Source organism: Quercus robur, chromosome 3, assembly GCF_932294415.1.
Source record: "Quercus robur chromosome 3, dhQueRobu3.1, whole genome shotgun sequence".
NCBI lineage: Eukaryota > Viridiplantae > Streptophyta > Magnoliopsida > Fagales > Fagaceae > Quercus > Quercus robur.
Window position 1 is genome coordinate 7,427,202 of NC_065536.1, and position 144,179 is coordinate 7,571,380.

General features: G+C 37.2%; 7 protein-coding genes and 1 long non-coding RNA gene across 17 annotated transcripts in view; 4 read left to right on the top strand and 4 right to left on the bottom strand.

The window, feature by feature from the left end:
- Positions 1-15,793: 15,793 nt before the first annotated feature.
- On the bottom strand, positions 15,794-17,010 carry LOC126719164 (uncharacterized). The gene is made up of 3 exons (XM_050421749.1): positions 16,615-17,010; positions 16,224-16,531; positions 15,794-15,827 (listed from the first exon to the last, which is right to left on the bottom strand). Exons 1-3 carry the CDS (start codon positions 17,008-17,010, stop codon positions 15,794-15,796), a joined length of 738 nt encoding a protein of 245 aa, XP_050277706.1.
- A 12,678-nt stretch (positions 17,011-29,688) lies between these two features.
- LOC126716899 (auxin response factor 12-like) lies at positions 29,689-44,834 on the bottom strand. 6 transcript variants are annotated; one of them, XR_007652331.1, is made up of 13 exons: positions 44,587-44,834; positions 39,953-40,053; positions 39,063-39,841; positions 38,867-38,954; positions 38,361-38,692; positions 37,366-38,205; positions 36,269-37,260; positions 35,853-36,055; positions 32,889-32,979; positions 32,638-32,802; positions 32,426-32,548; positions 30,713-30,909; positions 29,689-30,537 (listed from the first exon to the last, which is right to left on the bottom strand). XR_007652331.1 is itself a non-coding variant. In XM_050417943.1 (6 exons), the coding sequence occupies exons 2-6, from the start codon at positions 35,056-35,058 to the stop codon at positions 30,510-30,512; spliced, it is 669 nt and encodes a 222-aa protein (XP_050273900.1). In that variant the 5' UTR covers positions 35,059-36,055; positions 36,136-36,176; the 3' UTR covers positions 29,689-30,509. The 6 variants fall into 6 exon arrangements, 2 of the variants coding, with proteins under 2 accessions (XP_050273900.1, XP_050273899.1); XR_007652328.1 differs by having other exon boundaries at positions 34,797-36,055; positions 44,587-44,832; XR_007652329.1 differs by having other exon boundaries at positions 34,797-36,055; positions 36,217-37,260; positions 44,587-44,832.
- A 6,251-nt stretch (positions 44,835-51,085) lies between these two features.
- Positions 51,086-64,511, top strand: LOC126719165 (endo-1,4-beta-xylanase 5-like). The gene is made up of 10 exons (XM_050421750.1): positions 51,086-51,255; positions 53,871-54,016; positions 55,173-55,251; positions 57,639-57,691; positions 59,514-59,632; positions 59,764-59,983; positions 60,194-60,357; positions 61,050-61,148; positions 62,756-63,547; positions 64,133-64,511. Exons 1-10 carry the CDS (start codon positions 51,086-51,088, stop codon positions 64,496-64,498), a joined length of 2,208 nt encoding a protein of 735 aa, XP_050277707.1. The 3' UTR covers positions 64,499-64,511.
- Positions 64,512-77,245: 12,734 nt separating this feature from the next.
- LOC126719166 (endo-1,4-beta-xylanase 5-like) lies at positions 77,246-102,109 on the top strand. The gene is made up of 7 exons (XM_050421751.1): positions 77,246-77,444; positions 98,970-99,016; positions 99,144-99,363; positions 99,582-99,745; positions 100,149-100,247; positions 100,374-101,165; positions 101,744-102,109. Exons 1-7 carry the CDS (start codon positions 77,246-77,248, stop codon positions 102,107-102,109), a joined length of 1,887 nt encoding a protein of 628 aa, XP_050277708.1.
- A 662-nt stretch (positions 102,110-102,771) lies between these two features.
- LOC126720031 (uncharacterized) lies at positions 102,772-104,680 on the top strand. The gene is made up of 2 exons (XR_007653208.1): positions 102,772-102,927; positions 104,410-104,680. It is a non-coding gene; the product is annotated as an uncharacterized LOC126720031 (long non-coding RNA).
- A 16,007-nt stretch (positions 104,681-120,687) lies between these two features.
- Positions 120,688-122,756, bottom strand: LOC126719167 (uncharacterized). Its single transcript, XM_050421752.1, has 2 exons — positions 121,136-122,756; positions 120,688-120,995 (listed from the first exon to the last, which is right to left on the bottom strand). Exons 1-2 carry the CDS (start codon positions 122,754-122,756, stop codon positions 120,688-120,690), a joined length of 1,929 nt encoding a protein of 642 aa, XP_050277709.1.
- A 12,398-nt stretch (positions 122,757-135,154) lies between these two features.
- On the bottom strand, positions 135,155-135,739 carry LOC126719168 (uncharacterized). Its single transcript, XM_050421753.1, has one exon. It carries the CDS (start codon positions 135,737-135,739, stop codon positions 135,155-135,157), a length of 585 nt encoding a protein of 194 aa, XP_050277710.1.
- Positions 135,740-141,590: 5,851 nt separating this feature from the next.
- LOC126716900 (glycine-rich domain-containing protein 2) overlaps positions 141,591-144,179 on the top strand; it is a 7,788-nt gene continuing 5,199 nt past the window's right edge. For 4 of the 5 annotated variants that reach the window (XR_007652332.1, XR_007652333.1, XM_050417945.1 and 1 more), the window contains exons 1-3: positions 141,606-141,786; positions 141,899-142,016; positions 143,256-143,636. Coding sequence is in view for 3 of the 5 variants with exons in the window: in XM_050417945.1 (XP_050273902.1) it covers positions 141,626-141,786; positions 141,899-142,016; positions 143,256-143,636 (660 nt within the window). In the remaining 2 variants the exon portion in view is untranslated. Of the gene's footprint in view, positions 141,787-141,898; positions 142,017-143,255; positions 143,637-144,179 lie in introns of all 5 variants that reach the window. The other variant, XM_050417947.1, reaches the window with a different exon arrangement.

Genomic DNA, 144,179 nt, shown 5'->3' on the forward strand with positions numbered 1-144,179 from the left:
CCACAGACACATCTTATGCTCTATTTATTTTGATACAAAAATTTATGTAAAAATTTTTTTTCATGTTTTTTAGTGTTTAGTAGCATAAAAAAAAAGTTGAGTTAAAGGAAAATTATATTTGGTCAACATAAAAAGTATGACTTATTTTTAGATATTTTTTTCTACTAATTAAAAAAAAAAAACAATTTTATCTCATAATAAGCTAAATAAGGAAAGTTAGAAGATTGTTTTTCAACTTAGTTAAAGTTGCTACCAAACATTGAAAAATGAGATTATTTTATAAAAAATGCTTAGAAAATAACTCATTTTCTATAAAATATTACCGCTGAAATAAACAGAGCGTGAAAGAGTAAGAGTACTAGGCATAGTATATAATAGTAATTCTTTGAGAGGCCAATAAACGTACGGTCCAAATCCTTTGACAGTTCTTTACTAAATTTCCACCCTCTAACTTTAGAGCCTTTGCATCATCTTGTGAAAAAAAATTTGTCTATTTTAGTGTAAGAACCTACTTTATCTATTTTAAATATTCACTTTTTAAAACACTTCACATCAAATTATTTATTTTATATTACATTTTATTAAAATATAAAATTTTCTTGATTTTTTTAATTGTTTTTATTTCTTCATACACAACGACCACTATCTACTCTCTTCTTTCATTTTAGCAAATTTGTAAGTTTACACAATTACACACGGTTATTGATGTAGGTCATTTTTAGGCAAAACAATATAAATTCTACACATTTTTCTATCATACATAAACTGATATAAATGCTCTTATATTATTAGTTTAAGGTCCATGTCAAGGACGTGAGGGTCGAGGAAGATTGACCAACATATACTAGTACCCACTTTTTTTATTATTTATTTGATAAGTTACATAAGGTAACTTAAATAGATAAAACTCTGTGTATTACCAAGAACTTAATGAGATTATTATCATAGGCATAACATATTGTTGAAGCGTTGTTACTCAAACTTCTCAACTCTTACCGATGTTAATTACTACCAAGCCACATTCCGATGTACCAATACCCATGTGCCAAATAATCGAAAGTGAAATAATTACTGCAATTAAACTGGACGCCGTTTTTCTGGGCAAAGAAGCGTATCTCGTACAATTGGTCAGTGTTGCTGGCTTTATTGCATTGCTGTCTCGACCATAGCTCAGTGGCATGAAAAATGGCCCTCATGATTTCTCCAGTCTTGTAAGTGTTACCAGCGACAAAGCCTATTCCAAACTAGGGAAGTCCAAGTTAGCTATATATCTTCAATCATTAAAAAAGAAAAAAAAAAAGAAGAAGTTACAAACAAAGTCTATAATCTATATCTATCTATATTCTATATACAATAATACAATGTAAAAATATATACAACCTTTCAGTTGAAGCTTTTGAGTCAGATCTCCAAGATTCTGCATCGTACAAACAGTGGAAAGGAAGTAACCATATTGACTTTGGAAGACGCAAGAGCCATGCACAAAAAAAGAACAAATAAACGCCAAACTATATAAATATATATACATAATAGTGAATGATGATAGCAATAATATGCATAATTTGTTGAATCTGAGACTCGTATATAGTACTCTCACTTTCAGTCCTCCTAAGGCCGAGACAACCACGACCACCAAAACCAACATGAAAACATAAAACACTTCCATTTTTTTTGTCACCCTACGCCAGACCTCGAAAACCCTACGAGTTCCACAATGCATGCATCTGTGGGGTTAATTTATATAGAGACCATGAAAACGTTTGGTGTTTATTTTTTTTGCCCTAAAATATTTATTATTATAGATTGTACGTTTATATTTTGGATCCGGATATTGGGTGTGTTTAATAAATAAATCATTTAAGGAAAGTAAAATATGCCCTAATTAAATGACCTTAGGGTTTTTGTTAACAAAACCAAACAAAAACTGAACTTCCGTGAAATTAAAAACGCATTTATATATCTAGATAAGTATCGGTAATTCGATATGATATGTCATATGTGAGAAGTGATAACTAGAATATCGTGTTATATAATATATATTAATTATTGGTTTTTTTGTAATTAACCTTTCAATAACTTGCCTAGGATGATAGCTGTGTTTTCGTTGAATATATGAAGTCAAACATGAGCATAAGAAAATGTGATTTTTCCTTTGATAATACATGTAAGTAATGGACCATTGGTGTTAGAAAAACTGAATGATTGTATTGTATTTCTCAAGTAACAGAATATACATGAGTGTCTTTTATATAGAAGGCAAAGTGTGTAGTATAGTAAGTGTGCTATACAAGTAAACAAGGTGAGCCTAAAGCCCAACATACCCTAATACACGTTAACAGCCCCCCTCAAACTCAAGATGAATGTGAGACCAACTTAAGGTTGTCAACCAAATTACGAAGACATCCCTTAGGATGTGACTTGGTGAAGATATCTGCAAGTTGATCTTTAGAGGAGATTGAGATCAGCTTGAGAGCACCATGGACAAGATGATAACGGATAAAATGACAATCGATCTCGATGTGTTTAGTTCGTTCATGGAAGACATCATTGTGAGTAATATGAATGACACTCTAGTTGTCACAATAAAGAGGAGTGGCAGAGGATGTGGACACACCTAAGTCTTTGAGAAGCCATCGAAATCAAAGGAGCTCAGATGTGGTATTAGTAAGGGCACGATATTCTGCTTCAGTACTAGAGAGGGTCACATGAGTTTGTTTCTTGCTTCGCCAAGAGATCAATGAAGAACCAAGAAAAAAGCAATAACCAGTGGTGGACCTACGATCAGTGGGATCTCCTGCTGAATCAGCATCAGAAAATGCACGGAGAATAATAGGAGACTGAGTAGAGTAGAAAAAGCCATAGAAGAGAGTGTCCATTAGGTATTGAAGAATGCGTAGAACAGCAGCATAGTAGTCGATCGTGGAACAGAAAAATACTGGCTCACCTGGTGAACAACATAGGAAATGTCTGGACGAGTGATAGTGAGATAAACTAGGCTGCCAACCAAGCGTCTGTAAAGAGAGGGATTAGACAATGGTTTTCCTCCTATGGGAGTCAGATGCGCATTAAGTTCAACTGGAGTGTCAACAGTCTTGCTATCAGTGAGTCCAGCTTGAGACAATAGCTCAGAGGCATACTTGGCTTGAGTAATATAAAGTCCATCTGTAGAATGAGTGATTTCAAGACTCAAGAAGTAGTTGAGATATCCAAGATCTTTCATCTCAAATTACTGACTAAGAAAATCCTTGAGTTATTGAATGCCAATAAGGTCATCACCAGTTATGATCATATCATCCACATATAGGAGAAGTAAAATAGTGCCTTTGTCAGTGCGACGAAAAAATAAGGTAGAATCATAATGACTGGTCATGTAACCCAAGCGAGAGATGGTATAGCTGAATTTGGCAAACCAAACTCGTGGAGCTTGTTTAAGGCCATAAAGTGCACGTCGAAGGTGATCAACAGAGAGACCAGGAGGAGGTTGTATGTAAACTTCTTCACTTAAATCTCCATTAAAGAATGCATTTTTGACATCCATCTAAAAAAGGTCACATTTACTGGCAGCAGCAACAACTAAGAGGGCACGAACAGATGAGATACGAGCAACCGGAGCAAAAGTCTCTTCATAATCTATCCCATACTCCTGTGTAAAACATTTTGCAACAAGACGAGTTTTGTAGCGCTCAATGGACCCATTAGAGCGAGTCTTAATGTTGTAAATTCACTTACAACCAACCACAAATTTCCTAGGGGGGATAGTCACCAAGTCTCAAGTATGGTTTTTAGAGAATGCATCAAACTCCTCTTTCATTGCAATCTGCCATAAAGGGTCAGTGGAAGCCTCACGATAGGTGTGAGGCTCATGCAGTGTAGCAAGGGCAGTGTAACAATGATAGTCAAGTAAATGTGCAGGAATGGATCTTATCCGAGTTGAGTGATAAGGTGGAATGTCTTGTGCATGATCTTCAGGCGGAGCAGGAGCAGGGGACCCAAGCTCAGGGTTAGGTAGCTCGTCTTCAACCTGTTCATCTTCCACTTGTTCATTAAAGGGTGAACTAGGAAAGGGATCAAGGATATCCGATGGTTGGACAGAGAAGTCTACAAGAGAATTAGGTGCAACTACAGGAGGATCAGGAGCAGCTACAGAAGGAATATGTGCCTCATCTGGAAAAAAATCTAAAATAGAGGAGGAAGATAGGGAGGCACGGAAGTGAGAGAGCTCGACAAAGAGTCGATGTTCCCAAAAGATAACATTGCGGGAAATACGAAGACGATGAGAGACAGGATCATAACACCGATACCCCTTTTGAGTTTCGCCATAGCCAAGAAAACAACAAAGCCTTGATCGAGACTCAAGTTTGTTATGTTCATGTGGCTGAAGAAGAACAAAACAAGCAAAACCGAAGGAGCGAAGGTGGTGATAGTCTGAAGGTGACCCAAAAAGACGCTCATATGGAGTTTGATTTTGGATAACAGGACTCGGAATGCCATTAATAGTATGAATAGCATGAAGAGCAGCTTCGCCCTAAAAAGGAGCAGGAACTTTGGTAGAGAGAAGAAGAGCACGAACAGTGTCATGAATATGACGAAGTTTTCGTTCGGCTCTACCATTTTGCTGAGAGATACCTGGAAGAGTTAGTTAATGAACAGTGCCATAGGAATGCAAAATAGTTTGGAAAGCATACTGAGTGTATTCAAGAGCATTATCAGATCGAAAAATTTTGATGCGTTTGGAAAACTGAGTTTCAACCATTTTTGCAAAATTAAAATATACTTGAAATAATTCAAAACGATATTTCATATTAAAAATCCAGTTATAGCGAAAGTAATCATCAACAAAGATAACAAAATATCGAGACCCACCAATACTAAAGACAGAGGAAGGCCCCCAAACATCAGAATGAATAAGGTCAAAGATATCAGTGGATATTGATTCACTAGTATTGAAAGGCAAAACTGGTTGTTTTCCTAATTGGCTCGAAACACAATCAAAATTTTCGATAGACACTGAACCTAACAAACCTCTAGAAACCAATTGTTGTACCCGAGAGGAAGATGCGTGACCAAGTCGAGCATGCCAAAGAGTAAGGGAAGGATTTGAGGAAACTATAGCAGCTGCAGCAACAAAAACAGGAGCAACAAGTGGAAGATGAAAGTTGTCCATGGGAAACATATGCCCAACTCTAGGACCAGTCCCAAGCTCCTGTCCTGTCCTCGAATTTTGCACAATACACCCAAAATAATCAAATATAATGCAATAACCTAACTCAACTAATTGTCCCACAGAAAATAAATTGTAAGAAAGGTCAAGAACATTAAAGACCCCAGGAACTGAAAGGTTGGAGGTCGAAACAAAACCTATATTATGACCAGACATTGTGGAACCATTTGTTGTGCGAATATTAAGAGGGTGTGGTGCAAGTTTGAGTTCAGAAAATAAGGACGAGTGAGGTGTCATGTGATTGCAACAAGCGGAATCCATAAGCCAAGAGGAAGGAGACATACCAGATAAAACTGAGAGAGAAGAGGAATAAGATGCATTACCAACCATACGAATGACATTGACGATGATGTTTTTAAGGTCATCTGTGGACATGGTGAAAGTGTGTTTTGAAGACTTAGACTGTGTAGAGGCGGGAGCCATTGGTTGGACACTCTCAGTGTTAGCAACAGTAGCAGCAGAAATTGAAATAGCTGATTTGTTGCGATGATAGCAAGTCTCAATATTGTGGCCAAAATATTTGCAAAAATTGCAAAAACGTTTGCTGGATTCTCGACGACGATTATTGCAACAAGAAGAAGACCTGTCCTTATTCTTCATTTAGAAGCAAAATATGCAAAAATGGACTGCAAAAATGAAATTTACGCGAAAAACTGGGTAAGGAGCACCTGGACTGCAAAAAGTCAAATCTGAGAAAAAGTCAACGGTCAAACTCAAAGTCAACGGACAACTATTATGATGACGTCAGCAAGATGACATAAGTTGAAGACGTCAGCTAGGGCTGACGTGGTAGTGATGATGTCAGTAGGTGACTAGCCTCATGTGGAGCGCGTGAGGCGCGTGATTCAATCCTCGCCAGAGATTTGGTTAGTGCGTGGGGAGTCCGATGAGGTCGATTCTTCTCCGGTGATGTCAATCGGAGAAAGAAGATTCCGATGACGGCAGCGGTGAGTTGATCGGAACAAAATTGATGGCGCGTGAGGTGCATGAAAAAGCTACCAAATCTTTGACCGGTGCGTGGCAGCACGTGGATGGTCAAATGATGATGATTTCGGCAGCTTTGTGTAGATCGGTTGAAAATCTACTCGGTGATATGTCTTATGTCTTAATCGGAGATCCGATGTGGAAGATCCAACGGAGGCAGTGATCTTGGTGGCGGTGATCAAGCTTCTGGCGGTGAAGATTCAACCTTGGCACCTCTGACGGTGGTGGCGCAGTCAGGAGAGGGCACGGAAAAGGTTTACTGACCGATGAAGTCGAGGCAGCAAAAAATATCAACAAAGACAGGACTACAAGACACAAGAAAGTTAGAGCAATGACTCTGATACCATGTTAGAAATACTGAATGATTGTATTGTATTTCTCAAGTAACAGAATATACATGAGTGCCTTTTATATAGAAGGCAAAGTGTGTAGTACAGTAAGTGTGCTATACAAGTAAACAAGGTGGGCCTAAAACCCACATATCCTAATACACGTTAACAGGTTAATCCCATAGAAGGTTAGAAATAGAAAGTATAGCATTTTTCTTTTGCTGAAATGTGAATGGAAAAGGTTTTTTTTTTTTTTTTTTTTTTTTTGCCTTTCAATAAGAAAATATTTTTGATCAAGTGCAACAAGACACCATCAAACAAAGAAGCAAGAGGGATGATGCTCTAGTTCATGGTCCATTTTCCTGTACTTGAGAGGAGGACCGGCAGAGACTGGCTAGGATACTATGGCAAAGGAAATGAGATCAGACTATTCCCAATCTGTTTTGGACAGTCCTTATAAAGTTTTCGACAATTCTTCAGTTTGGATGCAGTTTTGTTAACACAGGTATATCTAGGTGGGGTCGTCTTTCTTTCCAGCCGCCATACGGTTCGCCTTAAAGCCTTAAAGACGGACAAGGAACAATTGGACGGTTCCATCCTTGGCCTTATTGCATTGCAACGTCGGCTTTACTTTAATGGCACCAAGATTAGCGTTTTTGATATCTGAAATCAAGTATGACATACCAAGGAGAATGCCTGTTCCAAAAAGAGTAAGAGAAATTCCAAGTTAGTTTTCTTCAATCATAAATAATAGTAAAAACTTAGGAATAAAGTCTCTGTCTATATAAATATATCGAACCTGCATTTAAAAGCATAGTAGTCACATTTCCAATTTTAGAATCCATGACCAACTTAAGAGTTGATGAGAAGTATTTGTCTTGATCATTTGGAATGGCGAGATGCAAGTGGCATGCTTATCATATTCATGTCTCCAAAAAATTTTGTTTTGATTTGTCCGAACAGGTTCGGCCAGAATTTTGTCATATCGAGTTTTGTATTAGGATTTATCTGCAAATATATATCCTAACTATATCTATAAATAAAGAATGATGATAACAATAACATGCATGAATATTTTTGGATCTGAGAAACGTATAATACTTTTGAAATATTAAAGGTCTTTCCAACGCAGTTAACAGATCGACCATTCTTCAGCTGAACCCGTAGGCTGCGCACAGTAAAATATAGGGGGATAGAAGGACATGGAGTTGTGGTCACACTGCAGAATGACGCTGGCCACTGTTGGACTAAGAAAAATTCATCCTAAGGCTTCGTCCTGAATGTCTTGATGGGTGGAGCATGGTGCTCACGAGCTCTCCCATGGCTGTGGACAACCCCAAAAACCAAAACCAACAAGAAAACATAGAATACTTTCATTTTTGTCACTCTACACCAGACCACACATGTACAGCCCCTATATATACCAGTCAAAAACTTTTGGTGCCGTTTGCCCTTACATTTTTTTTATAAATTGTATGGTTTAGTTACCATGTGTACCAACACAATAATGTGCGGAGGAGGCTAATTCAGCTTTGACTGAAAAAAATATATATTATTCATTATAATATTTTTTACTAGTGATGGGCCCAAAAAAGAACAGATAATAAGAATTTGCAACAATACTCTAATAATATAAGCCAATCAATAAGATCAAATTTGGAATACAAATAAAATATAACAACTATTTTTTGTGAAGTAAATGTAGTTGCTTTTTTTTTTTTTTTTTGGTTGAGAAACAAGTAAATGAAGTTAGTTAAGTGCTTCTAAGAGAACAATTCAATATGTATTAACCTACCCAATAAACAAGCCAATCCCACTCTCAGGGAAAAATAAAGGTCAGTACAAAGAAATGAGCTGGTGTTTTACTTTTTTTAGATATTTCTGAACAATTTTAAAAATTTGAGAGGGCTTAATCTAAATAGAATTTTTTCTAAAAATCTTAAGAGAAACAGCAAGTAATTTTAAATTTCAAATATTATTTTGTTACTACCATTAATGGAGATTTTGAAAAGCTAGGGGGGCATTGCCCCCGTGGCCCCAATGTAGCTTCACCACTATAGAACACCATGATTCCACAAGCCTAGTTAGTAAATATGCGTATCTTACACATCTGTCCATGGCAGTGTCCTTCGCTTCATGTTTCTGGTCTATCGTTGGGCGTTCGCCACCGAAGTCTTGCTTGAAGCTACCGCATTCAACCATGGTTATTGGAAATTAGAGATTGGGATTTGCGTGTGAGAGAGAGAGAGAGAGATTGGGACTTGTGTGTGTGAGTCTGTGAATGAATTGGAGAGATAGAGAGGCAAGGGAAGCTAAGAAAGTGAAAGGTATTAGGATTTAGTTTTAGATTGTTGTGTTACTGGGTATTGTGTTTGGGAGCTATGAAAGTTAAAGAATAAGAAATTAAGAATTAAAAAAAAAATCATTTTCTTTATAAATAATTAAAGAATATCATAGCGGACTATATACTATGTAACACGGATGAAGATGATAAAATATTGGGCCTGATGGGCTTACCTTAATGGGCCTGACGGATTGGGTCTCTTGGGCCTGTGTGAAGATGGTCCCAGCTTTGAAGGCCCATCACTGACTGACACAGTAAGGGCCCATGATCCGAAACGTCCATAGCCCAGAAAAACCCTAAGATCCGGAAGTGGGAATCCTTGCTCACCACGCCTAGAAGAATTGGGAGTAGAGTCCCACATTGAAAAGATGTGGAAACCAAAAAGGAAAAGTCAACCCTCTATCACTATAAAAGGTCTAATACCCACAGAAATCGAGGTACGCTTTAATTGACCATCTCTAACGCTCAAAGTAAAACAGAAGAATTCTAACTTGACCGTCGGAGAGCCTTTGGCCGGCACCACACCGGTGCTCTCTGAAGGACTTCCGTCGATTGTTTTTGTCGCGCAGGTTCGCTTCGAGTCGCGAGTACGGTGTGACCCATTGGTGACAATTTTCGACGTCATCAGTTGGCGCCGTCTGTGGGGAACTCGACCGGGTACGGTAACATTTCCTAGACAAAAGAGTTACATGGTACTCACACGCTCGATGGCAACCACAAATGACGTCCAAGAAGAAGCCCCTACGACTGCCCTTGAGAGACAGGTCAAGACACTCGCCGCAGCCGTGGAGCGCCTCACCAAACAAAACCACGACCTGATAGAGCAGCTGAATCAAAAGAGTGCGGCGGTGAATAGCCAAGGAGAAGATCAAGAAGGGAACAGTGAGGAAAGGAGAAATAATGACGGACCACAGGAGAGTAACGCCCCGAGCAAACAAGTGCGACGGGACGCTAGCATCCCTTCAGTGACGGATACAGCTCCACAACCCATCATCGCGGAGATGCAGGTGATGAAGGAACAGATGGAAGTACTGATGAACGTTCTCAAGGGGCGAGTGTCCAGTGATCTTGACGACCTTGTCAACCGGACTGACTCGCCATTTACGGCGTCCGTCAATTCCTTCCCCCTGCCGAGTAAGTTCCGCATGCCGAGTATGGACAGTTATGACGGAATCAAGGACCCTCTCGATCACCTAGAGACCTTCAAGACCCTGATGCACCTTCAGGGAGTGGCAGACGCAATTATGTGTAGGGCATTCCCTACAACCCTGAAGGGCGCAGCAAGGATTTGGTTCAGCCGGCTAACACCAAACTCCATCAGCACCTTCAAGGAGCTGAGCGCTCAGTTCACTACGCACTTCATCGGAGGACATCGGTATAAGAAATCCACAGCTTGTTTAATGAATATCAAGCAGAGAGAGGAGGAGACGTTACGGGCCTACATATCACGCTTCAATAAAGAAGCGCTCTCGATCGACGAAGCCGACGACAAGATATTGGTGGCAGCGTTCACGAACGGGCTGAAGGGGGGTAAGTTTTTGTTCTCCCTATACAAAAATGACCCAAAGACCATGTCAGAGGTGCTTTACAGGGCCACCAAGTATATGAACGCTGAAGACGCACTGTTAGCCCGAGAAGACAGACCCAAGAAAAGAGACAGACAAGAGGACCCCCGACAGGACCAGGGGCGGAAGAGAGGACGGATGGGAGATCGGAGGGAGGAGAGACGTCCAAAACCAATGGGCGGAAGGTTCACAAGTTTCACTCCGTTGACCACCCCGATAGACCAAGTCCTAATGCAGATTAAGGACGAAGGATCCCTGACGTTTTCGGGAAAGCTGAAGAGTGATCCCAACAAAAGGTCCAGAGACAAATATTGCCGCTTCCACCGTGACCATGGTCACGACACGGCCGACTGCTATGATTTGAAGCAACAAATCGAAACCCTTATCCGACAAGGGAAATTGAAGAAGTTCGTCAGTAAGGAGAGAACGGATCAACCCCCACAAGAACAACACCCCCGTCGAGAAAACGAGCGACCAAAGCCCCCATTGGGGGACATAAGGATGATAATTGGAGGAACAGGTGCGGCCGGATCGTCAAAAAAGGCTCGCAAAACATACCTTCGGATGGTACAGAATGTCCAGTTGGCGGGTACAGTGCCAAAGATGGCAAGAAGGGAAGGCCCCATTATCGGGTTCTCGGAAGAGGATGCAAGACGCCTACACCATCCACACGACGATGCCCTCGTCGTTACCTTGCGGGCAGGCGACTACAACATCCACCGAGTGTTGGTCGACAACGGTAGTTCGGCCGACATCTTGTATTATCCGGCGTTCCAACAAATGAGGATTGATAGGGAGCTGCTAATACCGACAAACGCCCCGCTCGTTGGTTTCGGAGGGAGTAGAATATTCCCTTTGGGCGCAGTCACGTTATCGGTGACAGTAGGAGATTACCCACAACAAATCACCAAGGACGTAACATTCTTGGTGGTCGATTGCTCGTCAGCCTACAATGCTATTATTGGACGACCCACGCTCAACTCGTGGAAGGCGGCAACATCAACTTACCACCTGATGATCAAGTTCCCAACAGAGTATGGGGTAGGAGAGCTACGCGGAAGTCAAATTGCCGCACGAGAATGCTACGTAGCTATGATGGAGGTGGAAGACCAGATCCAGGCCTTGAACATAGAAGAACACCGAACGACGGCAGAACCTACAGAGAAGCTAGAGGAGATAACTCTCGACAGTTCCAATCCAGACCGAACCACCAGGATCGGAACGCTTGCCAAACCCGCAATCCGTCAAGAGATCGTAGCTTTCTTGAGAAGCAATAAGGATGTGTTCGCCTGGAGCCATGACGATATGCCAGGAATCGATCCCTCGGTCATGGTACATAAGTTGAATGTGTTGCCCTCGTTTCCACCCGTCCGACAAAAGAAGAGAGTATTCACCCCGGAACGAGACCAAGCAATAGCGGAAGAGGTCCGCAAACTCCAAGAGGCAAGCTTCATCAGGGAAGTCTACTACCCCGATTGGCTGGCGAATGTGGTAATGGTGAAGAAAACGAGTGGCAAATGGCGGATGTGTGTGGACTTCACCGATCTTAACAAAGCATGCCCCAAAGATAGCTATCCCCTTCCAAGGGTCGACACCCTAGTAGACTCGACGGCTCAACACCAATTGCTAAGCTTCATGGATGCTTTCTCAGGTTATAACCAGATCCGCATGCACGAGGACGATCAGGAGAAGACTTCGTTTGTAACCAGTCAAGGACTCTTCTGTTACAAAGTAATGTCATTCGGTCTGAAGAATGCAGGGGCAACATACCAGAGACTAATGAACAAGATGTTCGCACAGCAAATCGGGAGGAATGTCCAAGTCTATGTCGACGACATGCTGGTGAAGAGCCGGAAGGAGGAAGACCACTTGGAAGATCTCAAGGAAACATTCGGTACACTTCGATCCTACAACATGAAACTCAATCCGGGAAAGTGCGCATTCGGTGTAACGGCAGGCAAATTCCTAGGATTCATGGTATCTCAAAGGGGGATTGAAGCTAACCCGGACAAAATCCGAGCCATAATGGAGATGGCCCCCCCGAGAAACGTGAAGGAAGTACAGAGCCTTAACGGCAAGGTAGCGGCATTGAATAGATTCGTGTCGAGAGCGACGGACAAGTGTTTACCCTTCTTTCGAACATTGAAAAAGTCATTCGAGTGGACGGACGAGTGTCAGCGAGCCTTCGAGGAGTTAAAAACCTATCTATCTTCACCACCTCTACTAAGCCCCTCGCAACCAGGTGAAGAGCTCTTCCTCTATTTGGCTGTCTCCACGGTGGCCGTCAGCGCAGCCTTAATCAGAGAGGAGGACAGGGCACAGAAGCCCGTGTACTACGCTAGCCGGGCACTCCGCGGTGCCAAGGAAAGATACCAACCTATGGAGAAACTCGCTTTTGCGTTGGTCACGGCGGCTCGCAAGCTCAAGCCCTACTTTCAAGCCCATACCGTGAACGTAATGACCGACAAGCCCTTGCGAAGGGCACTAAGTAATCCTGAGGCCGCAGGTCGACTGACGCTGTGGGCAATAGAATTGAGTGAGTTTGACATCAAGTACCGTCCACGTGTGGCCATTAAAGGACAAGCTGTAGCCGACTTCATAGCAGAGTTTACGCATGGCGCGGACAAGGGGGCAGAAGAACCCCCCCAGTGGAACATCTACACCGACGGATCATCCAATAAGCGAGTCGGAGGAGCCGGCATAATATTGCTGTCACCTGAAGGAGACAAGATTGAATGTATGGTCCGTCTCGACTTCCCCATTACCAACAACGAAGCAGAATACGAAGCGGTGGCAGCAGGACTCGACCTAGCCAAAGCCGCCGGAGCTGAAAGTGTGGTCGTGCATTGCGACTCTCAAGTCATGACCAATCAAGTAAACGGAGATTATGAATGCAAAGGGGAAAGGTTGAAGAGATATCTTGATCAAGTAAGGGCGAGAGTCGACGGGCTAAAAGCAATGTTCGTCCAGATCCCCAGGGGAGAAAATGAGCTCGCCGATCGGCTAGCCAAAGCCGCTTCAGCGGAACATATGACGGCACCGGGTAATGTACTTTCCTTTGTTCAAATCTTTCCGCTAATAGACCCCGACAACATGCAGGAGATACGCTCCGAAAGAAACTGGACTACGCAGATAACTTCATACTTAAAGGACGGGATATTGCCGGACGAGAAGGAGGCAGCGAGAAAGCTAAAAGTCCAAGCGGCAAGGTTCGTCTTGATAAAAGACATTCTTTACAAGAGAGGTTTCTCCCGTCCTTATCTAAGATGTCTCGGGGTTGAAGAGGCAGACTACGTAATGAGGGAAGTACACGAAGGAATATGCGGGAACCATTCCGGATCGCGCTCGTTAGTGCACAAACTGGTACGAGCTGGGTATTACTGGCCAACCATGCAGAAGGATGCCGAGTCTTACGTTAAAAGCTGCGACAAATGCCAAAGGTTCAGCAATTTCATCGGACAACCAGCTGAGGAGCTAACCCCTATAACGGCTCCATGGCCGTTCGCTTAGTGGGGACTAGATATCATGGGACCTTTCCCAACGACAGTAAGGCAGCTGAAGTTCTTGGTAGTGGGTATCGACTACTTCACAAAGTGGGTAGAGGCGAAAGCCTTGGCCACCATTACAGAAAAGAACATTAGAAGCTTTGTCTGGCGGAGCATCGTATGTAGGTTTGGTATTCCTAGAGTTCTTGACTCAGATAACGGGAGGCAGTTCGACAACGGCCACTTCCGGGATTTCTGCACACAGCTAGGAATAAAAAACCACTACTCCTCACCCGCCCATCCTCAGGCTAACGGTCAGGTTGAGGTCACGAACTGATCCCTGCTAAAGATTATCAAGACTCGGCTCGAGGGGGCAAAGGGCATATGGCCAGAAGAATTGCCGAGCATACTGTGGGCATATAGGACAACGGCGAGGACTCCGACAGGAGAGACACCATTTCGACTGACATACGGGAGCGAGGCAGTCATCCCAGCAGAAGTTAGGCTCACAAGCTACAGGGTTCACAACCACGACGAGGCCAGGAATGACAAATCCATGAGGCTACAGCTGGACCTTATAGATGAGGTCAGGTCGGCAGCAGAGCAGAGGATCGCTAGATACCAGGATCGCATGTCCAGACATTTCAACTCCCGGGTCCGACAAAGAAGCTTCCAAGTAGGAGACCTCGTACTCAGGAGGGTCATGGGTGCAACTAGAGACCCTACACAGGGAAAACTCGGCCCCAACTGGGAAGGACCTTACAGAGTTACGTCGTGGAAAAGGAAAGGAACATACCACCTGGAGACAATAGACGGAGAAAAGCTACCGCATCCGTGGAATGCCGAGCACTTGAGGAAATACTACCAGTAATAGTGACATGACAACCAGTTTTTCTTTTAAGACTTTTCGGCATTATTAACTTTTCTTTTAACTGTTTAACTATTTTTGCTACAATATTGTCGTGCCTTTTTAAGCCCGGGGGGGGGGGGGCAGGCACTTTTCCTTTACGCATTTCTATCAACTTTGATTTTCTACTTGGATGTCATTACAATTGCCCACAAAATAACTGAGGTCCACCAAATGTACGGATGCAAAATAAAGTCCATAAGATGGACGGATCCTTCTAAAGGATGATCACTTGAAGTCCACAAGATGGACGGATACAAAATCAAGTCCACAAGATGGACGGATAAGCCTACGAGGATTATCACTTCCACAAAGTGGACGGATCACTAAGGTGATAAAGCATGAGTCCACAAAGTGGACGGATCACTAAGGTGATAAAAAATTGTCTACAACGTGGACGGATCACTAAGGTGATTAAATATGAGTCCACAAAGTAGACGGATCACTAAGGTGATAAAGCATGAGTCCACAAAGTGGACGGATCACTAAGGTGATAAAAAAATTGTCTACAACGTGGACGGATCACTAAGGTGATAAAAAACTGTCTACAAAGTGGACGGATCACTAAGGTGATGAAACATGAGTCCACAAAGTGGACGGATCACTAAGGTGATAATATAAAACCGAAAAGTGGACGGATCACTAAGGTGATGGAAAAACTGTCCCCAAAGTGGACGGATCACTAAGATTTTGAAATACATGTCCACAAAACAGACGGAGATAATAGAATAGCGTGTAAGCAATGTGGACGGACAACTAGCTACGTTAAAATTTTCTACAAGTCCATTAAATACGCGATATATTTAAAAATGATGTACAACGCCACAAAGTGGATGGTCCTCATAATAAACCTCTCAAAACAGACGGAAAAGGAAAATTCTCACCGATGTAAATGCTCAATCAACACAAGATAACAAGTCTGCAAGGTGGACGGAGTATCACAGATAAACAAATATTCTCACAAAAATCCTTCCTCAAGAAGGAAGACGGAGCTTTAAACAGAGTACCAAACAATTATAAAAAGCATAGGTGAACATTAAGCCAAAAGCCCCAAAGACAAATGTTTAATACAATTAAAAAAGGACGGATTGTCTTAAAATATGAATAAAAAAAAAAAAAAAAAAAGAAGGACGGATTGTTCACAAAATAAATTACATAGGCATCAATCTTTCTTTTCTTCAGCGACTTGGACGTCCTTCGACGGGACGGACTCTCCGTCTCCTTGAGCAGCGCCGTCGCCAAAGAGGTCCTCCGTATTTTCGGAGGCAATGGGGAGGGCAGAGGTCTGGCCTTGGTCCTCAAGTTTGACCATTGATAAATCCAGCTCTGGATAGGCCTTCTTGACTTGACGGAGAGAATCATCGAAGCCTTGAAGGAAAGAATCTGACAGCTCGCTCAAGCAGGACTCTGAGCATCGGTACTCCTCGACGGCTACCTCTTTAGCATGACGGATCTCTTCTTTGAGTTCTTTGATCTCCGCCTCCCTTTTCTTGATGACCGTCAGCGCAGAGGCCGTCTTCTCCTCCAGATCCTTCCTCGCCTTCTCAGAAAGCTCCAGCTTCTTCTCCATCTTGGACCTCCATTTATGGAGTTGTCCGAGCTCTTCCTCCGTCTGCTCCGCCTTCGCGCGCACCCGGTCCAAGGTACTCTCACGGTTGAGACACCGATCCAGTAGTCCCTTCATCATGACCAAGGACTGCGAATAGAAAAGAGACCGTCACATAATGTAAGTAACAACAAGAAAGAAAAATAAAAACTTATTTGACGGACATAACCAACCTGAGCGACGGCAAAGAGGCCCGTCTCCCCCATGGCCTCCGTCGAATGGTTTCCCAGGTCTTCATAGTCTTCTGCCGTGATGATGGACGACAGCTTCTCCAATGCATACTTGGAGTCATCACGGAGAAGGGAAGGAGGTCTCTCTTGCTTACCGTCTGGGACCGTCATCAATCCCTTACCCTTCCCCTGCTTCGCTGGGGTGACGACCTTGTTACCCTCAGCCATTAAACCAACCACAGGTTCAAGAGAGACCTTTGGTTGCTTAAATGGACGGTCGGATTTTGTTGTCAGTTTCCTCTTAGGGACTGAAGCCGACACCTTAGGTACCTCCTCGCCGGATTCCCTCTTCTTGACGGCTTGGGACTTGATTAAAGCTCTCCTCTTTGCGTCATCCATCTCTACAAATAATGACGGATGAAATTAAAACAAAATAAGGCCATGTAAATGGCAAAGTAAAGTTGACGGGCTTACGTCTATGAACTCGCTCGTCGTATCTAATTGCTTCTTGGGTGGGCTCAGGACCGTCGCAGTACCAATGTATGGTCCTCGGGTTCACCAACTTAGCCTAAGTCCTTTCCTCTGGCGTAGTTTTCCTGCAAACCTTTTCAAGGAAACTAAACTCCTCGAGGCTGACTTGTGGGCGCCGTCTACCTGCAGAGAAAGATGATCAAGATACACACATATAACTGGACGGATATGAAAAGCAGTACAAAATTAAGACGGATGCATACGTGTCTGATTTATCACTGCCCAAGTTGTGTCGACGGGCATGTACTCCGTCTCCCCTGGATGGTTCATCCATCTGTCACCCTCCAGGAAGAAGTACCGACTCTTCCAGTCTCTATTTGAGTCTGGGGTCTCAAAGATCACCTTCAACAAGGGGCTCCGACTAGCAAAACTATACATCCCCCTTGATCCAGAAATCTCGTCTGGACGGTAACAGTGAAGAAATTCACGGACCGTCAATTTCCTTTCCCCGTTTGACATTGCACCGTAAAGAATCTCCATGGCTATGAAGACCCTCCAGGCGTTAGGGGATATCTGGGTGACGGACAACCCCAGATACTGTAAGAGTTCCCTATGAAGGGTAGAAAGCGGGAATCGAAGTCCAGCCTTCAACGCCTGCTCGTACACTCCGACACCGTCTACCCCTTTATAGTAACACTTCTCCGACGCATATGGTAGACGGATGGAAACATAGTCTGGGATTTGAAAGTTGGTCCTGAAGGTGCTGAAGTGTTTCTCCCTGATGACGGACGTGAACCTATGCACCGTCCACTCTGGCAACATGATGAACTGCCTTAGTCCATCAGCGCCTACAACGGACTCCAGTGCTTGATCCCCGTCGTCATCGGAACCCTCTATTTCAACTATCTCCACATCCTCATTTGTTGAGGATGAAGAGGAGGCAGACGGACTCCTATCTTCGCCGGGGCTCTCTTGGTCTTTATGACCGGACGGGTATACATCCTCGTATTCCGTCCCATCACGAACCACCGACTGGTTACTTGACGCACTAGACATTTCCTACAATTGACAATGAAACCTAAGACCGACGGGTTTGAATGTGTTGACGGGTACGGAAAGCCTAACAACAATGCATGGACGGAAATGTAACTTGACTATAGTAAATTAGAAGCACTTACCAAACTTATCAGAGGATAGGTGACGGTTGGTGTAATCAACAGATAGTCGTCCTCGACGGATTACTCTGACAAGGTTGACGGCTTCGCTCTGACAAATGTTTTCTGAGTGAAAAGTGAAAAATGAGAGAGTGAGGCGCCTTATATATATAGGAGGTGCACGGAAGACGAAGCGACGCTTCGATCCTATACAACGACCATTCAGAGAGTGACACGTGGCATGCTTAATAAATGCTGACAACCTGTCAGTACGTACCAACAGATTTGTGCCCGTCATGTAACCGTCAACTTGGTGAATCTTCCTATGACGGGTTTATCCATCTGGAACCGTCGTCCTTCTTGCATGAATCCGTCATAAAATGACCGTCATACCCATACGTAAGGACCGTCACCCCAGTGATCCTTTGACCTAAAAGGTGACGGACCATTGGGGTGAAGGGGGCAACTGAAGATGATAAAATATTGGGCCTGATGGGCTTACCTTAATGGGCCTGACGGATTGGGTCTCTTGGGCCTGTGTAAAGATGGTCCCAGCTTTGAAGGCCCATCACTGACTGACACAGTAAGGGCCCATGATCCGAAACGTCCATAGCCCAGAAAAACCCTAAGATCCGGAAGTGGGAATCCTTGCTCACCACGCCTAGAAGAATTGGGAGTAGAGTCCCACATTGAAAAGATGTGGAAACCAAAAAGGAAAAGTCAACCCTCTATCACTATAAAAGGTCTAATACCCACAGAAATCGAGGTACGCTTTAATTGACCCTCTCTAACGCTCAAAGTAAAACAGAAGAATTCTAACTTGACCGTCGGAGAGCCTTTGGCCGGCACCACACCGGTGCTCTCTAAAGGACTTCCGTCGATTGTTTTTGTCGCGCAGGTTCGCTTCGAGTCGCGAGTACGGTGTGACCCATTGGTGACAATTTTCGACGTCATCAACGGATACAGATACGATACACAATACGACATGATACATAGTACAGTGACATGGCATTTCTTGAAAAACTAGGATACAATATGTTGAGGATGCTACAATTAATAAATTAATATATATATATATATATATATATGGAATAAGTTGTTTATTTTGAATTTAAAAGGTATGTAACAATAATGAAATGTTTAGAAATATATTTAAAATTAATTTAAAGACAATAAAATATTGTTTAAAGTATGAATGAAGAGTTAAAATAAACTAGATAACTATAAAAAGAGTTCAAATAAACAATACTCAACATCAAAATAAAACATCTGAATTAAAAAATGATTTTTTTTCTTCCTGAGTGCATACTTGACACGTTTATGCCTGGATATGTGTTGTTTCAGATACGTATCTGACACCAGTATGTTGACAATTTTGTCGTGTTCATGATTCCCAAATTATATATGCAGCCTAAGAACCACTAGACCACCAGCCTAACAACTAGTAGGGGACATAGCCATGTGCCAACTCTAGAAATCGAAAAATTCTTAGATACTCTAGGAGCATAGATGGTTTTCCTTCCTTTTACATTCATGATGGACCCTACCATGAATGTGAAAAGAGAGAGCATCATTCTCTCTGCTTTAGAAGTAATTAAGAATTACTTTGAAAAATCTAATCAAAACATGTGACACCCTTCAAGAACCAATGTTATTATCCCATAGACAAAGGGGACCCTCCATACAGCAGAATACAAAGTCTGGCGGCAAAGCTCTATATTAAGCCCAATGAAAGAGATGTCACATTTCAGTGATGTTTAATTGACAGGTTTGATTCTGACCTTTAAAAGATAGAAGACTTTAATTAGCACTAAAAGGTTTCCACTGTCACATTTCAGCCATCTCTCACGAGGTTTCCACTAAGGAAGCAAGAACGAAAAGCCCCAATTTGCCCTACTTTAACTCTTATTTATTTATTTATTGATATATAAGAATAAACATAAAAAAAAAAAAAAAAAAAAAGAGCAAAGAATGACTCAACCCAGGCAAAAATGGCCAAATACCATGTTTTTTTGAAATTTTTAGCAACAGAGCACTATTTCGGAAATAATTTGGGATCTACCACTTTTTGTGGTACTCGAGCTCACCCTTTTTGTGGTACTCGAGCTTGGTGAGCTCGAGTACCACATTTTTCCATTCCACCATGGCACGCTGGCGTGGAAAAGGGGGGATTAAATATTGGCTTAGTACTTGAGCTTATGAAGCTCAAGTACTGTTTAAACAGTACTCGAGCCCAAGAAGCTCGAGTACCATCTTTTCATTTATTTCACAACCTACTACTATTGACGTGAACTGTAATAGGACATGCACAATAAATGGTACTCGAGTTCTTTGAGCTCGAGTACCTTTTAACCAACACCACTTTTTTCCATTTCCGTCTCTTTCCCATTTGTGTCTCTTTTCCATTTGTGTCTGTGAGTCAGAAACTCTCTCATTCCTCCATGTGCGAGTCAGAAATTTGAAGCATAGACTTTACTCTTTGGTCCCCATCTGCAAGTCTACTCTCAGTGTCTCCATCCACCAACGTGTTGTCCATTTATCCTTTGGGCAAACCCTGTTGTGACCAGTACATAGAGGTAATAATGCTTAATTTTTAGATATGACATTTTTGCAATAGTGAGAGTAAAATGCTTAGTTTTTAGATTGTGTTCGTATGAGATTTTTGTGCATGAGTTTCATGTATTGAAATTTGCAATATTAACTGCTGATATATATATATATATATATATATATTTATATATATGTACAATTGCTTATATATATATATATATATAAAACGGAAGTGAACTCAATGATATATATATAAAACGTAAGTGAACTCAATGATATATATATGTACAACTGCTGATATATATATCTATATATTTGACGGGTTTTAACTTTTAAAGATTGGTCGACATCTTCTCAAAAAAAAAAAAAAAAAAAAAAAAAAAACAGTTGCTCGGTTGGTCCACATCTTGAACATAAGCAAAACGTTAGTGTCACGTGATTATCTGATTCAAGACAATAATTTGATTGGATTTTGGTAAATGCATTATCCTCTTTTCGAAAAAAAAAAAAAAAATCCATTAAATATATATGGATTGGAATTCAGTATTTTTTTTTCTTGTATATGTATTTTAATGAATTTTATTGGATTACATTTTTCCTTATATCTTCCTTATTTGGAAATTTGTTTAAAAGTTAGAAATCAATAATTGTCTCATATTTTATATATAAATATATATATATATATATATATATATATATGATTCTATAATCATGATAGAGAGTCCATTACTTGACCAAGCTCATTCCTAATTTTCACCCTAATACCAGCACAATTTTCTAATTGAAAAGAGGAGAGATTTAAATCTTAAGGAATATCAAAATGTGTCAACCAATTCAGTTACAAAACTCTGGGCATAACTATCTTGTATTTAAAATATTTAAATTTCAAGTTTTTTGTATTTTAGAATAATGCAAGAAAATAATTAATTAAAAAACAATCACGCATATTTATGAGTTTTTGGATTTGATATTATAGTAAATAACCCATGATTAACACAAAATTTGACAATCATGTTAATAATATAGAGAACAAGGAATCCAATGGGGAGAGAGAGAGAGAGAGAGAGAGAGAGAGAGAGAGAGAGAGAGAGAGAGAGAGAGAGAGAGAGAGGAGTTCAATTTACACTTTATGTGACTATTTGTGATGTTATATGTCTCTATTTTTTTTATTGGATCACTATTTTTAAAACCTCATTATTGAATTATATATTTTCATTGTTTATACATGCATGTCAAATTTATTGTAATCATAAATTATTTAGTATATAATCCATATAGTAATGTTTTCTGTATAATATCAAAATTTTTAAAAAGTACAAATTTTATCATGAGATAGCTATTGATCTCTAAGTATCTTGTTACTTTGCAGGCATGGAGGATATAAAAAGATAATACAATCTAATAGTTCATTCATCAAAATACGTACTTTAACATTTTCATCATTAGATTGTAAGTTCTCATTATTCTTAACATACTTGTCAAAGTACGTATTAATTTGATGATATTTTACAATTCGATTAAAAAATTCACCTTTTATGCATCATTGTAAAATATAAACACCTAGAATTTCAGGGCGTCTTTAGTAATAGGATTTAAATATAAATTTTTGTTTTAGAAACCAAAAAATAGTGGGTGTCATACTTGAATTTATTGTTTGGCTGATATTTTCAAAAAACAGTTTTCAAAAATATTTTCAAGATAAAAAAAAGAAAAAATTGTTTTTAATGGTATAGTTGTAAATAAATTGGAAACAATGGACCTCACAGATTTGTTCAAACTCTTTTATATCTTAAATTAAAGAGTTTATCTTTATTATAAACAAATTCTCACACTTCAAGTTTGAAACTTATCATTATCCCAAAAAAAAGGGTACATCAGTTGTATTGCCACAGTTGAATTTTGAAGCTTATCATTATCCAACAAAAAAGGGTATCTACACATTACGTTAAAAAAATTTAAATATATTTATTTATTTATTTATTAGAAAAAAAAATTCTCACTCCCCCCCCCCCCCCAACAAGCAAAAAAAAAAGGTACATGAGCTTTAATTTCACGCTTCAATTTTGAAGCTTATGATTATCCAACAGAAAAAGGGTATCAACACATTATTTTTTGTAAAAATAAATAAAAAAATTAAGAACCTCAAAAGAAAAAATGGACTTCCAAATATAATTTTTTTTTTTGGCGTTTTGAAAATTATTTTCATAGTTCATACTGCTTTGAAAACAGGAAAAACAAAATTATTACCAAGCAAGCCCTAAATATTTTATAGATGAGATAGTTTATATATATGTAAAACTTTTTTGTCAATTTAAAAAACAATGATATTTTATTATTATTATTATTATTATATATGTGTAATTGGAGCTCCACGGGCAGAACTTCAAATGAGAAAAGTAGTAAATTTAGGTAGTGAACTCAATGTCAAGATAAAAAGAGTTAATATTGGTCAAAAGTGTAATCAGCTTTAACAATTTCAGTTTCGTGGCATTTATTGTGTCAGATTGATTAAAGTGGGAGGAGTTGTTTTCGTAACAGCACAAAATTTCACAATATTTTTACAATAAATTAAGGTGTTAGTACATCATTAGTCAGGATAAAAAAAATAAATAAATAAATAAAAAAGAAAAGAAAAAAACAAATTATTTTAAGATTCATCTGAACAAAAAACATGAGTATTGTGAAAATATGGTGAGATTTTGTTGTGTCTCTAAACTTTCTCAATTGGAAGATTTGTTATTTGCATATTTATTTCATGTGATGTTTGTACAGTTTGTATAGGAAAACTGTTTCCTTGCTTTTCTATTCTATGCCAGAAGCTAACTCGCTTTACATAAGCATATATATATAATAGACTTTTTAGGAGGAGTGAGGGGGGCATGTGGCCCACTCGCCACCCTTTGGCTCCGCCCCTACATGTGGCTTAATTGTATAAAACTCATAGGTTGATAGATAGAGGTAATATGATATTTTGTTGACTTTTACAGTAATAAGGGTGTTCATAATAATATCAAATCATTACTGAACAAAGAAATTGGCGCAATAAAATAAAGTCGAAATGGTTGACCTTTTATTATTTTATATTTGTATAAAATATATATATGGTTAAGTGCACATTATGATTTTCGATTCAATTATTTCTATGTCTATACAGAAAGTTGAGGATGTTGAGTTTGAATATAAATTGGTTTTTTTATATGCCAAATGTATGTAAATATTTATAGATTATGACAACTTTTAATATTGTTAATAACAGATCGGTGATGGATTTTCACATTTTCTATGTGTACTACGATGGAGAGACGTATTATCATGACTTGCATGGGTTGTCATACCAAGGCTTAAACCAAAAGCAAAAATGTGTTAGGGTAAAGCGTGGGATAGGCCTTATAAACTTGCAATGCAGAATATTAAAGGCGATGGGGTTAGACCAGTCTAGGCATAACATCTCCATCGTGTATCGAGCACGTCAACTGGTTGTAGGTACCCAGGTTTTCTACAATTCACTACAGTTATCGGGTGGCGCCGAAGTGAAGATGATGTGGGAATTTGTTGGACAAATGGTGGTGAAAGAATTCATTGCTTCGGAGCTCTATGTCACTATTGAGCTCGCCATAGTAGAGGCTAGAGAGGGTTCACAACATACTGTTGTGGATAGAACTGTAGATGAGCACATCGACTCAATACCATTACAGTCTTATCAAGGGTGTGCAGAGAATACAGGAGATGGGTATGGCAGTAAACCGTGGCGGACATTTCCCTATGTGAACTCAACTGAGGAGGAGGAAAGGTCTCAGGAAGTGCATGAAGGAGAGCATTTATCTCATGATGAGCTACATGGGGGCACATTCGAAAATGAAGATGATCACAGACTTGGTGATGATGCAACCCATATTGATGTTACTAGGGATGACTTCGAGGAGTTCCTAGATACCATGGGTGAACATGAGGATGTTGATCATATCGAAGATGTGGTTGTAGAAGAGAATAGAGACACATGCCCTGGTCCTGATCCTACGCCAGAATGGTTCACCAAAAACACTTGGGATAATATGTTAGATCCATCATCGGTTATGCAAGGGGAAGTATCAAGTTGGACGCCTAGGGAGCAGCCAATCAAAGGGATGGTATTTGCGACTAAATTGGTGGTGCGACATGCGTTGACGTGGTATGCAGTGCGAGAGAATTTTAGCTTCAAAACTGAGCATTCAGACACAGAGAGGCTTATGGTGAGCTGCTAGGATGATTCCTGTCCATGGTCAGTTCGTGCGATTTGTTGCAAGGGAGACAATGTCTGGAAGATCGCAAAATGCAAGGGCCCCCACACTTGCGACAAAATTCAGAATGCTCATGATGGTCGGATGATTGATTCGACGTTCCTAGCATATGTACTTGAGCACTATATACGAGAAGGCCCTGCGTATAAGATAAAGAACTTACACCACGTTGCTTTGGCAGACTTAAAACACGAAGTATCTCACTATAAGGTATTCTTTAACTTGCATTATTGAAAATTCTGTGAAGTATAAGCATGATATTTTTTCCCAAAACCCATGAATACTTTATATTATGAAAATTGAAATTGAAAAAGAAAAAGAAAAAAAAAAGGAATAAGGAGAAAGAAATATTATTTTCATCTTATAGCGTTACAAGTCTTGATTTGTTTTTTTTCAACTACAAATATTTAACTTGTATTCATTTCTAACATAATCATTATGGTTCACATACAAGGTATGGGATGCCAAACAAAAGGCCGTTGTAGCTATATACGGGGATTTTAAGGAGTCTTATGCAGAGCTGCCGCGTTTTTTGGTAGGACTTAAGGATGCAAGTCCGGGTACAAAGTATAGGTTACTAGTGGACGATAATTATGAAGGGGGAACTTATACATTCAAGTCCGTATTTTGGGCGTTTCGTCCATGTATTGTTGGGTTCAAGAAGTGTAGACCTGTGATTAGCATTGATATAACCCACTTGTATGGAAAATATAAAGGGAAATTGATGATTGCAATGGCGACAGATGCTAATAATAAGATTTATCCACTAGCCTTCGCCGTTGTCGAGAGTGAGAGCACAGAGACTTGGGGTTGGTTCTTAGCTTGTATAAGAAGGTATGTTACCGACCGAAGACACTTGTGTGTCATATCTGACCGACACCCTAGTATTCAAGAGACACTAATCGAGACTTTTCCTTGCAGCCTCCCATGACAGAACATCGTTACTGCCTTTGTCATCTATGCAGTAACGTCAATAGTAGATGGAGTAATGAAACTTTAAAGAATCTAGCATGGAGGGCAGCAAGTGCTACCCAGGAGCGAAAGTTCAATGCCACCTTTGATTTAATTGAGAATATCAACCGAGATGCGCACCAATATTTGAAGGATGTGCCCAAAGAGAAATGGGCTCTAACTTTTGACAACGGTTACCGTTATGGGGCGATAACTACAAACGTCTTTGAGTGCTTCAATGGTGTTCTAAAGGGTGCTCGTAGCCTGCCTATTACGGCAATGGTGAAATACACATGGTTCAAACTGAATGCTTACTTTGATGATAGTCACAATAAGAGCATAGAGCAATTGAATTCAAGAAAAAAATGGACTAAATATGCCTTGGATATCTTCATGAGAAATAAGGCGAAGGCGGAGAATCACAGGGTGATGAGATTGAGCGCGCAACAACAATCATATCAAGTAGATACACCGTATAATACAGGGATTGCTGGACATGGGGATCACGCACATGCAGTTAATTTGCTACAAAGAACTTGTACATGTCAAAAATGGAAACTGTACAAGATACTATGTTCACATGTCATTGTAGTTTGTATTAGGTATCGACATGATGCAGAGCAATACATTGACCCATGTTATAGCGTGGACGCATTGTTCCGGAGCTATGCTCCCGTTTTCCCTGCATTGAAAGATAGATTATCATGGCCGGATCCTAAAGAAACTCGAAAGGTCCTCCCTAACCCCCGATTAATCCGAGAGAAAGGTCGCCCTGTCTCAACACGAATCAGGAATGAGATGGACGAGGGCGGGAATCGGCCGAGAACCACACCATGGAAGGAGGGGGGGAGGAAGGTGTAATGTGGGTTGTGTGACCAAGAGGGGCATAACCAAAGAATATGCCCTAAGCGGAACGAGGTACTGACAAGTGGTGGTCTCGCGGAGTAGGTATGCTAAGTTTGAACCATTGCATCCTTTTAAATGCAACTTGAAACAAAATGCATGATATATGCCATTCAATTATGTATTTTTAAAACTTAAGAGAAATTGGATAAAATTTTAAGGACCAAATATGACATTTATATTATAAGCTACTTTCCCTATAGGATGCATGCAAAAAGTCATTCGCATTGCCATTTGGAGCATTAGAAGGAAAATAAATAAATATCTCGAGTGATTGAGATATCTTTTTTTCTCTCAATGAATTATTACGCATATTCTTTTCTTTAAATTTTACCAAGACTATTTATTATCCAATTGGGTTTTGGTTTGTGCTTGCTATTATGATAAGAGTTTATGGGCTTTATGTGCTAATTTCATTTAAGCAAAAACATAGAAAACGATCTCATAAATTTTGCTTTGTGAAGACTCAAGAAGCTTATTTTCTACTGGTTGTTGATAGCTCTGTAGATCTTTAGTCTCGGTATCCTACTTTGTCTAGTTAAAACAACAACTGGTGCAGTATCTGAGGTTGTTTCCATGCATAGATTCTTAACTTCTCATGATCAAAATGAAGGATGGGATATGGAAAATTTAAGTCAATCATTAACATATCAAAGTTGTTTTATTAACTTATGCATTTGGCAATACTATTAGGTTGATCCAACCACTGGTGAGACAGAGGATGATGGTGTTGAAGATGAATACCAGCTAGAGGACCTGGAGGTTGTAGCAGCTGATTACATGTTGAAAGTGGGGTCTCCAATTTCAGAAATGCATAGGAAAGCATGGGTGATGAAGATGAATACCAACTAGAGGACCTGGAGGTTGTAGCAGCTGATTACATGTTGAAAGTGGGGTCTCCAATTTTAGAAATGCATGGGAAAGCATGGGTGATGAAGATGAATACCAGCTAGAGGACCTAGAGGTTGTAGCAGCTGATTACATGTTGAAAGTGGTGGTCTCCAATTTCAGAAATGCATGAGAAAGCATGGGTGATGAAGATGAATACCAACTAGAGGACCTGGAGGTTGTAGCAGCTGATTACATGTTGAAAGTGGGGTCTCCAATTTTAGAAATGCATGGGAAAGCATGGGTGATGAAGATGAATACCAGCTAGAGGACCTGGAGGTTGTAGCAGCTGATTACATGTTGAAAGTGGTGGTCTCCAATTTCAGAAATGCATGAGAAAGCATGGGTGATGAATGACAGCAAATTGATAATTCAGAAATGCATGGGAAAGCATGGGTGATGAATGACTGCAAATTGATAATGTTGTTCACAAATAATTGGATAATGCCAAATCGATGGATTAGACAGTTTTGCTACAAATGACTTTTATATCTGTTACTATTAATTTGAAGTTAGTTGTACCAACTTTGAAATTGTTTGTTGCAAATCTGCAATTGTTAAAATGGTGGCTGATTGTTTATTATATGCCATCTTTAGTTATGGATTCACCTTGTGCATTTGTTTCATGGGTTTTGGGTAGTGTCTACTCTTGTAAAGATTGTGTGTTACATAAATTGGGGCTGTGACAGTTGCTGTGAAATGGGCATGATTGCACCACAAAAAAGGTTCATTTAGAAGAATATTTTCCCCAGGCAGATTGGTACCCGAGTGTCAAGAACTCGAGTACTTTGTAAAGTACCCGAGTCCACTAAACTCGGGTACCAATCTGGGTGTTTTCAAAAGTGTTGAACAAATTTTTTTCCAAGGCAAATTGGTACCCGAGTTTCAAGAACTCGAGTACCAATCTGGGTTTTTTCAAAAAAGGGACAACAGGTTTTGGAAAAAAAAAATTCCCAGGCAGATTGGTACCCGAGCATCAAGAGCTCGAGTACTTCGTAAAGTACCCGAGTCCACTAAACTCGGGTACCAATCTGGGTTTTTTCAAAAAAAGGACAATAGGTTTTGGAAAATTTTTTTTTACCAGGCAGATTGGTACCCGAGCATCAAGAGCTCGAGTACCAATTTGGGTTTTTTCAAAAAAGGGGCAACAGGTTTTGGAAAATTTTTTTTACCAGGCAGATTGGTACCCGAGCATCAAGAGCTCGAGTACTCTGTAAAGTACTCGAGTCCACTAAACTCGGGTACCAATCTGGGTTTTTTCAAAAAAGGGACAATGTCATAAGATAGAAATTGCTGATAAGATTTCCTAATCATACAAAGAATGTTTCTTGTAGACACTTACGAAGTGCCATTTGTCTAAATACCAAAACAAAAATCATTATGTTCCTGGTATCACCTATCTAATAGAAACTAGAATGGTCAATATTTTGGAACAATAATGAAGCATATAGTATGTTATAAACGTGTCAAGGAGTTCTTGAACCTCCAGCTAGCCTTGTAGTTAACGGCCATACGCTCTGAGCTTTTCCAACACTTTTGACAAAATAGCCTCCTCCTTATGTTTCTTTCCTTTTGTCTTTTGTTTATAGATTATATAAAGCACACATATGACTCTATCCATACCATGTGGATACGGTTTCAGTACAAGATTAAAGCTGGAATGCTACTCTGGTCTCAGCCTCGGCAGCCTTCTCAAAAAGAGCTTTGCCCCTTGTCTGCCACCTACTTTTTAGTAACTAATGTAGAGATGGGCAGAAAAGCACAAGAATGTTTAAAATTTCAGAGATCCACATGCCAGTTTTGAAAGTGAAGCAACTAAATTGGTCACAAAAATAAGGAGTAAATGTAAGATGTAGATAAGTTAATGTGTCAGACAAATTAAATCATAGCAATGAAGAGACTGATTTGAATTACCACCAAGTAAAAGAATTTTTCATACAAGGCAAAGTAAGCTATTTGCTCATGTATAATATAACCACCTTTTGTATTACACTGATATGAGATACAATAACCTAGGCCGTACATCAAAGAACTTGGATATATAAAATAAATAAATAAACTTATACATGCACCCATGGAGAAGTATGCATCATAATTCTACCTCAAGGAATAGCTTTGACACATAAAGAGCAGACAATGGTGTTAGCTCTGCAGTCTTCGAAATGTTCGTATCACCAATGGTATTTCAACATTGGCAGCCTGTTCAGATGGCTTCCCATTATCCCAAGTTTCAAGTGCTGCAACTTCATTTCTGTGCTTTTCCAGTAAATCAGCAAAACGATATATTATACGTGATCTTTCTTGGACATATTAAACAAAGAGTTAGAATTTAAGATAAGTTGAATCTTTTATATGCAGCAACATCCCCCAATTAACACACCAAAAAAGAGGTGATGAAAACGTGTGCAATCAAATAGTGACAGAGTAGAATTATTAGCCGCTTATTCCTGGGGATGTAGGCATACTGCCATATAATGTAAATCTGTAAATTGATTTTCTCTCTTCTCTCTATTTTCACTAAGATTGCTTAGAACAGAATTTCCCAACAACATCTAATCTAACTATAAATTGAAAGAACAAAAATTTTACATAAGGAGTCATCTTTGGCCATGGTCCCTCATCAGACGCCTTGCGGGCAGCTGAGACAGCACGGTTTACATCTTCAGTGTCACCTTCAGCAACATGGGCAATCACTTCTCCTGTCCTAGGATCCACTGTCGGAAAAGTTTTTCCTAAAACCAGAAAATTTCTTCCAATTAAGTTTTGCCTCACAATTTCTTAGTACTGTAAGGAATGTAAAAGAGATGGTACTGAAGTTGTATGATATACCATGCATATATAACAACTGCAAATTTTATGTATCTTCTACTTGTCATTAAGAAAAAAATCACAAAATGAGAGGCTAACCTGATGCAGCATCAACAAATTGTCCATTGATGAGAAGTTGAGTATAATCTATTTGAACAGTTGGTCGTATTGGTTCCTCAATAGCAACAGAGGTACTAAACCTATTAATGGCTCTTCCCCAGCTAAAGTAACGACCTTTGAATTTAATTATTTAGTCAAGTATTCACTATGTCTCCAAAGATGTGAAATTTCATGGACTGAAAAAGATGCAAACAGATCAATATTAAACCTCAAATAAAATTATATCAACTTTGAATTGATGTTATTTATATGTAGTTTGTATAAACCCAAGTTCAAACTAGTTTGGGTTCTGCTTTATATGCAGTTTGAATGAATTGGAACCAACTCTTTGACTAAAAAAAAATTACAAATTGAATAACTCTTTGTAAAGTACCCGAGTCCACTAAACTCGGGTACCAATTTGGGCTTTTTCAAAAAACGGACAACAGGTTTGGGAAAAATTTTTTCCCAGGCAGATTGGTACCCGAGTATCAAGAGCTCGAGTACCTTAAAGTACCCGAGTCCACTAAACTTGGGTACCTATCTGGGTTTTTTCAAAAAAGGGACAACAAGTTTTGGTTTAATTTTTTCCCCAGGCAAATTGGTACTCAAGTTCACTAAACTCGGGTACCAATCTGGGTTTTTTGAAAAAATGGGACAAGTTTTGAAAAAAAAATTTTCCCAGGCAGATTGGTACCCGAGTGTCAAGAGCTCGAGTACTTTCTATAGTACCCGAGTCTACTAAACTCGGGTACCAATCTGAGTTTTTTTTTTTAAAAAGGACTGAAAACATTCATTACAGTTATGCAAGAATATGCTACAACTTTATCCCAAAGAGAGGGGCTTGAAGCAAAATTTAGCAGCATTAGGTGACAATCTTCCCAGACAAATAAAACACAACTCCCTCTCACAAGAGAGTGGCTATATTTTCCATCTATTACATTATTTCAAATACAAGAGACATACACCAGGCTTTTGTAGGTGAATCTACTCCTAGAAGCAGAAGTAAAATCAGTTGTATATGGAATTTTAAAAGAGAAATGTTTGAAGCAAAGTAGGATTCATTTAAACCTATATAGGATGAAGAAGAGACAACCGACCAGACTTGTGACTGAAAAAGTGAAAATCTGCATGAATCTGTGAAATATGGACAATGAGATTTATATATATTGTTATTTGTTTTTTTCTTCGGTTTGCTAAGTATTCCATTCATGTTTATTTATTTATTTTTCAACTGGATGTGACTGGTTGCATTAATTTTTATCACCACCACAGTACATTAGTCGTCTTGTTAAAGTGTGAAAGTTGGAACAAGTAAAGTGTTGCCTTGCACAAAATGCACTAGAAGTACAAAAGCCTCCTGAACCTAGGTAGGGCCTGTTTTCTTAAAATCCCGGCTTACTTTCATCACCTACTTATGCACTGCTTTTAAAGCCTTACTTTTTACTAATAAGTTCACCCAAAAACACACGTAATATGTCATTAAAACATTGCATTCATATCATGACTATTGACTACACAATTAACTTAAACCCAAGCATAACAAGAAACAGTACTTATGTGACAGAATGTCATACAGTGATTAAGATAGTCATCAAATGCCTTACCACGATATAAGGGGCTTTAACAAATGAAATGCAAGAAACTTGTAGACAGGAGACCATTATCCTATGATAGATGAAATATGTCACTGAAAATTAACTACTAGCTTACCTTCTGACACTTGACTCTTCAGTCTCAAAGAGCATCCGGAAGCGCATCCCAACTGATACTCGTGTGTGAAATACAGCTTTAACATATTTTGAAAGGGGCACGACAAACTCAGATGGACTAGCCCTGTATACGATAGAAGAGCTAAAACAAGCATTACAGAAGAAAAGACAATGTTAACCATTACAGAAGAAACTTTGAGAATTGTTTGTCACCGTGGGTTATAAAAAACTGTAAAACAGCTATTAGTTGAAGCAGCATGAGCAGCGGCAGCTAGGAGTCCATTATGCATGTTATCACTTGATAAAACAGATGGTGGCATCACAGTTTGAGGACGAGTGGCATGGCGAATTCCCAAAAGAAGCTGATTTTTTTCATTCCTGGTGATAGTAATTACCAAGAAAACTCGTGATTCCAATGCATAAAACAGAAATCAAGGCAGGAATAAAGTGTAGGAAATATATACCAGATAAAGAGAACAGAATCCCCTGCAACAAGTCTTTTGGCACTAACAAACACGCTCCAGCCTGTAGTAAGAAGATGCCGTTTTGGCTGTCCTGAAAAATGTGCAAGAAATATAAAGTGTCAGGTTGCTCAGAAAATCACCGGTTACACAATTTAACAGACTATTAGCATACATTCTACACAAATAAGCAGTGCACCTAAGTCATTCAGAGCTTTCTCAAAATGATCAAATATCAGCTCTCCTAATACTTACATTTGGAAAAATGTATTGCTTTTCTATCTAAAATGATTTAAGAAACACACCCTCATGACATACGGTGAACAATCCTTTAAAATTCCCTTTCCACACGTTCACAAGTTTTAAAAATTGTTAATGTTTTCCAACCTTCCCCAAATGTAATTCTTGAAGGCTTGAACTGCTAGGTCTCTCTTATTGGCTGTCCTTAATGTTCCTAGACAACAGGGACACCAGTAATTAGGTCAAAACACCTCAATGGGAGTTCAGCTTGAAGACAGAGATATCTAACTCCTGACACTTAGCGGTGCAAAGGAAGACCAATTCCACCATTTACACCAACCATAACGGCAATTGTCGGTTATGGTCAATATTCTCTCCTCCCTGAAAATAGTCAGTACCAGGTGTTCAAAAAACTAAGGGTCCATTTTCCATCTCAAAGTCGAATGGAGTTCAGTTGTCATTGTCAATCAGCCTCTGCTTCTCTCTCACCGTCAATCGGCTGCTGGTTCTCTCATTGTCAATCTAATCCGCCTTTGTCCTTGAAGACCAACAAAGATAACCCATAAAACCACAAATTCTTGTGTCCATTGTGCCAGTTTCTGCCTCTATCGGTCAGTGATTGGTTTTATATGTTAGAAAACTGACTTTCAGTGGAAGAAATCCCTCAGTACCAACTAATTTACACCCCAGCTGTCACTTCATCTTCTAAATATAAAACAATGTACTTCATGATTGCCTCAAAAGTTGTAACATATTCTTCCATCTGTACCTTTTTTCTTCATCATGGAATTAAGGCTTCAGACACTTTGATATACACCTTTCTCCATTGGGGCCACGAACAAGGCATTTATCACATCCCAGTGGTGAAAAGCCAGGTTGGTTTGTTGCAAAGCAAAATTGTTTGTAACAACTAACAAGATTATCAAACAACTGACTAGAGCAGTCAGTTTTACATCTTCAGGGATCTATGTTTTTCCATTCATCCATCTTAACATTCTCCTTTCAACTAAACTCATTTTATAAATACGGTTCTTCTTAATAGCCCAACATTCAGTACCATAGAGCATAGATAATCCTAAAGCAGTCTTATATAACTTTTCCTTTAACTTAACAGGTATTCTAAGATCACACAATACTCCCAATGTGCTTATTCACTTCATCTGTGAAGCACGTTCATTGAATGAACAATCCAATAAGAATTTCAAGAGCATCCAGAAGCTCGAGAAGCTTAAAGTCAATACTAGAAGTTGCAACTTCATGAAAACTGCAAACATGTGACCATTGCCACAAAAATGATGAGCAGTCCAACAAAAAATCTCTTGGTTCTTGAGCATCAATGGACTAGCATTTCAAGTAGACAATGCCTTAGATATTCCAGGCAAGTTCTCTAGCCTACCAGTAATTTTTTGTCTGAAAACAAATATGGATGTTTTTCTTACAATACAACAGCTTACCCAACAGATGGTCTTCAAAGAAGGAAGATATTATCAATGATCTTACATTGCTTGAACCAAATTTTACAACATAACATCTTCCTTAATTTTTTTGCAGAAAAAAATACATTTAACAGATTACAAGCCCACAAAACACCATCAAAGGATAAATTCTCTACTCCCCCCACCCTCCAGTGGGGAAAATAAGAACAACTAGAGAACAATGGTTCAAATTTACCTCGAAAAATATGCCTAAACTTCCACTCGACAATGGAAGGTGAGTGCCATGAGGGAGGACTTGCAGAAGGGTCCCTGAGAGATCTTGACCTCTGTAGGACCACAAGGTCCCTCATAAGAGACCTATCTGCTACTATGGGGCTATTCTTGTGTATATGATTCTTCAAGTGAATACAATTCGTCAAATGTATGTGGTTACATAGATGATCACCGATATCACCATTCGCATCCTTAAGAATCCTATCGCGGACAGCTCTGGTCATGATGAGAACACTAAAGCCTCCAATAGCAGAATCTCTTTAAAATTTAGGGAAGAAATAAATGTATATAGCATTTCTTATTGTATAACTGTCACAAACTCTTGGCAATTATGGCATTACTTCCTTAACACCCACCAATGATATCTCAATGAAGGCATAGCAAAGCCCAAAACAATGCCAAAATTGAAACAATTAAAGATCCTCCATCAATAACAAAACCACCCATTAGCAAGACCCCATTTCCAATAATAACACCCTCAAGTACAACAAAGCTACTCAAAGGCATAAAACCCACAAATAATATAAAGTAAGCAGGGCAATCCCTTTTAACCCATGAAACCAAAGCTCAAAAAGATTCAAGCTTTAAAGCGCGAAACTCAAATGCCACTCCAAAAGAAGCAGCATTAGCCACCACCTGAACTCCAATGCATGAGATTACAACCAAAAACCCCAACCTCAACAAAAACCACCACCCTCTGAAATAATGACAACAACTTCTTTACATCTACGGGAAAACATTCATAGAGGATGCAAATAACCATCAGATACAGCAGAAACACAAAATAAGTAAAATCATAAACCTAACATCCACTAAACTCGGGTACCAATCTGGGTTTAATTTCAAAAGCCATTAAACGAAATTGCAGCATTTATATATTCCTTCAATGGCATCCAAATTTTTTTTTTTTTTTTGGATACACAATGGCATCCAATTAAGCATTCATACCAGGAATTCTCTCACCCATTACAAATATAAGAGAATAGAAGAGGATATAGGGTAGTATGAATAGACTTACTCAGCATTGAACTGAATTAGGTTTTGTACACATAATGCAAATGGTAAGAGAGAAAATCTGAAGTGCCTGGGCATCAGTTGTCATCAAGTTAATTATTTTTCCAGATGCAAACTTCTTGCGATGGGGAGAGTTGTTAAAGGTTCAATTCCCCATAAAGATACCCTTGGCTGCCTCTCACCTGCTGTTGACTCATCCCAACCAACCTATACATGAAGCATGAAAGATAAACAAATAAACAAAACCACAGTGAGTTAGAATAAGTGATGGACAAAAGCAGTTGTACCTGATACAGAACAATATAACACACACAGACATATATATATATATATATATAGAGAGAGAGAGAGAGAGAGAGAGAGCTTACTAAAAGGCTTATAGAAATGGAGAAATAGTAAAACTTCATGAAAGAGAGATACCAAAGTACAATCACTTTCTGTATCTTGGATCAAAAGTTCAAAAGGATTGGGAGATTAGAGGACGTGCCTTAGAGCATTAGCATTGGAAGGGTTCAAAGTACAATCACTACCAAAATTTTTTTTTTTTAAAAAGAACCTGTCAAATATCTTTCCCTGGCCTTTATCATTTCTTTCCAACAAACTTTTATTTATTTATTTTTTTTGTCAAATTCAACAACTATTCCAAACAACCTGCCAAATACATACACACATATAGAACCTGTCAATTTTTCTGATCCACACACACATATAGAACCTGTCAAATTCAACCTGCCAAATACATACACACACATATAGAACCTCCCAATTTTTCTGTTCCACACACACATATAGAACCTGTCAAATTCAACCTGCCAAATACACACACACACATAGAAATTCAAATATTGCACAATAATGAATCTCAATCGAGAGTCAGCAACAAGCATCACAATGGAACTCAAATCAATGACAAGTCCTGCCCCTCACAATTTAGGCTTAAATCAATGACAAAATTTAAAAATTTAATATAGCAAATGAATCAATCCAAAAAGAATGTTATATGAAGGGGTTTTTTCCTTGAGCTCAAGTGTATCTCAGTTTTTATTGTAGACATGACTACCTTTTGGCCAAATACCACCTTTTCCTAAATTTACTAGCAAAAAAACAGTTATGCAACTGAAAAATAACTTATATAAGTTATTCTATAGATCTCAAATGGAAATTTCTGAAGTTCATTGGCATAATTTTGCAAGTTACGAACAAAAAATATATCAGATTGTAAGCCCAAATCTTCATGTTCATTGCCAAAATATATGTGCTACAAAAAATATATCACCAAAGAACAAGAAGATCCTATACATGACAAAAAGATCCTACACCATTACAAACCCAAAGTAGCACAAATTCTTGCCCATTCTTGAATCATTCTCGTTTTCTTCTCCTTACCGGTTCCTTGACTAGTCTCACCTTGCCTAAAAAGAACACAACAAGAACACAACACAAGCAAATATTAATATGCAAATGATTTAACTATAAAGTGATGTATATGTAATCGGTATCGAATCAAACTATAGTACCATGTCCAGTCCCACAGTCAGGAGGATGTGTCCGTGTGCGTTGCGACCTTCGTGGCCGATCCTCGATGTGCGAAGGCTCTGGTGGGGGGGGGGGGGAGGTGGGTATCTGTGTCTGGATGAACTCGGTATGCACAAACTCAGGGGGGACAGCAATAGGGGTGGGTCGCCCAGGAGTGGGCATGAACCTCATCTCATCTCATCTCTACCATGTACAACTGCGGGGGCAGGGCTGGCAGTCAGTGGGGGAGACGTACAGGTGGTGGGCAACGGAGATGTACTAGGGGATGTGGGTGGGCAAGTGCCATCACTCCTCATGGATGGGGACCCAGATGTGTCTCCATGGGCAAACATATGGGATGGACCCACATCATCGTGTGCCATGGAGCCTACGTCATAAGCAGTGTCTAAACACATCTCATCTGTTGTCTGACTTGCTTCCTCCATGATGTGGTCATACACGGGTGTGTGGCGCCGAGTAGATGTGGGCACGGGTGTGTGACGTCGACTAGATGTGGGCACGGGTGTGTGGCGCGAACCAGATGTAGGACGCTGAGCAGATGTGGGACGTCGACTAGATGTGGGCACCGGTGTGTGACGCTGACCAGATGTGGGAGGCCGACTAGATGTATGACGCTGGCTAGATTGACGGCCTCCATGCCCTTGACGTCCACCTGCTTGCCGACCATGTCGTACAGCCGGTTCACTTCTGTTGCCCACATCACGTGCATAGTCCAAGGTTAACCGACCGATCTCTTCAACAGCTTGCAAGGCATTAATACAGTCAGTGTAGATCTCAAACCCTAGTTCGCACTTCGCTATAATGCTCAACTACGATTCAACCTGTCACAAATATACAAGAGTAGTGTTCGTAGGTTTAACTAAATTATGCGAAGCAAGGTACATTTATAACAAAACAGTCTTTGTAAATTTACCAAAGTGTCCTAGTACGAAGTCTCTTTTGTAATATGGCGAACAGTGCGGGGATGAAATCATACCATATACTCGTCATTGTAGCTCATCTCCCCATGAAAAGCCGGTGCATCGGCAATTGTGGCGTGCGCAGCTCATTTAGCAATATGCAGGGCATGTACTTCGGCCAATCTTCATGGTGCTTGCCCTGGAGGGTGATCTTGTGCAGTTCAATTGAAGTATCAACATCGACTGATATGCCTTGCTTCATCCCAAACTGTCGGAGAACACGTTCGGGATGATGGCCTTCAACCACCCAAAAATGTATGAGCGGCACAATAGACCTCCATATGTGTTGGCCTGTCATACAATATGCGGGTAGAGAACCCAAATAATTTCTGTACGGCTCCCAAACAATCTGCAATGATTCAATAGATGCAAACAACCATATTAACAATATAATTAGAAAAAATGTGTTACGAATGTGAACAATACATGTAACTCTGAAATTAAAAATGTTTATTCATTCCAAAGTGCATTGTAAGTACAAAAACTACATGCCAAAGCGGTTCCCACTTGTAAGACACGATACCTGATTTGGCCGTAGTGAAGTAAGCGACACACGATAGGCACGTAGGACGTGCATTGAATGTTAAGTTGTTATCTTAGCCCCTTTCCATCTAGCAAACAACACAGACATAACATTCATATTAGTTACTTACATAATTCCCATGCAAACAAAGTTAATGAGGAAATGTAAAACGGTAACTATCTAAGATGCTACATACCTGACAGCAAGTGGACCTGGAGGCAGTGCCTGGTGTGGATGCCTCATCACAGGACATATGTGGGGAAACCTCGCTCACGTCCACAACTGCACCAATAGCAGTGCACCCCCAATCTGCTTGGCTGTCTTCTCTGATGCCTTACAGAGGTGTCTATAAAGCCAACTTAGTGCTGCACTACCCCAACTATACTTCTTTCCGTTGTTGATTGGATCGAAAAATTGCAAATACCTAATTGAGATCCGTTCTCCAGACTTGTCCATAAATAATGTACCACCTAACAACTCCACTATGTAAAACCGAGCATACTTCTACACAAGCTGCTCAGGGGCGTCAACCGGGAGAGGGTTGCTAAACCGATCCTCCAGCCATTTGGCTTTTACCCTCGCCCCTTCCATCACTCCAGTGTTCTTATTATGAACAAGTTCTCTATCTGGCGGTATATGCCCTAGCAATCTACAGCAGACGTCACGCCAACTGACCGTCGGAGGTATACATCCCACCAACGGCAAGCCATCTACAGGTACCCCCATTATAACCTCCATATCTTGTAGTGTGATGGTCATCTCACCGTGGGGCAAGTGAAATGAGTGCGTCTCCGGCCGCCATTTCTCCACCAACGCTGTGATCAATGCGTGGTCAATGTCCATATGTGGGACCCGAAGCAGCCCATCTAACCCCTCATTTGTGATATAAGTGACAATTCATGGATCTAACCCATCTACCCCACCTTCAAGCAGACCTTTGTCTCGGTAACGACAAGTCAATACACCTGGCACTTCCTGCAAATAGAGCAGCATAGTATTAATAATAATTACAATACTACATAATAATTACGCTTCAAAGTTAAATTCCAAAAATATTTCGACTACATATATTGAACAAGTGCATACCTCGCCTTCCAAATGAGCATCCCAAAGCAAACTTGAACGATGCTCATCCTGCCTCGTCAACAAAGTCCGTATAACGGGTCTTGCTCCATGTGGGTCCATATCTGGCATTTGGAGACAACAGCAAGACAATCTTATTTATTTATTTTTAATTATAAACAAATTTGTCTGAAAATGGCAATAATATATATCTAATACAGCCTTCACTGATTTCAATAAAAAAATTTTGAATTAAACTTGAGAAAGTGAGAGGGAGACTCAGAAAGTGAGGGATGAGAGTTTAAATTGTGGGTAACAGGGGTTCTTAAAGTTTAATGGGAATATACTAGAACAATACTCCCATTATTCAACTCAAGTTAAGGACATTTCCAATGTCAAACATACGCCATCATGTCTTTCCCACAACCTGAATAAATGAATTACAAATAAAATTGAGTACGCGATTGTGGGGTGTAGTAACATTCTTCACAATACAAATTGCATAAATTCTCTTTTTAATAAATCTAAAATATTCAAATAAACTTGCATATTCACATTTCCATTAACCCAGTATGCTGAAAAAAATATTGGAGACAAAAGCTAAAATAAAATTAGAGACGGACCAAAATTAATTTAACTCATGGTTGTGGGAGTGGGACATTAAGAACACAAAAGAGATGCTTAAAACAAAAATGAAACTCTCCTCGTTCCCCTCAACAATAGTGAAGCAAGATAGAACAAAGCATAAAATGCATGGCTTAACTATAAGGCAGGAAAGCACAATTCGCTGAAGTTAATCTATCATGACAAAAAACAAACACAAGGCCAAACCTTGACTGTCCAATGTCATGGATATATGATAATAGGGGATAAGAATACATCATTGAAAGAGAAATAGTATTACAAAAGAACCTTATATTTTTTACAATCATTCAAAGCCTCAGGGAAGGCAATTGAGAAAAAATTAAGGTCCATGACCCATTGACCTAAGGAAAGTTTACAACATACACCTTGATTATATTTTTAATATCAATAGTTTTATTTTAAAAGAAAGATGGTGAAGCCCTAACACACAGAGCATTCTCTTTTAGGTTGCAAATACAGTCCATTATAAAAGTTTCCTCATACTTCTGATCTTGCCTAGTATTTGGTTCTGAAGCTATTTGCATAGCTTTAACCTTGGAAATATAATTCTACTCCTGCAATATGATATGCAATGCTCATAATGATACTTGATTTTGAAAGCAATGCAATCTCTAAATTTTGATTCTAGGTTGAACATATCTCTAGGTTTCTATAGGTCTTTAAAATTGCAGTTGTTCCATAAACTTGGTGGATCTTCTGTATAGTTTATTATATATAGAGATATCTGGACTGTTAAGAAGTAGAAAATGCAACGTGTATATGTTCGGAGCATGACATTAAGAATTTTTTGCAAAGAGTTTCATTGTAGTTAAATGTTTCTATCAACTAACCATGAACTGTTAACTATGATTTTTCATAGTTGTAAAGTTTAATCATTAAAGTGTAAGTTGTTACAACTTGAAAGGATTTGAAGTTGAGCTGTAGTTGAAAAATTGACCTTGGACATGGAAAGTTGTGGGGGTTTGGGTAGGTTGATTGATGCAGAACACAGTAGAAAATAAGAAATACAAAAGTAACAACAGAACAAGCCCTAGGCTTCACCACCTAGAATCTATCTGCAAACCGTAGGCATCACCACCTAGGGGAGTCTGGTATCACCACCAAACAGAGAGAACAAAAGAGGAGACATTCTCATCTCATAATAATTAATCTTATTCAAATTCATCTCTCTTTCACCATTACAGGAGTGCTAGATAAATAGGTTTTAGGGATTATACTAATATGGAAGTCATTTAATGAAATCCATAAAAACCGTTAACATTAATAACCAAATTCGAAAACAAAATTAATTGCAAAATCTTGGTAAAACATAAAATCTTAGTTCCCTGCATCATTGATGGGTTGGGTTTGCCTCCTTAGGTTAAATCCCCAATATCCTTTGACCATTAACAAGGTACTGTCACAAAATTATTAAAGGTTACAAAAAGATTGCAGCACCTCTAACCCAGATGCTAAGGAAGAGTTGTACCCTTGTGGCTAAGTCAATCTCTCAGCAGCTGAAGGAAGCCATGACCACATCACTAGTGTGGGCCTTTCCAAATTTCAACCAAGTTTTTATCATTGAATGTGATATCTCAAGATCAAGAATAGTAGCAGTCTTGCGACAAAAGCAACTAATTGCTTCTCACAGCCACACTTTTCATGGGAAAAAGTTGCTGCTCTCAACTTATGAAAAGGAGATGTTGGCGCTCATCATGGCAGTAGAAAAGTGGCGTCACTACCTCCTAGGGAGAAGAAGATTCATAATGAGAATGAACCATAGAAGTTTAATCAAGATGGATCCTAATTGGTTTCCAGAGAGGTAGCTCTACAAATTGATTGGTTTTGATTTCACTATACAGTACAAGCTTGCTCCACAATCCTATGGTCCATTTCAGATCCTCCAACGTATTGGTAAGGTTGCCAACAAATTAAATTTTCCAGGCAAGTCTCACATTCATTCACTATTTCATGCTTCCTTGCTTAAAGGTAAGTTAGGGGCCAATGTCTTAGCTCAATCATAGCTACCTGTGGTCCTTAATAGTCAAGCAGTTTTGGATCAAAGGCAGCAGCTAGACAAGACTGAAATTTCAGTGAATTGGCATGGCCTATCACTAGCAGATGCTACTAAGGAGGGCTTACAGAAGCTTGAAACATTAATTTTCAGATCTTGCCCTTGAGGACAAGGACCCTTGTTAAGGGGGGAAGAGTTGTTACGTGCAAAAGAAGTGGAGTTTCTGTTACAGATTTTAACATTATGCTTGCTGCAGAATATTTGGATGTTTGCTTAATTTTAGGATCAGAATAAGTTGTTGCATAATATTAGGATTAATGGCATTTGTATTTGCATTTTAGTAGGATAAGGGAATTTGTTTATCAAGTGTTTGGGGGGTAACGGCTAGTGGAGCTAGTGTTTGAGTTTTATTAGGATAGTTTGTTCCTGAAATGCAGGGCTTATCTTGTATAAAAGCAGCAGTAGTTTATTTGAATAAAATCATCAGATAAAAATTATTTATGCAGAGTAATCTGTAGAGGTCAAGGATTCCTCAATCAATCCTAATTTCTTTTTAGTCTTTATCCAATATTCATTAATTATCAAAATAGGCAAAGGTCAAGTCTTGTACGTACCAACAGTAAGAGAGCAGAGTGAGAGGTCTCCTCTAACCAATTAGAAGAGGGAAAGATCCATGACATACTCCAACAGTGTGGCAGGATGGCATATTCTTGTTTCAATTGGACCGTGACAATTACAATGAACTTGCCACTTGAGAAAATACATACATTGACATGGTGGCTTCTTAGAAGTTTTTTCAATTTCTACATTTGGTTAAGATATGTTTCTTGTGAATAAGTTGGTTAGATTTCTTGACATTGATTGTGGAGGATGCTAACCAAAATTAACTACACAAGTTTCTTTCATGCCCTATATATATACTAAACAAGGGATCTTCTTACTAAACAGAACTCCTGACAGTTCCTCCACCTATCAAATCTTATCTGTTATCATGGCCTCACATAGAGGCTATAGCCCTTTGTTCTAGTGACTTCAACACTTCAATGATTTCTAAGGTATAAATCTAATGGTTAACCATCTTTCACACTTGATTGATTGTCAAATAGCTTTATAGAAAAATCACTTCAACATATCTTTGCCAGAGCAATATAATAATACTAGCTTCAGTTAATAGATTTTTACATGTCTGTTACAGCCTTCTCCTCTTGTCAATCTTGTTGTCCTAAGTGGCCAACCTATTTGGGTGCTCCAATTCATACAAACGTTTGAAGGATACTAGCCCTACAGTGAGTGGATAGGGCAACGAACATATGCCTCTCTCTATGTTGACTTTTATTTGCAATTATTCAATTAGTACCATTTGTTTTTTAAATTAATTTTATTACTCAGATATATGACTTAAAAACTTCTATTAATTAATTCAGCAATGACAAAAATATCTTACCATGCTATTATATAATTTTAGTACCCATTTGTATACTTTCTGAATAATTTGGGCGATTCTATTTTGGTCTCAATCAAGCTTATTACTTATCAAAACAAGTTCTAGTTTGTACACCAAAAACAATATTGTCCATGATAAGTTGAAGCAAGATACAGTATGTAGTTTTCCTGGAAAAACATACATGTATGAATGCTAAATCTAAATTGCTCACAGAAACTAATTTTGCAGTCTACTCAAAAAGTAGCAGTGGTAATTGCTAATTGCTAATTCTCATCTCCCCTAAACTCATTTTACCTAATAATTACAAAATAAAAAACCCTAAACACAAGCACAACCAAACCAACATTCTAGTAATCACCCAAAATACAAAATCAACTAACTAAATTGAATTGAATTCCTTAATTAATTCCTGGATCAAAACCCAGAATCAACTTCTGCATAAAAATACAAAATTTACAAACACCCACTTTCAGTGGAATCTTTTTTTTCATAAAGTTACAACCGTTTGTTATCAGAAGCACAAAAAGTAGTAATGAGCTCCAAACGACAGCGTTTAACGAGAGAGAGAGAGAGTACCTTGGACCGGAGTGAAGGGCTTGGAAATAAAAGCCTCTGTAACCTCACACTGCGATTGAGTGCAGAAACAGTGAGAGAGATGAGACTGAGAGGTCACCGCCGACGAAAGTCCTTTGCCGCTGATGTAAGTGAGAGTGGGAGTGAGAGTTTTTTACTTCTTCTTCTTTTTTTTTTTTTTTTTTTTTTTTTTTTTTTTTCAGAAACCTTGAGAGTGCGAGTTTGTATGTTTAGGTTAAGTCAGACTGAGAGTGAGATTGAGAGTTTGAAAGTTTGTGTGTTTAAAGTGCCGTTGGAACCCGAGTGGTACTCGAACTTCATGGGCTCAAGTACTGTTTAAACAGTACTTGAGTGCATGAAGCTCGAGTACTAAGCCAATATTTAATTCCCCCCTTTCCATGCCAGCGTGCCACGGTGGAATGAAAAAAATGGGGTACTCGAGCTTGGTGAGCTCGAGTACCACAAAAAGTGGTAGATCCCAAATTATTTCCGAAACATTGTTCCTTTGCTAAAAATTTCAAAAAAACATGGTATTTGGCCATTTTGGCCCTCAACCCATCTCAATCTTCTGGTGGAAAATCCAAGGAGGAAGAGAAGAGATAGAAATGGGACTATCCCAATTAAAAAAGCAACCTAATCATCCCAGCCCTACTTTAACTCAACTCATTTGTGGACTATGGAGTACTAAAATGCCTTAATGGTGGGTCCAATAAAATTAATCAGGGCCTCTTTGGTCGGTGATTTCAAATAATAGTTTTCAGTGTTTAAACATTGTAGACCCCAAAAAAAGTAACATATTTGGTAGGAGTGTTTTTTAGGAGTGTTTGAGTAATGTTTCTTATTTTAGGGTATTTAAACACTAAATTTAGAAAACTCCTTTTACTAGTTTTCAATTTTTAAGTAACATTGTTCAATGGCAATTTTGTAAATATTTAGAAATTTGTAGGACCCACATGATAAGACTTATCATAACTCCTCTCTCACCTTCATGCTGACCAACATGCCACATCCTTCCTTTTTTTTTCTTTTTTTTCTTTTTTTTTTTAGGAAGAAGACAATGAAAATTTATTAAGAAAAACCAGCTAAGTCAGCTTGGACTATAAAAAAAAAAATTGTGGTGGAACATACTCCATCCACAAAAGAAAGTCTGAGATATGCGCAGCATACCTGACAAGATTATGAGCAACCTTATTACATTCTCTCTTCACATGAGAGTAACGTAATTTTTTAAACAAAGTAGAGCAACGCCTAATATCTTCAATAAGCAAACCATTACACGATAGCACTTCAAAATCATTCACCAACCTGAATATTAATACCTGCGAGTCCCCTTCAAGAATAGCTCGTTCAATCCCAATTTCTGCTACAAACTAGAGAGCTTTGGAAGCAGCTAAGGCTTCTATATCTTCTAGAGAATGAACCTGGGGAAGTTGCTACGATAAAGAAGTGAGCACCAAACCATTCCTGTCACGATAATGGAGCTATTCAACTCTGAGAAGGTAGCTCCATAAAAAACAATCTTGGCAAAATCATTTAGGGAAGGCTTCCAATAGGCACGAGGCTGAGGGGGATGAGGTGGTGGTTATGGGTGGGTAGACATCATCTAGGCGTGCTTGACTTGTTTGTTCTAGCTGATGTAGATTGCAACTTGGCTGAGAAACTTAGACTTGGTTCCTTTGGTTCTAGATGGACCAAACAATAAATACAAAGAGATCCGGGTATTAATGCTCCTTCAGAACCCATGACAGCCAGTCTTTGAAATCCATAAATTGATTTGTCCTAAGAAAAGCCAATAACTGCATATCTGACCAAACAATATCAAGCTCTGGACATAGCCAAAGAGCGTGGAGAGTTTATTCTTGTGTGTCGCGACATCTTTCACAGGTAGGGTCAGAGATAACTATTCAACGAACCAAATTTGCTTTTGTAAGTAACAGGTTTTGGCATGCTCTCCAAATAAAATTCTTCACCTTGTTGGGTATACGCAATGACCAAATCCCCTTTTATAGTTATTTGACTTGAATCTCAAAATCATCACCTTGCTCCATGTTAATGTGTATTAGGGTATATGGGCTTTAGGCCCACCTTGTTTATTTGTATAGCACACTTACTTGTACTGCACACTCTGCCTCCTATATAAAGGCACTTATGTATATTCTATTACTTGAGAAATACAATACAATCATTCAGTATTTCTAACATGGTAGCAGAGCCACTGCTCTAATTTTCTTGTGCCTTGCAGTCTTGTTTTGTCGGTATTGTCTGCTGCCTCATCTTCTGTAGTCAGTAAACCCTTTCAGTGCCATCTCCCAACTGCTCTGCCGCAGTCAAAAGTCCTCAGGGTTGAATCTCCATCGCCAGAAACTCCTTCTCGCCGCCAAAACCACTGCCATCATCGGATTTGTCACCTTTGACCTCCGGTCAGGACATAAGACCTATCATCGTGTATATATTCAATCGATCTACACATAGCCGCCAGAAACATTCACATCTGACCATCCACGCGCCACCACGTGCCGGTCAAAGTTTCGGCGAAGTTGATCCACATGCCACACGCGCCACCAGGGTATCTTCGATCTTGTTGCCACCGACACCATAAGAATCGTCCTTCTCTGATCTGCATCATCGTAGAAGAAACGGCATCATCGGACAACTCACACGCTCTCACGCGCTGACGAAATCTTCGGCGAAGTCGGTCCACGCGCTCCACGCACCACTGGGTTATTTGCTGACGTCATCTCTGACGTCATCCTTGCCACGTTAGCCCTAGCTGACGTCACTTGCTTACGTCAGCCCTAGCTGACGTCACCTACTTATGTCAGCGCCATATCATCTGCTAACGTCATCACCTGTCATCCGGTTGACTTTGACCAGGTTGACCGTTGACTTTTGGCCAGAGTTGACTTTTTGCAATCTAGGTGCTCCTTATCCAGTTTTTCGCGTAGATTTCATTTTTGCACTCCATTTTTGCATATTTTGCTTCTAAATGAGAAATAAGGGCAGGTCTTCTTGTTATTGCAATAATCGTCGCCAACAATCCAGCAAACGTTTTTGCAGTTTTTGCAAACGTTTTGGCCATAATATTGAGACTAGCAGTTGATATCTAACACTCCAAATCTACCTCTTCCTTCTGAAAATGATAACCAGGCTTGCAGGTATATTTTCCATCCTTTGAGAAGGGCCAAAATAAAATATCGTTAGACTTAAATAGTGCAAGAGGGATTGTCTTAATTATTTCAGCCTCTTGTGGTGCAAAAATACCATCAATCATCGCTTAATTCCATTGCTATGTCTTTGTCTCTATCAAGGTATCGACTGTGGTTTCCTCCATAGAAGGAATTATAGGTGATGACACTAGGGGTGGGTGCTTCCTTGTTAGCCAATGGTTTTGCCAGATTTTCACAAACTTCTCATTCCCAGTCTGCAACCTAGAACCTCTCAATATCACATCCCGACCCTTAAGAATGATTTTTCCAAGCATAGGAGCCCGACCTTGAGTCCTTTGCTTCCAAAATTGAGCAGTTTAGAAAAAAACATGCATCGAACACCTTGTAAAAGAGGAAATTTGTATTTTTGAGCAGTCGCCAAGCTTGCTTGGCCAGCAAAGATTCATTGAAAAGTGCTAGATCTCGAAACCCCATTCCTCCTACTATTTTGGATTTAGTCATCTCATCTCATTTAATCCAATAAATTTTCCTCCGATCTCCACATTGGACCCAAATTATTTTTTTTAATCATGGATTCAATATCATTGCATAATCCAAGTGGTAGCTTAAAACATCGCATAGTAAAAGTTGGTATTGCCTAAATGACAACTTTTAAAAGAACTTCATGGCCTGCCTGAGACAAAACCTTCCCTTCCTAACACTGTAACCTTCGCCAAAATTTTTTATTTTATGTAATTGAAACTCTCCTTTTTTCCCCTTCTAATCAAGGATGAAGCGCAAGATACTTCTTATATTCTGTAATTTCCTTAATTCCCATAGCAATTTTAATGGCTTGTTTAGTGGCCTCTGACATAGATTTATTGAAAAAATGGCCGTCTTATTTTTATTCACCTTTTGACCTGAGGCTTGCTTATAAACTTCCAAAATATTGAGCACCTTTGCACATTCTTCAGAAGTAGCCCTACAAAACAAAAGACTATCATCTGCAAATAATAGATGGGTTAGTGCAGGACCTCGTTTGCAAAGAGAGAAGTCTTCGATATCGCCCCTACGTTTTGCATTAATGCAAGCCTTTAGTACAAAGTAAAAGAAGAAAAGGAGATAATGGATCTCCTTGCCTGATCCCCCTTGTAGGATTAATTAGTCCCTTAAGCTCACCAATAATCAGAATAGAATAGGAACTACCTTCACACAAATCATTATCAGGCCAATCCACCTTTCACTAAAACCCATCTTCCTTATAAGGTTCTCTAGAAAATACTATTCCACCCGATCATAAGCTTTGCTCATATTGAGTTTGAGGGCCATAAACCCATAGTCGCAAGAATCATAATTCTTTAGGCAATACAAGGTTTCAAAAACTATCAAAATATTATTAGAGATAAGGCAATCTTTTGCAAAAGCAGATTGATGTTCAATAATAATTTTTGGCAACACTTTTTTCAATCTGTTAGCTGGGACTTTAGAGAAGATCTTGTAGAGCTCATTGCACAAACTAATTAGGTGATACTCAGTAACATGCTCAGGATTTTTGATTTTTGGGATAAGAGCAACAAAGGTATGATTAACAGGATAGGGAAGTGTACTTGAATTTAGCCAAAATAAAATAGATTTAATCACACGATGATCCACCATTTGGCAAAAATGTTAATGAAATTGCAAAGGCATCCCATCTGGACTAGGTGCTTTAAGCGGAGCCATCTATTTTAAAGTTGTTGTTACCTCATGTTCTAGGAATTCTCCTTTTAGCATTTGCTTCATCTCTTTTGTTATGACCCATGGGATATGGTCCAAAGTTAAACTTTGATCTGTTGGATTAGAGGTAGCAAACAAATCTTGGTAATAATGAAGAAAGACTGCTGCTATATCCTCTTATTGGGTCTGCCAAGATTCGATTGAGTTCCTTATTCTTTCAATGAAATTTTTTCTACACCGTTGAGTTGTTTTTGTATGAAACAATTTGGTGTTGCTGTCACTGTGAGCCAACCATAGTACATGGGAGCACCGACTCCACATTCGTGCTTCTCAATCAAGAAGAATATTAATTTCATACCTGTGCTCCCTTACCCATGAGTTGTTTCCACTGTACATTGCTTTCAACTTGGCTTGAATCAATAATTTCTTCTTCCTTCCTAATTCCAATCTGACATTCCCAAAGATACTTTGATTTCCACCATATTAAGTCTTTTCCACATCTCTCAACTTTCTTCAAATCATATCATCCCCCTCTGCAAAATTCGAACTACACCATGAAGCTTCCACTATTTCACCACATCTTCCATCTGATAGCCACATCTCTTCAAATCTGAAATTCTTTTCTGTGGGAGAGGTTCCAAACCCGAAAGGATGATGAATAGAGGAGAATGATATGAGGAATCATAGTGAAGATGGTGAACACGTGATCCTAGAAATTTTTGGAACCAAGCATTGGTTGCCAAACCTCTATCATGTCTATCCCATATTGAACGTCCATCTCCAAAATGTCTACTCCAAGTGAATTGGTTACCAAAAAAACCAAGATGCATAAAGTCATATTCATCTAAGACATCCCTGAAAAGTTGCATTTGATGATGGTTACATGTTGCACCTCCAAGTTTTTCTTCCTACCTTACCAATTCATTGAAGTCCCCTGCACAAAGCCATGGTGCATTCAAATGGTAAATTGTCCCAAGCTTCATTCCTCCTTCCTGTTTCTAGTTCTCCATAAAACCTAGTAAATCACCATTCATTCTCTGTATTCTTATCAATACATGTATCAATAAAATACTTGGAAGAATCTTTAACTATTAAATTGATCGAGGATTTTCAGAAAAGAGCTAGACCACCCCAATGACCTTCCTTAGGAACTATCCATTTTTTTTATCAAAATCAATATCATGCATTATTCGATCTAGCCTTGCTTCATCTGTAAGTGTTTAAGCTATAAACACTACAGAAGGATCTTTTGCCTGGATAATCTCTCCAAGCTCCCTCCCTGTACGTGGGTTCCCCAATCCATGACAGTTCCACACTAAGCAACTCATTGTGTCTAACGGGGTCGGGAACCAGCCTCCACCAATTCATGTCGAGCCAAATCACTCTTCAAAACCCACTATCTTTTGCTTGGTAATTCAGAGTGAATTTTCGTCTGTTGGAGTTGTTTTTTGCCACCCTCAACTGGATTGATAGTGATATATTCAATCCCAAAATTTTCCTATCTTGCTACCCATGTCCACTTTGGTGCTTCCTTAACTTTGACAATCTGAGCAATTTCCTCATGACTACCACGTGAGACATCTAATGAAATTGGTATAGCACTGCAAGAAAAGCAATTTCCTTAAATCCACCGTAGCTCCATGGGTAATGAGATCATAGTTCATGGCCCAGTGCTGCAAGAAAAGAACATGACAATTTGCAAGATAGAGACAGTTTGCAAGATAGAGATAGTTTGCAAGATAATGACAATTTGCAAGATGACGATTTGCAAGGTAAAAGATAGATGTAGTTTGCAAGAACATGGAATGCGGTTTATAGATCTAAATGACATGAGGATGAATACAATTTGCAAGAGTAGGAAGTACATACTTGTAAAACTACATAAGAAAATGAATAGGGTCTAACCTCAAGGAGCTTCCAAGGCCCCACTATCTAATGCAGAGTCCCCCGACTGAGTATGTCCAAAGACGAGTACAAGTAGGCAAGACAAGCTTGGCCTCTTTTCACCTCTCAAGCTTGCCCAAAGTCACGGAAGAGAGACAACCACCTTAATGATACCTTTTGCCTTTCATTGGTGAAGAGATATGCTCCTAGAATGTTTAGCAAGAATGCCCTAGCCAACTGGGCACAATCAACGAGTGTCGCCTAAGAATAAGGTCAGTAGTCCACCTCCATATCGAAATAGCAGATGCTTTCGCTTGAATACCTACGCCCTAGTAGGTCTATGCTTTGCTGAGCACCTAACTCACCCTCTAGATCAATGATGGGCCCATTACACTGAAGACTGGTCATTTGGTGGAAGTTGTGGGAAGTCACTGTCATCTCCTGATTGGTGATGTGAAAGGTGTGGGTAGTGTCCCACCACCTTTCGACCAATGTCTACACCAGGATGCCATTGGCCGAACTCTCAAGAATCGAGCGAATGATAGGCTCAAAACCAGCGTCACACACCAAGGTCTTCGTGTCGTCCGTCAAGGCCCTATACCGTGAAGAGATGCGACTAGTGCTACCTCTACCTATGAAAGGGGGCAAGACCTACAAAAAGATGAAAAGAGAGCATGAAAATCACAATTGCATAAGAAAATGAGTGAAAAATGAGTCAAGATAATAAAAAAAAAAGAGTTTCTGAGTACCCAACATGCGTACACAAGTCCTGTGTATACGTATGCAGGGTCCCTACATGTGTGCGCATGCTAGGGCATGCATCTGTATAAACTGATGAACACGGATTTGTATGCATAAAGAGAGTATGTGCATGCATGAACACTGGCTGTGCATGCATTCATGACACATGCACATACATAAACATAGATAGAGAGTGTTCTTCGATAGTTTCGGTCTACCATTGATCAAAACTCATCTTAAGCATGTTCCTACCCCTCCTAGGACCCTAGGTTTTCATCTAGACCCATCCCACAACAAAACCCAAGCATTACAAGTCCAAAAATAGAATAAAATGGAAGATTAGAGCAAAACTTGAAAATGAGAAAATTTTGGAAAACTTACCAATCCAACCCGTGCATTATCTGAAAGATGGTTTTGGGGCCTGTAGATCAGCGAAGGAGTCTTCGTTAGCCTGATGGCTCCATTCCAACACATGATGTTGAAGACTTCGTCGGAAATCATGTAGGAGGTTTTCTTGGTTTTGGAATTGGATTAGGGAGCATGAAAGAGTTTGGGAGAAGATGAGAGAGTTTAGAAGAGAAAGAGAGGGTCAGATAGTGAGAGGTGAAGAAGTGAGAGAGGGCAGAGTTTTTTTGTAGAGAGAAAGAGGGAGTTGAGGAGTTAGAGAGAAAGTGAAGAGATGAGGAAGATGAAGAGAAATAAGAAGGTAAAAAAACAGTTGGTAATCGTTGGAAAAAAAATGAAAAGGCAGGAAGGCATCTGATAACTACACTACAAGTTGTTTAGGCCTCCCACTAAACTATGTGTAGTTTAGCAAAAAAAAAAAAAAAAAAAAAAATTCCTTCCCAGTGGACCTTGGAAGGTGGAAAGTGCAAAGAAAAATTCAAAAATACACCGAAAGGACAGAATTACCCTTTATAGGTTAAAAAACATAAGGATTCTCAAAGCATCCCCAATGGATCAAAAGAATCAAAAGCATGCCCTAGGGGATTGGAAATCATTAAGGAAACTCCCCCATGAGTTAAGATCATCAATCAACACCCTAAAGAATCATAAAATAGACAAGTCTTCCCCAAAATGAAATCATCAAGGGTTCCCTCGTGGGTCCAAAACACTAAGACAACTCCCTCAAGGCTTGTAAGAATAAGAGTTCTCCCCAAGAAGCCGGGAATTACCAAAGAAAGTCCCCTATGAGTAGAACTAACACAAGCTCCCTGAGAATCATAAAGGGAAGAAGTTTTCCCCCAGTGGGCTTCACACCATCAACGGACTTCCTCATAGGTTGAAAATCACTAAGAAAGCTCCCTTGTAAGTCACCAACACATACTCCTCAGCAAGTCATTTTCCTCGATGGATCATACATTACCAAAGACTTCCTTGTAAGTCAGAACTACCAAGATCGCTACCATACTTGTGCACATATCCCACAGGAATTGAGTATGCAGGCACAAACCCTAGAGAAGTCAAGAAAAGAAGAATACAATACTTGAGTACATATCCTTTTGGAATCGAACATGTACATCATAATTAAGGTAAGAGTCACCAAAAATAGAAGAGATTGAGATAGAGATAAAAGTCACATAGAGGCAAGAGCCTCTCCAAATTCGAAGATATTGAGATAGAGACAAATACTACCTAGAGGTGAAATCTACCTTGAGAAGTTTGAGGTAAAAGCCCCAAATGGACACTACAAAGACGTATCCTTTTAGCTCATAAGAGTACCTTGTTTGCTTGGTTGATGGTTGAGGCCGTTGGCCATGTTTTTTTTCTCTTTTTAGTGACTTGCAATTGGCAAAACAGGTTCTTGGATAGTGAACCTATTGTTGCTCATTTCCTAATTAACAAAGGTGGGAATTTGGACATACGAATCGCACGCAACTCTACAGAGTTGCACCTTGCCCCATGTATACGTGTTGTTTATCGTGTGCATGGGTTGGGCCTGAGTCGTATGTCGAAACAAAATTTTTTTTCTCTTATTCTTTTGATTTTGTTAACGGGGCTCACAAATCAAAAAAAGTGGCATTTGTAGATACCGCATCTTGTACCCCTTACAACTCGAGCTCCCATTCCCCAATGATGTTAATTCTAAAGCCTAAGGTTGGTTTTGGGACTGATCAGATGAAAATTGACTTGAGAAAAGTATTTGTGTAAAATATAACTTATTTTTTGGCAGAATAAAACTATTTTTGGAAAATAAGGACCACGGAGACCCTAGGGCATACGTATGCATATACGTATATATGCACGCATGCTCAAGCTATGCGTGTGCATGCTTTATGCATGCATACGCATATACGTGCATACGCATGCATGATAGGGTTCCAAAAACTATGAAAGGAAAGGTTTTCTGCATTAAAACTTAGTTTGGAACAAATCTCACATCGTCTGGGAGCCACCCCAAACCCCTATTTTTTGACTATACAAAGCCATAAAAGGTAGAATTTCAAGGAGGGGGGGAATTTTGGTGGTAAAACACATAAGTCTCACTAGAAAATTTTGAATCAAAGAGGGAGTTTTTCACAAAACATCCTGAAGTCAAATTTTGTTTGATTGAGACCTTTTCTGCTCTTGATCTTTGAGTTCTAAGTTTACTAACTCATCTTTGATTTGGTTGTAAATAGATTGACTGAGGGGAATGGTCAAAATCAAGCTCTAGAGAGTTCTAGTGTTAAGGTAAAGTTTCTAACTTTGGCTTTTTGCTTTCCTTTAATTTTCTTTATTCATATATGTTTTTATTTGAGTTTATGTGTTCTAATATGTTTTTCTAACTTTATGTTTTCTTTGTGTTTATCTCTGAGCATGTTAGGCTATTAGTTTCTTTGTTTTAGTGTTTTTGTTCTTTAGTTTATGGGTTAGTGTTCTTAAGGCGTGTATGTGTGCGCAAGCTCATAGTATGCGTACGCATACAAATGGGTTGCATACGCACGCCCTATGAATGCACACGCATACTCTTGTCCAGAAATCCTAATTCATTTTCTGTTTGTTTTTTCCTTTGTTTTATCCACATGTTAGCCTCTGTTCAACCTGTTTTATCTACCCTTGACTCTCTATTTCTCTATTTTGTTTGGTTTTGTTTGTTTTATCTCTTTTATGTTTATTAAGGTTTTGATTTGCATGGATACTATGAACATGCATATGAACATGAACATGCATTGATGTATAGATGCTGTGATGCAATAAGGTAAGTCATGCACTCATATAAACATGCATTTGTTGGAGTATGAGCTTGATATGTCTAATCTAAACATGAACATTTTGGTTGAATGTGATGTCTATGATGTTTAGATGCTTTAACATGTTTTGTTGATTCTGCCATGTGATGTTTCTGCCCCTAGAGATGTTTGTTTAAATGTTATGATAGATGAATGTTTAGGTCGGGGTTGATTTATGCCATGTTGCATGTTTTAGATGCATGCTAGAGTGTGTGTGTGTGTGTGTGTGTGTGTGTGTGTGAGAGAGAGAGAGAATAACGTATCAAACCTGCCTTTAATGAGATTAAGACTTGGAACACAATAAGTTGAAGCTGACTCACGAGTCAGGTGGGATTGGGTTCCTAACACCTTCCCATCCCCATATCTAAACAGCAGTCACGTGCTCTAGTAAAAGATCAGTCCTTCCATGAAGGACACTATATTTATGGTTCTTAGACCTAATCTACATGGCAACTCCATTGCTTCACTATGGTCCACCCTAGGCTAAGGCGTACTCCCCCATAACCTCGAGATATGATACCACGCACATCACAGGCGCTTGTGCCCACACCCCCTTATGGCACGTTTCATATCGTGTCACTTTCAAATCGACTCGTTTATGACTCAAACCCGCTAAGACTTGATCCTAACTTGCAAAAACTTGTGTCATGTTCGCAGGTTAGGTCAAACATTGACACCCCTAGTTTTGGCATGTGTGTACTATGTTTTGTGAAAAAGCCACGTGGTATCATTACATCCATCATCCAATTGTGAGAATCCAATTTTGGTTCAAATGATGTTTTTAAAATTTAATTTTAAGGAAATAAAATTATTTATTGTAAAATAGAAATAAATAATAAATACTAAATAAAGCATAAAAATCTTAGTTTAGGCAAAAGGCTCAATGGATTATATATAAAATAAAAAAAATCTCGTGTGAGAGTATGAAGGGCTGCCATGTGACATGTTCATTAAAAAAAGTATTTCATTTATATCTTTCTACCTCATCATCTTTTAAGATATATATATATATATATATATTGCTAAGTGGTTCCAATAAATTTTATTAAAATTAAAATTGTAAGGAAATAAAATTATTTATTGTGGAATAGAAAAAAAAATAGAATTTAAATAAATCATTAAAATCTTTACTTAAGTAGAAGGTTAAATGGATATACATTCATTTAAAGATTTGCTTAGGTGGAAGGCTAAAGAGTGACACATGATGGTAATTAGAAAATGTTGAGGTGACCACCGCACACCCTTGGTGCGATGGTCACTCCACAAGTATAAGTGCTTGTGAAGTGTAGGGGGTAAGGGCTGGGGTTCAAGTCTCCAGGAGGGAGCTTCACACACATACACACTTAGATTAGGTTAGAGTAGAAATTCTATCTTGTATCCAAAAAAAAATGATGAGGTGGAAGGCTAAAGGAAATAGTTCTCTTATTTATTGTGAAATAGAAATAAATAATCAAATTTAATGAATCATTAAATGAAAGAGTAATACATGGTATAAGGTTAAATGTCTATACATTCATTTAAAGATTTACTTAGGTGAAAAGATTAAGGGTACGTTTGGTACACTGAATGAGAATTATAACAGGAATTGTAATCTTTATTACTAGTAATAAAGTGTGTTGTAATGTAATAAATAAACTTATTCATTAGTTTGGTTGTGAATTATAATATTAAAATGAAACTTAACATTTATTTTAGGAAATATCTTATTCATACAATTATATCTCCTTAAAAATTGTTATTTTTAAATTTAAGAGAGATATGTGTTACTTTTTATGATTTCTTATTTTTATAATTGTTAGATTTATATGGAAAGTTTGTTTATTTGGAAATAGATTAAGTTTTGAAATTATTGCACTTACTAAAGAATAGCTAATACAACTTTTTAAAGAGGAAAAGTTATTCCTTATTTTGAAGAATAGCTATTCATATGGAATGACTATTCCTTGTAATAAAAACATAACAAAACTAAAGAATAACTAAACCATAGTAATAACTATTACATTACAGCACCTATTACAGTCTACCAAACATGCCCTAAGAATAATACATTGTAGTAATTAGAAGATTATGAGGTAAAAGACTAAATGAAAGAGTAATATACAAAAGCGCCACTTGGAAACAACTCATGCTCTCATTCTATATTAGTAATTTTTTGCCTTTACTCATTATACTACTTTTCAATCTCTTTTCATTATTTTTTCCTTCCAGTACTTCAAAACCCTTTGTATCATCTCTCTCTCTCTTCATTATTTTTTTCTTCCAGTGTTTCAAAACCCTTTGTATCAGCTCTCTCTCTCTCTCTCATGCATTTTATTATTACATGGTTTTCATTCTCTGGTTTCTATATTGAATTCAGGGTTTGCAATAATATGCTTCTACTGCTGTTCTTTTTTACTCTCCCCTTTGCAGGTATGCTCTCTGTGTGTGTGTTTTTACATGAGATTCTTTCTTCCAAATAACATGAGTTTCTTCTACTATATTTATGTAGTATGAAGAGTTTAAATTCTAAACTTAAACCTGCAATTATCTATTGTTTTTTTGTGAAAGACATTTGATACTGTACCCTGGCTCAATTTTTGAATTAAAATAATAATTTGCTTCTTTACAGAGAGTTTTGCCAATAAAAGACTTTATTAATTAAATTAAAGTAATAATAATAATACTAATATAAATATAAACCAAAACTCAAGACCTTTTTCTTCAAGTGTTATGTTTGTGCATGTATATATGAATATTATATCGTGAGGGCTTGGTTAATTTATAAGTTTTTCATTGGTAGTTTTTGTTCTTTGTTGTTGTTTTCTTGTTTGCCAAAAACCTTGTTAGCGATCGCCAACCTGTTGTTGGATTATTATACTTTTTTTTTTTTTGGCAAAAGGCTTCTTTTCTTTGTGGTTTTTCATTATGACATGTCTAATTTAATTCTCTTAAACCTTAATCAGATACAAGATATTAGTTTTATTTTCTCAAACCTTAAACTATAGCCGCAATTATGTTGCATTCGTAGTAGTTCTACTACCGCAATTAATAAAGGCATCAATAGGTTGGAAACCCATCTAGTTAGGTCTAAATATATTACAATAGCATAGAAATATCTTGTAGAATGGGCAACCCAAGAAGCTCTTAAATTGCAAGGCATCCAAGAAGCTCGAAAGGTGAAAAAAAATTTAATAGAAATCCTCATAAGCCTTATAGCCGTAATCTACAATATTCTACGATATTTTATTTTTGAGATAATATTTTTATTAACTTTAGAATAAAAAGTCAAAATAAAAGCCCATTATTTACCCTTAGTATTAGTTTACGTAAGTTTATCAATTTTACAACTTTTGTGGGATTTTTCCCATTTTAGCATAACTTCTTGCTTAACAAGAATTAGGGTTTTTTCTTTAATGATTTCTCTTATAAGGTAAGGTACGGATTTCCCCTATTAACATAATTTTTTGTCAAACTTTTTTTACAACTCAGTTTGTAGAAATTCCTATTTTAGTTGGCATAATAACAGCATCTTCTCTCTATGTCCTTTAACTACGAATGATAATATAAATAAAAGGGGAATTAGTGTGTAAAAGGGAATTGTTGAAAAAATATATATACTTAAAAGTAGGGCTGTAATCAACCGATTGCATTCGATTTCAGTTTAGTTCAGTCGGGTTTCAGTGTTTGGGATGTGAGAAACAAAAGCAAGAAAAGAAGAAGAAGAAGATGGGTGGGAGAAGAAGAAGATGGGTGGTTTGGGATGGGAGAAACAAGATCAAGAAGAAAAAGAGAAGACGAAATCTTAGCAAGAAGACAAACCATAATAGCAGCACTTGAAGGAGAGAGAGAGCTTTTAATTTCAGTAAGGTTTGAACCTAGGCCAAGTATTGTCACACACGTGTCTTACCACTAAACTAGTGGTACTCATCTTGAAATATTTTGTACATAGTAATATTTAAGACATATCGGTCCGTTTTGGTTCGGTTCGGACTTTTAATTTTTGAACTTGAAACCAAACCGAAATTTTCGGTTTGCAGAAATGAAATACAAAATCAAACCGCACCAAAACTGAACCGAAATTTTGGACATGGTTCGGCTGGTTTTTTCGATTTCTCAGCACACCCCTACTTAAAAGATAAGAACAAAACAATGCCAAGTGCTAGGTTAATTTTCAAAAATTGATTGCAATTACATCTTGGTAAATCAAAGCATAATAATATTCCCTTTGCTTTTTAATTGTTAAATTGTTTAGCCTTTTTTTTCCTCCACATTGTTAACCAAAAGAGATGGGATTTTTTTTTTTTAATTTTTTTATGTTTTGTAGGGTTTGGAGCTAATGCTTTAACATATGATTACACTGCCAACATTGAGGTAAGCTTCTTGCAATGAATTATTATTCTATATTGTAAATTGATTATTGAATATAGGACACTAGGATATATGTATTATATGAAATCTAAAAAAAAAATTTTAAAAAAATTCTTCTTTATTCACAACCTCAGTGTTTGGCAAATCCTCATAAACCTCAATATGGTGGAGGAATTATCATAAACCCTGAGTTGAATCATGGTTTAAGAGGTTGGTCTACATTTGGGAATGCAAAAATTGAACAAAGAGTATTAGAAGACAACAAATACATCGTCGCTCATAGCAGAAATCAGCCAGAAGATAGCATATCTCAAAAGCTTTATTTGCAAAAGGACAAGCTCTACACATTCTCTGGTAAATTATCTTTTTCACATCGATTTTGAAATTCCCCAAACACTTGTTACCATCAGTACAAATTTGCATCAATTATCTTTACCAAAATTTTCTTGCTTAAACATAGGTTTAAGGCTTCTCTAGTAACATTGCTTCTCACCTTGACAGCACTGTCCTAAAATTGGGACATAATCTTTTTACAATTTCACTAATCTGCTTAGTGTACTACAGCTTGGATACAAGTCAGTGATGGAGATTTTCCAGTTAGAGCTATTTTAAAAACAACTACCGGGTTCAAACATGTTGGTACTGTTTTTGCGAAATCAAAGTGCTGGTCCATGCTCAAGGGTGGACTCACTGTAAATGCATCAGGTCCAGCTGAGCTCTATTTTGAGGTGCTTTTCACTCTCTTTTTCTTTTTCTTTTCTTTTTTTTTCCTATTATGTGTGTTCCTACTATAAATAACAATGATGATGATCCAACTTTTATAAGAATTCGAAATTGACTCCCTCCTTCCCTATATATAGGTTCCCTTTTAAGGCCATGCCTAATTAAACTAGTTTGCTAAGAGCAAAACTTTATCTAACCATTATTAGTTTATGATAATATGCGGTCTTGTTATCATAATAAAACTTGGATTATTATAAAAAAGTAATATTAGGAATACGAAATTTTTCAGAAATTTTAGGAATAAAAATATGCCAAGAAAAAAATTAAAAATTTTGTTCTCAAACACTTAATTGATTATAAAATATTTCGGAAGAATTTTAGTATCTAGAAGTAAAGAATTAAATTTTTTAAAAAATGGGAAACATCAAAGCCATCTAAATGCTAACATTAGTTTTCAGCATTGGATTGTTTAATACTGTTCAGCACTATTCATTGGCCTAAATATACTATTCATTATGCGTTGGTTTTGAAAAAAAAAAAAAAAAAAAGCCTGAAACGTCCAAACGCAAAATGTGGACGTGATCCAAACGTAGCCTAAGGCTGTCCATTTAATCCTAACTTTTCAATTTAATTCTAAAGTCCCGTGTTTATTTTTTATTAGTTTCTCCAACCATCAAACATTTGCTAATCTCTTCAGAGCAAGAATGCATCGGTGGAGATATGGGTAGATAGCATTTCATTGCAACCTTTCACCCAAGAGCAGTGGAAGTCCCATCAAGATCAAAGCATTGAGAAGGTAAATGTATAATAATGACAGTATCTAAAGGTTCCACTTTCTGAAGTCACTAATATAAAAACTTAGAAAAATGTAACAAAAATATGATTGGCAAATTATGTATCAGTGTTAAATATTAGCAACGCGATGTGTAATACCATGTTGTGTATGCTAGAGTAAATGTGGAAGAGGAAGCATAGAGGAGGAACATTGAGAACACGAGGGTTACGTGGTTCAGCCTTACGGCCTACATCCACGGAGGAATCCCTTAAGGGCTACATCTTTATTGTATAAGAGTGTAGTACAATAATTTCCTATGTTACAATGAACCCTAACATGAGTATATATAGGCGACTAAACCCTAGACTACTAGTACAAGCAGGAATGGGCTTGGGCCTATTACATTGGGCTAATATGTCTAATATATATCTCTAACACCCTCCCTCAAACTTAAGGCGGAAGCTCGATGAAGGCTTGAGGTTGGATAAGTATGAGAAGATCACTTGGAGATGCCTGGAAGAATGCCTTTGAAGAAACCACAATGAAGAATGTGCCAAATGTCCAATTTCGGAGTTTCAAATGAAGAAACGGAGGCCAAAATCGGAATTTACGCGAAAAACTGAGCAAGATAAGCCCTTTTAGAAATTTTGACTTTTGGTCAAAAGTCAACGCAAAAGTCAAAGTCAAAGTCAACAGTCAAAGTGCTCACGGGTCAGATCCGGGTGGTCCGGGTCGGGTCGGTCCGGGTCAACAACGTGGTGCTGACGAGACGACACTGCTGACGTGGCTGATGACGTGTCGCTGACGTGGACCAGGGCTGACGTGGACGTGCTTGCGTGGTTGCTGACGTGGAGTGATGACGTCATCGGATGACGTCAGATGACATCAGCAACAGTTTTCCGGCGCGTGGAATGCACGTGATAGCGTCACCGGCGCGTGGAGGAGAAGCCAGAAATCCTGGAAGCGCGTGAGAGTGCGTGTTATCTCAGATGAGGGCTGGAATCGCAGGTTTCGTAGATCGGCGGACGAGGAGGCCGACAGGGCGGCGCGTGAGCCCAGAAGACGATCTAGAACTAAGGATTCTATGGCGGCGCGTGGGAGATTTTCCAGAGGCTACGGAGGTGCGTGGAGGCGCGTGGCAAGGCTTCGGGTGACCGGATTTCTGGGTTTTGGTCGCAGGAGATCTTGGAGCACGTCTGTGGTGTTGGTTTCATCAGGCGAAGCTTGAAGTTGCATAGATCTGAGATTGATGTCACGGGTTTGCTTGAATTTGTGGATCTTGGACACAGCAGTGAGCCATGGCGACTACGGGATGCCGTGGAGTCTAGATCCAGCCGACAAGCATATGACTTTTGATGGTGGTGTGCACGTGTGAATCTTCTTTGCTGTGTAGAGATGTTTGTTTGATGCCAAGAACGGAGTTTGGCTCTGATACCAAGTTAAATATTAGCATAGAGATGTGTTGTACAATAATCTCCTCTGTTACAATGAACCCTAACATGAGTATATATAGGCGACTAAACCCTAGACTACTAGTACAAGCAGGAATGGGCTTGGGCCTATTACATTGGGCTAATATGTCTAATATATATCTCTAACAATCAGTAAAAACACTTCAATTTTTGCAGGCACGTAAGAGAAAGGTGAGGATCCATGCAGTTGATGAACAAGGCAACCCTTTACCTAACGCATCAATCTCAATTATACAGAAGAAAGTAAGTTTCCCATTTGGCACTGCCATAAATAAAAACATCCTCACCAATAAAGCATATCAAAATTGGTTCAGCTCAAGGTTCACAGTCACAGTATTTGAGGATGAAATGAAATGGTATACCACTGAACCCTCCCCTGGCCAAGAGGACTACACAGCCGCTGATGCGTTGCTTCAGTTTGCAAAAAAAAACTCTATTCAGGTCCGAGGTCACAATGTTTTGTGGGATGATCCCTCGAAGGTACAGGGTTGGGTTTCTTCACTTTCACGAAATGATCTTGCTGTGGCTGTGAAAAAAAGGATCAATTCAGTTATGTCAAGGTACAAAGGCCAGGTTATTGCATGGGATGTTGTGAACGAAAATTTGCACTTCTCTTTCTTCGAACATAAGCTTGGATCTACTGCCTCGGCAACATTTTACAATGGTGCTCATCGGATTGATGGAACAACTACCTTGTTTATGAATGAATATAATACCATAGAGGACAGCCGTGACAGGTCATCAACGCCGGATAAGTACATACAGAAGCTGAAACAGATTCAACGCTTTCCCAGAAACAACAATCTGAAACAAGGAATTGGGCTTGAGTCTCATTTCAGCATTGCTCCAGACCTTGCTTACATGAGATCTTCTATTGATACTCTTGCTTCCACAGGATTGCCCATATGGATTACAGAACTTGATATTGCAAGTGCCCTTGGTCAACAGGTAATTAAGATGCTCAAGAGGCAAAAGTATGGAACTTTTTTTTTCAAAATATCATTTATGGTATAATTAAAACCAAGGACATTTACTTTATTAAATCTATAAAACTTCACCACAAATTTTTTAAGCTTTATAGTTTTTCAAGTTATTATTTTAATACATACATTTTCATTGAGTTTAAATTCTAGTTAAGATTTCCTACAAAAATTTCATATATATAGAATTTTACCATATCATATATGAAAAGATAATTTCATACAAATATAATCACAATACATATTTATTATTTACTAGCATAATTATCAAATTGTATCTTTAGAAGGAAAAAAAAATATAGATAAATTGTCATGTGTGTATATATATATATATTTATTTATTTATTGCGATAGGAAACAATATATATCATATTTTGTTGAACTTTATGTGCAATATTGCTTGGGTTATATATTGACTAGTTGCTATAGGACTAGAAGCCCATGTCCTTTTCCAGGTTTTTTTTTTTTTTGGGTGGTAATTCTTCCTTTATAGATGCCTTCATCCAAGGTTTGCTATGAACTATTCTTCAATTTTCTTCGACTATGTATGCAGGCACAGGCACGGTACTTAGAGCAAGTTCTAAGGGAATTACATGCCCACCCTAAGATCAATGGAATCATAATGTGGTCTGCATGGAAACCAGGGGGATGTTACCAAATGTGCTTGACCGATAATAGCTTCAATAACTTGCCAACTGGGAACGTCGTAGACAAGTTGTTGCGAGAGTGGCGTTCTAGCTTGAAAGGCACAGCAGACGGTGATGGATTCTTCGAGGCTTCATTATCTCATGGAGATTACGAACTGAAAATCAGTCACCCTAATGTTACAAGTTCCTCCTTGGCTCAGAGTCAGAGGTTTGAGGTGTCATCAGCAGATACTTTGGAGCAAACAACATTGCATCTCCAAGTTTCAGCATAAATTGATAGTTATAACAAGAGAAGGGTAATTTGGTCCCTAAACATCTTCTTTGAAACATCATGAGATTTTATTTGAGCTACAAGAATCTTAGTAGCATCAGTGATTTTCTCTTGTATCATTATTAGAGAAGAATATTCGCAATAGCACATTGGAAAATAAATTTGGCTAAAATGCAAAATACATCCTCTAAGTTTCACAATTTTTTATTTCAGTTTTCTAAGTTTGGGTTTTGTCATTTCAATCTTTTAAGTGTCATTTATTCTCAATTTAGTCATCTGTTAGCAATCTGTTAGTTGCTACTATTATCTATAGCAAAACTATGCCATTTTTGTCTTTTATTTTGTTAAGGATCAGAAACTAAACAGAGTATTCAAATCAAGCAAAGAAAATCAAAGAAAATACAAGAGACTTCAAGAACTGGAGAGAGAATTTTCTGAGTAAGAGAGAAAATTCTTATTGCTCAATTACTATGATTTCAAGAAGTGAATGAATTACAATGCACTACTTTACATTTATACTATGGATTACTACTCTACCAGAAGATAAAAGAGCGGGAAGATCACTAACTGCCTCTAACTACTCATAACAAATTTTCCTATTTACATGCTTCCAATAACAATTTGCCATCTGTCTACTGATAACTCAGCCAACTCTCTCATATGCATATCACATGCTGCACTTAACCTTTTAATACTACAAGTAGCTTTCTCAGCAAAACACCAATGCTACTGCCGTTTAGACTTATTGTCTTCTTTTGTACTTTAGTCTTCTTTACACGAGCCTTGCTGTCCTTCTTCACCACTGCTTCACTCTTACTCTTTTGATCATGCTTCTTAACAGTCCCCCTCAAGACCAGAGCTGCCTCTGAAGTGGAAACAGCTTCTATGTCTTGGAAAGACTTTGGATAAATGATACAATTACTAAATATGTTTAACAAACCCAATCTATTTATCAAATTCATGAAAGCTGATACACCTAAAGCCTTTGTAAACACATCTGCTAACTGCATATCTGTCTTGACATGGAAAGTCTTGATCATGCCTATTTGAATCTTTTCCCTTATCAAATGACAGTCAACTTCAATGTGCTTTGTTCGCTTGTGAAACACGGCTATGTGTAAGGCAGCCTTATTGTCACAGTATAAAAATGCAGCTTTAGAATGTTGAATTCTGAAATCTTCAAGCAAAAAGAAAAGCCAAGTGATTTCACAGCAAGTTGATGCCATGGATCTGTACTCAGCCTTAGTTGAGGATCTTGAAACAACATTCTATTTCTTGGACCTCCATGAAATCAAATTATCTCCAAGAAATACACAATATCCTGTTACTGACTTTCTTGTATCTGGGCAACCTGCCCAATCTGAATCATAGAATGCTTTCAATTGGAAATCTGACTGAGCTAAGAAGAAGATACCCTACCCTGGAGTACCTTTAATATAATGTAGAACCCTGTATGCTGCTAGTAAATGGGGCTGCCTTGGTGCACTTAAGAACTAACTTAACCTATTTACTGCAAAACATATATCAGGCCTAGTCAAAGTTAGATACATCAATCTACCAATCAGCCTTTTGTATTGGGATGGATCATCAATTAAGTCAACTTCACCCTTGGACAACTTAACATGCTGTTCCATAGGGGTCTTCACGGGCTTGCAACCAAGCATTCCTGCATCAGTCAGCACCTCTAAAGCATATTTTCGTTGGTTAAGGCTTATACCTTTCTCATTTCTAGCCACTTCTAACCCCAAGAAATATTTCAGACCACCTAGATCTTTTATACCAAACTTAGTATCCAAGATTTTCTTCAGGTCTGTCACACATTGGGCATCATTACCAGTGATCAAAATATCATCTACATACACCAAAAGGGCTGTGAAACTTGAACCTTTTAAGTGCACAAAAATAGCATAATCTAACTTGGATTGTACAAACCCCAGTTCACTGATTGCGGCTGACAATTTTGCATGCCACTGTCTACTTGCTTCAAACCATAAAGGGACTTTCTCAGTTTACACACAAGAGGTCTAGAACCTGAACCAGCAACAGATGCAGCAACAGAACCATTAATAGAATAGTCCCCCTTGCTGTGAAATCCCTGGGGCAAAGACATGTTCACTTCCTCATCTAAATCCCCATGTAGGAAAGCATTATTTACATCCAATTGATGTAAAGGCCACCCTTTGACTGGAGTAATGCTCAACAAGACCCTGACAGATACTGATTTAGCAATAGGAGAGAAGGTCTCAGAATAATCCAAGCCTTCCTGTTGAGTATAGCCCTTTGCCACCAACCTAGCTTTGTATCTCTCCACTGAACCATCAAGATTATATTTAATTCTGTAAATTTATTTATTAATTTTAAGGAAACGTTAATTTTAAAAAATAAAAATAAAAAATAAAAAAACCAAGAAATTAGATTAAGAAACTACACCCTATTTGGAGAACAACAGTGAAGTAACATTTTGTGGTGGCTTTCTGGTCTTTGGAATGGATTTGGATGGAATGGGGTGCCCAAATTCGCACAAGCTAATATTCTCTTCAATTTTGGTATGGTGAACAACCAAACTGAGGCTTCTACCAAGAACATTCGCAAGATTAGTGATAAACAAATCGAGGTCTATTCAACGCTTTGTGACTAGGGAGGGAGATCCAAGATGGCTTTCTCTAGGCAAAGTGCTGAGGGACCTATGTATTACAGCAACTGTGGTGCATTTGGTGAATGTCAGCATCAAAATGATACTAAATTTGAATACACTTGTCCTACCTGGGTTCCAACCCAAGTCACCAAGTGAATGGTCTTTGAGACATGCATTTGGTAGGTGTGTAAGAAAGTGTGGACAAGCATTTATATGCAAGAGTGGTGATGGGTTTGTGAAGGTAGAAAATGTTCCTCCAGTCGCGACCATGACAACAATAGTGAGCACAAACAAAAGAAGCAAAAGTTTCTACATGGCCTCAATTCCCATCCTCAATACCTGACATTGTTGCTGAATTCCATGTCCTTTACTTTGAACCCTTACTACTTTGATCTCCCAAATTCGAATTTCGATAATCTAGAGGCCCAACTCAAATTCTCTTGGTCTCTCTTCTCCCTCTTTCCCCTCTCGGTCTCTCTTTCCCCCTTTTTCTCCCTCTCAATATCTCACAGTATTGGGTGGGTGGGGATTCAATTTAGTTCTTCAATATTGTTCTCCAAATAAGATGTAATTTCTTAATCTAATATATGGTTTTTTTTAATTAACATTTTCTTAAAGTTAATAAATAAAATAATAAATTGAAAATTAAATAAATGACAAAAACGACGTAGTTTTGCTATGGATAACAGCAACAACAAACAGATTACTAAAAGATAACTTAATTGAGAAAAAATGAAATTTAGAAGACTGAAATGATAAAACTCAAACTTAGAAGACTGAAATGAAAAGTTATGAAACCTAAAAAAGTTAATTTTTGCATTTTGGGAAAAAAATTTATTTTAAGAATAAAACGTAATATAATCCCCTATGAAAGCTATATATTTCTACAAATAAATTTTTTGATAAATTATATAAAATAATTAGGCAATATATAGAAATGTTTGTATTGAAACTGTGGTTTTCAAGGCTTTCAATGTGGCAGAAAATTATTACTCTAATGACATGACAATTGTGAAAGGCTGAAAATGAACTATATAAAGTAGGAAAAAATTGGCATCTACCCTTTTAAAAAAAAAAATCCAGCATTTTGCCCTCTTTCCCAAATTAATTAGGGAAATGCCCCTCTTTTGAAACTCGATTTTCTCAAAATCGAGTTATAAAAAGAAAAATTTATGGAGCCCTATAGTGGCGTTTTAAGGAGCCTATAGTAACGTTTTAAGGACCTATAGTGGTGTTTTTTTAACTCAATCTCCATAAAGTCGAGTTACATGCAAATTATTTATTTAATTTTTTTTTTTGAAAGGGGCATTTGCCAATTTTCTCCATATAAAGTATAAACTATAAACAAACTACGTATACATATATCAATAATATGCATCTCGCATTAATCATTGAACGATAATGACAAATTTAGGGAAAAATCTATTGTAAAACTTCGATTCTATCATAGTGAATTTGTTGTCTTGAAGATAGTTTAAGTTAAATTATCCTCACGTTTTTTACCTTGAAACTATTGGTTTCATTGATTTTCATGAGTTATCATATCGCTGTCTTCTTTTCTTTTTCGTACTTAGTGATATGATTATTTGTGTTTAACCTAGATCTAAATAATAAACCTAAGTAACAACTTGGTTAATTAATTAAGTTAAACAATCTGGTTTACAATGGTCTAAACAAACTAACTACATATTGTTTCTTAATACAATAAACATATTAATTATTGTTGCTAAGATAAAATTTTAGAAATTATCTATTGTTTTTAAATGCAATAAACATAATAATTGTTGTTATAAGTGAACTTTAATTATTATTATTGCTTGGAATGCTTTTATCTATTATTTTATGTCTTTACTCATTACAATTATTTTATTTACCAATTCAACTCAACTTTGACAACTAGTGGCCTTTACAATTGTATTAAGAAAATTTTTGTTGTGTTAACATTTGCATTTATCTTCACACAATCAATCCCCTATTTCATGCCCCTTGTCTATTTTCTTTTTTCTTTTTTTTAGAATCACTCTTGTCTAATTGTTTAATTGTTTTTTAGTGTAACATTTCCTATTTAAAAAAACTAAGATATTGTCAAGAAAATCATATTCAAGCTTATTTTAATTCAACTTAAAAAAAAAAAAAAAAAAATTTGGGTCAATAGTTCAAAATTTTATTTTAAAGGATCATAACAAAATTATTTTAAAATTATTATACATAATTCCTTTTTTTTTTTTTTTTTTGCCAGCTCAGGGGGTTCAAAAAGCTTCACTTGCCGCCGCCTCTACTAATAGCATCAAAATACAACAACATAATAATGTTTGAAGGCAGACAGTCAAAGCTCGTAAAATCTTCTTGCCGAGTGACCCTGTTCTTTGTGAGTTTATCTGGACACTAATTAGCTTCCCAGAAGTAATAGCTAACCTTCACCCTTGGAGTTTACCCAAAAGATACGAGATGGGGAGAGAATGAGACTGTTCAAAAACCATGACTACTTTTGCATCCAATTCTACTTTGACAGCTTGCATATTCTTTGCAATGCAGATCAGAAAACCGTCTCTCTCTCAAGGCTCACAACTCCACCTCAACGCTAGTTGCCATTTCTATAGCTCTGGTAAAACCTGAAACCCAAACACTTAGGGCCTGTTTGGTAGAGGTGTTTGATTATAGTTGTATACTTGTATTGGCTAATGAATGAATTACATAGTTGAAGTCAGTTGTTCTTAAAGAAAATAACACTATCTATAAAATAAAATAAAAATTTATTTTTACCACATTGATTAATAGTTTAATACAATCATGCTCTATTTGGTTAAACATAATTCTTTCCTTTGATTGTCATTTGACCTTCATTTTGCCTCTAGAATTCCTTCATCGCTTTTGTCATTTTGTTTTGGGCTAATTATTTATTCATTTATCTCGGACCATGTTAAGCTTTCTTGTAATGTCAAACTTTATTCAAAACAAAGTTTGGCCCACTCATAGTTAAGGTATTCAACAAACCTAAATTGCTCGGGTTAAGTCCAAGAAAAAGTGTTCATCCAAAAAAAAAAAAAAAAAAGTCCAAGAAAAAGTTTAACTATGTCCAGTTATTTAGTAAATATGTTCATTTAATTAATAGCATAAATTTGTGAAGTGGTAAAAAAATATCAATCATTGTAATTAAATATGGTGTGCAGAGTACCACAGATTTTTAAATCTAATAACATGTTTATATTGGTTAATGAAATCACATGGTTATAGTTTTTTTTTTTTTTTTTGAAAGAATTTCAACTTATAGCGTTCGTTTTTGGTAATATCTCTTTTATTATTAGACTAAAATACTAGTTAGTTTTTTGTGTAAGCAAGAATTGAACCCCAAACTTTTTTAACCATAAAAAATTTTACCAGTTGAGCTAACTGGAACCAAAATATAATTATAGTTTTAATTGTCCTTGAAAAAATAAAATGCCCTTTATTTTATTGGTCAATACAACAATATAACTAAATTCAATTACAAAAACTAAGACATTACATGTAAGAAGTTGTACCCAAAATTTGTCCCAGGTTAAAAAGCCTTTTGATCATATGAGAATTCCCCACTAATAATTATGAGTGACAAAAAAGTAGTTTTCTTAGAAAAAATAGAACAAGCAAAGTTACATTTTTAACTTTTTGGCTAAGGAAAAAGTAGGGTGAAAACGGTTTGGTCTGATCGGTCTTTTGCATTTTTTAGGATCGGATTAGTCTGTTCAATTTCTCCAAACCTTGGACTACTTGATGGGATAGGCTACCAATTTCAACTGGTCCGAGTCCAATAGGTTTGATCCAAATTTCAGTCTTAGGCCTGCACAGTTGCCCTTCCAATTTTTGGGCTATTGGCAAATAATTTTGGGGGATTTTTTAAAGGAAAAAAAAAATTTAATAAAAAAACTTAAGTTTGAAATCTCGGATTTGTGGTAAAACCCAAGAGTTTGTTCTGACCCCCAATTAAAAATAACGGCTAAATTGCTTTTACTCTAACTTATACTAAATGAGGAACAAAAGTAAATAAGCACAATGAACCGATAACACTATCCTAAGCCATATTCATCCATCATCAACAATAAAATGAAAGTTTAAAGAGTAGGAAAGAGAGATGCAAACACAAGATAACACCGAGATGTGTTATCAAAGAAGAAACCGAAAAACTCGACAAAAAACCTCTCCGCGTCCCTCCAAGTCGAAATCGATCTACTAGAGAATAAAGTTGGAGTATGCGGATAACAAAAGACCCTCCAAACCTAATCTACCCCATGTACTTGAGCCCTCCAAGCTCCTGCTACCAATGGACTTCTCGAAGGCTTGTCTTCTCTAGCTTTCCGGGTCTCGCAATTCAGCCCGATTGCATCTACCAATGAATGGCTCCTTCCATGGCTCCTTCCAATGCTTCCCAATAGCACCAAAGTCTCACTTGACACTCAGAATGGGTGTGGTAAGTGTTTGGGCTAACAACCTCTCAAGGATCTAAAGATGGAGAGGTAGGAGTTGAGAAAAACTACAAGGAAATGTGTAGATGATTGTGGATATAACAATCTCTAACTCTCAAGTGTATTTGCTAGGGTTTTCTCTCTGAAAAGTACTCCTTACAATTCGTGAATAATGAGGGTATTTATAGTGTGGGTAAAGAATTTGGTAAAGTAACACAACTTTTTGCTAAACAGAAAGTTTCGCGGGTCCTTTGCAGGTTGGCCTTTCTCACGAAACACTCGCGAATCTAACAGCCTAACATGACTCTTCAGCTTCCAGTCGTGTGCTCCACACATGGCCTTTTCGTGAGTTGCTTCTCACAAGCTACTCGCGGGTTGCTTCTCGTGAGCTACTCATGAGCTAGTTGTGAAATCCACTAATTCATCTTTTGAAACTTGATTCTTCACTAATCTCTCACACTCATCCCTTAAAAATAAACCCATATACATACAAGGAAAATGATTGAAGAAATTAAAATCAAATTTGGCACGAAATTAAAGCCAACACAAAATAGTTAGAAATCACAACTTTACAAAGTTCAATTTTAATTATGTAACTCAAAGGGTTGTCTGTGAGTGAGAGAGTCTTGCAAAGAGATTGTGTTTGGTTTAAGTGATTTCATCAGTCAATTCTCAAATCTTATGGGCCCCCTTCAAGGATGTTGGTTTGGTTTAGTTTTTGTTTTCAATTCCCATAACTCATTACTCAAAAAAATGAGTTAGAGTGGTAATGGAAACTGAAACAACTTTTTTGTGTTTTCAAATTATGAGAATTGAGTTACAATGGCAATTTTGTAAATATAACCAATAAGTGGGACCCACATGGTTGAGTTGTCTCTATCAGTAATAAATGATTTATCTTTACTAAGTTTTCTCTCTCTTATCTCTTCGTCTAGAACACTCTCATCTCTCATCTCTCTCTCTGCTCTTGCATCTCCTCCAATTAACCTCTACCGCTCCAACTTAACAGATGCTCCAGCACGAGACCAATCAATGAAGAAGCAAGTCAGAGGTGGAGTGGGTTGTGGGTTCTGATGGTGAGATCGGTGGGACAAGGGTTGTGTTTTGTGCAGTGATTAGGTGCTTTGCATTGGGTTTTTAGGGGTTGGGATCGGTGAGTTTTTGTGGGTTGTAGTGGTTGTCAATGGTGGTAGGAGGCGGAGTGGAAGAGGATCTTGGCAGTGTAACACAACTTGGTGTGTTTATGAGGGAAGGAGTAGGAGTAGTGGTGGCTAAGGGAAGGAGAAGAATTGTGACTTGTGAGTATTGTTACTGTTTTGACTGGTCAAATTTGTGGGACCACTATGTTGAGTTAAAGATGAGTATTTTTAGTAGAAAACTAAAGCCAAACACCTTGGGGAACAAGTTAAGAGAAAAAGAGAGAATAAAATATGAGATATGAGAATGAGTACTGAGTCATGAAATTATTGAGATATGAGAAGAGAGATATGAGTGATGTGAGAACTAAATAGACCCTAAGAAACTTAGGTACTTATGTTATTATGGTTTTTAAAAATATATATCAAATTCACAAAAAAAAAAAAAAAATTATATACTTACATGTTTGGTCTGCTTCATCCTTCTTTTCTTTTTTTTTTTTTTTGGCAAATTTGGAATCTGGATAGAAACCCAAGAATTTTAAACTAAGGACCGATCAGACCAAATCCATCAAAAAATCAAATCAAACTTGATTTTTGGTCCAATCTAGTTGATTAGTTTGGCCTATATGTTTTTTTTATTTTTTTTTATTTAACAATCCTAAGAAAAAGGGTCATTCCTTGATTCACACAAAAAATAAGAGTATGATCAATAAAGTTAGTGACTAGCCTTCTTTTTTTAGGGAGTATTGAAAACAACATTGTCCCAACTACTCTACCATATTAATCTAGTAATGCATCTCATATTTTTTAAAAGGAAAAAAATGCATTTGTACCCTTTTATGTTTAGGGTAATTCACAATTTTCCTCATAATCTTTGAAACCAAATAATTTCTTCTTCTATATTTTGGAAGTGAGCAAATACTCCCATTTTGTTACTCTCTCCATTAAACTTATCAGAATTTTTTATTCTTAGAATTTTCCTTTGTGTGATGTCTAAAAAAGCCTAGCTAATAACAAAACCCCAAAATACCCCCATAACAAAACCCTAGTAAATTTTGAATAATAAAAAAAAAATATATATATATATATATATATTAATGTGCTTGGGTATAATTATCCCAAATGCAGTGGGTGCTGATATGGTGGGATGATGTGATATAATCCCACAACCACATGTTCTTGCGCGATTGACTTCTCAAAAAAAAAAATTTTGGGATTTTAATTGGCAACTCACGCAAAAGATTGCCTAGAATCTATGTGATCAAATTTTTTGTAACTTTACAAATCTATGTTAATGATTAATAAATAAATTATAGTGGAAATTATATTATTTGGACTATTGAGATAAAATTATTCCTTTTATAAATTTATAAAAATTAGAGTCACCAACTTTTTTTTTATTGTTGAAATTCATATATAACTTTTTCTACAAAATGAACTTTCTATATTATCAATAAATTACAAATAATAATATGATATCTTATCAATATATATATATATATATATATATATTAAATCAAGTCTCATACTCACAATCCTGTTCATGAATACATTATTTTGTTTGAATTTAACTTATTAAGCCTAAAGTTGGGCTTGAACTTGCCTCCTTTGCTAACTAGACAAACATAAAGTTTTTTTTTTCTTTTAAACTTGGCTCATTTACATGTACTGGCTTGGGAGACACGTGAGCATGTGCTGCCTACTGAGTGAGAAAATTGAGATAAAAATCTATTTGAAAAGCATGAAACCATGTAAATAAAATATGCATGTCATATAATGTTAATCTCATTTGTATAAGAATTTTGATTGCATAAAGTTAGGGTAGCTATTTCACATATAAATATCTATTTTACTATAAGAGTTTCTTCATACCTAATTGTTGAAAGCAATATCCACTTACTAAAAACTTCTGAAAATGTTGACGAATATCATTATTTTCCAACAATAATCAACTAAGTTTTGCTAAAACATTGTCACAATATTTAATTTTTTGCAATAAATTAATAGTGTCATATGCTACAATTGAAGCTCTTCGTCCAATACCTGCAAGCATCCACAATGAAAATTTTGTTATATTCATACTCCCTTGTTTATTTTTTACATTTTATGAGCATAGGAGTGATGTTTAGTTTACTTAGTTTTTAACAAATACTCATTTTAAGCAAGAAAAGAAATTAAAATAAATAAATAACAAAGGCAGTGTCATCGAATTTTCTATTAGCAAAAATCATATGTCTAGAAGATTAAATCTAACAAACCTATATTCTTTAGGTGACATATAAAATATCCTATTTCACAATTCCAACTTTCCAAGCATTACCACCACCTTAAACTCAAAATATAGGAAGAAAATTTATGGGATATTAAAATTTATTGGGTGTATTTTTGACATTATAAAATGAAATATTTTATGAATTATAAGATTTCAATAGGGTTTAATGGAGAGAGTAAAGTGTGAGGTATTTGCTTGTTTCCAAAATATTAAGGGAAGATTGCTTGATTTTAAAGTGTTGGGGGGGGGGGGGGGGGGGTTTGGAATTGTGAACTATCCAAAACGTAAAAGATGAAAAGTGTTTTTTTCCTAAGTTTGTTTGTTTGATTTTTGGGAATCAGTTTTTTTTTTTTTTTTTTTTTTTTTTTTTTTTTTTGTGTAAAAAAACTATGTTTTTTATTTAAAACAATGTGTTAAAAAAAGAAGAAGCAAAAATACAAAAGTTAACCCAAAAAAATTGTGTGTGAAATAGCTAATTTTAGCTCATTAAAATTGACAAAAAAATTCTAGAAATACAAAAAATAATGCCACAACATTTTCACAAGACCTTTATGTTAGGACATATGTGATTCACTTGTTAGGAACATATGTCACTATTTTATGTAATTGGCTAATCCTTTGACAAAACGCACTTTACTTGTAATTTGGTAGATCTAGGATGTGTTTAATACTTCAAGAAACTGTGTTTCAATATCAAGTGTTAAAGCCATGTAAGTCTGTCCAAGAAACAAGACGAAGAAATGTTATTCATTAAAGCTCGATAGCTAGCTATCTATTGAGACCTATAGAGCTGTTGAAGCACGTGGCTCGATAGCAGCTCGACAGATAGGGTATCTATCGAGGTTTATGAAAAACAGAATTTCAATTCTGTTTTGACTCCAATTCATGATTACATGCTTAGGCTTTCTTTTCTCACAACCCTAGACATATAAAAAGATTATTTTAAGGGTCATTAAAGAGTTCACAAGTTGCACAATAGTTGAACAAAGTTTGTTCAAGCAAATTGTGACCGGAGATAGAATTTGCCCTAGTTCATCATTCTTGTGAAGAAGTTGCTGTGTTTGTACACCGTAGGGTTTTGTGACCAAGCATCTTCTTGATCTTCATCATGGATGAAATAAAGAACTTTACAGCTAACAATCTTCTCTAGTTGGTGATCAAAGTATTGGGATCCACACAATTGGTTAGTCACGTACTGGGAGCCGTGCATCAAAAAGAGAAATTGTCACTACAAAACAAGTCCAATTAGGTATTGGGGTAAGGGTTCAACTGTAAGTTGGTATAAGGTACTGGGATTCCTTTATTTGTAACCGTTTGTTGTGATAATAGTAGAATTTCTGGAGTGGTGGCCTTAAAATCACCCGGTGGGGTTTTTGCCATGTTTGTTTTCTCCATTCATAAACAAATCACTGTGTCAATTTAATTTCCATTGTACTTAGTTTAATTGGTGATTTTTTTATGCTACCACGCATTTGCATGTTAATTTGATTAATTAATAAACTTGGCTAATTAATCAATTAATTCATCACAAGAGATCAATAAGTTTTTGGCCTATCAAGTGGTATCAGAGCATGCACACTTTAATTGGGTTTTAATCTTTGTTGTGTTGATCCATTGACAATTGTTTGTCATGGATAGAGGACAGTCTTTAATCATACTTCTTTTATTTGATGGCACTAACAATGCATACTGGAAAATACGCATGAGAGTTTTCTTACAGTCTCTAGATTAGAAGGTGTGGCAAACTATTAAGATAGGCTGGACCAAGCCAAAGGAAGTGCCGGCCAACTGGGATGAAGCCAAGATCAAGGCGGCTAACTTCAACAGTAGGGCATTGAATGCCTTATTCAGTACAGTCACAAATGAGGAGTTCAAGAAGATATCCTCTACTGAAACTGCTAAAGAGGCATGGACTATCCTCTAGACAACCTATGAGGGAACCAAGGCTGTCAAGGATTCGAAACTACAGAGGCTCGCTACAAGCTTCGAAGAGATTAAGATGGAGGAGGATGAGTCGTTCGATAAGTTCTATGCCAAGCTCAAGCACATGGTGAACTCAGCTTTCAGTCTTGGGGAAACCATTCCTGAACCCAAGATTGTGAGAAAGGTGCTCAAATCTCTACCTGAGAGATTCCATGCCAAGATTATGGTGATTGAGGAATCAAAGGACATTGACAAGATTCTTTTGATATAGCTGGTTGGTAATCTACAAACTTACGAGCTAGGGTTAACAAGGATTGGTAAGTCAAGTAAGAGCAAGAGCATGGCCTTGAAGGCCAAGAGTAGAGACATAGATGAGTCTTCAGATGATGAAGATTCTAAGATAAAGTCCTACTTCACTAGGCAATTCAAGAAGTTCATGAAGAATGCCAATGGGAAGGGCTTCGACAAAAACCGTAGGCAATCCAATTCTTCACAATTCAAAAGTCAAGACAAAGGGAAGAAGGATGCTAAAGATAACAGTCAGTACACTGTTCCCGCAGGACCTAAGTGCTTTGGATGTCAAGGTTTCGGTCACATAAAACAGGAGTGTCCTACATATCTCAAGAGCATTGGGAAGAGCAAGGCACTCGCTGCTACTTTGAGCAACACTGAGCTTGAGGATGATTCCTATAATGAAGATGACGGAATCTTGAATGCCTTCACTACCACTGTCAATCCTACTGAGGGAATTGTTGAAGATGTGGATGAAGAAGAAGAATTGGTGAAGTCCAAGTTTAAGAAGATGGATGATCAAGATGATATCCATACAACCTATAAGAAATTATACAAGCTTTCTGAGAAACATGAGAAACTTTATAGGCTGACCACCAAGAAGCTCAGTGATGTGGAACTTGATCATGAAGAACTTTTCACAAAGTTTGATGAAGCTAATCAGACAATTAGAGCATTGAGGTTCGAGAATAATTTCTTGGCTGAGAAGACCAAGAAGCTTGAAGTGGAGCTATTTCAAGTCAGAGCTCAATTGGAGAGGACTTCAAGTGCAAAACTTAATGAGATGCTTAGTCTTCAGAAATCTGCTTCTGATCGAATAGGTTTAGGGTATGGTCTCTCTTCTTTTAATATTGCTTCTACTAGTACTACTGTTTTTGTTCCTCCTAGTAATAATGCTATTGAGAACAATAATGTTAAAATTGATATAGCTAGTGAGAATATAGACAAAGGTAAATCTATCTTTGGAGCACCCTCTAAGCAAGATAAGAAGAAAGCTAAAAACCCTAAGGCTAAGAAGACTAACTCTCAAAAGTCTAAACAAAAGAAGCAGCATCTTTGTCATCTTTGTGGAGTTGCCGGTCATACTCGACCAAATTGCTATAAGTGGTTAGCCACTTAACAAAGGAACGGCATGATAACATCTAAAAGCCAGAATCAGCTTCAATCCTCTCTTGCTCCCTTTGGAAATCTTCTCAAAACCTTTCATGTTCCTTTCAAACTTGAACGGTTTTAATTCTTCCCCCTCACCGCTGGTTTAAGGGTACACTCAAAGGAAAGGTTCTTTTAAGGCGTGGAAGGAAAAGGGCTCTAAGTGATTCTATCACTTTTCTCTTTCTCTCTTCTTGTTTTTGCTTTTGCATAACTTGTGTGTTTTGCTTTTATTTTGAGCCAGTATAGTTTTTTTTTTTTTTTTTTTTTTTTTTTTTTTTTTGCTTTGCTTTGTTTAATATGTTTTTGTTTGTTTTCAGTTTTGTTTATTTTGTTTTTTATATAAAAATAAAAATTGAAAAATCAGAAAAATACAAAAACAGTGTGTGTTATGTGTACATTGGTACTTGTGTACCTTGGATGGTCATTGAAACAAAGTTTTCTAAACTTTGTATCTCTTGTAACTTAAATGAGCATCTCTATACACAACTAAATAAGAGAGCTTTGTGGCTCGTGCTTGTGATGAGTAAGGTTAAGTGATTTCTTGTACTTAACACTCGTATCACTCTTTTTGACGGGAATGACTAAAAAATCCTAAGAGAAAGGTATAAATAACCATCTCACCACTGTTGCCCACCAATCATGAAATGACATTTGTGTGCTTCGGCATAGCAAAATTGGAATGTCAAAAGCTTAACATAATTAGGTATTTCTTTTCTATCTCTTATATGTCCATGCATGATTTGCTTAAAAAGAAAAATATGCAAAGAAAAATAAGAAGCAAAAAGATCAAAATACTTTAAATATGATTACAAGCGTGTATTCTAGGAGATGTGGGAGTTAAAGGATGTACCTCGAAAGTGATAGTCCCCATCAAACAATTATGATTGTGTATGAGTTAAAGTGATTTTCTCATATCTCAAATTGTCATAACATGTATACACTTATGCAATCTTGCGATATTTTTCACACACAACACGCAATATTCTTTGCTACTCTTGATACTTGTGCAGATACAATGTGATTTGCCCATCACAAGTTTTACATGTGTTAATGTATGCTCACCAAATTGTCTTAACTTGTTTTTAAAATATAAAATTGGTTAGACTTGTTTAGTGTGTATGTGTGTTTGGGATCTATGTGCTTAAAATTGTTGTTGAGAGATGATTTTGAGAGTTTAAAATGTTGATTGGATCCTTAGTTAAGTTGTGTGCTTGATTGCATTAATATTTGTGTTTTTTCCTTTCTTGAAAAACTGATTTTAAGCAATCTTGACACCTCCTCAAAACCTGGCTATCTATCGAGCTTTTAAACTGTTTCTTATCATAATCTCAACACTTCCTCGACAGCTAGGTGGATTGATCGAGAAAGTTCTTGGATCCTTGATAGCCTCTCGACAGCTGGTGGATCGATTGAGCTTCTTTTCTTGTGTCTTTGCCATGTACCTTGACACCTTCTCGACAACTGCATCTGTTGAAGTTGTTTTTCTTGACACCTTCCTTGACAGATGGCTCAACACCTCTCGACACTTATATCTGTCGAGATTTACTGACCTTCTATGTAAAGGTCCAGCGCGATCCAATTCTCATTTCTCTCGATCTCTCTCTCGATAGCTTCGTGATCTCTCCTTCCAAACCTCTCTCACTCACTCCAAACTTCTTCCTCAAGGTTTCTTCAAGCTTTTACCAGTTTTTCTTCACTTGGTAAGCTTCAAATCTCTCATTTTCCTGCATTTTCGTATTTTGAAACCTAGGTTTTCGGGTTTTTGAAAAATTTCGAGGTTTTTCAAAATTGATGAAGTTTTGGTGAAATTTTTGAGTTGGGATTTGCTTATGTGATCTTAAAACTTCATGCATTGCATCTCATGTGCATTATAACAGTATTATCATGCATTTAGATGGGTGCAAATTGATTGTGTACTGGTAGGATTGGATTAGACTAAGCCCATGATGCAATTTCTTTTGCATGTCATATGTTCATGCATTCTCCATGCATACGTGCTCCTTTTTTCAATATACTTGCTATATTTGAATTGTGTTGGGACTTTTTTGATTGTCTCTTTCTCTCCCTTTCTTTTCTATTTACGTTAGTCGTGTCTATGGAACCTAAGTGTAAGTCAGCTCTGTCCTGGAACCCTCTTCGTTCTAGGGCATCGTCTTCGTCTTCTGATCCTACTCCTTCTCATATTCAGTTCCGTGATGAGGATGCCCGAAAGGACTTCTCGGAGAACTTTTCTTGACGAGGTGTTCATTCGGAATGCCGAGTCATTTTGGCGGACTTTGCCAACACTGACCTACCCAATGTCATTCGCAATCGGGGTTGGGAGTCACAGTGTGACATCCCGGTTACATGTCCATCTATGCTGATTTAGAAGTTTTACTTCAACATGCATGGATTAGATTATTCAGTACCTCTCTTTTCTACTCGCATTCGAGGTACGCGTATTGTTGTCACACCACAGCTTGTTACGGATGTGCTTCGTGTTCTGAGGGTAAAGCATCTTGACTACCTCGGATGTGAGCATCTGAGAACTATGTCCAAAGACGAGATGATTTCTGCATTCTACGAGCGCCCTTCTGATTAGGGTGATCATCAGTTTACACCATGTAAGGCCTTTGCTAAAGGTCCTAGATTCATGAACATGGTAATGACTTTTGTTTTGCACCCATTCTCTCACTACAACTCTATCACAGAGTCTCGTACTCGATTTTTATTGTCTCTTCTTGAGTATCTTACTATTGATTTTCCTTCACATTTCATTCTTTCTCTTATAGATGTGTGTAGGGATACGTCTACTCGTGATAAGCTCATTTTCCCTTTGGCTATCATGCGGATTTTATGCCATTTTTCTGTTTCTTTTCCCTCTTCCGGCCATTTTTCTGTCATGTGTACCATAGACGCCGCTATCGTTAAACGGAGCGAGGCGCAGTTTAGGTCACGGCAGTCAGATTCAACAGTTCCTCCCTCCCATTCGGCTCCATCTTGTTCTGCTCCATCCACATCCGCTCCCTCCTCTTCTACGAGCGATGTGTCACTTAGAGACATCATGGCACAGTTGCAGCGCATGGATGCTTGCCTTGATACACTCTCTACAGAGTTGTATTAGGTGAACATTCGTGTCGATAGTATTGCACGGCGGCAGGTGATCATAGGTGGCTTTGCTCTTGAGGCTTCTCCTCCACCTCCTCTAGTGGCTTCTGATTCTAAAGATGAGGATGATGATGATGCTTCTAATGATGATGATGATGGAGATATTAGCTCTACCGATGAGATGTCTACTTGACACTCTTACCCTTTGTCACTCGTGACAAAAAAGGGGAGTAGTTTTGGATATGAGAGTAGTCATTCTTAGGAGGAGAGTTAATATAGGACATTTTTGTTAGGGGGAGTGTTGATATTTTTGAGGGATGTAGTGAGGATTATATATATCTTTTTCTTTTTTTTATTTTAGATACATTTATTCTTGTACATGGGTCTTGTAACCATTATTGACATACATTGTACTTATCTCCTTTATATATATTGATGTATTGTTTCTTTCACCTACCCTTGCATGTGTTGTTTCTTTTCTTTCTTTATACACATGGTTCTTATTACTTGTATGCAATCTATTTATTTATGTTTCATACAAAGATGCCTTGATGAGTTTTGTTTAAAGTGTTTCAGAAATACAAGTTGTCAAAGTCTACTCGCTATAAACTCTCTTCTTGCAAAGTTTTTCAAGAGTTTGTGTTATGATAGATTTTATTGTATTCAACAAGTGAATATGAGTTGAGTGATTTATGATTTCTCTCATATGTTTATTTGTTTGTTTTGATTTTGTCACGGATTGCCAAAATAGGAGATTGTTAGGACATATGTAATTCACTTGTTAGGAACATATGTCACTATTTTATGTAATTGGCTAATCTTTTGACAAAATGCACTTTACTTGTAATTGGGTAGATTTATGATATGTTTAATACTTTAAGAAACTGTGTTTCAAGATCAAGTATTAAAGCCATGCAAATCTGTCCAATAAACAAGATGAAAAGCGTTATTCATTAAAGATCGACAGCTAGCTATCTATCGAGACCTATAGAGCTGTTGAAGCCCATGGCTCGACAGCAGCTCGACAGATAGGGTATCTGTCGAGGTTTATGAAAAACAGAATTCGAGTTCTGTTTTGTCTCCAATCTGTGATTATGTGTTTGGACTTTCTTTTCTCACAACCCTAGACATATAAAAGGATTATTTTAAGGGCCATCAAAGAGTTCACAAATTGCACAAGTGTTGAGCAAAGTTCGTTCAAGAAAATTGTGACCGGAGATAGAATTTGCCTTAGTTCACCCGGTGGGGTTTTTGCCGTGTTAGTTTTCCCCATTCATAAACAAATCACCGTGTTAATATAATTTCCGCTACACTTAGTTCAATTGGTGATTTGTTTGTGCTACCACACATTTGCATGTTAATTTGATTAATTAATAAACTTGGTTAATTAATCAATTAATTCATCACAAGGGGTCAATACGTTTTTGGCCTATCACTTTATTTTTTGCTATAGCTAATTCCAGTATGATATTTTTATTATTTTATTTATGAGAGGTGCTACGTCCACAAAATTTTCACAACAAATCATAGTGGTTAGTTGTTATTGGTTCAAATTTGAACCTAACACTAAAATTACTTTTTTGCCCCAACAATAACAACAATTAACAACTTGCTACTTAGAATTTGTTGTAAAAATGTTGTGAATATATCATATCTCTTTATTTTAACGTGTAAGGAACTAACACCTCAAAAATTGAGAAAATATTGTGATAATTTTTTTGTGACAATATTTTACTATTTTAAAATTAAAAAAATACCATGGTAGCTCATATATATTAGATATATAGTTTCAAACCAAATTGGGTATTTATAAAGACAAAAAATAAAACGATGTAAAAAAAAAAAGTGTCAAACTTGGGCATTTAAAAAGACAAAAAAAGAAAAGAAAAAAAGAGGCAGAATAAAAGTGTCAAACGGTGAGTGAGAAATTGCTGTGGTTAACCTATTGGCTCTTTTTATATACTAGTTTGGGTAGGATGTGCAAGGCACATGCTGTCCCTTGAGTGAGAAATTTAATATAGAAATAGTGTAACAATGATTTTTGGCTCACAAAAATTGATTAAACCAAAAAAGTTTAGAGACATAACAAAATATCATAATATTTTTACAATAACTTTATTTTTGTTGTGGTAGGTCTCGATCTGATTGTTTATTATTTTATGGTGATCTATAAGAAACTTACACTTTGGCAGTTGTGAAGTATAGTCTGACACATGATAACAACAAAATTTCATTATATTTTCACATTATCTTTATTTTCAGTTGTGGCGGGTCCTAGTATAATATTATTTTATTTTGACCTATAAAGAACTTACTCCTCAACAATTGTGAAAATATTGTTACAACAACAAAATGTCATATTTTCACAATACCTTTATTTTAACTTGTGGTAGGTCCTGGTATAATATTATTTTATTTTATTTTGATTTATAAAGCAACTGATACCTTAACAGTTGTAAAAATATTGTGACAATAACAAAACCATCATCCACTCTCTTCCTTCTTCCTCGAGAAAAAAATAAAAATAAAAACTGAAATTCACAACAACAATGCCTATGTGTATTTGCACAAGTACTATAGCTAAAATGTATTTTGCACAATAAATGCATAAGTTGATGTGGGTGACTTTTGGGGTTGAATGGCAAAATTGGCTCTTATACCATTTTACATGAGCTAATACGAATGCTCTATGAAACTGAAGATGTTCACAAGTTTCTTACACCTAATTATAAAAGTACTATAATAATAAAATGTCACATTTTCACAATACATTTATTTTAAGTTGAACACGTTCTAGTATGATATTGTGACAATACCAAAATGTCATTATTTTTGCTCAAGAGTTTTATTTTTAGTTTTTGTTGGTCTTAGTATGATAGTTTATTATTTTATTATATAGAAAATTCCACACAACTACCTTGAGGTTTAGACTAATATCAGCTTGGTCCAAGACTCCTTAAAACTAATCAACCTAGTCCTTAAAAGACAATTTTGTACCTAAATAGCTAAACACCGTTACTTTCTCTTCTCCCTCTCTTCTTTTCTATCTCACTCTCTCACTAAACCCATAACCCACTCTCTTGGTAGTGACAAGTTGAAGCCCAGGCCATATGGAGATCTTTGGCTGGTAAAGGTAAGGAAAAAGAATGTGATCCAAATTACGTCCATATTTTTTCATCTTTCTATACATTTGGCTAAGAAAAGAAAGTAAATATGCTCAAATTCCATAAAAACAAAGCTAGAAGGTCTAAAGCTATGAGCAAGAAAAAGATTTGGACAACCAAAGTGGATGCAGTTTGGCTAGCGATGCGGTGCTAGTTGATTAGGCAAGACAACCAGCAAAGATGGTTAGTGGTGACCAAACATAATGTTTCAACTTTCAACTGGTTGTTAGGTTCAGATGATTTGGGTATGGGTTTGAAAAATTGGATTTTGGGTATACTGTTCATAGATCTATGGGTTTGCTTTCTAATTTGGGTTTTGGGGTTTCTAGTAAATTATGGTTGAATGGATTTTAGGTATACTGTTCCGTTTTTTTTTTTTTTTTTTTTTTGTTGCTGCACAGTTTTTTTTTTTTGGCTGCATTGGGTCAGAGGTGGTGGCAACTATGGGTTGTTACTGATGTTACTATTTTTGAGTTGGGTGCCCAACACCTTCCCATCTCTATACCTAAACTCCGAACATGTGCTTTAGTAAAGATCAGTCATTCCATGAAGAGTACTATATTTATGCTTCCTAGACCTAATCTAGGTGGCAATTACATTTCTCCACTATGGCCCACCCTAGACTAAGGCGTACTCCCCCATAACTACGAGGTATGACACCATGCACGTTGCGGGCGCTTGCGCCCACACACACTTATGACACATTTCTTATCGTTTCACTTTTGGGCCGATTCGTTTATGACTCAAACCCAACCCTAACTTGCAAAAACCCATATTGTGTTCGTGTCATGTTCACGAGTTGGGTCAAACACTAACACCCCTAGTTTTGGCATGTGTGAACTATGTTTTGTCAAAAAGACTCGTGGTACCATTACATCCATCATCCAGTTGTGAGAATCCAATTTTGGTTCACATAATGTTTTAAAATTTTAATTTTAAGGAAATAAAATAATTTATTGTAAAATAGAAATAAATACTAAATAAAGCATAAAAATCTTAGCTTAGGCAAAAGGCTCAATGGATTATATATAAAATAAAAAAATCTCATGTGTGAGAGTAGAAAGGGCTGCCATGTGACACCTTCATAAAAAAAAAGTATTTCATTTATATCCTTCCACCTCATCATCTTTTAATATATATATATATATATATATTGCTAAGTGGGGCCAATAATTTTATTAAAATTTAAATTGTAAGGAAATTAAATTATTTATTGTGGAATAAAAATAAATAATAGAATTTAAATAAATAATTAAAATCTTTACTTAAGTAGAAGGCTAAATGGATATAAATTCTTTTAAAGATTTGATTTGGTGGAAGGCTAAAGATTGACACATGGTGGTAATTAGAAAATGATAGAGGTCACTTATTTCTTGTGAAATAGAAATAAATAATCAAATTTAAATAAATCATTAAATGAAAGAGTAATACATGGTATAAGGTTAAATGTATATACATTCATTTAAAGATTTACTTTGGTGAAAAGCTTAAGAGTAATACATGGTAGTAATTAGAAGACTATGAGGTGGAAGGCTAAATAAAAGTGTAATATATAAAAGCACCAATTGGAAACAACTCATACTCTCACACATAATATTTCTATTTTTATATATAGACAAACATGCTAAGTGGTTCCCATAATTGTCTCAAAAATATAAAATGGTTCCCAAAAATTATATTAAATTTTAAATTATATAGAAATGAAATAATTTATTGAGGAATCGAAATGAATTAATAAAAATTAAATAAATCAATAAAGTCGTTTTATAGGTAGATGTTAAATGGATATACATTCATTTGAAGTTGTTCTTAGGTGAAAGGCTAAAGAGTGATATATGGTTATAATTCAAAAATGTTAAGGTGGAAGGCTAAAAAAAAAAAAAAATCTTTAAGAAGGTGACACATGACAACACATCTTGGTTTCACACATGAGGTTTCGGATTTTATATATGAATTTTTTTTTTAAGAGAGTTTCAACATATGGTATTCGCTCCTAATAATAGCTTTTATATAATTAGTCTTTGTCTCACACATGAGGTTTCTTTAAATGACTTTTTATTTGATTAGTGCTAGGGGTACAACAAATTTATTACATACAATGAACTTACCAATGTGTCACCAATCACAAGAGAAAATTTAAACTTTCTCAAAAAAAAAAAAAAAAAAAAAAAAAAAGAGAAAATTTAAATATTCATATATCATGTGGTTGAAGCCTATCAAGCATATTTATTGTCACATCAATTTGAAAACGTAATGTACTAAAAGTTGGAATACATTTAGCATCATGAGAAAATTTAAAATGACGTAATTTTTTATTTTTTTGTCCAACTATAAAATTTGATAATTTTGGTAGTTATTAATGACATTTTTAAGATTATTTTATATATTTAACTATATATTTTAGGTTAGACATTTATTATGATTGCTTTTATATATAAAATTATATATCTTATTATTTAAAGAAAATATGATATACCAATATTCTAATGGATGATTAAACAAAGAATAGAATTTAAAGTCAATTATTATTATATATAACATATAAATATATATATATATATATATATAAAGAGAGAGAGAAAAAAAAATAATGTATAAAATTTTGAAGCATTAAAAACTTATATGACTCTATATTTTGAAGTCAACTAAAAGTCAAACATCTTCAGTTTTATATATATTATTATAGATTACAATTATTGTTAATATTAAAATAAAAAAAATGAAAAAAACATGAGAGGCTACTCAATTATCATCACACATATATACTACACACATGACTCCATGTTGTTTGGCTTCTTCTTCTTCTTCTTCTTCTTCTTCTTTTCCTTTTTTTGGTCCTTGTGGAAAGTAGTATTAAATATGGTTTTTATTTATTTTTTGAAAGAAATATTCTATATGATTTTGAAAAAATAAAATAAAATTATGACATATATTTTTCAAGTATAACTTATATTTAGGGCACGTTTAGTACACTGAATGATGATTACAACATGAATTATAATCTTTATTACTATGAATAAAATGTGTTGTAATGTAACAACTAAACATATTCATAAGTTTAGTTGTGAGTTATAACATTAAAATAAAACTTAAAATTTATTTTAGGAAACATCTTACCCGTACAATTATATTTCTTTAAAAATAATATTTATTAAATTTGAGAGAGGTATGAGTTATTTTTTATGATTTTTATTATTATAATTGTTAAATGTATATATATGAAAAGTTTGTGTATCATCACACATATATACTACACGCATGACTCCATGTTATTTGGCTTCTTTTTTTTTTTTTTTTTTTTGTGTCTATGTCAAAAGTAGTATTAAATATGGTAATTTTTTTTTTTTTTGGAAAGAAATATTCTACCTAATTTTGAAAAAATAAAATAAAATTATGACGTATATTTTCCAAGTATAACTTATATTTAGAGCACGTTTGGTACACTGAATGAGAATTACAACAGGAATTGTAATTTTTATTGTTGAGAATAAAATGTGTTGTAATATAACAACTAAACATATTCATTAGTTTGGAAACATTAGAATAAAGCTTAAGATTTATTTTAGGAAATATCTTATTCATAAAATTATATTTCCTTAAAAATACTATTTATTAAATTTGAGGGAAATATGAGTTATTTTTTATAATTTTTTATTTTTATAATTGTTAAATGTATGTGGAAAGTTTGTTTATCATCACACATATATACTACACACATGACTCCAAGTTGTTCTGGCTTCTTCTTCTTTTTTCTTTTTTCTTTTTTTGGTCCATGTCGAAAGTAGTATTAAATATGGTATTTATTTATTTTTTGAAAGAAATATTCTATCTGATTTTGAAAAAATAAAATAAAATTATGATGTATATTTTCCAAGTATAACTTATATTTAGGGCACGTTTAGTACACTGAATGGGGATTACAACAGGAATTGTAATCTTTATTGCTGAGAATAAAATGTGTTGTAATGTAATAAATAAACATATTCATAAGCTTGGTTGTGAGTTATAACATTAGAATAAAACTTAAGATTTATTTTAGAAAATATTTTACTCATACAATTATATTTCCTTAAAAATAATATTTATTAAATTTGAGAGATGTATGAGTTATTTTTTTATGATTTTTTATACTTATTGTGAGGCCCAATAATTTATGGGCTCGGCCCACTTACTCATGGGGAGTCCAAAGGCCCAAGCCAAAGAAGGCTATAGTCCAAGCTCAATAATGTAAAGCACAAAATGGCCCGGAGAAGCAGCCGAGGACAGTCCAGTCCTCGGCTGACCCAAAGCTCCACCGAGAAGAGGGGCAAAAACGGTATAGGGACAAACTTGAAAGAAAATCTAAAATATCTAGGAAATGCTGCCCTTACTACCCTTCCTATACACGGCTCTGCACCTAACAGAGCCGTATTCTTCAGCTTTATCAACCACTCCCAACGACTTTGGTTTTGGACTGACGGGACAAGTATCAGTCTTGGAAAGGTCGACCCTACACGTGGACGAAGAAAAGCGAACGCAGGCTAGTATAAAAGAAAAAGTAAGTAATCTGGATAGGGGGCTGGAAAAAATGGCCAAAAAGGAGGGGCCTCTCAGTCCACCTCCTAGAGAAAGACTCCAGGGGTGAAGACACCTTAAACACATATGAACACCACAAAAATACCCACCGCCAGGTAACCAAGGCCTAGCCTTTCAAACCCACTCTCTACAAATGATATTGTTTGGGCCGTTTCACGTATGAACCCAACACTGTTGTGGTTCGTTGCGTATCGTGTCCCTACAATTGGCGCCGTCTGTGGGAAAGGCTTGCGCGTTGGCTCAGGCGACAGTGGAGTTAGGCTTTTGTCGAGCAAGAGTCTATGAGTATGCCTTTATGACCAGCGACACATTGTTTTTGTTCCAACATAAGTTCCCACTAGGGGCTACGCCTCGCAGTGCCAATGGCATGGGCAAGTCTAGGGGCTTCATACGTCAAGCTGACTTCCTCCACCCTATTCGAGGAGCTAACCTTTAGAAAATAAAAAATAAATGAAAGAAAATACAATTTTTGGACAGAACCAAGGCCTTGTATGGTCTTCGGACTCAAGCCTCTGGGGAAACCAACTACTTACAAAGAAAATACAAGTTTTGGACAGAACCAAGGCCTTGTATGGTCTTCGGACTCAAGCCTCTGGGGAAACCAACTACTTACAAAGAAAATACAAGTTTTGGACAGAACCAAGGCCTTGTATGGTCCTCGGACTCAAGCCTCTGGGGAAACCAACTACTTACAAAGAAAATACAAGTTTTGGACAGAACCAAGGCCTTGTATGGTCTTCGGACTCAAGCCTCTGGGGAAACCAACTACTTACAAAGAAAATACAAGTTTTGGACAGAACCAAGGCCTTGTATGGTCCTCGGACTCAAGCCTCTGGGGAAACCAACTACTTACAAAGAAAATACAAGTTTTGGACAGAACCAAGGCCTTGTATGGTCTTCGGACTCAAGCCTCTGGGGAAACCAACTACTTACAAAGAAAATACAAGTTTTGGACAGAACCAAGGCCTTGTATGGTCCTCGGACTCAAGCCTCTGGGGAAACCAACTACTTACAAGAAAATACAAGTTTTTGACAGAACCAAGGCCTTGTATGGTCTTCGGACTCAAGCCTCTGGGGAAACCAACTACTTACAAAGAAAATACAAGTTTTGGACAGAACCAAGGCCTTGTATGGTCCTCGGACTCAAGCCTCTGGGGAAACCAACTACTTACAAGAAAATACAAGTTTTAGACAGAACCAAGGGCTTGTATGGTCCTCGGACTCAAGCCTCTGGGGAAACCAACTACTTACAAAGAAAATACAAGTTTTGGACAGAACCAAAACCTTGTATGGTCCTCGGACTAAAGCCTCTGGGGAAACCAACTACTTACAAAGAAAATACAAGTTTTGAACAGAATCAAGACCTTGTATGGTCCTCGGACTCAAGCCTCTGGGGAAACCAACTACTTACAAGAAAATACAAGTTTTGGACAGAACCAAGGCCTTGTATGGTCCTCGGACTCAAGCCTCTGGGGAAACCAACTACTTACAAAGAAAATACAAGTTTTGGACAGAACCAAGGCCTTGTATGGTCCTCGGACTCAAGCCTCTGGGGAAACCAACTACTTACAAGAAAATACAAGTTTTGGACAGAACCAAGGCCTTGTATGGTCCTCGGACTCAAGCCTCTAGGGAAACCAACTACTTACAAAGAAAATACAAGTTTTGGACAGAACCAAGGCCTTGTATGGTCTTCGGACTCAAGCCTCTGGGGAAACCAACTACTTACAAAGAAAATACAAGTTTTGGACAGAACCAAGGCCTTGTATGGTCCTCGGACTCAAGCCTCTGGGGAAACCAACTACTTACAAAGAAAATACAAGTTTTGGACAGAACCAAGGCCTTGCGTGGTCCTCGGACTCAGGCCTCTGGGTAAACCAACTGCTTACAAGGAAAAACTACATTACATGGACCTTAGGATCTATCCGAAGAAAATTCTCCACTAACAATTGGATTAATTCCTAAATTGCGAGGATTCTCAAGTCTGCTCTCGAATCTTCAGCACCAAAGGGATCGATGCAATATAAAGCAATATGTTGCCTGAAACACAATCGGAGTTCCCTACGGCTCAGTCACCTCCTCGGATGGATTATTTAGAGATTATCATTCTCGGACGGTATTCTCGCACTTATCACAGAATATTCAACTGTTACCTCGGTTAGTTTCCTAAGTTTAACTTACTATGAATTATCATTATAATGCCTGGTAGTGTCGGTAAGTCAGAATTAGTTGGATTATGTCTCAAGGTTTCCTGCTCTAAGTATTATTGAAATAAAACACACATGGAGCACACCCATTCACAAAGTAGTATTGCAAAAAGAAAAGTATTCAAAACAAGTAAATAAATTTCCTTTTTTACTAAAACAAAGAAATAGTACAGCGTACAATGAAAAACTGGAATCAGCTTATATCAAAGCTAACTCCATAATTGAAAAGAAAGATACAAGAGAATAAGATAAAGCCGAGGAGGTGGCACAGAGGAGAGGTTGGCTGCTGCTTCAAGACCTTGTTCTTCCTCAATACTTTTACATGCCCATAACCCAGGCAGCAAAAGAACCCAACTTGAGGCTCACACCGTTGAAGGAAAGGTGCAGGGAGCCAGAAGTTGAGGAGCCTACCCCAAAATTTGCCTGCGACAAGGCAGACGGCGCTGATGGCGGAGAATCTTTCTTCTGACACACCAAAAATCTGGCGTGAACAGAACCTGCTTCGGATTTTGACTAAAAGAAGGAGAAACCCCATTTCTCCCTTCGTCAAGACGGAGTATTTTCTTGAATCTGTGCCCCCCATGCCCAGACCATACTACCTTGAATCTCATAAGGACCCGGCGCCGCTGTGGCGGAGGGAGTTCCTTCACCCCAACCCGCGCCTCAAACATGTTATACTAAGGGAAGATAGCACCGGATAGGGGAGTTGTAATTATGGCTTAGGGATTATGGTTTAGGAGGAAACTGAAGGATGTGTGTGTAGGTAAAGCAACTTCCTCTCCTATTTATTTAAAAAGATAAGGAAGTGGCATTTAATTCACGCAGTGTCCTAAGGAACGCTACAGACAAAATGGCTCCGGCTCAATCTCCAACGCCACCTGCGACCATGAGATTAAAGGATTCTCGTGAAGGCGCATCTCGAACACTGGGACGTCAAAGGGGACCGCATGACCAAAGAATACAAGAATGCCTCTTAATCCGATATTGTGGGGCTAGTGAATTCGCGGCCCAGGCCCGTTCTGCATGGGAGCCCAGGGGCTACGGCCCACGCCGAGGAATAGCCATTGCCGATGATAACCTCCTGCTCGGCACCTCATGAAATACCTGAGGAAAGAGAGAAACTGAGTTCAAGGGCAGAACCAAGGCATTGTGTGGTCCTCGGACTCAAGCCTATAGGGAAACCAACTACTTGGATGACAAAACCAGGTTTTGGACAGAACCAAGGCGTTGAGAGGTCCTCGGACTCAAGCCTATGGGGAAACCAACTACTTGGATGGGAAAAGTCCTCGGCTCAAATACTGTAAAAGGTTAAGGCCAATAAGAGTGTCAAGAAGATGGCGAAACACCCCACTATTCAGTGGCCTAAAGGGGCTGTTCATTTTGCGGGTGATATGTCTTCGGATGGCTACTTCCTACACCGCATCGAACATCCAGTTCTCATCTCGGCTAGTTTTGGGGTAAGTATCGTTCTTCACAGGTCGGCAATGTTGTGCCAAACAGTTCTATTAAAGTTATGGTGACATCTTTCTCTTAGCAAGTATTTTGGCCCTAGTTGTCATTGATTCAAATGCTATATTATTGTGCCGAACAGCACTTACAAATTTGTAAAAACATAGAGATAGAACATGCGAGGTAAAATGATAACAATTTTTATTAATATGAAGATGTATTACAACGTACAAAGAGGGGCTTAAACAAGCCTATACAAAAGGTGAACTGCCAAAACAATATAAAAAAAAAATTACATCAGCAATACAACTAAGTAAACGGTCAGGTGTCTTTTAAACTCGTCTCCGAAGTCCCTCCTAACTCTGCCTCAGTATCGCCCATATTGAGAGAAGGACCTTCTTTAGAAAAAGATGGAGGAGATGAATGAGGAAGATGGAGGAGATGAATGAAAAGAAGGAGGAGAAGAAGAGGGAAGAGATGAAAAGAAAGAAAAATGAGCAAAAGAGGGAGAAGGAAAAGCACCAGGATGGATCTGATGGTGGAAAGAAGAAGAAAGAGAGGCAAAAGGAGGCGCCAGTGAACGAAGAGAGGAAGAAGCAGGGGCACTTAGTCCCTGTTCCAGTCCTGACTCCTAACACACTGGTGCCATGTTAGGTATGCTCATGAGAGAGCGGATGGTACTGATAAGGGGTGTCCTCGGCTCAGTCACGCCGAAAGTGTTACGTGACGAGTCCCTGCTTCGGATTTTGGCTGAAAGGAAAATGAGACAAATCTTGAGTCTCCGCCATCCTTGCCCTGACCGAGCCATTTCGAGCTTTATTAGAATATGGTGTTTTTGGTAGGGGAATGGCTCCTTCATTGCTTATGACTATGGTGAACGTATTACAGGTTGAGGTATAATCAGAGGGTAAAAATAAACTCTAGGAGGAATCTAAGGGTTTCAGACTTCCTGGGGATTAAAGGGATTCATGTATGGGAGAAACAACTCTTGTCTTTTCTCTTTATATAGGGGACGAAGAGGAGGGTACTTAATGTGTTCAGATCTCCAAGGAAATCCGCAAATAGGAATATGCCCGTTCTGCTCCCCCACACCATCAGTAACCATTAAATTTGAGGGGTCTCGTGAAAGGAAACTATTAAAGACACGCTCCGGATAACCAAACGGCATGAGCGTATCGCGCATAAATTAAGAAGAACATCTCGTAGACCGGTACATTTCCTGGGCAGGTGGAGGAACGCCAACGTCAGTGAAAGGCTGAAGTAAATGAGCCATAATAAAGGCTCGGTATTTCCAAAACCCCCCTCTCCAACCAGGAGGTCGGACAGCAAGGTTTTGAGGGGCTATTGTGAGGCCCAATAATTTATGGGCTCGGCCCAATTACTCATGGGGAGTCCAAAGGCCCAAGCCAAAGAAGGCTATAGTCCAAGCTCAATAATGTAAAGCACAAAATGGCCCGGAGAAGCAGCCGAGGACAGTCCAGTCCTCGGCTGACCCAAAGCTCCACCGAGAAGAGGGGCAAAAACGGTATAGGGACAAACTTGAAAGAAAATCTAAAATATCTAGGAAAGGCTGCCCTTACTACCCTTCCTATACACGGCTCTGCACCTAACAGAGCCGTATTCTTCAACTTTATCAACCACTCCCAACGACTTTGGTTTTGGACTGACGGGACAAGTATCAGTCTTGGAAAGGTCGACCCTACACGTGGACGAAGGAAAGCGAACGCAGGCTAGTATAAAAGAAAAAGTAAGTAATCTGGATAGGGGGCTGGAAAAAATGGCCAAAAAGGAGGGGCCTCTCAGTCCACCTCCTGGAGAAAGACTCCAGGGGTGAAGACACCTTAAACACATATGAACACCACAAAAATACCCACCGCCGGGTAACCAAGGCCTAGCCTTTCAAACCCACTCTCTATAAATGATATTGTTTGGGCCGTTTCACGTATGAACCCAACACTGTTGTGGTTCGTTGCGTATCGTGTCCCTACACTTATAATTATTAAATGTATATGGAAAGTTTGTTTATCATCACATGTATATACTACACACATGACTCCATGTTGTTTGGCTTCTTCTTTTCTTTTTTCTTTTTTCTTTTTTTGGTCCATGTCAAAAGTAGTATTAAATATGGTATTTATTTATTTTTTGAAAGAAATATTCTATCTGATTTTGAAAAAATAAAATAAAATTATGATGTATATTTTCCAAATATAACTTATATTTAAGGCACGTTTGTTACACTGAATGAAAATTACAACAAGAATTGTAATTTTTATTGTTAGGAATAAAATGTGTTATAATGTAACAACTAAATATATTCTTAAGTTTGGTAATATTAGAATAAAACTTAAGATTTATTTTAGGAAATATCTTATTCATAAAATTATATTTCCTTAAAAATAATATTTATTAAATTTAAGAGAGATTTGAGTTATTTTTTATGATTTTTTATTTTTATAATTGTTAAATGTATGTGGAAAGTTTGTTTACCATCACACATATATACTACACACATGACTCAAGTTGTTTGGCTTCTTCTTCTTTTTTCTTTTTTTTTTTTTTCTTTTTTTGTCCATGTTGAAAGTAGTATTAAATATGGTATTTATTTATTTTTTGAAATAAATATTCTATCTGATTTTGAAAAGATAAAATAAAATTAAGACTTATATTTTCCAAGTATAACTTATATTTAGGACACGCTTGGTATACTGAACGAAGATTACAACAAGAATTGTAATATTTATTACTGAGTATAAAATGTATTATAATGTAACAACTAAATATATTTATATGTTCTTTCTCCAAAAAAAAAAAAAAAAAAATATATATATATATATATATATATTGTGGGGGTGAAAGGCCAGGGAGCCCGTATCTATGTAAGGGCCCAATCCGAGGAAGAACCCCTCCATGGCTAGGCAAGGCTGAGGATGAAGGGAATGGTCTGCCATTAAGATCAATACTCCGAACCATTCCATGGAAGAGGATAAGTATTAAGAGAGAAAAGAACAAAGAAAGATATGAAAATATCTAAGAGAAAGTTGCTACTGTCGCATTAAATGCTCTGCAACTACCTGAACCGTGCTTTTCTGCCTTTACAACCACTCCCAAAGACTTTAGAGAGGGGCTGATGGGATAAGTATCAGCACTATCTATCTAAATCTACACGTGGATGGTGGAAATGAATGCAAGATAGTATAAAATAAAGGAGAAGGGAAAAAGGGAAAGAGGTGGGATGCCAGACTTGTAACAAAGTCTTAAGACCAATGTTTAAGAATCAACCTCATCGGATAACATCCGAGGACGTCTTTCCCTAGTAAACTTTGGTTATCTTTCTCTCTTTATCAACAAAACCTATTGGTCGATCATCTAATTCCCTAAAGTCCAGGTTTTCAACCCATTCTCTACAAATTTATTGTTTGGAACTATTTTGGGCTTAAGTCCATATCTCTGTTATGCTAGAAGCCCAAAATTATGGCCTTACATATATATATATATATATATATATATTTATTTATTTATTTATATGTTTGGTTGTGAATTATAACATTAGAATGAAACCTAAGATTTATTTTATGAAATATCTTACTCATCCAATTATATTTCCTTAAAATATTTATTAAATTTGAGAGAGATATGAGTTATTTTTTACATTTTTTTTATTTTTATAATTGTTACATATATATGGAAAGTTGGTTTATCATCACACATATGTACTACACATGACTCCATGTTGTTTGGCTTCTTCTTCTTCTTCTTCTTCTTTTTTCTTTTGTTTCTTTTTTTTTTGGTCCATGTCGAAAATAGTATTAAATATGGTATTTATTTATTTTTTGAAAGAAATATTCTATCTGATTTTGGAAAAATAAAATAATACTATGACGTTTATTTTCCAAGTATAACTTATATTTATGACACATTTGGTACACTGAATGAAGATTACAACAGGAATTATAGTTTTTATTGCTGGGAATAAAATGTGTTGTAATATAACAACTAAATATATTCATAAGTTTGATTGTGAGTTATAACATTGGAATAAAACTTAAGATTTATTTAAGAAAATATATTACCCATACAATTATATTTCCTTAAAGAGAGATGCTACGTCTACAACATTTCTACAATATTTTTACAATAAATCACAGGTGGTTAGTTGTTATTGGTTCAAATTTCAAACTAATGCTAAGATTACTTTTTTGCTCCAACAATAACAACTAGTAACAACTTGCAATTTAGGATTTGTTATAAATATGTTGTAGACATATCATTTCTCTTTCTTAAAACTAATATTTATTAAATTTGAGAGAGATATGAGTTATTTTTTATGATTTTTTATTTTTATAATTGTTACATGTATATGGAAAGTTTGTTTATTTAGAAGTATATTAATTTTGGAAATTATTGCACCTGCGAAGGAATAACTAATTCGAAAATACTTCCAAATAAACATACTTTCCGCAATTAATGTAAAGAGTATGATTATTTTTATTTTTATTGTTTTGAAAGAAATGTAAAGAGTATCTCATTCTATATTAGTAATGTTTTGCCTCTACTCATTAACTACTTTTCAATCTCTTTTCATTATTTTTTCCTTCCCGTGTTTCAAAACCCTCATAATCATCTCTCTCTCTCTCTCTGTCTCTCTCTCTCTCTCTCTCTCTCTCTCTCTCTCTTGCATTTTATTATTACATTGTTTTCATTCTCTGGTTCCTATATTGAATTCAGGGTTTGCAACATTATGCTTCTGCTGCTGTTCTTTTTTACTCTCTCCTTTGCAGGTTTGCTCTCTCTATGTGTGTTTTTATATGAGATTCTTTCTTGCAAATAACATGAGTTTCTTCTACCATATTTATGTAGTATGAAGAGTTTAAATCCCAAACTTAAATCTACAGTTATCTATTAGTTAAATTAAAGTAATAATAGTAATACTAATGTAAATATAAAACCAAAACTCAAGACCTTTTTCTCCAAGTGTTATGTTTGTGCATATATATATATATATATATATGAATATTTTGTCGTGAGGGCTTGGTTAATTTACAAGTTTTTCATTGATAGTTTTTGAACTTTGTTGTTGTTTTATTATTTGCCAAAAACCTTGTTAGTGAGCGCCAGCCTATTGTTGGATTATTTTACATTTTTTTTTTTCAAAAGTTTTCTTTTCTTTGTGGTTTTTCATTATGACATGTATAATTTAATTCTCTTAAACCTTAATCAGATACAAGATATTAGTTTTATTTTCTCAAACCTTAAACTATAGCCGCAATTGTGTTGCATTCGTCGTAGTTCTACTACCACAATTAATAAATGCATCAATAGGTTGGAAATCCATCTAGTTAGGTCTAAATATATTACAATAGCATAGAAATATCTTGTAGAATGGGCAACCCAAGAAGCTATTAAATTGCAAGGCATCCAAGAAGCTCGAACGGTGAAAAAAAAATTAATAGAAATCCTAATAAGCCTTATGGCCGTAATCTACGATATTCTACGATATTTTATTTTTGGGATAAGTTTTTTTTATTAACTTTAGAATAAAAAGTCAGAATAAAATCCCATTATTTACCCTTAGTATTAGTTTACGTAAGTTTATCAATTTTACAACTTTTGTGGGATTTTCCCCATTTTAGCATAATTTCTTGCTTAACAAGAATTAGTGTGTTTTTTTTAAGAGTTTCATACTCACGTCAGGATTTCTTTAATGATTTCTTTTATAAGGTAAGGTAAGGATTTTCCCCATTAACATAATTTTTGACAAACCTTTTTTACAAATCAGTTTGTAGAAATTCCTATAAAGAGGAATTTAGGTGGCATATATAATAACAGCATCATCTCTCTATGCCCTTTAACTATGAATAATAATATAAATAAAAGGGGAATTAGTGCGTAAAAGGGAATTATCGTAAAAATATATATACTTAAAAGATAAGAACAAAACAATGCCAAGTGCCTTATCAAAAAAAAAAATGCCAAGTGCAAGGTTAATTTTCAAAATTGATTGCAACTACATCTTGGTAAATCAAAGCATAATAATATTCCCTTTACTTTTTAATTGTTAAACCGTTTAGCCTTTTTTTTTCCTCCACATTGTTAACCAAAAAAGATGGGATTTTTTTTTTTTTTTGATGTTTTGTAGGGTTTAGAGCTAATGCTTTAACATATGATTACACTGCCAGCATTGAGGTAAGCTTCTTGCAATTAATTATTATTCTATATTGTAAATTGTTTAATGAAAGTAGGACACTAGGATATATGTATTATATGAAATCTTAAAAAAAAAAAAAAAATTCTTCTTTATTCACAACCTCAGTGTTTGGCAAATCCTCATAAACCTCAATATGGTGGAGGAATTATCATAAACCCTGAGTTGAATCACGGTCTGGGAGGATGGTCTACATTTGGGAATGCAAAAATTGAACAAAGAGTATTAGAAGACAACAAATACATTGTCGCTCATAGCAGAAATCAGCCAGAAGATAGCATATCTCAGAAGCTTTATTTGCAAAAGGACAAGCTCTACACATTCTCTGGTAAATTATCTTTTTCACATCGATTTTGAAATTCCCCAAACACTTGTTACCATCAATAAAAATTTGCGTCAATTAACTTTTACAACATTTTCTTGCTTAAACATAGGTTTAAGGCTTCTCTAGTTACCTAGTAACATTGCTTCTCACCTTCACAGCATTGTCCTAAAATTGGGACAAAATCTTTTTGCAATTTCACTAAACTGCTTAGTGTACTACAGCTTGGATACAAGTCAGTGATGGAGATTTTCCAGTTAGAGCTGTTTTAAAAACAACTACTGGGTTCAAACATATTGGTACTGTTTTTGCAAAGTCAAAGTGCTGGTCCATGCTCAAGGGTGGACTCACTGTAAATGCATCAGGGCCAGCTGAGCTCTATTTTGAGGTACTTTTCACTCTCTCTTTTTTCTTTTTTCTTTTTTTCTTTTTTTTTTTTTTTTTTTTTTTTTTTTTTTTTTTTTGCCTATTATGTGTGTTTCCTACTATAAATAATAATGATGATGATCCAATTTTGATAAGAATTTAAAATTGACTCCTTCCTTTCCTATATGGAGGTTCCCTATGCCTAATTAAACTAGTTGTTTGCTAAGAGCAAAGCTTTATCTATTCATTATTAGTTTATGATAAGATGCGGACTTGTTATCATAATAAAACTTGGATTATTATAAAAAAGTAATATGAGGAATAGATGCTGTCCATTTAATCCTAACTTTTCAATTTAATGCTAAAGTCCCATGTTTATTTTTTATTGGTTTCTCCAAGCATCTAACATTTGCTAATCTCTTCAGAGCAAGAATGCAACGGTGGAGATATGGGTAGATAGCATTTCATTGCAACCATTCACCCAAGAGCAGTGGAAGTCCCATCAAGATCAAAGCATTGAGAAGGTAAATGTATAACAATGACAGTATCAAAAAGGTTCCACTTTCTGAAGTCACTAATATAAAAACTTAGAAATTTGTAAAACATGAATGGGAAATTATGTATCAGTAAAAACACTTCAATTTTTGCAGGCACGTAAGAGAAAGGTGAGGATCCATGCAGTTGATGAACAAGGCAACCCCTTACCTAACGCATCAATCTCAATTATACAGAAGAAAGTAAGTTTCCCATTTGGCACTGCCATAAATAAAAACATCCTCACCAATACAGCATACCAAAATTGGTTCAGCTCAAGGTTCACAGTCACAGTATTTGAGGATGAAATGAAATGGTATACCACTGAACCCTCCCCTGGTCAAGAGGACTACACAGCCGCTGATGCGTTGCTTCAGTTTGCAAAAAAAAACTCTATTCCGGTCCGAGGCCACAATGTTTTGTGGGATGATCCCTCGAAGGTACAGGGTTGGGTTTCTTCACTTTCACCAACTGATCTTGCTGTGGCTGTGAAAAAAAGGATCAATTCCGTTATGTCAAGGTACAAAGGCCAGGTTATTGCATGGGATGTTGTGAATGAAAATTTGCACTTCTCTTTCTTCGAAGATAAGCTTGGATCTACTGCCTCGGCAACCTTTTACAATGGTGCTCAAGGGATTGATGGAACAACTACCTTGTTTATGAATGACTATAATACCATAGAGGACAGCCGTGACGGGTTATCAACGCCGGATAAGTACATACAGAAGCTGAAACAGATTCAAAGCTTTCCCGGAAACAACAATCTGAAACCAGGAATTGGACTTGAGTCTCATTTCAGCATTGCTCCAGACCTTGCTTACGTGAGATCTTCTATTGATACTCTTGCTTCCACAGGATTGCCCATATGGATTACAGAACTTGATATTGCAAGTGCCCTTGGTCAACAGGTAATTAAGATGCTCAAGAGGCAAAAGTATGGAACTTTTTTTTTTCACAATATCATTTATGGTATAATTAAAAACAAAGCCATTTACTTTATTAAATCTATAAAACCTCACCACAAATTTTTTAAGCTTTACAGTTTTTCAAGTTATTATTTTAATACATACATTTTAATTGAGTTTAAATTCTAGTTAAGATTTCCTACAAAAATTTCATATATTTACATTCTCCATTAGAATTTTACCATATCATAGATGAAAAGATAATTTCATACAAATATAATCATACTAAATATTTATTATTTACTAGCATAATTATCAAATTGTATCTTTAGAAGGGCAAAAAAAACATTGATAAAAAGTCATGAAAAAATGTCATATATATATATATATATATTGTTGAACTTTAGGGTGCAATATTGCTTGGGTTATATATTGACTAGTGGCCATAGGAATAGAAACCCATGTCCTTTTCCAGGTTTTTTTTTTTTTTTTTTTTTTTGGTGGTAATTCTTCCTTTATAGATGCCTTCATCCAAGGTTTGCTATGAATTATTCTTTAATTTTCTTGGACTATGTGTGCAGGCACAGGCACAGTACTTAGAGCAAGTTCTAAGGGAATTACATGCCCACCCTAAGATCAATGGAATCATAATGTGGTCTGCATGGAAACCAGGGGGATGTTACCAAATGTGCTTGACCGATAATAGCTTCAATAACTTGCCAACTGGGAATGTCGTAGACAAGTTGTTGCGAGAGTGGGGTTCTAGCTTGAAAGGCACAGCAGACGGTGATGGATTCTTTGAGGCTTCATTATCTCATGGAGATTACGAACTGAAAATCAGTCATCCAAATGTTACAAGTTCCTCCTTGGCTCAGAGTGAGAGGTTTGAGGTGTCGTTAGCAGATACATTGGAGCAAACAACATTGCACCTCCAAGTTTCAGCATAAGTGGTTTTCTGTTTTAATAAATTGAAAATTATAACAAGGCTAGGGAAGCGTAATTTGGTCCCTAAACATCTTCTTTGAAACATCATGAGATTTTATTTGAGCTTCAAGAATCTTAGTAGCATCAATGATTCTCATGAGCTAGAATGAGCTATACATGAGACCATGAAATGATTTGAGTTGTTTAAGTACTATGATTACATTATTAACTATCATCTCCACAAGGCTATGTCATTATCGGTGCACTTAGTAGAAAGTCTCCAGTTATTTCTCAAATGCTCTGCATACCACTTAGAGGAAGATCCTTATTGAAATAGAAAGGTTGGAAGTTGAGGTTGAATAGGCCATTCAAAGGCCTACTTCGCTAGCTGAAAGTTCAATCAACTCTAGTAAAGAGAATGAAATTGTTGCAAGGCAGTGACTCTTATTTGATATGGATAAGGTGCATAATGAAAAGAGATCTAAGTTTACTATGTATAATTTCGAGGACAAATTTTTTTTTTTTTTTAAGAAGGGAAGAATGTAACGTTCCAGTCAGTTAAAAAAAAAAAGTGTAAGGTGAGATATTTCTGGGACCATATGTGCCCCACTTACCCCACCCATTCCCACCACACATTTCACTCCACCTTATCTCCCCTCTTTGGCTGGCACTCCCCTTCTTTTCTTTTTCTTCATTTTCTCTCATACACTCCTCTCTACTCCTACATCCTCTCTCACCGGTACTTCCACACCACCACCACCACCATTTCCACCATCATTTTTTGGTAAAATCACCGGAAAATTCTTGAGAACCTATAAGCACCTTCGCATCCTTTTTTGTGGTAAAAATTTATAATCTTTTGGTGGGTTTATATACTTTTGCTTGAGGTTATGTTTATCTAAGTTTTAATAATATTACCCATGTGATTTATGAGCATTAGAAGTGATATTTATGTGTTTTTATGTATGGGTTTTGGTCTTTGTGGATGTATTTTATGAGTGGGAATATGATTTTTGCAATGGTGGTTAGCTAAGTGGTGAAGATTTGGGAGTTTTGGCTTTCTAATTTGAAATAGCTAATGACTCTAATTTTTATTGTGTATTTGGAGCTAGTGGAGGATTTACATTTGGGGTTTGTATTGGTGTGTATTGTTATATATGTTGTTGTTTTATGAGTCTCTTGAAAATGACATGTATATTGAGGAAGAAATTCATATAAAGTGTTAGAATCTCTTATGGTAAAGGTGAAGCTTGGAATGACATGATGATAAGTTGGAGTCTAAGCCATGTAAATGAAATTGTTGATAAACTTTGGAAGTGAAATACATTATTTGTGAGGTTAAGTACTTGGGCTTGCCTAATTAATTTCTTATCTAGTGATTTATAATTCGTAGCTAGATAAAATGTCAAGTCTTATGCTTATCGTGATAGGTTTGTTTGGTATTGTTTAAGTTCTAGCTAATCTCCTTTGGAGTTTTGGAACTAAGCTTTTTGCCAATTGCAAGGTAAATAGCTTTTAATGGGAATTTTGGAAAATAATCATGTTGTATAAACTTTGTTTTTGGGTCAAACACATTTTGGAAAATTATTTGTGAAACTATATTTACTTAAAAAGTATTGTGTTGTGACCCTATTATATATGATTATATATGAAAAGCGCATATGTTTAATATTGCATATATATGGGAAAATGCATGATTTGTTAGTATGGAAGAGATAAGCATCTTTGATATAATTCTTGGGAATGGATTTTATGAATTTATTGCATTATTTGCAAATTCTAAAGATGCTTTATCTTAGCTTGTATTATTTGGGAAATTCTCAAAAAATATTTATGACAAGAAATAGTTTAGAAGACTTTGAGAATATTGTGGCTATTTGGTTATCGAAATATTTTATGAAACTACTTGGAAGTGAACTGTGTATTTCAAATACTTGTGAGCTTTTGATGTGGTTTTGTCATTGTGCCATGATATTGGTGATTACTCGTCTATGTGACAACCCCATCTGTATGATGACCTTGTCATGTGGCCTTGGGTGAGGTTTCTAGATTTGAAATGGTATTGGATATTTTATGGCTCACAATGAATAATATGTAGTTTCATAATTACTTTGGCAAGCTTGGTGCTACAATATGTCTATCATTCTTGTCATGATGTTAAGGAAATTTATTTTGCAAAATTCAAATGCAAATTCCCAAATTTTAGCATGTTTGTAAAATGTTCATTATGTTTATTATCATGAAACTTGCATTTTCCTCACCCCTATTAATTATGCTACTTACTGGGCTCTGTCTCATTTTATTATTTTACAATCTTTTTTAGAGTAGGCAACTATCGTTTTGAGACAGCTTTTTGGTGGCTAACAGTAGTTAGACTAACCGTTGATGAAGGCTGACTTTTGTGATGGAGATAATTGATGATGTATAACTTAGAGTAGGCTTGACCCAATTCTTTTGTATCTAATAGTGGTTATGCCTTTATTTCCACTAATAGGATAAGTTGATGACATGTAATTATTTATTCAAACCTCCATTCTTTTGTGACCAATGGTCATTGTATTTATTGCATAAAGCTCTAACTTACTTTGGGAGTATATTTAATGGAATTATTATAATAATTCTTTATTTTGGTACTTGATATAATTTTATTTGGATTGAATTGCCAAAAGGAACAAAATCTACAGGTACTTTTGAGATGTTTTTCTCATGCTTTGGACCCTTTCGGGTTTAGGGTGTGACAATCTATTTGCAAGAGTGGTGATGGGTTTGTGAAGGTAGAAAATGTTCCTCTAGTCGCGACAATGATGATGACAGTAAGCGCAAATACCCGACATTGTTGCAGAACCATGTCCCTTACTTTGATCCCTTACTACTTAGATCTCCCAAATTTGAATTTCGATAATCTTGAGGTCGAACTCAAATTCTCTTGGTCTCCCTTCTCCCTTTTTCCCCTCTCGATCTCTCTTTCCCCCTTTTTCTCCCTCTTAGTATCTGACAGTATTGGGTGGGTGGGGATTCAATTTAGTTCTTCAATGTTGTTCTCCAAATAGGATGTAGTTTCTTAATCTAATTTATGGTTTTTTTTAATTAACATTTTCTTAAAGTTAATAAATAAATAAATAATTAAATAAATGACAAAAATGGCGTAGTTTTGCTATAGATAATGGTAGCAACAAACAGATTGCTAAAGGAGAACTTAATTGAGAATAAATTAAATTTAGAAGACTGAAATGACAAATTTCAAACTTAGAGAATTGGAATGAAAAGTTGTGAAACTTAAAAAAGCTAATTTTTGAATTTTGGCCAAAAATTTATTTTAAGAATAGAAAGAAATATAATCCCCTATGAAAGCTATATATCTCTATGAATAAAATTTTTGATAAATTATATACAAATAATTAGGCAATATATTAGAATGTTTGTATTTTTTTTTTTTTTAAATACTTAGTTGAAATTTTACTCTACCCTAATCTAAGTGTTTATATGTGTGAAACTCTTTTCTGGAAACTAAAACCCCAACCTTTACCCCCCTACACCCCACAAGCACTTATACTTGTAGAGTAACCACCGCACTAAGGGTGCGCGGTAGTAGGAATGTTTGTATTGAAACTGTGGTTTTCAAGGCTTTTCATGCGGCAGCAAATTATTGCTCTAATGACGTGACAATTGTGAAAGGCTGAAAATGAACTATATAAAGTATAAACTATAAATAGACTACATATATCGATTATATGCATCTCGCATTAATCATTGAACGATAATGACAAATTTCGTGCTAAACTTTTCTTGAGTGATATTTTGCTTTATGGTCCCTGTGTGTTTTTCTACCAATTATTACATTTAGGCTACTTGCTTAAAACTTGTGTGCTTTTGCATGAAATACCTTCTCTCAAGGGTGTTTGTGTGCAACAAACTTAGATAGAAGAGTTCATAAATTCAGAGATGCAAGTGGTCACGTGAGTAAGTACTACAATAGTTAGCTTTAAATTTAGGGAAAAATCTATTGTAAAACTTTCATTCTATCATAATGAATTTGTTGCGTTGAGAATGGTTTAGGTTAAATTCTCCTCAGGTTTTTTACTTTGAAATTGTTTGTGTCATTGATTTTCCTGGGTTATCATATCACTGTCTTCTTTACTTTTTCACACTTAGTGATATGATTGTTTGTGTTTAACCTAGATCTGAATAATAAACTTAAGTAACAACTTGGTTAAGTAATTAGATTAAACAATCTAGTTTACAAGGGTCTAAACGAACTGAGATATTGTTTCTTAATACAATAAACATATTAATTATTGTAGCTAAGATAAAATTTTAGAAATTATCTATTGTTTCTAAATATAGTAAATATATTAATCATTGTTGTTATAAGTGAACTTTAATTATTATTGCTTGGAATTCTTTTTTCTATTATTTTATGTGTTTACTCATTACAATTATTTTATTTACCAATTCAACTCAACTTTGACAATTAGTGGCCTTTATAATTGTATTAAGAAAAAATTTTGTTGTGTTAACATTTGCATTTATCTTCACTCAATTACTCCCCTGTCTCATGCCCCTTGTCTATTTTCTTCTTTTATTTTTTAGAATCACTCTTGTCTAATTGTTTAATTGTTTTTTACTGTAACATTTCCTATTTAAAAAAGCTAAGATATTATCAAGAGGATCATATTTAAACTTATTTCAATTGGACTTAAAAAAAAAAAAAAAAAAAAGAGTTAGGAGTTCAAAATTTTATTTTAAAATTATTATAAATTTTTTTTTTTTTTTGGCCAGCTCAAGGGGTTCAAAAAGCTTCACTTGCCGCCGTCTCTGCTAATAGCATCAAAATACAACAACATAATAATGTTTGAAGGCGGACAGTCAAAGGTCGTAAAATCTTGTTGCCAAGTGACCCTATTCTTTGTGAGTTTATCTAGACACTAAATAGCTTCCTAGAAGTAATAGCTAATCTTCACCCTCAGATTTGACCCAAAAGATACAAGATGGGGAGAGAATGAGCTATGTAAGTGCAAACCATTCAAAAACCATGACTACTTTTGCATCCAATTCTACTTTGATAGCTTGCATATTCTTTGCAATGCAAATCTGAAAACCATCTCTCTCAAGGCCCATAACTCCGCCTCAACACTGATTGCTATTTCTATAGCTCTGGAAAAACCTGAAACTCAAACACTTAGGGCCTGTTTAGTAGAGGTGTTTGAGTATAGTTGTATTGGCTGTTGAATGAATCACATAGTTGAAGTCAATTGTTCTTAAAGAAAATAACACTATCTATAAAATAAAATAAAATAAATTATTTTTACCACATTGATTAATACAATCATGCGCTATTTGGTTAAACATAATTCTTTCCGAATTTGAGCTTTTTCTTCTCACGATAGGTGAGTATTTTCTCTCAAGGGAGAGACTTTTCTTCTCACATTTCTGGGTGAAGTTTAGGTAATTCTCATAGTCTGACTGCAATTTTTTTTAGAGTTTCAGTGAGGTCTATTTAGAGTTCCCTATTCACATGATGGATTCGGATTTTATAGACAAGTTGCAAAGTATAATGTTTACGGAGGATGAGGGAGAATTCATTATCGTTGGGGTTTCACAGAGGGAAAGGATGCTAGAAGAATGTTCCCTCAGTTTGTTGGGGAGGTTTCTCACAACACAAGCTTTCAACCAGCATGCAACCAAGAGTATCCTACAGTCTGTGTGGAGGATGGGCTCGAATTTACACATTGTTGATGTGGGGGATGATCTTTTTCAATTCAAGTTTACAATGGAGAGTCAGTTGAAATGGGTGCTAGCAAGTGGTCCGTGGAGTTTTAAGGATCACCCTCTGGCGTTATTAAGATGGGAGCGAGGTATGACAACAACTTCGGTTAGATTCTCTTCAATGCCGATGTGGGTATAGGTGTGGGGTTTACCTTTTGATCTATTATTGGAAGAGTTGGGTAGGGATATTGGCAGTGGTTTGAATGAAGTACTGGAAGTTGATTTGAAGGCATTTTCGTCTGACCAAGCTTACTTCATCAGAATAAGGGTGGAGTTGCCATTGGATAAACCATTAAGCCAAGGAGGAGTTGTCGTCAGTCCTGAAGGAGATAAGGTTTACATTGGTTTCAAGTATGAACGTTTAGTTGGGCTTTGCTATCAATGTGGTCGAATTGGTCATGAGGCAAAGGAGTGCTCTGTTCCAAGAGATCGAAAATAGGGGTGTCTTCCTTATGGGGGGTGGTTGAAGGCAGGGTGTCGTAGAAATCATGGGAATGCAAAAAAAGCAAGATGTAGCCTGGGACGGTGGAGTGGTGATGCTCAAGAGGATCAGGGTGATCAGGTTTCTCCATAATGGAGGGTTAATGAACAGGGTGTTCCAAAAATTGAAAGTGGAAGTGGACGAAGGTCTTCAATGCAGTCGGGCAATCTACCTAAAGGTGGTATCGTCATTAGTGCTCTGTCAGATGGTGGTGTTACAATTGAGAAGGATTCAGTCATGCTTGTGAAGAATCACATTCCCGTTTTGGAGGAGTTGATTGCAGAGATTGATCGTGCCATCAAAACCGATTCAGATTTTTCAAATTCAAAAGCGATTCCAACTTTCTGCGTGCCAAATTCTAGTGCAACTTCCTCGGACTTGATTGAGGTGGTAGTCATGGGTAAGGATATTGTCATCCTCAATCGTGGTTTAATGGGGAAACAAGTTGAGAAAAAATTGGGTTTTGAGGGATTAGAAATAGGTTTTACGGTTGGATGTGGTAACGTGCATGGAAACAGGAATACTAGTAAGGGCCGACCCAAAAGAAGTGGTAATCAAGAAAAAAGTGGGAGTCAATCTTTGCCTAGCCCAAAAGAAGCTGGAACTATGGAAGAGTCTACAATTGGAAGCCAGAACACAATGAAGAATTGGAAGAGGCTTAACACAAAACCTCAAATTCTTAATAAATCTTCCATTGTTAATGTGGAACCAGGGTTCAAAAGGAAGCAAACAAGAAATTTGAATAGGGAAGGTACGGATATTAAGGGAGAAAAGAAACAAAAAATTGTGGAGAATGAGCAAGGTGTTGTGTCAACCATGGGATTGATGGAGGTTACAGGGCAACCATGCTGGTTATGAAGACACTCCTTAGATGGTTAAATATTTAAAAACAAAAACAAAAACAAAAACAAAAACAAAAACAAAAAAAACTCATCATTTTGCTATTCAAGTATATCAAGAAGGTGTCATTTGGCAGTTTTTTAGGTTTCTGGACATCCAAGTGATGATTAGCTTTTCTTTTAGTAGTTGGATTTTGAATTTGTTATCTTGTTTTTTCTTTTTCTTTTTCTTTCTTTGTTAACGATGTAATCGTGCCACGCTAGCATATGCTAGTGATGCAAAAGAGAAAATTGGGGGTCATATGTCCCTCTTTCTCTTCCCCATTGTATATTTTGTTTCTTAATTAATAAAGACTATCGTTTCTGCTCACAAAAAATAATAATAATAATTCTTTCCTTTGATTCCTAGAATTCCTTCAGCTCTTTGCCATTTTATTTTGAGCTAAAATTACTTATTTAACATTTATCTCGGACCATGTTAAGCTTTCTTGTAATGTCAAACTTTATTCAAAACAAAGCTTGGCCCACTCATAGTTATGGTATTCAACAAATCTAAATTGCTCGGGTTAAGTCCAAGAAAAAGTTTACCTATGTCAAGTTATTTAGTAAATATGTTTATTTGATTAATAGCATAAATTTGAGAAGTGGTAAAAAAATATCAATCGTTGTAATTACTAAATATGGTGTGCAGAGTACCATTGATTTTTAAATCTAATAACATGTTTATATTGGCTAATGAAATCACATGGTTTTAGTTTTAATTGTCATTGAAAAAATAAAATGCCTTTTATTTTATTGGTCAATACAACAATATAGTTGTACCTAAAATTTGTCCCAGGTTAAAAAGCCTTTTGATCATATGAGAATTCCCCACTTATAATTATGAGTGACAAAAGAGTAGTTTACTCAGAAAAACATACAAGCAGCTAAGTTACAGTTTTAACCACCGCACACCCTTAGTGCGATAGTCACTCCACAAGTATAAGTGCTTGTGAGGTGTGGGAGGCAAGGGCCGGGGTTCAAGTCTCCAGGAGGGAGCTTCACACACATATACACTTAGATTAGGCTAGAGTAGAATTCTATCTTGTATAAAATAAAAATAAAAAAATAAAAAAATAAGTTACATTTTAAACTTTTTGGCTAAGGAAAATGTAGGGTTGAAAAATGGTTTGGTCTGATCAGTCTTTATGCATTTTTTAGGATCGGATCAGTCTTTTCAGTTTCTTAAAATCTTGTACAAAACTTGTTTTCAAAAAAAAAAAAAAAATCTTCTACATAACTTGACCGGATAGGCCACCAATTTCAACTAGTCCGAGTCCAATAGGTCCAAGTCAGTTTGATCCAGATTTCAATCTTGGGCTTGCACAGTTGCCCTTCCAATTTTGGGGTAATTTTTTAAAGAAAAAAAAATTGATTCAAAAGGCTAAATTCAATTTTAATTAGATAAAGTTTTGCTTAAAATTGGTTATAATCTTAGACTATAACATTACTCAATATCTTTTTATTGGATATGAATTTTGACAAATCCACCTTTAAATTACATCTTCTTCTTATATCCTCCATTTTTGCAAAATTTTTAGAAAATTAAAGATCAGTAACTATGTTATTAATAAATTGTTAAAATTGCAAGTTTTCATAGTTTAACATTATGCGTAAAATATATGTTTATAGATTATATAGTAAAAAATATCTGATTAATATAAAATTTGACATGTGTATTAAAAATGTAAAGAACATTTAATTCAATGATTCGATTTTCAAAATATGTAGTAATATTTATTTTATTAAGTAAGATTATAATTTTACGTTACAACCAATTTTATAGCTAAATTTTATTCATTTTAATTACATAACTCAAATGGTCGTCTGAGAATGAGAGAGTCTCGCAAAGAGACTAAGAAACTTTAGGTACTTAGGTTATTATGATTTTTTTTTAAAAAAATATACCAAATACCCAAAAAAAAAATTTATATACTTACAAGTTTAGTATGCTTTATTCTATTTTTTTGCAAATTTGGAACCAAGACAGAAACCCAATTATTTTAAAACTGAGGACCGATCAGACCGAATCCATCAGAAAATCAAACTAGGCTTGATTTTTGGTCCAATCTAGTTGATTCGTTTGGCCTATATATATATATATATATATATATATATATATTAACAATCCTAAGAAATAGGGTCATTCCTTGGTTCTCACAAAAAAATAAGGGTGTGATAAATAAAGCTAGTGGCTAGCCTTCATTTTCTAGGGAATATTGAAAACAACATTGTCCCAACTACGCTAACATATTAATCTAGTAATGCATCTCATTTTTTTTTTTAAGGAAAAAAATGCATTTGTCCCCCTTTATGTTTGGGGTAATTAACAAATTTTCTCATAATCTTTGAAACCAAATAATGTACTCTTCTATATTTTAGAAATAACAAATAATCTCATTTTGTTACTCTCCCTTAAAATTATTCATTTCATCTTATTTTAAATACAAGTTGAGAATGAAATCGAGTTCATCAACAAACTAGATCACATATTCAAGTTTTGACTCATTTTATAGTTGAACAAGCTTGAATTTTTTCACGAGTTAATTAATTAACTTATTCTTTTTTATATAATAAATACTAAGAGTATATGACAAAATTTTTTCTAACTTTAAAAATCTATGTTAACAATTAATAAATAAATTATAGTGGAAATTATATTATTTGAACTACTTAGATAAAATGATTTCTTTTTATAAATTTATAAAAATTATATTCACCAACCTTTTATTGTTGAAATTTATATATAACTTTTTCTACATAATGAACTATTTATATTACAAATAAATTACAAATAATAATATGATATCTTATGAATTTATTTGCAGGCTTACACAAAATCCAATATAAAGTCTGTATTGATATGTTTTTTAAAAAAAACATGTATACATATAAATATTATATATTATATATATTTAAATCAAGTCTCATACTCATAATCTTATTCACAAATACATTATTTTGTTTGAATTTGACTTATTAAGCCTAAAGTTGGGCTTGAACTTGCCTCCTTTACTAACTAGACAAACATAAAGTTGTTTCCAATTGCTCATTTATGCCTTACAATTTTTTTCCTATCAATTTGAAAAAGATGTGGAAAACTTTTAGTTAACATTCTATATTTTTGTTCTTGCAATGTAAGATTGTTTCATGTTGTAAACTAAATAAAAATGTACAATGTTATACACATTTGTTTAATCTACAATATTAGATTTACATCTCTAGCACAATATAAATCTATAATTACCTAAATTATATATATACATAGAGGAACGGACCTAGAATTTCAAGCTAGGGGGGCCAAAGTATAAGAAGAAGAAAAAATTCAAATAGGTATCCATATAGTACTAACAAACTATCAACCAAGATCAATAAATAAAGTCATTGTTTCTTAATACATTAAGATACAATCATCTAACAATAAAAAATTAAAAAAAAATTTAAAAAAAAACACAAAATAATATTGTTTCTTAAGAGCATCAACTGTTGCAAAAAAAATATTTTTTCACAAATCAAAACTTACTTTTACTACTTTAATATAGTATATAAAATGTCTGGTACAGTAGTGTTTTTAGTATTTGGTGTTTTAAATACTAAATATTTAGCATTTAAAACACCTAATGCCAGTACTCTAATACTGGGTTGACTAGGATTTTTTATTTTTTATTTTTTAAATTTTGTTTTTGTTAAGTTTTTGAGTTGGGTAATTGCTAATTGGGCCAAGCTAATTAAAAGGAAGGGGGTCTAAGTTTTTGGGCTAGGGAGGCCCAATTATTTTTTTCCTTTTTTTTTTCTTTGGGCCCAAGCCCCTTTGGCCCCAGGTTCGATCTTGTGTGTATATATATATATATATATATATATTTCTCGAACTTTTGCTAATCTAGTGCCACAAGTGATCTTTGAGTCTTCAGACTAATTTTACCTCTTAGTTACATCACTAGCACAATATAAATCTATAATTACCAAAATTATATACACACACACACAGAGGAGCGGACCTATAATTTCAAGCTAGGGGGGGCAAAGTATAAGAAGAAAAAAAAATCCAAATAGGTATCCATATAGTACTAACAAACTATCAACCAAAATCAATAAACAAAGTTATTGTTTCTTAATACATTAAGATGCAATCATCTACCAATAAAAACAAAAACAAAAAAAACAAAAAAACAAAAAAAAAAACACAAAAAAAAAACACAAAATGATATTGTTTCTTAAGAGCATTAACTGTTACAAGAAAAATATATTTTCACAAACCAAAACTTACTTTTACTACTTTAATATAGTATTTGAAATGTCTCGTACAGTAGTTTTTTTGGTATTTGGTGTTCTAAATACTAAATATTTAGCATTTAAACACCTAATGCTAATACTCTAATACTGGTGTAAGGACTGAAATTGGATTGATCCCAAAACAGGATTGGGCTCAAACCCAAAAAAAAAGTGATTAGATTTAGTGATTTCAGACTGTAAGACACAATTTAGATTAGAAAATCTATCCTCGGAATAGTCCAAGTAGTTCGTATCATATGGTTTTGTTGAATAATCAAATTGTACAAGAGTTACCGTCCTCCACTTCTTTTAGTACATCTTTCCATGTTATATATTCCAGCCTTGGTGTCATCCCTACCACACACGTGTAGGTTAGATTCGGAAAACTCCTTCATGTCCCATCTAGCACTTCTCAAAACCATCAACTAGTAGCTGTAAGGCTGCTTGATCACTTTCCAGGCGTCACTTCCACATTAATGCGGCCAGAGAGTGGGTTGGGAGTCATTCAATGCGCGGGTTGCAGCTTTTTGAAGATATTTGTTGCCCTTTTCCTTTCTTATCCTTTGTCCAATGTCTAACCCTTAATGATGATGTAACTCCAAAGTAAGTCTGTGATGATATGGCACTTAGATCAACCTCGGACACATGTTGCCTAGAGGGCTTTTGTCCTTGGACGCTTGTTGGACCTATCTCATATTGTCTCTACTTCTCTCTTCATTCCATTCTCCTTATAATCTTATCTGGACCTCCTCGGATGGTCTAACGTCCTCGGATCGGGACATAGGCCCAGTTAACACTGTCTTAATAGTACTCCCTAATTAATTGGTCCACACAATAGCCCCTCAAAATCTTGTTTTTCTACTCCTCGGGAGGAAAGGATGATTTTGACATCCTTAGCCCATCTTGTTTTTGGTCTATTCTGTACTCCTGACCGCCCATATGTCTTTTCCCCTGCTCAGGGCACGCTCCTAATGCTTCGGCGTCCAGAGCGTGCCAGCATTAAATTTTGGTGACGCCATTGTCCCCCACGTTCTACGGTAAGATGTGAATCTAACGGTGGAAGGTTTTCCTTGTTTTATGAGCGGGAACTTTCCCGCTTGTAAATTCTGCGCCACTATAAATAAATTTTCAAATCAATTCTCTCTCTTACTTTCAATAATCACACAATCCAGAGCTCATACATTGAACCTCTCTCTCTCTCTTTCATTTCCTTGTGCGTCTACAAATACTAGAATTTTGTCCGAGGACCCTTTTTCAAACCTGTAAGTCTTCTTAAAACCTTTTTAGCTTTCATCTTAAACTTGTTAATTTTCTTCTTAAACTCTTAGAAAAATGGGTAAGTTCCAATGTTTGGTTCAGTTCGAGGAGGGTATGAGAAGTTTCAGGGCTAAGTATAGAATCCCACTAATAGTGGGTATGAGGTATGCTGCCCAGGGGGAGTGGGTCGGTGCTAGGAAAGTAGGGGAGGTAGTCATTCCCATGATCACCTTCATAGAAGGTGGGATGACCATTCCCATAGGTACTATTACTAGAAATTACCTTAGGTTTTTTAGGTTATCTCCCATACAGTGTGCCCCAAACATGTTTAGGGTCTTGGGAAGTATAGAAGTTTTAAACGAAAGAATGAACCTAAACCTGACCCATCACGATGTAAATTAGGTGTTCAATCTACACAATTTGAAGGGGTAGGGATACTACCTCAAGTCGAGGTATCCCGAAGTAAGGCTAATCCAGTGCCTTCCCACTTCAAACAAAAATTTAAAGGAAGATTTCCTTATCTTTTCTGGGGAATGGTACGATGGCCTGCCTTGTCCAACAGAGGAGGGAGAACCAGGTGGGGGTATAGCCGTAGATTCATGAATTTCAGTTTACATTTCTTTTTTTGTGTCTCAATATCCTTGTTTCTAATGAAACCCCATTCTAATTCAATGATTTTACAGATAGGCGTTCTACCAAACCCAAACTCAACTTAGTCAACAAAGCTTGGACAGGGTATTGCAAGCCGAAATATATGCAAACGAAGCTGATAGTTAACTCTGAGCAGCCCATTTAATCCTTGGATACACACCTCTCTCGTTTGCTTTCCAAGCTCCTAAGTACATAATCAGAGCTCGCGACCCTCGACTCCGCCGTATCAATGTTGCCTACCAAGGGTTCATCGTTCCAGAGGGTCTTCCACTTCCTAGAGACACTCCCCGTACCCAACCACTTTTCGTTGCCACTCCTTCAGTAGGAGAATCCTCATCCCAGCTCGTTCTCAAGGAAGAGGAGGAAAGAAAAGAAGAAGAAGAAGAAGAAAGAAGTCCAGAGGAAGTTGTAGATTTGACAGGCTCTTCAGACGAATTCATGGTTTTTAATTAGACTATACACTCCGAGGACGCTTTTTGACGAAATGGGTGTTCAAAGGTAACCCCAGAGGAGTCTAATGGAGCTAATAGAGAATCATCCTAGAAAAAGTGCACCGGGGAGATCTGCACAGTCTCAGATTCCCCATCTTCTTACCAAATCTCCTTCTCCTGCTCCTCACCAACCTCAACCAGTCAAATCTGAATCTGCTGATCTAAAAAGAAAAAGGAAACAGAAAGGGAAAGACGTGGTTGATGCTGGAAGATCCTGTCCGACCCAGGAAGAAGAGGCCCAACAGGCTGCGAAGCAGCAAAAGGTCAACCATATATCACAACGAGGCCTGGAGAGGTCAGACACTCAGCCTCCTGAGCCACAAGCCTGGCTCCCAACACCCATGCACGGTGGGGAGCCCCTGAGGGATGATGCATCACTCAAGGACTTCAACGGTGGCATTGGGTGTCACGTAGCCTCGGCTATGGTGGAGGCCTTATTGCTCCCCAAAGACATGGCCGACCTGAGGAGCATGAGGAAGAATGAGGTTTTCCTCAACTGCAAAAGATACCTAGGAATGGTATAATATTAACCTTTTCTCTTCTTTTTTTTATTTATTTATAATTATTATTTGTAGTCATATATACTTTTTATTGGCTACAATATTAACCCCCTTTTTTTAGGCTGTCCAAGCCACTTTCAGGTTGGAAGAGATTACCAATAACTGCTATCAACAGTTGGAAGATGAAAGGAAAAATAGGACGGCAGCTATACAAATGCTTACCATATCTGAACATAATATTGCCGAGCTGAAGAAAAAATTGACCAGTGAGGAGCAGGCTCACCGTAGCACCGACTCGGCCTTGGAAGGCGTGGAGAGGCAAGCTGAGGACCAGAGGAGGCATCTACGCGAGGCAACTGATGAATTAACTGCTGCCAGGGAGCAAATGGTAGCCCTTAAAAAACAACTGGAGGAAACCCAAAGGCTAAAGGATCAAGCTGAAAAGTCCAAGGCAAGGGATGAGGCCGAGCAGAAGGGTTATGACCTTAAAGTAGCTGAGACCGAGGAAACCCTTAGGGCAGAAGTCCCAGCGGTGTGCCACATTTACTGCGCCCAAACTTGGGATGAAGCCCTTAACTGAGCTAGGGTTGAGGCTTCATCTGAGTTGAGGAAAGCAGAGAATGTGTTTTACCCTTCTGCAATTCGAGCCTCGGATCCTCCTTTGACTCAAGATGATGTGGCTTCTACAATTGTTGATCCAAATCCAAAAGTATTGCCTCGGGATCCTCCTCCTCCCAGCCAGCAAAGGCCAACAAAAGAAATCGATGCTTCCCAAGAAGTATCCTCGGATAAGGCTGCAGCTGTTCCGGAGGTAGGGGCAGCTTCCCAAGGCTTTCAACAAGACTTGGATTCTACAGTCATGCCCGCTGAGGGAGCTTCTAAAGACAAAGAGGGAACAACTACCTCGAAAGCAAATAACCCGGCCAACAAAACTTCCAAGCTTCAAATTAAGCTGAAAAAATGAGTTTTCTTTTGTAATACAATTAAGACTTTTGCAAGGGATTTGTTCCCCCCTTTTTTCTTTAGACATATTTTAATGAAGTATGCATTCTTAACATCTTGAATTTGTTTGAGTTACTATTCATTTCATTTTTATTTTATCTGTTTTTTTTTTTTTTTTTTTTGAGTAGTTTTCATCTTGAGTGCCCTTTGCTTATACAAAAGAAAAAACATAGTTCGCACATGCTTTTAATTAGCCGTTAAAATGGATGATAACCATTGAGTCTATAACATTATATAGACATTTTTTGAATACAGATATCTGTTCTAACGAGTTTAAACCCAAGTAAACATCCAAACGTTTGGTTAGACAAAGTTAAATTCGGGGCACTTCAGTATGCTCAATATGATGCTCATAGGCTTATTGAGGTTTATATCTTTACTAGGTGATCACAAAGCCTGCAACCTGAGAATGGAAATTAAGGGTTTACTCCCCTTAAGTGCTCAAGTTCGTATTGAACTAGCATTTTAATAGTACGAGGGTGTATTAGTTTCTATTGAACCTGTTTAATGCTTCAATAGAGGTCATAGGGTATTAATTTCCACTAAGTTTGTGGTCCGAGGAACCTAACATAACTTAGTTTCTATTTAATACTTCAATAGATGTCAAAGGGTATTAATTTTCACTAAATTTGTGGTCCGAGGAACCTGACATAACTTAATTTCTGTTTAATACTTCAATAGATGTCAAAGGGTATTAATTTCCACTAAGTTTGAGGTCCTAGGAACCTGACATAACTTAGTTTCTATTTAATACTTCAATAGATGTCAAATGGTATTAATTTCCACTAAGTTTGTGGTCCGAGGAACCTAACATAACTTAATTTCTGTTTAATACTTCAATAGATGTGGAAACACATGACGTATGATTGGCATAAATTAGAGGAAGACTAAACAAGATTACTTTTATTAATAATAATACCTTTTCAGATTGTTTACATTCCAAGGATGGAGTAAACCTTTTTCATCTAAGTCTTCCAAATAGTAGGCTCCTATTCTAACCACTCTTCCCGATACGGTCCTTCCCAATTAGGCCCCAATTTTCCCCAGGCTGGATTCTTGGTGGTTCCCAGAACTTTCCTCAGCACCAGATTTCCTACAGCTAATGGCCTCAGCTTTACATTGGTATCGTAACCTTGCTTGAGTTTATGCTGGTTGTAAGCCAGTTGGACCATTGCACTCTCCCTTCGCTCTTCGATCAAGTCCAGACTTTTTCCCAACAACCCGTCATTACTGTCCGAGGTAAATGCACTAATTCTTAACGTTAGGAAACCAGTTTCCAGAGGGATTACGGCCTCGGATCCATATGTCATTGAGAAAGGGGTCTCTCCTGTTAATCGTCGAGGTGTTGTCCGATATGTCCAAAGGACATGTGGCAATTCCTCCACCCATTTTCCCTTTGCGTCGTCCAACCTCTTTTTAAGTCCACTTACTATAACCTTATTGACAACTTCGACTTACCCATTCCCTTGAGGATAGGCTGGAGTGGAATACCTATTCTTTATCCCCAGGTCGGAACAGTATTGTCTGAAGGCTTTACTATCGAACTGAAGGCCATTATCCGAGATAAGGGTAGGGGGAACCCCGAATCGTGTAACGATATTCTTCTAGATAAACCTTTTAACATCTACATCCCTAATATTTGCCAAAGGTTCAGCTTCGACCCATTTAGTAAAATAATCTGTACCGACCAACAGATACTTTTTGTTCCCTAATGCCTTAGGAAAAGGACCTACAATATCTAAACCCTACTGAGCAAAAGGCCAAGGGTTGAAAAGAGGATTAAGAACTCCTCCAGGTTGGTGGATGTTTGGAGCGAATCTCTGACATTGGTCACATTTTCTAACATACTCTTGCTCTTCTTTCTGCATATTTGGCCACCAGTATCCTTGAGTAATAGCCCGGTGAGATAGGGATCTTCCCCCCGTGTGACTTCCGCAAATTCCTTCGTGCAGTTCCTCCAGGAGTGACTCCGATATCTCAGGATGCACACAAAGCAGATATGGCCCAAAAAAGGACCGTTTATACAACTTTTTATCCTCAAATAACCAAAACCGAGGAGCTTTCCTTCGTATTTTCTCAGCTTCTAGTTTCTCCTTAGGCAATATATCGCTTTTGAGGAATAGCAGTATGGGCATGGTTTTAAAAACCGGTACGGTGAAAGAACCGGAAAATGAGCTAATTACCGGTTTTATGGTCGGACCGAGGTCCGACCGATGGTCGAACCGGTGACGTCATAAATAATTTAGTTAATATTTATTTAAATTATATAAATAATTAATAATTTTTTAATATACTAAAAACATAATTTTTTAATATACTAAAAACAAGTCATTGAAAGCCCATCAAAAAATCCTCCTCCAATTAGGCAATTACAGGGAAAAACAGTTAACAATTTCTACAAAATGGTGACTTGGCTTATCATTCATATTCTATTCTATTCAATAGATACACATTCATATTCTATTCAACAAACTCAACAATTTATACAAAATGGTAGCTTGGCTTATCATTCTCCCTGCTTTGCTTCAAATCCACCCAAGTTACCATCCAACCCCAAACACAAAAAATGTAGGACATCCAAACAAACTCAACTCATCTATAGTTTTGTCTTCTAATAAAAAAATACACATACCACAATAATAAGTTCATTAGTCATTACATTTACATCCAAATGACAAATAACAAATAACAAATAAGTTCATTACATCTAAATAGCAAATAAGTTATAAAGTTTCAAAAAAACTACTAAGTTTTAACTTTTAAGACCCAAGCTTCATTCGTTATGAAGAAAATTGAAATCAATATCATCATGTGAACCAAATGCTCCACCACTAGCATCATCATCATCATCCTCTTCTTCATCTTCAACATGAATAGGATGATTTTTATCTCTAAATCCGGGAGGAGCATCATCTTCATCACCAAATGATTCCAAATTAATGTCATCATCGTCATCCTCAATCACTTCATTGTCCATATCTATACAAATTCCAAAACCAAAGAACAATATCATTTCTCATAAATAATAAATAGTCTAATTAAAATATGCATCTAAGCAAAGAATTGTTATAAACTAACCTCTTTGTACATGGCTAGAAGACCCTTCTTCAATTGGATAGGCTCCCTCTTCATATAATGCATTTTCTATCTCCTCATGATCAAGAAATGGAGGTTCCTCATCTTCCACTACCCAAAATTCAGTTTTATCGATACTTGCATAGTCAATAGGATCAAAATTGAACTTCTTCCTTTTGACTCTATATCATGAGATGAACATAATTAATAATTTATTTAGTAAACAAATCACTTATATTTAACAATCACAAAGAACCCACTTGACCAAATCAATGAATCACTCATATTTCCCCACAAAAACATTGAAACAAAGAAACTATATAAGATATACCTTTCTTTCAATCGGTAGTTATAATGAACAAACACAAGATCATTAAGTCGTTGATGCTCCAATCTATTTCTTCTTTTGGTATGTATTTGTTCAAAAGCACTCCAATTCCGCTCACATCCCGAAGAGGCAGCTGTTTGGCTAAGGATCCGAATTGCAAACTTTTGTAAGGTTGGAGCACAAGATCCAAACAACTTCCACCACTCATCTAAGTTCCATATAAAACACAAAACAATAATACAATGAATCAATAAACACAACTATACTTATCCCAAAAATATAAAAAAGAGCTATGATCTTTAAAACATATTTTTATTTTATTATTAGTTAAAGTAAACATTATCTTACCCGGCTGAGATGTCTTGGCTGATTCTTGAGCAAGTTGGCTTCCAAAAGTTTGTTCACGCTCTCGAAATAGCCTTAATTCCTCCACCAACTTCAACCGACCAACTGAAACTTTTGATTCAATAACATCTGTCACAGCAGATTGTGTCTCTAGCCTCTTATTAAGAGTGGAAGTGTCATATTGGAATGCAGGATTCAACCAATAAGCAGCAGCATGAATATCTCTATAGAATTGATTATCCCAACGATCCTTAATAATATTAACATAAGGCTCCCATAGTCTCTTCTTGTCCTTGAAAATTTTTTTAATTCCATCAATTACTCTATACATGCCATCATATACATAACCCATAGCTGGTTTTTCATCAGAATCAACAATGCGTAATAAACGAATCAATGGTGACATAATATGCACAATTACATGACAATCATTCCAAAATTGATTATCAAGAATGATTTTCACCACTGCCTTTGCTTTCTTATCTTTTGCATATTTTGATTCAACATAAAATTTGCTAGTCACCAATGCTTGTAAGTCATGCTTATGTTCCTTAAGACTCCCTAAGGCAATGAAAGTAGTAGCAAACCTAGTTGGCCCTGGACGCACAATTTCCGTCCAATTTTTTCTAGTCCTCAACCAAGCTTGCAAAGCCACATGGTTATAGATGAACACAGTGATCTTGGATGCACGCTTTGCAAGTTTAGCTACATGATCCATCTTCCCAATCTCTTTAAAAATTAGGTTTAGGCAATGTGCTGCACAAGGTGACCAACTAATGTTCCTATATTTTCCACACACAATTCTTCCAGCAGCTACATAATTTGCAGCATTGTCAGTGACCAAATGTACTATATTTGCAGGACCAACCCAATTAACAATTTCATCAAACAAGTTACTTAAAGTAATAGCATCCTTAACCAAGTCAGAAGCATCAATAGAACGTATAAAAATAATACCTTTAGGACAATAGACAAGAAAATTAATCAATGTTCTATGCCTAGTATCAGTCCACCCATCAGCCATTATTGTACAACCAGTATCAGCCCAATATGAACGATGAGAATCAACAATCAATTGAACTTCTCTTTTTGCTTCTCTCAACAAAGGCACTCGAAGGGCATGATAATTTGGACCTCTATATCCAGGACCATAAGAAGCTACAGCATTGAGCATAGGTTGATAATAACTAGAATTCACAGCATTAATTGGAATGCAAGCATCATACATCCATCTAGCTACAGCCATATCAACCCTCCACTTCTTTTCTTTGCCAGCAAGCACACTTTTAATAGAAGGTTGAGCTCCCGGTGTTGTCCTAGGAGCGAAGTAATTATCAATGTCACCAACCTTTCTCTTGCCAAGATTGGATCTTGGTGGAAAATTACTAGGACTACTTCTATTTCCCCTACCTAACCCCCTACCTCTAGGAGTAATTTCTTGGACATCTTCAAATTCTGGTGACTCCTCTAATGGCGAATAATTAGATGCTTCTTGATCCTTTTTGGTTTGTTCTTTAGATTTTGAAATTTCCTTCAAATTCTCAACCATTTGGAACCTAACATCATAAGGTACACCCATACATGGAGCCACATCACCTTTAATTCCAGCTAGATGTCTTTTCATTCGATTAATGCCCCCTCCTTTATAAGTTTTCCCACAATGTATATGTAAGGTTGAATTTATTCAACCATCTAATTGGCTTTATTCCGTGCCAAATTTGCTTGTAATTCAGCATTTAGTAACCCTGTATTTAGGTGGGATTGTTGTAAGGGTAGTGAGTGAGATAGTGTGAAGATTGCTCAAGAGTGTGCAAGAAAACAGAGTGTCGCGGCTGGGACTCGCGACTGGACTCGCGGCTTCAACCCGCCAGAAGATGCACACGTGCCAAGCATGCTGGAAGATGAACAGTCATGCTAGCTGGAGCACTACAGGACAAAACAGGACAACTGGCCATACGGTTAACTCGCGACTGGAACTCGCGACTCAGTCAAGCCGCGAGGTCAAGCCGCGAGCCACCCCTGTTTTGGAAAAACCTGACGTTTCGCATTCCACTCCTCTTCAGTATAAATACCCTTTTAACCCACGATTGAAAGAGAGCTTCCAGAGAGAATTTTGAGAGAGAAACCCTAAAGAAAAACCAGATTGTTTCACCTACAATCTCTACCTTAGAGTCTCATCAAATTCCCTCACTCTCTTCCTCTCCATTGTCAAATCCTTGAGAGGCCTTTATACCAAACCTGGTTCTCACCATTATCATCCCTGTGAGACAGTCGTTTGGAGTTCTGGGAAGCAGTTAGGAAGGAGCCAATATTCATTGGTTGATGCTACGGTGTAGTAGCGGAATCCGGAAAGCTAGAAAAGAAAAAGGTTCGGCGCAACCTCGTTGGAGCAAGAAGCTTGGAGGGCTTAGGTGCATTGGGTAGATTAGGCTTGGAGGGTCTATTGCTGTCCTTGTATCCCAACTGTATTTTCTAGTGGATTGATTACCGCTTGGAGGGCGGCGGAGAGGTTTTTCGCCAAGGTCTTCGGTTTCCTCTTCGATAACATATCTGGTGTTATCGTTGTGTTTGCATCTTCCTTCCTCTCTATCTCTGCCTTTACATTAATCTGCTGTGGTTTATTTTGATGTGGCTTAGATAGTTGTTTAATCAATTCTATGATATAGCATATGTTAAGTTTCCGCACACTAGTTGTTTAACATATTGCTTGTATTGATTAAATTGGTTTTTGGGGGTCTAAACGTTCAAAAGTGTTTTTGTATACGTTTTTGGACTTTCAATTGGTATCAGAGCGGGTACACATCTGTTTGGTTTCATTATCATTGTGTGATCCTTGACTCCCTTTCTTTTTGAGATGGATAGGTCTCAATCCCTTAATGCACCTCCATATTTTGATGGAAGTAACTATGCATTTTGGAAGGTTCGTATGAGAGCCTTTTTATGCTCTATTGATGAATCCGTGTGGGATGCTGTTGAGATGGGTTGGACCAAACCTGAAGCAGCCAAATCCACATGGGATAAGGCAGCACTTACTGCATCTAATGCTAACAGTAAAGCACTAAATGCTATTTTCTGTGGTGTGTCTCCAGATGAATTTCACAGGATTTCTCACATTACTATTGCCAAAGATGCATGGGAGATTCTGGAAACAACTTATGAAGGCACGAAGAAGGTGAAAGATACCAAGTTACAAATGCTGACCACTCGGTTTGAGGAGCTCAAGATGAGTGAGGATGAGTCTTTCGACTCTTTCTATGGGAAGTTAAATGAAGTGGTTGTCAGTAAGTTTAACTTGGGAGAGAAGATGGAGGACTCAAAGATTGTCAGGAAGATCCTCCGATCATTGCCGGAAAGCTTCCGTGCCAAAGTGACAGCCATTGAAGAGAGCAAGGATCTTGACGACATCAAGGTGCAGGAGCTGGTTGGTTCTCTACAGACCTATGAAATGTCGCTGCCAAATCAACGGAAGGGTAAATCCATTGCTCTAAAGACCACTAATGAGAAGGTGGAAGATCAAGGCTCGTCGGGAGAAGATATGGTGGACAAGGATGTAGTCTATCTTGTTAAAAATTTCAAGAAGTTTTTGAAATTCAAAAACAAAGGAAAATTTGATGATAAGAGAAATTTCCAAAATTCTGGAAGGGAGAAGAGGGATTTCAAAAGAAAAGATGGAAAAGAATCCCAATCCACACAAGGTGTTGTTTGTTTTGAATGCAACGGACATGGACACTTCAAGAAGGAATGTCCTAATTATTTGAAGTCGAAAGGCAAGGTGTATGCCACAACCTTGAGTGATTCAGACTCGTCCGACTCAGAATCTGAAGAGAGCTGTGATGGAGAAGGGAACTACTCAGCTTTCATGACTATTGCTCATGTTGAGTCTTCGGATGAATTGAATTTGCTTGTTCAAGACCTTGGAGAACATAGTGAGGATGACTCACTAGGAATTGTTGAAGAATCTGAAGCTGAAGAAGAAGAAAGCACAGCTACTCTTCAAGAAAATTACAACTCACTTTTGGAGAAATCTGGTGAATACACAAGGGTGGCCAAGGCTGCTGTGAGAAAGATGAAGAAGGCTGAGGAGGACTACAAAAGTCTCCTAATCCGTTATAGGGAGGCCAAATGCGAGATTGAAAATCTTAATGGTGAGTTGTCCGAAGCCTACACTAAAGTGAGATTCCTTGAGAATGAGGTTGTTCAAGCAAATGCAAAAATAGAGAGGGTCACCACCAAGAAGCTTGATGATGTTATATCATCTCAAAAGAGCTTCTCAGACAAATCCGGACTGGGATATACCGAAGGAAGTAGCTCAACTGGAAATGTCACTAAAGAAGTGAAGTTTGTGAAGTCCAAAGATCCAGTTGTAGCTGACTCTACTAGTGTGAACCTCGAGGTGGAGAAAAAGAAGAATGTGGTGGACCAACGGATGCTGAATCATCGGAATCAGTCTATGGGCAGGTCCGAGTCTCGTGCCAAGTCACGTCCACGACCACAAAGAGGTCCTAGAGGAATGTATGTGTGCCATTATTGCGGACTTCAAGGGCACACTCGACTAAATTGCCAAAAGCTGAGGGCAATGAACAGTGCAACTCCTCAAAGGTCAGGAGGACCAAGAGTTGATAGGAGAACTTGGGCAGGTGATCAACCTAGAGAGCAACATGGAGATCCCGGAATGGTGAACGTGATGAAGATGATTGGTGCATTCACCAACTGCTTGGAAAGCTTCTCACGAAGGTTTGAAAGCCCTAACTCCCGTACCCAATCCTCTAAGGAAATCACCCCAAACGCAAGTGTCGTGTGGGTGAAAAGGGGTACTCATGCATAAGCATTACAACATGTCCATGCATTTATACTTCCTATGCTTTGTGACTATGTTTGTTCGGTATGCTTGTTGCTTTTGATTTCGTTTGTTTGTTTGTCTTCTTGTGAATATCTCTTAATTGTGTTTTATCAATCTTTTTGTTTCTTGAGTCAAAAATCCAAAAAAATTACATAAAAAATTTGAAAATCAAAAAGCTTGATTGACTTTGTTGAGTTTTGTCTTAAAACTCGTTTTGCCGTGTACCTTTGTGCTAATGGCTTTGTGCATTGTCGAGCATTGCTTGTCTTCATGCACTCATATCACTATGGGAAAAATCTTGAAATCTATGTGATTGTTGTAAATAGATCTTCAAACTTGTCATGAATGATTAGTGAATGGTTATGTTGATCTTGAAACATGCATAGTCTTGTGTCTATATCTCTTCCCATTTTTTATTTTTTGTTTTGCTAAAAAGAGCTCACTAAATGTAAATCTCCAAATGAAAAGAGATATTGAGCTGCAAAAGCCTGTCGCACATTCTAGTATTTGACTAGGAAAAAGGGTGAGCGACCTTATATCAAAAGTGAAATTTCTTTCAAAAAGGCCAAAGGCCTGTTCTTCAAAGAAAAATGTTGTCTATCCCTCTCACAATGAGAGATGATTGCCTCAAAAGATCAAATGTTATGGCTGAAAGTGGAGTCAAATGAAAGGCTCCTAGTTATGTTATCAAGTTGTGTGGGAAGTCATATATTCATATTTCTATAATTGAGATTGGTCACATGATCTAGTGCTAATTGTGTATGCCTTGGTTGAATTGATCATTGAAGCTTCACATTAGACAAAGGACTATTTCATTGTTGATATCCACACACAACACACAAGTTTATGTTTGATAAATGCCATATTCATTTGTGTGATTGTACTTGATAAAATGTGTTTTCACATACTCAATCTTTGTTAATTTAAGCACAAAAAGATTTTTGAGTGTTTTAGGTGTTTTTGGAAAGTGTTTTGCTGAAAAATCTGAAAATTTCAAAAATACAGTTTTGCCCTGTTTTGGCGGCTCAGTCGCGGGTGCTTCAAGTCGCGAGCTTCAGTCGCATCTTCGCTGGTCAGTTTTGGCGACTTGTTCGCGAGTGGAAGGTCCAGTCGCGAGATTCACTCAGAGATTTTCGCGGCTCAGCTCGCGACTCACTCGCGGGTAGACCTTCCAGTCGCGAAAAACACTTAGAAAAATTTTTCAAAATTTTCCTCTTGAGTGCTTTGGCGGCTTGAGCTGGCGACTGTGTGGCGACTTGAACCAGTCGCGAAAATCGCGTGTTTTGCAGAAACAGGAGCAGTTTTTAAACCTCTTTCAGTTTTCCCTCGAACTTTTGTAACTGTTCACCTTCTCTTAAAACTGCTGTTTTCTCCCAAACCTCTTTGTGAATCCTTTTTTTTTAAACCCTTTTGGTGCTTCATTTCTTCTCCAAATCATCAAGAAAAGGTATGGGTTTCGATTTTTTAATCTCAGTTTCTTTTTCCTGCATATTTCTGTTACTGTTTGGACTGGTATTGTGTTCGTTATTCTTATCTCTATGTGTAATGGGTTTGGAGTATCCTGTTTTTGATATTGTTCTCACCCGTTTTCATGCTGAGCAGTCAATGTGTTTTTCATTGTTCTGAATTTTTGCTGATTATTGAATCTGAGAATCTTTTCTGAAATGGGTTTGGTGTTTATGTGACTTACTCATTACTCTTGCCTGAATATTGATGTGTGGATGTTAGGTTTCTTCATGATTGAAATATTTTCCCCATGTTCATGTCTCTGTTGGAGTGATGTTTGCTATCTGTTCTAAATGTTCATATGCTGTTTGTTATTGCATATCATGGTCGTGTTAACCTGTCTCCATGACAGTTGTTGCGTCTCTCTTTGTCTTGGTGCACTTTCACCAAGTTTGATGCACATATTGATTTGAGCTTCTGTGGTTTGTTGGAAGGATTGTTTGGGTTTGCACCATATTCAGTCTAGGTTTTTATATTGAAATATTGTTTATACTGAATCTTGTTGACAATCTTTTGTGGGGTATTGTTGCTTGGTTCTTTTCTGTTGGTCTGTTCTCTTGCAGATGTCTCGTCGATCTTCCAGGGGTAAAGACATTGTTGCTGACGAATCAGCATCCCCAGTTGCTAAAAGGACTCGTCTATCATCTCAAGCATCTCAAGATCCCAATGAGGATAGATTCAGAGTTCCCCTGAACTTACACGCCTACTCAAATGTGTTTGACAAGTCCACAACTATAGTGGAGCGGGTAGTAGAGTTCAACACCTTAGGGACTACATTCATCCCTCGAATCTTTGAGAAACGAGACTGGGCAAACTTGTTCGGAAACTTTGATGATCCAATGGATGAGCTGGTCAAAGAATGCTTCTCCAATGCCTCTGATCTTGGACCTGTCCTCGTTTTCTGGGTCAGAGGAACAGAGTTTAGTGTTACCCCAGACTCCATCGCAGATCTTCTCAGCATCACCAGACCTCAGAATGTGAATTTAACTCCCTATGATGAACGAAATCCAGAGGTTGGGGAAATTCTACAAATCCTAGGACACGATCATGAGGTGTCTAGTGCAGGAACTTCAATCAGCACCGCAAAGTTTGCACCTGAGTTGACCATACTGAAGTTGATCATGTTCACCAACCTCTACCCACTGTCCAACACTACATTCATCAATCTTGGAAGAGCTATATTTCTGTGTGATCTCATTACCGGAGCCCCCATTGATATATGTGCTCACATCTACTACAACCTGAGGAAGACCGCTTGTCGATCTACAGCTCGAGGAATCATTCCATTTTGCAGTCTCGTCATGAAGCTCATCCTTAATGCAGGCATTACTCCTCCTGCAGATGGTAAAATGTTGACTCGTCAACGTCCCATTTCTTTGTTCACTCTTCAAGCAAGCAGAAGTCACTCCTCCAAATCACCAAGACATGCTCACATCTCTCCGGGTCCTTCATTTGCCCCTGACTCAGAGACACCTGCACATACCACATCTGCATCTCGTGATGTTCCTGAAGCTTCACCGGCTGGTTTTCCGCAAGCACAAACTGCTTCTCCTACTGACAGAGTCGGCAGTGTTCTTGAGCATATTCAGAAACGGATTGATGAGCTTGTGGCACTTCTCTACTCCACAAACAACCATGTCCAAATGCGACTCGAGACTATGGAGAATCAGCTAGATGAGATTCAAAGAAAGTTGGACGAGAGTCTTTAGCTATTCGTGACAAAAAGGGGGAGAGCATTCAGTAAGGGGGAGAAAAGTTCAAAGGGAAGTGTGCATAGCGATAGGGGGAGTACACACACACACATATTTTTGTTTTCGTCTTATCTTCTAAACTAATGGTTATTTTGGTTTTGATACACTGTGTTTTGGTGTATAACTGTTTCTAACTTTCTTCATATACTCTTGGATAAACTTTTATATATGTTTAATGATGTTATTCAGGTTTTTGTTAGTTTGTACCCATATGCTTTTGTAAGCTTTGAGGGTTTATGTTTTATGCATAGTTTGTAGGCCTTGTGGTATGTACCATGCTTAAGTGCAGCCTTTATGCTATGTGAAATCAGTATTTTAAATCTAAATGTTCTGCATTGTGGTTTATGTACTGTCACTCTTGTGCCCTTGTAGGATTGTTCCTAGATGCATATGCCTTGTGTGCTATGCATTGGTTGAGTGTTGTACATACAAGTGTCTTGCCTTGTGCTTGTTAACTTGTATGTCCTTGTGTTCATTCCAAGTGTGAATGAACACTGTGATCACTACTTTGTGGTGTTCACTTGGTTGATCAAGCCATGATTTGTTCATTAACTCCATCTTATGCTTGATCTTATATTGCCTGTTTCATATGCATTTATAATTTTCTGCTTACAATGATCATGGTGTATTGTTGTGTTTCAGGAGTTTATGTTCATATGATTCAAGTGCTTCACAGCTTCTAGAATTAGGTGTGAGTGAGTTTTGATCAACTGTTCCCAACTCACATGTTAAGTCTAGAGTCTGTTTTAGGGTTTTGTCACGGAATAGCCAAAGGGGGAGATTGTAAGGTTGAATTTATTCAACCATCTAATTGGCTTTATTCCGTGCCAAATTTGCTTGTAATTCAGCATTTAGTAACCCTGTATTTAGGTGGGATTGTTGTAAGGGTAGTGAGTGAGATAGTGTGAAGATTGCTCAAGAGTGTGCAAGAAAACAGAGTGTCGCGGCTGGGACTCGCGACTGGACTTGCGGCTTCAACCCGCCAGAAGATGCACACGTGCCAAGCATGCTGGAAGATGAACAGTCATGCTAGCTGGAGCACTACAGGACAAAACAGGACAACTGGCCATACGGTTAACTCGCGACTGGAACTCGCGACTCAGTCAAGCCGCGAGGTCAAGCCGCGAGCCACCCCTGTTTTGGAAAAACCTGACGTTTCGCATTCCACTCCTCTTCAGTATAAATACCCTTTTAACCCACGATTGAAAGAGAGCTTCCAGAGAGAATTTTGAGAGAGAAACCCTAAAGAAAAACCAGATTGTTTCACCCACAATCTCTACCTTAGAGTCTCATCAAATTCCCTCACTCTCTTCCTCTCCATTGTCAAATCCTTGAGAGGCCTTTATACCAAACCTGGTTCTCACCATTATCATCCCTATGAGACAGTCGTTTGGAGTTCTGGGAAGCAGTTAGGAAGGAGTCAATATTCATTGGTTGATGCTACGGTGTAGTAGCGGAATCCGGAAAGCTAGAAAAGAAAAAGGTTCGGCGCAACCTCGTTGGAGCAAGAAGCTTGGAGGGCTTAGATGCATTGGGTAGATTAGGCTTGGAGGGTCTATTGCTGTCCTTGTATCCCAACTGTATTTTCTAGTGGATTGATTACCGCTTGGAGGGCGGCGGAGAGTTTTTTCGCCGAGGTCTTCGGTTTCCTCTTCGATAACATATCTGGTGTTATCGCTGTGTTTGCATCTTCCTTCCTCTCTATCTCTGCCTTTACATTAATCTGCTGTGGTTTATTTTGATGTGGCTTAGATAGTTGTTTAATCAATTCTATGATATAGCATATGTTAAGTTTCCGCACACTAGTTGTTTAACATATTGCTTGTATTGATTAAATTGGTTTTTGGGGGTCTAAACGTTCAAAAGTGTTTTTGTACACGTTTTTGGACTTTCAGTATACATCTATAACTACTTCTTCCGTCTTTCAACTCTTCAGTTACATGATCCCATGCAGGATCACATTTTGCCCTCACAGATGAAGAATTAGCATTAGACCCGGTTGTAGAAGCACGTTCATTAGATGGCACAGAGGCAGATTCCATTTCACTCAACAATTTCAGACTGTAAACAATATTTCACAAACAATAATATGCTGTAAATCAAATCCACAACATACAATCCACAACATACTCAGTAAAATACAAATACACAGTAAACAATATGTCAATATTTCACAAACAATAATTCTCTGTAAATCAAATCCACATCATTGATCATACACAAAATCCATAACACACTCTGTAAAATACTCTGTAATTTATATTTCACAAATAGTAATACTCTGTAAATAAAATCCACAACATACTCTGTAAACTAATAATTGAAAGATAAAAGTAACAACTTACCAGTGAAGTCACAGAATGGAGAACCTAAGATGAAGCCGAGAACTTGAATGGAGAATCTGAGATGAAGCTGAGAGAAATGAAAAAAAAAAAAAAAAAAAAACCGAGAAAAGAAAATTATCAAAATCAAAATCAAAATCAACTAATCAAAAAATCAAGTAATAATTGAAAGATAGAAATAGAAGTTACCACTTAGGCACTTACCCAGTGAAGTCCAGTGAAGTGAAGGAATGGAGAACCTGAGATGACCGAGAGAAATGAAAAAAAAAAAAAAAAAAAAAAACAGAGAAAAGAAAATTATCAAAATCAAAATCAAGTAATCAAAATCAAGTAATAAAATCAAAAGAAAAGAATGTTACCTTACCTGATGAAGCCGAGAAGTAGAAAGCAGAGCACTTTAGAGGGCGAGACCAAGAACCCGTAAGGATGAGAAGGAAAAAACCCAAAAAGAAAAAAAAAAAACCCAAAAAGCAGAGCACTGTACTTCAAACCCGTGAGCTTGAGTGAGGCGGAGAGGAAGAAAAATGTTTGAGGCGGAGAGGGCGAGGCAGAGAGGAAGAGACTAGAGAGTGTGAGCTTGAGTGAGGCGGGGTGGGCGAGTCAAAGGGCAGAGAGTGTGAGCGGCAGAGAAGGCGAGGTAGAGAGAGTGAGGAGGAGAGGGCGAGGCAGAGAAGGTGAGGCAGAGTGTGAGGCGGAGAGGGCGAGGCAGAGAAGGCGAGGCAGAGTGTGAGGCGAAGAGGGCGAGGTACAGAGGCAGTGAGGCGGAGAGGGCGAGCGGCGACTGGCAAGGCAGTGAGGCGGAGAGAGTGAGGCGGAGAGGGCGAGGTCTGAGCGGCGAGGCAGAGAGGCTGTGAGCGGTGAGGAAGAGAGGCTGTGAGCTTGGGTGAGGCGGAGATATTGAGATCGGAGAGTCTGAGTTTGAGAGTGAAAAATGAAAATGACAAACACAACAAAACTGAGTGAGCTTTAGGGTTAGGAATTAGGATCCCAGCCTAAAACGACGTAGTTTTGTTGTTTTAGGCCTAAAACAACAAAACTACGTCGTTTTAGGCTGGGAAAGGACAAAAAAAATTAAAAAATAAATAACCGGTCAGTAACCGGTTTAACTGTGCCGGTTCCCGGTTTTCCGGTTGAACCGGCCGGTTTTTACTGTTCCACGGTTTTTTCATTATTTTCGGTTTTTAAGCATAACCGGACCGGATTGAAGGCCGGTTCCTGATTGAACCGGTCGGACCGGCCGGTCCGGTCCGGTTTTTAAAACTATGAGTATGGGGTCCATCCAGCTCGGCTCTAAGTTGACTTGATGAATCTAGAGCAAGTCCTTCCTTCTTAGGGTGGGGGTGCACAAATCCTCGACAATTATCACTCGGGGCAAATTCGATGCCAAGGAGGTGGCAAGGGTGGCCAAGGAATCTGCATGGGTATTTGCACCTCTGGGGATATGTGACAAGTCAAAAGATTCAAACTTTGTTTGCATACACCTAACCTGACCCAAATATTCTCGCATTCTTGTATCCCAGGCTTCCAGCTCCCCTTTTACCTGACCGACAACCAGTCTCGATTCTGAGAACACTTCCATTGCCTTTCCACCCATTTTATGGACCATTTCCATTCCCACCAACAAAGCTTCATATTCCACTTCGTTGTTGGTAGCCGAGAATCCCAACCTTAAGGACTTTTCAATTATGATCTTTTCAGGGGATATCAGAACTAGCCCTACTCCTGCTCCCCACTGGTTCGCTGCTCCATCCATATATACTTCCAGGATGGGGAGTCTTGTGTGGAGATTAGGCCAACCGGCTTTTCATCCATGCCATGTTGCTTCATCTCAGCTTCTTCTGGAAGCTCAACGAACTTGGCTACTAGATCAGCGAGAACTTGGCCTTTCACAGAGGTGCGAGGCATCTACTTGATGTCGAAAGCCCTTAGGATCGTGTCCCACTTAACAATCCTCCCAGTATAATCTGCGCTCCTAAGTATGGACTTGAGCAGTAACTGAGTTAGAACTACTACGGTGTGTGCTTGGAAATAATGTGGGAGTTTCCATGTAGCATGTACTATTGCCAAGATGGCCTTTTCCAGTGATAAGTATCGCACCTCAACTTCATGAAGTGACTTATTTATGTAATAAACTGGTCTTTGGATGCCACTGTCTTCTCGTATCAAGACAAAACTTACTGCATGAGAGGCCACTACCAGGTAGGCAAATAAGACCTCGTCCACTTCAAGACTACAGCACATTCTTCTATCCATTCAAACCCTTTCCACTTATGCAATAAAAGGAAAAAGGGTCTGCACCTATCGGCTTACCTAGATATAAATCGGTTCAAAGTAGCAGTCATCCCTATCCGTTTCTGCACCTCCTTGGGATTTCGAGGTGCTTGTAAGCCATTAATAGCCTTAATCTGATTTGGGTTCACCTCAATTCCCCTGTAAGTCACCATGTATCCTAAGAATTTTCTGGAGCTTACACCAAATGAACACTTTGAAGCATTTAGACGCAGCTTGTGCCTTTTCAGAATTCCAAAGATGCTCGTAAGATCTCCTACATGCTCGGACACCACTTTGCTTTTTACAACCATATCATCGATATAGACTTCAATGTTCTTGCTCAATTGTGGTTCGAATATCTTAGTCATCATCCATTGATAAGTAGACCCTGCATTTTTCAAATCAAAGGGCATCACTTTATAATGATAGTTTCCAATGGGGGTGACAAAAGTTGTCTTCTCTTGATCGTCCAATGCTAATGGTATTTGGTGATATCTTTAGAAAGCATCCAAAAAACTCATCCGAGGATGACCTACTGTTGCATCCACCAACTGGTCTATCCTCGGCATAGGAAAAGGGTCCTTGGGACAAGCCTTATTGAGGTCTGTGAAATCCACGCACACTCGCCACTTTCCAGTCTTCTTTTTCACCACCACCGTGTTGGCTAACCATTGCGGATAAAAAAAACTTCCTTAATAGTCCCTGCCTGCTTGAGCTTGGCCACCTCATTCCTGACAGCCTCGGCGTGCTCTTTAGATGGGCACCGAGGTGGCTGTCTCTTCGGAGTAATGGAATGATTAACATTGAGTTGATGACAGATAAAGCTTGGGTCTATACTTGGGGCTTCATACGCATCCCATGCAAACACATCAACATTTTCTCTGAGGAATTCGACCAATTGCCCCCTCTCCTGCGAAGGTAGTTTAGCCCCAACCTAAAAAAATTTCTCCGAATCATCCCTAACGATTACCCTCTCCAGATCTTCATATTTTGCCTCGTCGGCTGGTCCACTTAAGGGTAATGCCAGGGTTTTTGATTGCTATAAACCATTATCGGCGATGACCGAGGTCTCCGCTTCTGGCCGATGTTGGATAGCCGCTATCAAGCATTGTCGGGCTGTAACCTGACTTCCTACGATCTCCAAAACCTGACCTCCGAATGGATACTTTACCTTCTGGTATAGAGTAGAGGAGACGGCCCCCAGTATATGAAGCCAAGGTCTACCCATAATGGCCGTGTATGGAGAGAAAACGTCCACGACGATGAAGTCCACTTCCACCACATCCATACCGGTCTGCACAGGTAATCTGATCTAACCCTTTGGGACGACCATTCTTCCCTCAAAACTCACCAGAGGAGAACTGTAAGCCGCCAATTTCTCAGGTTTCAAATTTAGGCCCTTATATAAGTCAGGGTACATTATATCAGTAGCACTGCCTTGGTCAATCATCACCATTTTCACATGATACCCACCAATTCTCAGTGTGACCACAAAAGCATCATCGTAAGGCTGTATGATTCCAACCTTGTCCTCATCTAAAAAACCCAAAACCAACGGGAGGCCCATCCTGGCTCTCTTAGGCATTGAGTTATACTCCTCGGCTGGAGATTGGGATACCGACATTACTCTGGACGGACAAGATTCAGTCCTTCCAGGGGCAGCAAAAATAACATTTATTGTGCTGAGGGGGAGTCTCGAAGAAGCATCTCCCCGCATCTCTGAGCCTGCTTGACTTACCCAACCACTAGAATGATGCAAGAGTTGCTTCAACTTCCCTTCTCGAACTAGCTGGTCCAAATGGTCCCATAAATTCCTGCAATTCTCAGTTATGTGTCCATGATCCTGATTATAGTGGAAATAAAGATTCTGGTTGCGTCTCATAGGCTCTCCTGCCATCTTGTTTGGCCATTTGAAAAACAACTCATTATTAATCTTTTTCAGTACTTGTTACACTGGCTCTCGAAACACAGCATTAACCGCCTGGGTGTTGGTAGAACCTGATTGTCCAACAAAATCTTTCCGAGGTCGGTCATTGTTGTACCGGTCCAACCTGAAATCCCTCCTCTCCTAAGGGATCACCTTAGCCTTTCCTTTCTCCTGCAGTTGGTCTTCTTCTACTCTTCTGTACTTGTCGATCCGATCCATCAATTGGTGTACACTAGTAACAGGTTTACCAGTTAGAGATTTCCTCAAATCGTGCTTGGCTGGAAGACCAGCCTTGAAAGTGCTTATGGCCACATCATCGTGCTCTCCCTCTATTTCATTAAATATCTCCCTTCAGAGTCTCACCATCTTGCATGGACATTGACAATAAGGATCCCAAAGGCCGAGGAACCCTACTGCAAGTAATAAAGCGAGCGCCAAAAGCCCGGGTGAGTTTTTTGAAGGAGTCTATGGAGTTAGCCCTTAAACCGTTGAACCACCTCATCGCTATCAGGCCCAAGCTAGATGGAAAGACCTTACACATCAAGGCCTCATCTTTGGAGTAAATAGCCATCCTTTGACTAAAATGGCTAACGTGTTCTACCGGGTCTGTCCGACCATTATAAATGAAAGTTCAAAAACGTGTACAAAAACACTTTTGAACGTTAAGACCCCCAAAAACCAACTTAACCAACACAAGCAATATGTCAAACAATAAGTGTGCGGAAACTTAACATATGCTATAATATGGAATTGGTTAAACAACTATCTAAGCCATAACAAAATAAACCACAGCAGATAATGTAAAGGCAGAGATAGAGAGGAAGGAAGATGCAAACACAGAGATAACACCCGATGTGTTATCGAAGAGGAAACCGAAGACCTCGGCGAAAAACCTCTCCGCCGCCCTCCAAGCGGTAATCAATCCACTAGAAAATACAGTTGGGATACAAGGACAGCAATAGACCCTCCAAGCCTAATCTACCCAATGCACCTAAGCCCTCCAAGCTTCTTGCTCCAACGAGGTTGCGCCGAACCTTTTTCTTTTCTAACTTTCCGGATTCCGCTACTACACCGTAGCATCAACCAATGAAGATTGGCTCCTTCCTAACTGCTTCCCAGAACTCCAAACGTCTGTCTCACAGAGATGATAATGGTGAGAACCAGGTTTGGTATAATGCCTCTCAAGGATTTGACAATGGAGAGGAAGAGAGTGAGGGAATTTGATGAGACTCTAAGGTAGAGATTGTGGGTGAAACAATCTGGTTTTTCTTTAGGGTTTCTCTCTCAAAATTCTCTCTGGAAGCTCTCTTTCAATCGTGGGTTAAAAGGGTATTTATACTGGAGTGAAGAGGAATGTGAAACGTCAGGTTTTTCCAAAACAGGGGTGGCTCGCGGCTTGACCTCGCGGCTTGACCAAGTCGCGAGATCCAATCGCGAGTTAACCGTATGGCCAGTTGTCCTGTTTTGTCCTGTAGTGCTCCAGCTAGCATGACTGTTCATCTTCCAGCATGCTTGGCACGTGTGCAGCTTCTGGCGACTTGCAACCGCGAGTCCACCCGCGAGTCCCAGCCGCGACACTTTGTTTTCTTGCACACTCTTGAGCAAACTTCACTCTATCTCACTCACTACCCTTACAACAAACCCACCTAAATACAGGGTTACTAAATGCTGAATTACAAGCAAATTTGGCACGGAATAAAGCCAATTAGATGGTTGAATAAATTCAACCTTACAATAAATGGTGAATGTGGGTTGATGAAATCACCGAGGAAGACTCGCATCCTCTATGTTCCGTGTGAAGGGTGATTTGGAGACTTGACTCAGCACCTTGTTCATGGCATCATTCCCCAAGCCTTTGCATAGCGGGCTTTTGTACCTACACTGATGGTGGTGCTCCTCTTCATAGGAAAAGGTCTCGCTAGGCGAAGTTCTGGATCTCCACCTATAACTAGCACCATCTGTCTCTTCAGAGGAAGGTTCGAAGCTGGGCGAGGAACGTCTTCGCCGAGCATGACGCAACTCTCTTTTCAACTTGTCGATTTCACGTTGCATGTGTTTGTCATTCTTTGCATGGGAGACTTGACTTTTCCCTCGAGACTGACTTTTACTGGTATGAGTTGTGCGCACACTTCCCTCACGACCACCTCTCCGTTCGAGGCTCCTGCGCGGATTGCCATGCTGGGAGCCCCTTGATTCTGCTTGATGTAGATCAACGTCTATCTAGTGCGGTCTTGCTATTGCCTAATGTGGACCTGCCTCCTCCATCGTGAACGTTGTAACCAAATTTCCTTTAGACTAGATCAAGCTCTTCCTACAGATAGCGCCAATTGTAAGGACTGAAATTGGATTGATCCCAAAACAGGATTGGGCTCAAACCCAAGCGACCCAAACAATAAATTTGTAGAGCGTGGATGGAAGAACTAGATCTATCCCAGAAGAAAAGCGATTAGATTTAGTGATTTCAGACTGTAAGACACAATTCAGATTAGAAAATCTATCCTCGAAATAGTCCAAGTAGTTCGTATCATATGGTTTTATTGAATAATCAAATTGTACAAGAGTTACCGTCCTCCCCTTCTTTTAGTATATCTTTCCATGTTATATATTCCAGCCTTGGTGTCGTCCCTACCACACACATGTAGGTTAGATTCAGAGAACTCCTTCTTGTCCCATCTAGCACTTCCCAGAACTATCAACTAGTAGCTGTAAGGCTGCTTAATCACTGTTCAAGCATCACTTTCACATTAATGAGGGGGTAGCAGCTTTTTGAAGATATTTGTTGCCCTTCTCCTTTTTTATCCTTTATCCGACGTCTAACCCTTAATGATGATGTAACTCCGAAGTAAGTCCGTGATGATATGGCACTCAGATCGACCTCGGACACATGTTGCCGAGAGGGCTTTTGTCGTCGGACGCTTATTGGACCTATCTCATATTATCTCTACTCCTCTCTTCATTCCATTCTCCTTATAATCTTATCTAGACCTCTTCGGATAGTCTAACGTCCTCAGATCGGACCATAAGCCCAGTTAACACTATCTTAATAGTACTCCCTAATTAATTGGCCCCCACAACTAGGTTGATTGAGATTTTTTTTTTTTTTTTTTTTGTTAAGTTTTTGAGTTAGGTAGTTGCTAGTTAGGCTAAGCTAATTAAAAGCGAAGGAATATAAGTTTTTGGAAAGATGAGACTAGAAATAAAAAAATATAACCATTAAAAAAAAAATCTTTTTTTTTTCTTTGGGCTGGGGGGCCCAAGTATTTTTTTTCCTTTTTTTTTTTCATTTGGCCAGGGGGACGAGCCCCCTTGGCCCCCAGGTCCGTCCCTGTGTGTGTATATATATATATTTCTTGGACTTTTGCTAATCTAGTGCCACAAGTGATCTTTGAGTCTTCTGACTAATTTTACCTCTAAGTTATGCTTATCAAAGTTTCTCATTAAATCTAACTTCTTCAACTTTTTATTTCTTGGGCAATCAGATTACAGATAATATTCTCCTCATCATGGACCAGGTAGTGCTACGTGTAGGGTTGACACCAACTTTTGTGGTGAATCACCAGAATTTGATTCATCATAGAATGAAAAGATGAAGAAAACATGGTTGTCCTCATCAACTGTGGGTCATCTCTTTTTGTATAGTGCCTCCTTACTTCATCACGACTCACGACTATAGCTGCTACTTTGGTTTGGTTTGGCTTGTCTTGGACACTCATCAATCTCTGCAGCCACATGTGGACATGTGGATTAAATTATTTTTGTGTTCGAAACCCAGAAAAAAGTACACCGCCTTTGACATAAATTTATTTATTTAATTTTGTGCAGACCACCATATATGATTCCACAAGTTGTAGTATATATATATATATATATATATATATATATGTATGATACTACTAATTAATTAAGATTTATATATTCTGCAGCATAATTTTTGTAGTACATTTTAGAATTTGAATTCATCCAAATTCATTTTTCACTCGGTAAGAATTATTTGAATTTTACATCATGTTGGTCATTTCAACAAAATCACAATACATTCTTCAAACAGCTAGTTATTAAATTATTTTTATTTTTTTAATTTTAATGTAAAAAATATGTTATATACACACACATGCATGTACTTATTATAAATAAATGGCACCGAAATATGGTGTCAAAAATAATTACATATGACAAGTAAAGATAAGCACGTCTTGAATAATTATAATCAATGAAAAAATCATTAGGTCTCTTTAAAAAAAAAAAAAAACAAATTATAAAAATTTTTATTATTAGTTGTCCACATACATTCATTAAAAATGTTTTAAAAGGGTTCTTTCGGCATGGGAAAATATGAAATTTTTTAATAAAAATATGGACTTTAAGCTTAGAATAATTCGATTATATTATAAAATTTTATCACATATAGACACTTGAACCAAAAAAAAAATAAATAAATAAATAAATTCAATGATTTGAATAAAATTATCTCACAAGTAATTTTTAAATAAGTGTGTAATGTTTATTTCACCAACACTATTATACGTGAAGTGCACATCCACTGTTATTAAATTTGTTACTTTTTTCTTTTCTTTTTTTAAAGAGTTTTAACTAACCTCATCCGTTCTTGAATATCTTTCTTTATCATTAAATTAAAACACTAATTAATTTTTAATCTAAAAACAATATCAATTTAGATAACTGGAACCTATTACTCGTATCTCGTTACTTAAAAGTCCTATTAGCCATTGTTAGAGCATCTCCATCAGCTCATGTAAAGTCCTCTAAAATAGAAAAAGGTGCAAGTTTTACACATTTTAGACAAAAAAACACCTACATCAGTGGGTGTAAAGATGTGTAAAATATACACCGACTGTGTAAATGAATAGTAATCGTGCATATATGCACGGTTACTGTTCAATGTGTAAATAATTTTTTATTCTTTTTTTCTCTCTCCTCTACCAAATTGCAACAAACTAGCGCGGCAAGGAAGAAGAATATCCAAGCGCCAGCGCCACCGCCAGCGCCAACGATACCACCAAACTACAACAAACCCAACCACCAAACCCAGCGCCACCACCAAACACCGTAACCTAGCACAAAAAAAATCTCAAAATCAACAGAAACTCAAAAATCAACCCAACCCAAAATCAACAAAAATCAACCCAACCCAAAATCAACAAAAATTCACCGGGAAACCCAATCCAAAAGCAGTCCACACCTATCGGAAAACCCCGCCCAACGGAGCCGGATCAGCCACCCGATCTGCTGCCACTGCTGCCGTCGGGTCTTCCATTGCTGCCACCGGATCTTCCATTGCTGTCGTCGGTTGGAGGAGGGAGGCGAAGGGTCGGTTGTGGAGGAGAGAGGGAGGGCGAAAGCGAAAGGGAGGCCGAATCGACTGGTAGCTGAGGCAGTGGTGGCGACGAGCTGGGAGTGAGCTGGATCGGCTGGGTCGGCGAGCTAGGAATGAGTGAGGGAAAGAGAGAAACGTGTGAGTGAGCTGAAAGAGAGAATGGGTGAGGAAAGAAAGAAATGGGTAGGGAAAGAGAGAAAGAAACGATTTTAATAACTAATAATAAAAATAAATAAATAATATTATTTAATTAGAATAGATTTGTAAAATAAATGAACTGATGTGGGTGTTTTAGAAATGTGATAGTATAAAATAGAAAAAATGAATTTTTTCATGTAAAATAGATGATAAATTTACACGAGATAGTGTGGATGCTCTTAAAGCTATGGAATCATCCAAGCTCTTCTTCCTAAAATAAACACGAGCTTGCCACGTGGCTAACTATTACCACCTTAAAAGCCCCGTATTTATATTCTCTTAAACCAAACAAACCGTCCCATGTAACTCTCTCTCTGTACGACATGTCGGAAAGTCGAAACGCATCCGAAATTTCAGAAGCGGAGACTATTCGACTTGGGGTTGATCTCGTATCGGCTGCAAGGCGAAATATCGGGTTCTTGAGAGCTGTGGCCGAGTCTCAGTGGCTCCATGAGAAAGCAACCGTTGTTGAAGCTATAAGAAGGTAAATAATAAGGTCAACTGTGTGTTATTACACTCATCGTGCTTTTTTTTTTTTTTTTTTTCTCTTTTTGTTAAGGTAATCTGATCGGACGGTGTTTGTTGTTGTTTTTCAGGTATGATGAGCTGTGGATGCCGTTGATTTCTGATCTGACGGTGATGGGGTCACCCACTCCTATGGTTCTTCCACCTCTTGATGTTGAGTGGGTTTGGTTTTGTCACACTTTGAACCCGGTAATTAAACTGCACCTGCATGTGTCTCTGTTTGGTTGCTCAGAAAGCATAAGAAAAGAAAAGAAAGTTGTCATTTCTGTTTTTTAATGAGTAATGGGAAGAAAATAGCTGTAAAGTAACTTGTCATTATATCTTCGTTTGGTTGCTAGTAAAGCATGGGGAAAGAAAATGAAAGTGGTATTCTTTAATTATTATTATTATTATTATTATTATTATTATTTGTTTTATATGGGAATGAGAAAAAGTTAAAAGTTTCGATGATGCCGACATTTTGGATACTTGAAATGAAAAATAAAATCTCACTCAAGTGAGCTAGGTACCCCAGGTAGGTTAATAAATGTTTTATCTTCTAATGCTTTTTCCTTTTCTTTCTTATTCTCCAAACAAAATGTTAGATTATTTTTTGAGCAACAACAATATTAATATTCCTAACGAAAATTTTCGGAATTTATTTCATAACTATTGAGGGTGCGTGTTATAATCAGTGTGTGGTAAAAATAGTGTATCAAGTATTGCACTATTGCTCTCCATTTATTCTTTTCCAACTTGTGATATTTTATTTTATTTTATTTATTTCTTTTTAAATTTTATCCTTAGACAGATGTGAGAATCTTGCTGGCCTGTTCATATGTTATAATATTAGGTAGATAATTTGGTAACGTCACACATATTACAATATGTGGAAGAACAATGCTATTTGCTTTAGGTGGCATTATTTTTTGCACAATGCACATTTGAGGGATGGAAGCAGTTATATATTAAATATAGAGAAATAATACTTTTTAATGTTGTAGAAGAAATCATTTGTCCACATCTTATATATTAATTTTTACCATCAAATCTTTTTTTTTTTTTTTTTTTTTGAGAAGACTCTCAAACCATATTCATGCACTAGTTAGTGTGTGTTTTGGATAAATGAATTTTGTCAACTTATTTTACTATTCATGAACCACACTGTACTATTTCAACTAATTTTTATCTTTATTTACAGTACTTTTAGTAAAATGTTTTCAATTTCAGCAAAATAAGCAGTTTTCAAACAGACTCTTAATTGCAAATAAAATGTATTATTCATAGAAAAAAAAAAAAAAAAAAACCCATTGTATATATATATATATATATATTTCAAAAGTTACAGATAACACTTTTTTTGTTTTGATTTATTTAGTTTTTTCCTTTGCCTTGTGACACTGCTTTTTCTAAGAAGCTTTAATAAGTTGTAAGGATTCTAATTTCCAGGTGAGTTACCAGCAATATTGCGAATCAAGGTTCTCAAAACTCATTGGAAAGCCAGCAATTTTTGATGAAGAGAACGAAGAGTATGCACTGCTTAGATGCAAGAATATTTGGACTCATAAATACCCATCTGAGCCATTTGAGAATGAAACCGAAACAGATATGCCAATCCCAGTTGTCACAAACGAAGAAATTTTGGTGGAAGTCGCAAAACATAGATTCTTGTATTCCAAAATTTCAGAGGCATATAGGTCTGAAATTGTGTACTTAATTGCAGCAAGGCAAAGGTACAAGGGGTTTTTGTACATGGTGCAGAGTTTTTGTGATGAGTGTGCTCGTTTGGTGCCTGCCTCAGATATTCTACTAATGTGGTTGACACATCAGGTTGGTTTTCCTAGACACATTGGGTTTCTCTATGTTATTTTTGTATATTTAAAGGAAATGCTGAAGTCATAAACAATTTTACTTTAAAAAAATTACAAAGCATGAACTATTGTGTTAATTAATGTAATTGATGTCATACCAATAATAAAATAAATAAATTTCTAAATTATTTCTTTTGTGTCTAAAAGTCGGTACAAATCAATTTATAGATTCTATTAATAAAATTTGTAACTATCCATGTCATCACTTTTATTTTTTAGTCCAGATATATGCCTTTTTTTTTGTTGTCTTTTGCATGATTAAGGTCTCTCTTCTTATTTTCCACATTTATGGTTTATGTTATGTGTATGTTCTTTTCTTTTAGGATGCTTTTGTGATTTTTCTTTTTCTTTTTAAACACATAAATCTCTCATCAATTTTATGGTCAAATGATATATAACTAAAGAAGAGGTTTAATTTGGACTTACGGTGCTTTATAAGATTCTTATATACTTCATTATTTGTTAAATCCAAAAAACTACACTAAAAATCTCGTGATAAGAA

Coding starts and splice junctions, on each gene's coding strand:
- LOC126719167 (XM_050421752.1), bottom strand. CDS start 122,756: ATGAAAAGACATCTAGCTGGAATTAAAGGTGATGTGGCTCCATGTATG. Junction 120,996..121,135: donor AGCCAAGACATCTCAGCCGG/GTAAGATAATGT, acceptor TATGGAACTTAG/ATGAGTGGTGGAAGTTGTTT.
- LOC126719168 (XM_050421753.1), bottom strand. CDS start 135,739: ATGGCAGGAGAGCCTATGAGACGCAACCAGAATCTTTATTTCCACTAT.
- LOC126716899 (XM_050417943.1), bottom strand. CDS start 35,058: ATGACCAGAGCTGTCCGCGATAGGATTCTTAAGGATGCGAATGGTGAT. Junction 32,980..34,796: donor GTTTAGGCATATTTTTCGAG/GTAAATTTGAAC, acceptor CACATTTTTCAG/GACAGCCAAAACGGCATCTT. Junction 32,803..32,888: donor GATTCTGTTCTCTTTATCTG/GTATATATTTCC, acceptor TACTATCACCAG/GAATGAAAAAAATCAGCTTC.
- LOC126719165 (XM_050421750.1), top strand. CDS start 51,086: ATGGGTAATGAGATCATAGTTCATGGCCCAGTGCTGCAAGAAAAGAAC. Junction 51,256..53,870: donor TTGCAAGAACATGGAATGCG/GTTTATAGATCT, acceptor TTGGCAAAACAG/GTTCTTGGATAGTGAACCTA. Junction 54,017..55,172: donor GCATGGGTTGGGCCTGAGTC/GTATGTCGAAAC, acceptor ATGTTTATTAAG/GTTTTGATTTGCATGGATAC.
- LOC126719164 (XM_050421749.1), bottom strand. CDS start 17,010: ATGGATGACGCAAAGAGGAGAGCTTTAATCAAGTCCCAAGCCGTCAAG. Junction 16,532..16,614: donor GCCTCTTTGCCGTCGCTCAG/GTTGGTTATGTC, acceptor TTCTATTCGCAG/TCCTTGGTCATGATGAAGGG. Junction 15,828..16,223: donor GAGTCCTGCTTGAGCGAGCT/GTCAGATTCTTT, acceptor CTCTGTTTAAAG/CTCCGTCTTCCTTCTTGAGG.
- LOC126719166 (XM_050421751.1), top strand. CDS start 77,246: ATGGCCTTGAAGGCCAAGAGTAGAGACATAGATGAGTCTTCAGATGAT. Junction 99,746..100,148: donor CAGCTGAGCTCTATTTTGAG/GTACTTTTCACT, acceptor TAATCTCTTCAG/AGCAAGAATGCAACGGTGGA. Junction 100,248..100,373: donor AAGATCAAAGCATTGAGAAG/GTAAATGTATAA, acceptor CAATTTTTGCAG/GCACGTAAGAGAAAGGTGAG.